General features: G+C 47.6%; 1 protein-coding gene across 1 annotated transcript; it reads right to left on the bottom strand.

Moving 5' to 3' along the window:
* Positions 1 to 30,773: 30,773 nt before the first annotated feature.
* On the bottom strand, positions 30,774 to 68,730 carry LOC136620889 (sulfotransferase 6B1-like). The gene is made up of 7 exons (XM_066595941.1): positions 68,492 to 68,730; positions 67,462 to 67,571; positions 65,687 to 65,776; positions 62,102 to 62,228; positions 61,393 to 61,487; positions 48,117 to 48,273; positions 30,774 to 30,944 (listed from the first exon to the last, which is right to left on the bottom strand). Exons 1-7 carry the CDS (start codon positions 68,688 to 68,690, stop codon positions 30,871 to 30,873), a joined length of 852 nt encoding a protein of 283 aa, XP_066452038.1. The 5' UTR covers positions 68,691 to 68,730; the 3' UTR covers positions 30,774 to 30,870.
* Between the last annotated feature and the right edge of the window lie 43,757 nt (positions 68,731 to 112,487).

Genomic DNA, 112,487 nt, shown 5'->3' with positions numbered 1-112,487 from the left:
AAAGCGCATTGATTTCTATTAGGCCACTCCTGTTTGGGCCTATTGCAGCTATGTTTTTTGTCACGTACATTAGGGCGTCTTTTTTTGCATGTTCAAACCATGCGCAATAGCACATAAAAAACACAAACAAGACATGAATATGTCATCATTGATCCTGCCCACTTCAAATGGTCACATGTGCGGTGCCGAGCTATTGTACTGTGCTTCTTGTACTTTTTGGGTTTGCTGACCTTGGGGACATGACTTCTTCAGAAGAGGATGTTCTTTTACCTTGGTTAAAGAATTGTCCCGCAGAATTGGACAGCCATGTCAGATGTTGGGGAATGGGTCTAGAAGGAGGAGGTTCTGGGTTCATCCTCCGCATACGCAGCATGCACGTATGGGGCAATTCTATACTCTTTAAGCTGACTTGAGGTGCCATCCCGACAAGTTCATCACATTCTGTTGTTTGTCAGTCCAGCTGCTTTGGGAGGAGGTGCAATCTGGACTAACATACACTAACACCAACATGCATCGGTGTATATCAGCTGAAGAAAGACTCCTAGTCCCCTTACGGTAAATACATGGTCAGTTCTTTGCTTATAATCTCTCTGTACTATAAATGTCTTCTACACCAGTGGTCCCCAACCTTTTTGGCACCAGGGACCAGCTTCAAGCAAGACCATTTTTACAAGGCCCGGCAGGGTGGGGCGGGACATGAGTGGGGCTTTGGTTATATGGGGCGGGGTTAAAAGGGGGTTGGAGTTTAGTGCATACTTATTTAATTATGACATTTAGAATGTCCTGGCAGTACACACATAGGGCAGTGGGCAGTATATAATCTATCTCCCCTCCCCGCCCCCCCAGCACACACATAGGGCAGCATATAATTTATCTCCCCCCCAGCACACACATAGGGCAGTATATAATTTACTCCGCCCCCCCTAGCACACACATAGGGAAGCATATAATTTACTTTCCCCCCAGCACACACATAGGGCAGTAATAAGCAGCCCCCCCCACCAGTAATAAGCAGCCCACCCCTCCCAGTAATAAGCAGCCCCCCCAAGTAATAGGCAGCCCCCACCTCTCAGTAATAGGCAGCCCCCCCCTCAAAATAAGCAGCCCCCCCCCCCCCCAAAATAAGCAGACCTGGGATGTCTATCAGCAGTGCCCGTGGAATTGGATGGACATCACTGAGGGCATTGGACGGCAAACATATGCATGTTAAAAAGCAGCTGCACTTAGGGTCCCTGTATTTCAATTAGGAGCAGTGCTTCTTGGTAGTTCTGTTGGCAGTCACTGATAGTAACTATCGATTTCTGCTTGTGGAGATCAGAGTCTATGGAAGAGCTGTGGATGCTTGCATTTTCAGGGCTTCCAGAATGGGTCAGCGACTTTGTGCTGACCAGCTGTCCCTGCCAGAACGACGCGTTCTTCCCGGCTCTTCAGATCCACCTGTCCCATTTGTGATTCTGGCGAATGAGGCATTTGGCCTCGATAGGAAGCGGGTGTTTAATTACCAACTGTTGCGTGCCCGGTGTTTCGAGGAGTATGTCTTTAGGATTCTCACCAACAAGTAGAGTATTTTTCATTTAGCAGAGCAGGCTTCTGCTAAATCCTGACAACATGTGTGCGGTAATTAGAGCTTGCATGGTTCTGCATAATTTTTGCCGGGACAACGATGCTGGCTGGAATGCAGAAGAGACTGAAGCTGCAATGATCCCTTTAAAAGCTGGGGATGACCACTGGCTGCATCGTAGACCATCAGCATTTGCTCTCCGAGACAAGGAGCAGTTCCGTGGCAGATGGACTATGTGCAAGGAAGCAGATGAAATGATCTCTCCAAACAGCATCATTTTTTAAGCCGACTGTGCTTCCTTTTTTTTTTTGTTTATTTAAGGACTCAGAAGACCAAACAGAGGAGGAACAGAGGTGCTACAGGTAAGAGTTTCGGTACTGGTTCATCTTGCTTCCACCAGAAGTATGGGTGGAGACATGGGTTTAGCCGAGTTGAGATGCAGGGGACGGGTAGGAGACACCCACAGGTGCTGATTGGCTGAGTATCTGCTGTCCTCTCTGGAACCTGCCCACTGTCAGTGTGCTATTCAGTTCCCATCTTTCCTGCTGAGGATGCTGCAACTTTCCCAGCGGGGCTCTCCTCTCCACAAAGGTGGTGCAATAGTGGTTTCAGGTCCCACCAGTTCCAGCTCATTCCGGGGAAAGGTCATTACAAAAGCAAACACATCTCCAAAATTTTTTATACAGTTACATTTTCGTCTTCATTCACATCAGCTTTGGTGGCCCAGAGTTGGGTCCCTTCCAGCACTAAGTGTGTTTCTCCTTATATTTGTCTCATGCCATTGTTGAGAGTGGCGTATGGTGCAGTGTTGTCTGTATTAACACAAACAGGGCATGAAATAATGCATCACCTCTCGAACTGGGCGAAATCTCTTGGATTGCGTCATAGAGGCATCTAGTGGCGAACAAGCTCTACACAAGTGGGAAAAGAGGTCTCTACACACAAGTAATAGTTTTATAGGCCAAGTGTGGGATCACTTTTAGGGCCTCAGGTGACAAGACCGTTTATCTAATCGCACCACAACTCTAGCACTTTGCATATCTGCCTGAGATATAACTATATGCCAAGTTTTGCAGCAAAAAGATAACTATTTCTGGGGGCGGGATTTTATTTTACAAAGAGTGCATATAATTGTATAGTTATGAAGGAATTAGACAATACAGTAAGAGAGAAAGGCTTATAACCAATGTCGTGCCTTAACCCCTTCAGTGGCAGGTTTATTATTACCATGTCATGCCTCACAGGGCACGTTTTTTAACCCCTTAGAGACCAAGCCTCTTTGCACCTTAATGACCAGGCCAAATTTTGGAAATCTGACATGTGTCACTTTTACATGGAAAAACTCTGTAAAGGTTTTGCATATCCAAATGGTTCTGACATTGTTTTTTCGCCACATGTTGTACTTCATTTAGGTAGAAAAAATAGGCCAATTGAATTTGTGTATATTTATTAAAAGCGCCAAAATTGGGAAAATTTTGAAAAAATCGTCATTTTTTAACATTTCCAACTGCAATATCTCAAATATGTGCAAACATAACATAGAAATTTTTGATAAGATATATATTTCCATCTGTTTACTTTACTCTGGGCGCACATTGGAAAAACTTTTGTTTTTTTTTAACCTTTTAGGAGCCGTACAAATTTAACATTAATTATCAACATTTTGAGGAACACTTTATTTTCCGGCACCAAGCCAAGATTGCAAAGGCTCATAGGTGTCAGAATGATAGATACCCCGCACAAATGATCCCATTTTAAAAACTACACCCCTTAATGTATTCACTGAGGGGTGTAATGAGTATTTTGACACCACAGTTTTTTTTCAGGAATTAATGCAATTTAGACAAGAAAAATAAAATTTCATATTTTTGCAAATACGTAATTTTAAACACAGAAAATTAGGGTTTAAACCCCAAAACGCATACCCCTATTTGTGCTTTGTTCAGAAGCATACCCATTGTGGCCTTAATCGTCTGTCCGTATGCACAACGGGGCCCAAACCGAAAGGAGCAGCCGGTGGCTTTCAGATCAGACATTTTGCTTGAAGGCTTTTTTGGCCCCATTGCCCACTTGTAGACCCCTTGAGTGGCCAAAAGGCGGAGGACCCCCACAAATGACCTCATTTTGGAAACTGTGTACTGCGTATTTTGACCACACAGTTTTTGAATAAATCAAAGCAAAGCAGAAGAAAAAAATTACGATTTTTGTTTTTTATCAATTATGTCATTTTAAAAACATTTTTTTTTGGACAGCAGACATATGAATGAAGACTTTCACCCAAAAATGGATACCCCCGTTTTTCCCGTGTTTAGAAACATACCCATTGTGGCCCTAATATACTGTCTGTATGCACAACGGGGCCCTAACCGAAAGGAGCAACGGGTGGTTTTCAGAACAGACATTTTGCTTGAGGGTGATTTAGGCCCCATTGCCCACTTGTAGACCCCATTAAGCGGCCAAAACAATAGAGAAGGCCCACAAATAACCCCATTTAAAAACTATACCCCTTAACACATTAATTTAGGGGTATACTGTGTATTTTGACCCCACTGTTTTTTGAATGAATCGAAGCAAAGCAGAAGGAAAAAATTAAGATTTTGGTTTTTTTGGCAATTATGTCATTTTAAAAATAGTTTTTTTTGTACAGCATACATAGGAATAAAGACTTTCACCCCAAAATATATACCCCCATTTGTCGCGTGTTTAGAAGTATACACATTGTGGCCCTAATCTTCTGTCTGGATGCACAACGGGGCCAAACTGAACGAAGCGTCAAACTTTAACTGTCTTTTAACTTTTACGTCATCGCCATTATCCATTGGATAATGGCGATCCCGTGACTGAAGACCGCTCACCGCGGCCCCCTGTGACATCTCCAAGCTCCTGGAGCAAGGAGATTTTAAATTTCCTCCTGCCCTCCCCAGCTTCTGCGCTTGTGTCCGCCATTTTGGCGACGGGCGCATGCGCCAAAACTGGGGAAACATATGCGGATAAGGATCCCATCAGGGGACATCACCGGTGGCCTTGGTTAAGTAATTTCACCTCCCCTCACGGATCGGATCCCTAACAGGAGGTGAAAATTGAGCTTTTTTTTACTTTTACGTGATCGCCGTTACCCATTGGATAATGGCGATCACGTGACTGGGAAACGCGTACCATGGCATCCCATGAAATCTCCAGGCTCTTGGCTACATTTAGTAGCCAGGTACAGGGAGATTTTAAATTACCCTGCCAATCTGCGACGTGTGCGCAGAAGCCGGGCAAGGTCCACAGATAAATCTGGGGACCTTAGGTACCTAATCTCATCTAACCTCATGGATATGATCCATGAGGGAAGATGAAACAAACTTTTTTCTTTTTTTTTTCACACTTTTTCAACTTTTTTAAACTTTTCATGATCGCTGCTATCCATTGGATAGCAGCGATCATGTGACCAGGAACCGCATACAGCAGCTCCCGGTGACAGCTCCCTGCTCTCGGCTACTCATACTAGCCGGGAGCAGGGAGTTTTTAAATTTCCCGGGCGTCCCGGCTCTCTGCGCATGCGCGTGACGTAATGCGTCTGGCACGCATACGCAGACGTCAGCGGCAGGGCCGGGGAGAATGAACAAGACGCCAGACGGCGCAGAGGACGGGGGGGGGGTGAGTATTCTCAGCTCCCCTTACGGATCCGATCCGTAAGGGGAGCTGAAATCTTAACTTTTTACAACTTTTCATTAACTTTAATGCGATCGCCAGTATCCGGTGGATACCGGCGATCGCGTGACCGGGGGTGGGGTCCCGCGGCCCAGGATGACAGCTCCATGCTGTCGGCTACCTCCGGCAATCGGCAGCATGGAGCTGTCACGTCCTGAGCCTGCAGGGCTGTCATTCCCAGAGGGGGCATGTTTTTACGTCCTCTGGGAATTAAGCCCAGCAGGCCAGGATGTAAAAAGGCAATGGCCTGGTAACTAAGGGGTTAAATAAGAGGCAACAATGCAATTTAATCTCGCAAGTATTTATTAAGGAATGCAACAATCACATTGCAACATTTTTTTGTAATGAAAGAATACATTATAACAATTTTGGAAAATAATTTCCAAATTTTGGAGGAAGTAGATTTTGTGGTCTTTAACCCTAAAGTGGTTAAAGAAAACATTTCAATTTCCTAACAAAAAACTTGTTTTTTGCTACAACTATACATAATGCTGAGCTCATTCTCTTCTCCATTGAGGAGCTCATCGGACTGGATTAGTTTCTGGACAGGAATGATAATTTTAGTTTAGGGTCTGTTTTTGTTTTGTTCTTGCAAAATAAGCCTTTCAGACTGACTGCTGTCACACTATAGAAAGTGAAAAGAAGACAAAGGTAGTGGTTTCAGGTCCCACCAGTTCCAGCTCATTCAGGGGAAAGGTCATTACTAGAGATGAGCGAGCACCAAAATGCTCGGGTGCTCGTTACTCGAGTCGCACTTCCTGCGATGCTCGAGGGTTCGTTTCGAGTAACAAACCCCATTGAAGTCAATGGGCGACTCGAGCATTTTTGTATATCGCCAATGCTCGCTAAGGTTTTCATTTGTGAAAATCTGGGAAATTCAAGAAAGTGATGGGAACGACACAGAAACGGATAGGGCAGGCGAGGGGCTACATGTTGGGCTGCATCTCAAGTTCCCAGGTCCCACTATTAAGCCCCAATAGCGGCAAGAGTGGGCCCCCCCCCCCAACAATTTTTACTTCTGAAAAACCCTCATTAGCAAGGCATACCTTAGCTAAGCACCACACTACCTCCAACAAAGCACAATCACTGCCTGCATGACACTCCGCTGCCACTTCTCCTGGGGTACATGCTGCCCAAACCCCCCCCCCCCCGCCCCGCACGACCCAGTGTCCACAGCGCACACCAAAGTGTCCCTGCGCAGCCTTCAGTTGCCCTCATGCCACACGCTGGCCTCATAGCCACACCACCTTCATGTCTATTTATAAGTGCGTCTGCCATGAGGAGGAACCGGAGGCACACACTGCAGAAGGTTGGCAGGGCCAGGCAGCGACCCTCTTTAAAAGGGGCGGGGCGATAGCCCACAATGCTGTACAGAGGCAATGAGAACTCCAATCCTGTGCCACCTCCGTCAAGAGCTGCAAACGTGGGCATAGCAATGGGGAATCCATGTGCCACACAGTATTCATTCTGTCAAGGTGTCGCATAGCTCAATCCACACTGCAAGGGGAAAGCCGTCAGCGCTCTGCCCCCTACCCAAGTCAGTCAGTGCCTTTGTGCCAGACAGGTCAAACACCGCAATGGGAACTAAGTTTGCACCAACAGCATAGGTGGGTCCTAGGAAACCCAAGACATGAACAAAAAATTGATCTGAGCGGCCAAACATGGCAGACTTGCACCGCACCCACGGCATAGGCCTCGGCCCACAGATTCAGCAATCCTAGGCTGGAAGCGGACTTTCATTGCACCCAGGACATAGGCCTCTGTACAAACCCTCAGCAATTGCGTGCCTACAGCGGACTCCAATACTAGCGTAGCTGTGCACGTCTCAGCGCTGTATTGCTCCTGTAGTTTGTCCCAATGCAGTGCCCCGGATAGTAGAGCTAACGTCATATTAAATACAGGTGGGCTTCGGCCCAAACTGCATGCCCCAGTCTGACTGGGGTTTTTAATACATAGACACTGGCAGGTACAAATCCGTAATGTGAAGTCCCTGTGGACCCACAGCATGGGTGGCTCCCAGGAAGCCACCGGCATTATATAAATAAATCCCATTGCATTGCCCAGCATGGCTGAGGTAACGCCAGATTAAACGCAGGTGGGCTTCGGCCCACACTGCATGCCCCAGTCTGACTGGGTTTTTTTTATAAGTAGACACAGGCAGGTACAACTCCCTAATGTGAAGTCCGTGTTGACCCAAAGCATGGGTGACTCCCTGGAACCCACCGGCGGTACATAAACAAATCCCATTGCAGTGCCCAGCACAGCTGAGGTAACGTCAGATTAAATGCAGGTGGGCTTCGGCCCACACTGCATGCCCCAGTCTGACTGGGGTTTTTAATACATAGACACTGGCAGGTACAAATCCGTAATGTGAAGTCCCTGTGGACCCACAGCATGGGTGGCTCCCTGGAACCCATCGGCGGTACATAAATGCATCCCATTGCAGTGCCCTGCTCAGCAGAGCTAACGTCACATACAATACAGGTGGGCTTCGGCTCACAGTGCATGCCCCAGTCAGACTGGTAATATGTACCTTAACAGTAACCGCGTTGGTGGGAATGTGGTCGCGACTGCGGACCTAGTAGCGCGGTTTTATTTAGTTGGTTTTCGGAATGTGGCCATGATTAAGTGGGCCGTGGCAGGGGGATGGTGGGGGGGGCTCTCTTGTTGTGTCGTTAAAGGTGAAATTCTTGGACTTCCACCAGACGGACCAATGCAAAGGTATTTGCCAAGAATGTTTTCATTGTTGGAGGAGGAGGGGGATGTTTTTGAGCCACTACGTGTCCTCTCCACGTGTCCATGGTTATATGCACCTTAACAGTAACCGCGTTGGTGGGAAATGGCCTCGCCGCCATCATGTCTTTGGGAAGCCTCCGTTTCCACACCCCAGTGACATAGCATTAGCAGCGGTATAGGCAGAGCCCAGAATTAGTAACATTTCAGCGGTAGCATTAGGGACAGGCCCCAGTAACATATCACTAGCAGCAGTATAGGGGGAGCACAGTATTAGTTCCATTTTAGTAGTAGTAGCAGTCAAGACAGGCCCCAGTAACATATCACTAGCAGCAGTATAGGGGGAGCACAGTATTAGTTCCATTTCAGTAATAGTAGCAGTCAAGACAGGCCCCAGTAACAATTCCGAAGCAGCAGTATAGGGGGAGCACAGTCTTAGTTCCATTTCAGTAGTAGTAGCAGTCTGGACAGGCCCCAGTAACAATTCTGAAGCAGCAGTATAGGGGGAGCACAGTATTAGTTCTGCTTCAGTAGTAGTAGCAGTCAAGACAGGCCCCAGTAACATATAACTAGCAGCAGTATAGGGGGAGCACAGTATTAGTTCCATTTCAGTAATAGTAGCAGTCAAGACAGGCCCCAGTAACAATTCCGAAGCAGCAGTATAGGGGCAGCACAGTCTTAGTTCCATTTCAGTAGTAGTAGCAGTCAAGACAGGCCCCAGTAACAATTCCGAAGCAGCAGTATAGGAGGAGCACAGTCTTAGTTCCATTTCAGTAGTAGTAGCAGTCAAGACAGGCCCCAGTAACAATTTCGAAGCAGCAGTATAGGGGGAGCACAGTCTTAGTTCCATTTCAGTAGAAGTAGCAGTCAAGCCAGGCCACAGTAACATTCCCATTGCAGTAGTTTAGGGAGCTAACAGTCTCTTTCACATTTCAGTAGTTGCAGTATTGACAAGGCCCCAGTTACATTTATGTAGCAAAAGTGTAGGCCAACCCCACACACCTTGCTGTACCATGAGTGCAGGCGAAGCCCATAAAAATTACTAGGACTACACTGTAGGCGATGGCCTCAAAAAATTGGTGTACCAACAGTACTAATGTACCTCAGAAAAATTGCCCATGCCCAACCAAGAGGGCAGGTGAAACCCATTAATCGATTTGGTTACTGTGGCTTAATTTGTAACCAGGCCTGGAGGCAGCCCAGTTAAAATAAAAATTGGTTCAGGTGCAAGTTTCAACGCTTTAATGAGAATTGAAACGTAAAAACATTATTTACAAAAGTAATATGATTGAGCCTTGTGGGCCTAAGAAAAATTGCCCGTTCGGCGCGATTACGTGAGGTTTCAGGAGGAGGAGGATGAATATAATACACAGATTGAGGAAGCTAAAAGGTCCCCGTTTTTTATGGTGATAGAGAACGATGCTTCCATCCGCGGGTGCAGCCTACGTATTGTTTAGGTACCGCTGCTGTCCGCTGGTGGAGAAGAGAAGTCTGGGGAAATCCAGGCTTTGTTCATCTTTATGAGTGTAAGCCTGTCGGCACTGTCAGTTGACAGGCGGGTACGCTTATCTGTGATGATTCCCCCAGCCGCACTAAACACCCTCTCTGACAAGACGCTAGCCGCAGGGCAAGCAAGCACCTCCAGGGCATACAGCGCGAGTTCAGGCCACGTGTCCAGCTTCAACACCCAGTAATTGTAGGGAGCAGAGGCGTCACGGAGGATGGTCATGCAATCGGCTACGTACTCCCTCACCATCCTTTTACAGTGCTCCCGCCGACTCAGCCTTGACTGGGGAGCGGTGACACAGTCTTGCTGGGGAGCCATAAAGCTGGCAAAGGCCTTGGAGAGTGTTCCCCTGCCTGCGCTGTACATGCTGCCTGATCTCCGCGCCTCCCCTGCTACCTGGCCCTCGGAACTGCGCCTTCTGCCACTAGCGCTGTCAGATGGGAATTTTACCATCAGTTTGTCCACCGGGGTCCTGTGGTATAGCATCACTCTCGAACCCCTTTCCTCTTCGGGTATGAGAGTGGAAAGGTTCTCCTTATACCGTGGGTCGAGCAGTGTGTACACCCAGTAATCCGTAGTGGCCAGAATGCGTGTAACGCGAGGGTCACGAGAAAGGCATCCTAACATGAAGTCTGCCATGTGTGCCAGGGTACCTGTATGCAACACATGGCTGTCCTCACTAGGAAGATCACTTTCAGGATCCTCCTCCTCAGGCCATACATGCTGAAAGGATGACAGGCAAGCAGCATGGGTACCCTCAGCAGTGGGCCAAGCTGTCTCTTCCCCCTCCTCCTCATGCTCCTCGCCCTCCTCCTCCAAAACGCGCTGAGATACAGACATGAGGGTGCTCTGACTATCCAGCGACATACTGTCTTCCCCCGCCTCCATTTCCGAGCGCAAAGCGTCTGCCTTTATGCTTTGCAGGGAACTTCTCAAGAGGCATAGCAGAGGAATGGTGCCGATAATGATTGCAGCATCGCCGCTCACCATCTGGGTAGACTCCTCAAAGTTTCCAAGGACCTGGCAGATGTCTGCCAACCAGGCCCACTCTTCTGTAAATAATTGAGGAGGCTGACTCCCACTACGCCGCCCATGTTGGAGTTGGTATTCCACTATAGCTCTACGCTGCTCATAGAGCCTGGCCAACATGTGGAGTGTAGAGTTCCACCGTGTGGGCACGTTGCACAGCAGTCGGTGCACTGGCAGATTAAACCGATGTTGCAGGGTCCGTAGGGTGGCAGCGTCTGTGTTGGACTTGCGGAAATGTGCGCTGAGGCGGCGCACCTTTCCGAGCAGGTCTGACAAGCATGGGTAGCTTTTCAGAAAGCGCTGAACCACCAAATTAAAGACGTAAGCCAGGCATGGCACGTGCGTGAGGCTGCCGAGCTGCAGAGCCGCCACCAGGTTACGGCCGTTGTCACACACGACCATGCCCGGTTGGAGGCTCAGCGGCGCAAGCTAGCGGTCGGTCTGCTCTGTCAGACCCTGCAACAGTTCGTGGGCTGTGTGCCTCTTCTCCTAAGCTGAGTAGTTTCAGCACGGCCTGCTGACGCTTGCCCACCGCTGTGCTGCCGTGCCGCGCGACACCGACTGCTGGCGACGTGCTGCTGCTGACACATCTTGATTGCGAGACAGAGGTTGCGTAGGAGGAGGAGGGTGGTTTAGTGGAGGAAGCATACACCGCCGCAGATACCACCACCGAGCTGGGGCCCGCAATTCTGGGGGTGGGTAGGACGTGAGCGGTCCCAGGCTCTGACTCTGTCCCAGCCTCCACTAAATTCACCCAATGTGCCGTCAGGGAGATATAGTGGCCCTGCCCGCCTGTGCTTGTCCACGTGTCCGTTGTTAAGTGGACCTTGGCAGTAACCGCGTTGGTGAGGGCGCGTACAATATGCGGGAGACGTGGTCGTGCAGGGCTGGGACGGCACATCGAGAAAAGTAGTGGCGACTGGGAACTGAGTAGCGCGGGGCCGCCGCCGCCATCATACCTTTGAAAGCCTCCGTTTCCACAACCCTATACGGCAGCATCTCCAGGCTGATAAATTTGGCTATGTGCACGTTTAACGCTTGAGCGTGCGGGTGCGTGGCGGCGTACTTGCGCTTGCGCTCCAACACTTGCGCTAGCGACGGCTGGACGGTGCGCTGACAGAAATTGGTGGATGGGGCCGAGCACAGCGGAGGTGAGGGTGTGGGTGCAGGCCAGGAGACGGTAGTGCCTGTGTCCTGAGAGGGGGGTTGGATCTCAGTGGCAGGTTGGGGCACAGGGGGAGAGGCAGCGGTGCAAACCGGAGGCGGTGAACGGCCTTCGTCCCACCTTGTGGGGTGCTTGGCCATCATATGTCTGCGCATGCTGGTGGTGGTGAGGCTGGTGGTGGTGGCTCCCCGGCTGATCTTGGCGTGACACAGGTTGCACACCACTGTTCGTCGGTCGTCTGCACTCTCAGTGAAAAACTGCCAAACCTTTGAGCACCTCGGCTTCTGCAGGGTGGCATGGCGCGAGGGGGCGCTTTGGGAAACAGTTGGTGGATTATTCGGTGTGGCCCTGGCCTCTACCCCTGGCCACCGCACTGCCTCTTCCAACCTGCCCTGCTGCTGCCCTTGCCTCCCCCTCTGAAGACCTGTCCTCAGTAGGCATAGCAAACCAGGTGGGGTCAGTCACCTCATCGTCCTGCTGCTCTTCCTCCGAATCCTCTGTGCACTCCCCTCTCGGACTTACTGCCCTTACTACTAACTCACTGATAGACAACTGTGTCTCACCGTCATCGTCCTCCTCACCCACTGAAAGCTCTTGAGACAGTTGCCGGAAGTCCCCAGCCTCATCCCCCGGACCCCGGGAACTTTCCAAAGGTTGGGCATCGGTCACGACAAACTCCTCCGGTGGGAGAGGAACCATTGCTGGCCATTCTGGGCAGGGGCCCGGGAACAGTTCCTGGGAGTCTGCCTGCTCCTCAGAATGTGTCATTGTAATGGAGTGAGGAGGCTGGGAGGAAGGAGGAGCAGCAGCCAGAGGATTCAGAGTTGCAGCAGTGGACGGCGCAGAACTCTGGGTGGTCGATAGATTGCTGGATGCACTTTCTGCCATCCATGACAGGACCTGCTCACACTGCTCATTTTCTAATAAAGGTCTACCGCGTGGACCCATTAATTGTGAGATGAATGTGGGGACGCCAGAAACGTGCCTCTCTCCTAATCCCGCAGTCGGCTGCGATACACCTGGATCAGGAACTCGGCTTGTGCTCACACCCTGACTTGGGCCTCCGCGTCCTCGGCCGCGTCCACGTCCCCTAGGCCTACCCCTACCCCTAAGCATGGTGTATTACCAGTAGTGCAGAAACAGAACGCTGTAATTAAATGTGCCGCTTATTGGCCTGTGGTTGGAGGCTGACTTCGCTTACGGAACGCACAGCAGAGGCAGAAAAGAATTTTGCGCAAGCCTGCTGTAACACTTAGTTGGCTGCGTATGAATTAGGACAACTACCCCCAGCAGAGACCCAGTACACTTGTGGACAGGAATACAGCGGTGGTGTAAGAGGCAACACAGAGGCAGAAAAGAATTTTGCGCAAGCCTGCTGTAACACTTAGCTGGCTGCATATGAATTAGGACAACTACCCCCAGCAGAGACCCAGTACACTTGTGGACAGGAATACAGCGGTGATGTAAGAGGCAACACAGAGGCAGAAAAGAATTTTGCGCAAGCCGGCTGTAACACTTAGCTGACTGCGTATGAATTAGGACTACTACCCCCAGCAGAGACCCAGTACACTGAGGACGGTCACAGGCAGCCCAAATAGATTTTTTTTCCCAAATATTTTTGGAAAGGCCCACTGCCCATATACACTAAATATGTCTTCTGTCCCTGCCTCACCACTACTGGCCCTGGACAATGTAAAATTACTGCAGGACGCAATGCTCTGCACGGCCGATATACCAAAAAAAAAAAAATGTGCAACACTGCAAAAAGCAGCCTCCACACTACTGCACACGGTTAGATGTGGCCCTAAGAAGGACCGTTGGGGTTCCTGAAGCCTAAAATAACTCCTAACACTCTCCCTCTAGCAATAGGTTGTAATGCCTTCCCTGTCTTTCTATTGGCCAGAAAAGCGCGCTAACGTCTCAGAGATGAAAGTGAAAGTAACTCGAACATCGCGTGGTACTCGTCTCGAGTAACGAGCATCTCGAACACGCTAATACACGAACGAGTATCAAGCTCGGACGAGTACGTTCGCTCATCTCTATACACAGCATAATCTATATTTGCCATTTTTTCAGGCATTTTCCCCTTAGGCTTTTCAATACGAAAAAAATGAAAAAATGTATGGGTGTATAAAAAAAATACACCACCCAAAAGATGCTTGTAAAATACAACTTGTAAAAGTTCCGTATTCAAGTGAATGAGGCTGAAGAGGAGCGATATTAGATGCCACACGGACAAACTGATGCAGCCGGTTCCCTGATAGAAAGAAAAAGCAAACCCTTTTCTAATATACTCGTACTTGAGGGGGTTTTCCAAGTTTAAATCAGTGGTGGCAGTGGGGGTGACAAACTATATGAGAAAAAAAAAACACACACATACATGCTCACTTCCCACAGCAACGCTACTCCCTCGCAGCTGCTCCAGTCTTCTATTTACTTCGGCAGCAGCAGTCACGTGGGTTGTGACCGCTGCAGCCAATGAGAAGGCGGACAGGGACATTATCAGTGACATCCTATAAACCATTAGAATTGTACATGACAGGTTTACAGAATGTCACTGGGTCTTCTCACCCTGTGATGTCATCTGTCAGATGCCACAGAAGCAGTGATCTGGCACCATGGTAAGAATATTGTTTTTATAGAGTTTTGAGAATGGGGAGCACAAAACTGTATAAAATCAATAGCTTAGAAATCCCCTTTAAGAATATTAGTAGAGTATAATTATTACACACTGTATGATACGATAGCATATCACTAAGATGTGCCATCACTTCTTAATCGGTGGCGGTCAGACTGCCAGCACCCCACCTATTCTCAGAATAAAGGAGCTACAGCTATCAGCCGCCCTCTGTGCAGGAAACTACAAAACACAACATCATTCACTTCAATGGAACTGCGTTGCAGTTTCCTGCACAGCAGGTGACCTGGGTGAAGAATTGCCCGGATAGTTTTGGGCAGTGCTTTCCAGAGGACTGGTGCTACTCTGGAGAAGTCTTGGAGGTGGAAATGAGAAGTTCGAGTTAAAGGGGCACTTAATCTGATTCATGAGCCAAGGGTGCGGGCTGGGTGATAGATTGAGATGTGGGATGCCTGTGCTGTGGAGAGCTTTATTGATGAAGTAAGTGAGTTTGAATTGAATTCTATATTTGATTGGCAGCTAGAGATGAGCGAGCGTACTCATCCAAGCTTGATACTCGTTCGAGTATTATGGTGTTCGAGATGCTCGTTACTCAAGACGAGTACCACGCGATGTTCGAGTTACTTTCACTTTCATCTCTGAGACATTAGCGCGCTTTTCTGGCCAATAGAAAGACAGGGAAGGCATTACAACTTCCCCCTGCGACGTACAAGCCCTATACCACCCCCCTGCAGTGAGTGGCTGGCGAGATCAGGTGTCACCCGAGTATTAAAATCTGCCTGCCCGCGGCTCGCCACAGATGCATTCTGACATAGTTTGGGGAAAGTGCTGTTGATGCCGGAGCTGCTATAGGGAGAGCGTTAGGAGTGATTTTAGGCTTCAAGAACCCCAACGGTCCTTCTTAGGCCATAGAAATCGCAGATCGCACCTATCTGCGATTCCTGTTCTCTTCTCTATATGCGCTCAATGGGGCCGGCGGCAGCAGCGCCGACCCCATTGAGAACATATAGAAGACAAATCATTCTTCAAGCCCTGCGTCCAGAAAGCAATGCTCTGCCGGGTACCAGGAGGGAGCGACATCCTGCAGCAGCGCCGCAGAACGCCGGGGGAAGTGAGTAATGATTTTTATTTTTTGCTCCGCTGTATTCCCGGCGTATAAGGTGACAGTTGGGGGGTCGTCTTATACGCCCCGTCGCCTTATACGCTGGTATATACGGTATATTTTTTTTATTTTTACACATTTCTGGATGAATTGCAGGGCAGGGCTTCTATATTTAAGCCCTTCCCGACAATTCATCCCGCGCACGCCGGCAGCCCATTGCTTTCAGTGGAACCTGCTGTATTGCCGGCTCCATTGAATTCAATGGGCTAACATCGTTCATCTCTGCCACAGCTGTTACTGCTGTGGCAGAGGAGAACGATCTTTATGCTGACAGTGCGGGGGGGGGGGGGGGCACTCTTGCCGCTATTGTGGCTTAATAGTGGGACCTGGGAACTTGAGATGAAGCTCAACATGTAGCCCCTCGCCTGCCCTATCCGTTGCTGTGTCGTTCCCATCACTTTCTTGAATTTCCCAGATTTTCACAAATGAAAACCTTAGCGAGCATCGGCGATATACAAAAATGCTCGGGTCGCCCATTGACTTCAATGGGGTTCGTTACTCGAAACGAACCCTCGAGCATCGCGATAATTCCATCCCGAGTAACGAGCACCCGAGCATTTTGGTGCTCGCTCATCTCTATTGGCAGCCAATGCAATGACTGGCACAGGGCAGAGGCATCTGTGTAGCAGAAGTTGAGCCTGTCTGCTGCTTTCAGGATGGATTAGAGAGTGGAGAGTCTGGTGAGGGGGGGGGGGTCAGTAGCGAGTTGCAGTAATTGAGCTGAGAGTGGATAAGGGCAACAGTGAGCATATTTAGTGTGTCCATGGTGAGAAAGGGGCAGATTCTTGCGATGTTCTTGATGTGCAAGTGACACGTTCAGGCGAGAGATTGGAGGATAAGCCATCAATAGCAGATTGGCAGGGTCTCACTGCTCGGGTATTTGCCGGGCTGCTGCACTCGGGCATGGAGCTGATTTCTGCTTGATGCGAACAGTGCTGTTCCAATTGAAGTGGCCAGGCTTGGTATTGCAGGCCGACTTTCCATTCATTTTCCCCAGAATAGGTTATCAATAGTAGATTGAAATGAATGGGAACTTGGCTTGTTATAGCCGGCATCGCTGCTGCAGTTGAAAAGGCACTGTGTGCTTCTGGCGGAAGTCAGCTCTGGGCCCAGGTGTTTCAGCTTGGTGAACAGTCGAGCAGTAGATCTGCTATTGATGACTGCTAGGACTAATAACAGTATTCCACTTCCTGTTCTGTAAAGAAAAGGTCTCAGCGGGGGTGTGGCCTGGACATGGAGGAGTAAGGTCGCATGGCCAGGAGCTCCGCTGCCGCCAATCTACCAGCAGACCTTACCCCAGAAATACCTGCCTTTTCCGGCAATGACCAGAGGAGGAAAGCGAAGGGGAGACCCTCCCGCAGTAGCGGGTACACCAATCAGCAGGTTCCTGCATGCCGCGGGTGCGACTGAGAGTGAGAGACAGCTGAGCAACATGGAGAGCAGTCCCCACTACCGGAGCAGCATGTTCCTCAGACGCCTGATTGGGTTAGTGGAGGGAGTGGGAAGACAACACCGGAGGGCCCCCTAAGCACCCCCATCGCCACCAAGGAGTCCCAGCAGGAAGAAAGGGCTGTGCATAAAGCTTAGGGGGCAAGATTTAGTTCTACTAAGGCAGCACATGGCCTGAATCATGAGGCAATCCCATACTCCCCACATACAAGTCCAGCAGTGCTGCATTGGACAGAGACAGGGAGTACTACTACTTCCATCATCTCCACAGCAGCCTCTTCAGTGAGCAGCTACAGTACGCACAGCCTTGGTTCCAGCAATGTGCTGCTTGCTGCTCCTGCCTCCCTCCATGACCCATCAGAACCACTTAGGGATAACACTGAAACACTTCAGGCGCTATGGGTTATAATGCGCGTCACCGAAGGATATTTATTTGGCAATATCTCCAGCAATCGAATTAGGGCAGGTCTACGCAGGAAGCAATAGAGCTTTTGAAGGCACCGATAACACAAAGTGAACTGGCAAAAGCCCTCTCGGAGTTCCCCACAGGGAAAGCCCCTGGCCCAGATGGGCTTACATTGTCGTATTACAAAAAATTTGCGGAGACCCTCTCCACCCACTTTCTACAGGCCTTTAACTCTTTGACACCAGGGAACAAAATGCCTAGAGACACCAAAATGGCTCACATAACAGTGATCCCAAAGGATGGAAAGGATCCATTCACAGTGCCATAGTTACTGACCTATTTCTTTGCTAAATGTGGATCCCAAACTGTTCTCCAAAATATTAGCGCTCCTCCTACTTACAGCACCTGATTCACAAAGATCAAGTACGTTTCGTTCCACTTAGAAAGGCTAGAGATAATACAACAAAAGCTATCAACCTGATTTATCACGGCCAAAAACTCTCTACCCCGGTTTGCTTATTGTCAGCGGATGCAGACAAAGCATTTGACAGAGTGGACTGGGACTTCCTTTTTGCCACTTTATTGCATTTGGCGGTAAGCCCTCACATGGTACAATGGCTATACAGTCTCTACCCTTGTCCAACAGCCGCAGTTAGAGTAAATGGTCATCTCTCAACACCCTTTTCTATCACAAACGGGACGAGACAAGGTTGCCCACTGTCGCCCCCGATCTTTATTATATGTCTGGAGCCACTTCTAGGTCACATTCGCTCTAGTCAGAATGTAGGAGGGATAGTACTGGCAGGCACAGAGCGTAAGATTGCAGCATACGCAGATGACCTTCTATTTTTTATCACCAAACCGCGAATTTCTCTACCAAATCTGCTATCAGAAATTAACCGATATTCACAGCTATCCAATTTTAAGATCAATTATCACAAGTCGGCGGCACTGAACGTTTCGCTCCCCCCATGCCTTAGCAAATGAACTTAAAGATTCTTTCTCATTCCCCTGGAAGAGAGACCAGATTCTATACTTAGGGATCCACCTTACATCTACTGTAGCAGGGCTTTCCTTTGCAAACTACCCAAATTCAGCAATTACTTTAACATATCCAAATTCATCTGGGCAAATAAACCAACCTGCATAGCCCGCAACACACTAACCAGACCAAAACAGGAGGGGGGGATGGGCCTTCCAAACTTCCCCCGATACTACCAGGCAGTACATCTAATGTGCATAGTTGACTGGCACAGACACCGGGACCTTAAACAGTGGATTGACTTAGAACAGGTATCAGCACCAATATCCCTCTTAGTTCGCTCATGGCGACCAGGTGACAGCAGAATTAGCACATCACTGCACGATTTGCCCCACGATGACAACTGTAACAAGGATCCTTGCAGGGGTTGGCGTCTCCCCCAGATCTTCGCCCATGTATCCAATCCTTGGCAACCCAGAATTCCCTCCGGGTATTGAGAGCAAAATATTTTGTGATTAGTTCACGGGTGGTAGATTTAGAGCAGGTCATTTTCTGCTCAAGAGTCACTGGCTATCAAGAGAGGATTTGGTGGACATGACCGGCCAAACCAGGCTCTCATTCTGGCAGAACATCCAATTGAGACATTTCTTCCAGTCTCTTCCCCTCCCAAGCTCATTTTCCCGCCCCAAGACGCAATTCAAGACAGCGTGCAGCAAAGTGGGTCCCTTCAGACATACACTATCACGAATGTATGGTATCCTAAATACACAAACAGAGACCACACCCCCAAGTTTTCTACAGCAATGGGAAAAAGACCTCAATATCACATTTAGTCTGGAGGAGAGGGAAAACATTTACATAGTGACACACTCAGCCTCCATATCGAGTCAGGTGCAAGAGTCGGGATAGAAGATCCTCTTGCACTGGTACAGGGTACCCTGCCGCCTACACAAGATGTTCCCCACGGTCCCCTCTCTATGTTGGAGATGCGGGGGTTGAACAGGGGACGCTGTTACATGTCTTCTGGGACTGTCTGGTGCTGGCGGACTTCTGGTCAGAAGTATCGCGAGTTACCTCTAAGTTCACTTATTATTAGAGATGAGTGAGCACCAAAATGCTCGGGTGCTCGTTACTCGGGACGAAATTATCGCGATGCTCGAGGGTTCGTTTCGAGTAATGAACCCCATTGAAGTCAATGGGCGACCCAAGCATTTTTGTATTTCGCCGATGCTCGCTAAGGTTTTCATGTGTGAAAATCTGGGCAATTCAAGAAAGTGATGGGAACGACACAGCAACGGATAGGGCACATGAGGGGCTACATGTTGGGCTGCATCTCAAGTTCACAGGTCCCACTATTAAACCACAATACCGGCAAGAGTGGGCTCCCCCCCCTCCCAACAACTTTTACTTCTGAAAAGCCCTCATTAGCAATGCATACCTTAGCTAAGCACCACACTACCTCCAACAAAGCACAATCACTGCCTGCATGACACTCCGCTGCCACTTCTCCTGGGTTACATGCTGACCAACCACCCCCCCCCCACGACGCAGTGTCCACAGCGCACACCAAACTGTCCCTGCCCAGCCTTCAGCTGCCCTCATGCCACGCCACACTCATGTCTATTTATAAGTGCGTCTGCCACAGGAAAAGCAGGCACACACTGCAGAGGGTTGGCACGGCTAGGCAGCGACCCTCTTTAAAAGGGGCGGGACGATAGCCCACAATGCTGTACAGAAGCAATGAGAAACATAATCCTGTGCCACCGCCATCAGGAGCTGCAAACGTGGGCATAGCAATGGGGAACCTATGTGCCACACACTATTCATTCTGTCAAGGTGTCTGCATGCCCCAGTCAGACCGCGGTTTTTAATTCATAGACACAGGCAGGTACAACTCCCTATTGTGAAGTCCCTGTGGACCAACAGCATGGGTGGCTCCCTGGAACCCACCGGTGGTACATAAAAATATCCCATTGCATTGCCCAACACAGCTGAGGTAGTAATGTTGTGCTTAATGCAGGTGGGCTTCGGCCCACACTGCATGCCCCAGTCAGACTAGGGTTCTTTAGAAGTGGAAACAGATGCATTTATAATTCCCTGTGGACCCACAGCATGGGTGAGTGCCAGGAAGCCACCGGCGGTACATAAAAATATCCCATTGCATTGCCCAACACAGCTGAGGTAGTAATGTCGTGCTTAATGCAGGTGGGCTTCGGCCCAAACTGCATGCCCCAGTCTGACTGGTAATATATACCTTAACAGTAACCTCGTTGGTGGCAATGTGGTGGTGACTGCGGACCTGGTAGCGCGGTTTTATGTAGTTGGTTTTCGGAATGTGGCCAGGATTAAGTGGGCCGTGGCGGGGGGATGGTGGTGGTGCTCTCTTGTTGTGTCGTTAAAGGTGAAATTCTTGGACTGCCACCAGACGGACCAATGCAAAGGTATTTTCCAAGAATGTTTTCATTGTTGGAGGAGGAGGGGGTTGTTTTGGAGGCACTATGTGTCCTCTACACGTGTCCGTGGTTATATGCACCTTAACAGTAACAGCGTTGGTGGGAAATGGCCTCGCCGGCATCATGTCTTTGTGAAGCCTCTGTTTCCACACCCCAGTGACATACCATTAGCAGCGGTATAGGCAGAGCCCAGAATTATTAACATTTCAGCGGTAGCATTAGGGACAGGCCCCACCAACATATCACTAGCAGCAGTACAGGGGGAGCGCAGTCTTAGTTCCATTTCAGTAATAGTAGCACTCAAGACAGGCCCCAGTAACATTCCCATTGCAGCAGTTTAGGGAGATAACAGTCTCTTTCACATTTCAGTAGCTGCAGTATAGACAAGGCCACAGTTACATTTATGTAGCTAAAGTGTAGGCCAGCCCCACACACCTTTCTGTACCATGAGTGCAGGCGAAGAACATAGAAATTACTATGATTACACTGTAGGTGAGGGCCCAAAAAAATTGGTGTACCAACAGTACTAATGTACCTCAGAAAAAATTGGCCATGCCCAACCAAGATGGCAGGTGAAACCCATTAATCGCTTTGGTTAATGTGGCTTAAGTGGTAACTAGGCCTGGAGGCAGCCCAGTTGAATGAAAAATTGGTTCAAGTTAAAGTTTCAACGCTTTTAAGAGCATTGAAATGTATAAAAATTGTTTAGAAAAATTATATGAGTGAGCCTTGTGGCCCTAAAAAAAATTGCCCGTTCGGCGTGATTACGTGAGGTTTCAGGAGGAGGAGCAGGAGGAGGAGGAGGAATATTATACACAGATTGATGAAGCAGAAATGTCCCCGTTTTGGATGGTGAGAGAGAACGATGCTTCCATCCGCGGGTGCAGCCTACGTATTGCTTAGGTATCGCTGCTGTCCGCTGGTGGAGAAGAGAAGTCTGGGGAAATCCAGGCTTTGTTCATCTTGATGAGTGTAAGCCTGTCGGCACTGTCGGTTGACAGGTGGGTACGCTTATCCGTGATGATTCCCCCAGCCACACTAAACACACTCTCTGACAAGACGCTAGCCGCAGGACAAGCAAGCACCTCCAGGGCATACAGCGCGATTTCAGGCCACGTGTCCAGCTTCAACACCCAGTAGTTGTAGGGGGCAGAGGCGTCACCGAGGACGGTGCTGCAATCGGCTACGTACTCCCTCACCATCCTTTTACAGTGCTCCCGCCAACTCAGCCTTGACTGGGGACCGGTGACACAGTCTTGCTGGGGAGCCATAAAGCTGGCAAAGGCCTTGGAGAATGTTCCCCTGCCTGCGCTGTACATGCTGCCTGATCTCTGCGCCTCCCCTGCTACCTGGCCCTCGGAACTGCGCCTTCTGCCACTAGCGCTGTCGGATGGGAAGTTTACCATCAGTTTGTCCACCAGCGCCCTGTGGTATAGCATCATTCTCGAACCCCTTTCCTCTTCGGGAATGAGAGTGCAAAGGCTCTCCTTATACCGTGGATCGAGCAGTGTGTACACCCAGTAATCCGTAGTGGCCAGAATGCGTGTAACGCGAGGGTCACGAGAAAGGCATCCTAACATGAAGTCAGCCATGTGTGCCAGGGTACCTGTACGCAACACATGGCTGTCCTCACTCGGAAGATCACTTTCAGGATCCTCCTCCTCCTCCTCCTCCTCCTCCTCTGGCCATACACGCTGAAAGGATGACAGGCAAGCAGCATCTGTCCCCTCAGCAGTGGGCCAAGCTGTCTCTTCCCCCTCCTCCTCATGCTCCTCCCCCTCCTCCTCAACACGCTGAGATATAGACATGAGGTTGCTCTGACTATCCAGCGACATACTGTCTTCCCCCGCCTCCGTTTCTGATTCCAAAGCGTCTGCCTTTATGCTTTGCAGGGAACTTCTCAAGAGGCATAGCAGAGGAATGGTGACGCTAATGATTGCAGCATCCCCGCTCACCATCTGGGTAGACTCCTCAAATTTTCCAAGGACCTGGCAGATGGCTGCCAACCAGGCCCACTCTTCTGTAAATAATTGAGGAGGCTGACTCCCACTGCGCCGCGCAAGTTGGAGTTGGTATTCCACTATAGCTCTACGCTGCTCATAGAGTCTGGCCAACATGTGGAGCGTAGAGTTTCACTGTGTGGGCACGTCGCACAGCAGTCGGTGCACTGGCAGATTAAACCGATGTTGCAGGGTCCGCAGGGTGGCAGCGTGCGTGTGGGATTTGCGGAAATGTGCGCAGAGCTGGCGCACCTTTCCGAGCAGGTATGACAAGTGGGGGTAGCTTTTCAGAAAGCGCTGAACCACCAAATTAAAGACATGGGCCAGGCATGGCACGTGCGTGAGGCTGCCGAGCTGCAGAGCCGCCACCAGGTTACGGCCATTGTCACACATGACCATACCCGGTTGAAGGCTCAGCGGCGCAAGCCAGCGGTCGGTCTGCTCTGTCAGACCCTGCAGCAGTTTGTGGGCTGTGTGCCTCTTATCTCCTAAGCTGAGTAGTTTCAGCACGGCCTGCTGACGCTTGCCCACCGCTGTGCTGCCACGCCGCGTGACACCGACTGCTGGCGACGTGCTGCTGCTGACACATCTTGATTGCGAGACAGAGGTTGCGTAGGAGGAGGAGGAGGGTGGTTTAGTGGAGGAAGCATACACCCCCACAGATACTACCACCGAGCTGGGGCACGCAATTCGGAGGGTGGGTAGGACGTGAGCGGTCCCAGGCTCTGACTCTGTCCCAGCCTCCACTAAATTCACCCAATGTGCCGTCAGGGAGATATAGTGGCCCTGCCCGCCTGTTCTTGTCCACGTGTCTGTTGTTAAGTGGACCTTGGCAGTAACCGCGTTGGTGAGGGCGCGTACAATGTTGCGGGAGACGTGGTCGTGCAGGCCTGGGACGGCACATCGGGAAAAGTAGTGGCGACTGGGAACCGAGTAGCGTGGGGCCGCCGCCGCCATCATGCTTTTGAAAGCCTCCGTTTCCACAAGCCTATACGGCAGCATCTCTAGGCTGATCAATTTTGCAATGTGCACGTTTAACGCTTGAGCGTGCGGGTGCGTGGCGTCGTACTTGCGCTTGCGCTCAAACTGTGGCGCTAGCGTCGTCTGGACGCTACGCTGAGAGACATTGCTGGATGGGGCCGAGGACAGCGGAGGTGAGGGTGTGGGTGCAGGCCAGGAGACGGTACTGCCTGTGTCCTCAGAGGGGGGTTGGATCTCAGTGGCAGGTTGGGGCACAGGGGGAGAGGCAGTGGTGCAAACCGGAGGCGGTGAACGGCCTTCGTCCCACCTTGTGGGGTGCTTGGCCATCATATGCCTGCGCATGCTGTTGGTGGTGCCTCCCCAGCTGATCTTGGCGCGACAAAGGTTGCACACCACTGTTCGTCGGTCGTCAGGCGTCTCTGTGAAAAACTGCCACACCGCAGAGCACCTTGACCTCTGCAGGGTGGCATGGCGCGAGGGGGCGCTTTGGGAACCAGTTGGTGGATTATTCGGTCTGGCCCTGCCTCTACCCCTGGCCACCGCACTGGCTCGGCCTGTGCCCACACCCTGACTTGGGCCTCCGCGTCCTCGCCCGCGTCCACGTCCTATAGGCCTACCCCTACCCCTCAGCATGGTGTATTACCAGTGATTTGATTTCCCAGGCAGGAAATAAATTAGCGCAAGCCTGCTGTTAAACGTAGCTGGCTGCGTATGATTTTTCTTTACGTTCTCCACCCACCACACACGTACCCAGAACGCTGAGGACTGTCAGAGGCAGGCCAAATAGAATGTTTCCCTTTTTTTTTAAAGAAAAGGCCCACTGACTATATTCAATCAATAATATATGTCTTCTGGCCCTGCAAATGTGTCACAGAACTGCAGGGTTGCAGAGTTATTAACTACAGCAGAGCGGTGATTTCCCAGGCAGGAAATAAATTGGCGCAAGCCTGCAGGCCAAATAGAATGTTTTCCCTTTTTTTTCAAGGAAAGGCCCACTGCGTATATTCAATCAATAATAAATATGTCTTCTGGCCCTGCAAATGTGTCACAGAACTGCAGGGTTGCAGAGTTATTAACTACAGCAGAGCGGTGATTTTTCCCAGGCAGGAAATAAATTGGCGCAAGCCTGCTGTTAAACGTAGCTGGCTGCGTATGATTTCTTTACGTTCTCCACCCACCACACACGTACCCAGAACGCTGAGGACTGTGAGAGGCAGGCCAAATAGAATTTTTTCCCTTTTTTTTCAAGGAAAGGCCCACTGCATATATTTAATCAATAATAAATGTGTTGTGGCCCTGCAAATGTGTCACAGAACTGCAGGGTTGCAGAGTTATTAACTACAGCAGAGCGGTGATTTCCCAGGCAGGAAATAAATTGGCGCAAGCCTGCAGGCCAAATAGAATGTTTTCCCTTTTTTTTCAAGGAAAGGCCCACTGCGTATATTCAATCAATAATAAATATGTCTTCTGGCCCTGCAAATGTGTCACAGAACTGCAGGGTTGCAGAGTTATTAACTACAACAGAGCGGTGATTTTTCCCAGGCAGGAAATAAATTGGCGCAAGCCTGCTGTTAAACGTAGCTGGCTGCGTATGATTTCTTTACGTTCTCCACCCACCACACACGTACCCAGAACGCTGAGGACTGTGAGAGGCAGGCCAAATAGAATTTTTTCCCTTTTTTTTCAAGGAAAGGCCCACTGCATATATTTAATCAATAATAAATGTGTTGTGGCCCTGCCTACACAATTCTGTCCCTGTAGTATTACTGCAGGGCGCAATGCTCTGCACAGCCGATTTAAAAAAAAAAAAAATGCAATACTGCTAACAGCAGCCTGCACAGTACTGCACACGGTTAAATGTGGCCCTAAGAAGGACCGTTGGGGTTCTTGAAGTCTACACTCACTCCTAACACTCTCCCTGCCTAACCACCACTTCTGTCCCTGGACTATTACTGCAGGGCGCAATGCTCTGCAGACAGCCGATTTTTTTTTTTAAAAAAAAGGGCAACACTGCTAACAGCAGCCTCCACACTACTGCACACGGATAGATGTGGCCCTAGAAAGGACCGTTGGGGTTCTTGAAGCCTACACTCACTCCTAACACTCTCCCTACAGCAGCTCCGGCACCAGCAGCACTTTCCCTCAGCTAACTCACAAGGCATCTGAGGCGAGCCGCGGGAGGGGCCGACTTTTATACTCGGGTGACATCTGATCTCCCCAGCCACTCACAGCAGGGGGGTGGTATAGGGCTTGAACGTCACAGGGGGAAGTTGTAATGCCTTCCCTGTCTTTCAATTGGCCAGAAAAGCACGCTAACGTCTCAGAGATGAAAGTGAAAGTAACCCGAACACCGCGTGGTGCTCGTTAAGAGTAACGAGCATCCCGAACGCCCTAATATTCGCCCGAGCATCAAGCTCGGACGAGTACGTTCGCTCATCTCTACTTATTATGTCTTACCAAAATCGCCAGCCCTCTTCCTTCTGCATCACTGTGAGGTCCCGCTATCGACTTATAAAAAGTCAGTTGTGCACAATCTGATTGGCGTGGCGAGATCGTGCGTTCCCAGACTCTGGAGACAGACAGCTCTACCCACCATCAAGATGTGGCTCAATACAGTAAACTGGATTATGGAGATGAAGGACCTCATGGCTTCACTAAGAGGTACTCTAGACAAATTTGTAAAGACCTGGTATTATTTGATAGAATTTCAGAACACTTTAGAGTAAAGGCAACTGTACAGTCACTGAACTGGATAGTGGTTTTCTCCCCTTTTCGTTTGCCTCTCAATATATGTAGCTTCCCATATATGGTTTTTCTCTTTTGTACTGTGTGTTCATGAAAAAAGGACAAGGTTGTTACAAATGTGTTTATGTGCTCAGGTGTAGAGAGTTTAGAGGCGGGAGAAAGCGGAAATTCTGATAACTATTAGACAGAAAGTTTTGTTCTCCCATGCTTGCTTTGTTATCTATTGGAACAGTTATATTTGTAGAGCAGATTCTGGAGATATTTTATCATATACGCTGTTGCTGCAGAACTGCAGCAAAATGTTAATATATGGAAATTGAGAATGATAAAGAATTTTAAAAAAAGAAAACTTCTCAGGTCTCATTCTATTATCATCACAGGAAGGATTACCCTGATTAGTGACACCAATATATAGATAACACAGGATCTAGCATTCACAATAGGTGATGTCACAGCTCACCTCCTCCCCACACAGTACAGGTCACAGGGCATGCCCAAAACACTCTCCCATAGAAGTCTCTTTTCTTCAGCTGCCAAAAAGTAAAGGTCACAACTGAAGGGGCACCTACACAAAAAATAAGTTATGGAGGTTCTGAGAATTCACCAGCCGGAAGACACCAGTAGCGATTTCTTTATAATGTAGATGGAAAAGAAAAAAATTGCCAGCCAATCTGATAGGGATAATGAATACTAGAGAATAGAGAGATGATTCAAAAAGATCTTGACAAGTTTGAAAATTGGTTAGTGCTTAAAGGAGATGTCCCGAGGCAGCAAGTGGGGTTATACACTTCTGTATGGCCATAATAATGCACTTTGTAATATACATTGTGCATTAATTATGAGCCATACAGAAGTTATAAAAAGTTTTTTACTTACCTGCTCCGTTGCTAGCGTCCTGGTCTCCATGGTGCCGACTAATTTTTGGCCTCCGATGGCCAAATTAGCCGCGCTTGCGCAGTCCGGGTCTTCTGCTGTTCTCTATGGGGCTCCGTGTAGCTCCGTGTAGCTCCGCCCCGTCACGTGCCGATTCCAGCCAATCAGGAGGCTGGAATCGGCAGTGGACCGCACAGAAGAGCTGCGGTCCACGGAGGAAGAGGCCATCTTCAGCGGTGAGTAGAGAAGTCACCGGAGCGCCGGGATTCAGGTAAGCGCTGTGCGGGTGGTTTTTTTAACCCCTGCATCGGGGTTGTCTCGCGCCGAACGGGGGGGGGGTTTAAAAAAAAAAAAACCCGTTTCGGCGCGGGACATCTCCTTTAAGGGACACTTATTTAACAAAGTCCTTCCTTTGGGCATGTAAATTGGACAAAAAAAAACCTCATGTAGAATGTGAGGAATTGAGCTAAGCACCAGCACATATGAAAAATACTATTAGATCACAGACTGAACAAGAATCAACAATGTGATGCAGCAGCAAAAAAGGCAACACACAATTCTGGGATGTATTAAGAGAAGCATAGAGTTAAGATCGGGTGAGGAAATTATCCCCCTCTACTCTTCCCTAGGCTCCCTGTCCACAGGCATTGCGATATCCCACGGTGGATCTCCGCTGCGGGAGCCGCCGCCGGGGAGCAGAAGCCTGCTGACGGATCTCCGCGGTGAGCTTATTTGATAGATAGGCTCACCGTGGAGAATCGCGGCAATTCGTAGCATGCTGAGATTTGTCAGCCGCGAGCAGAGAATCGCTATGATTCTCCGCTCGTGGACAGGGGGGCTGCGCTTTCCATAGCAACGCTATGGAAAGCGTTCACTGCGTTCCCCGCGGGCAGATTATTGCCGCGGTGAACGCATTGCAAAAACGCCCTTCCACAGGCAGCCTTAGGCTAACTTCACATGGGCAAGCGCTATATGTGGCCATGAATCACCATATGAATTTCCTGCGGATGCGAAGCAGTTTTTATGTCTAAACAGCCTCGTATCACTTCGGGGATGTAGCGATCGTCAGTCGGTCATGTGTATGACACCATTTAAAAGCATGGGATTCATATTTGTGTATTGCAAGATTGTCTCATCTGTGTCAAGTTAGTCTTAGCACTAATGTCCACAGGCGTGTTTTTCACTGCATATCACGTATCTTCCATGCACACCAGCATTTACTTATGGCAGAGAACTAAATTACAGCATGCACTATTTCTCTGTGTATGATATAGAGCCCCTATGCAGGCATTGCAAAAGGCCAGCTTTTCGAAACGCATCCCCGCTCTGAACAGAGTGGTGAATTTTAAATAAGCATGTGCATCACAGAAGGGGAAATAAAAAATTGAAAACAATCACAGAAAATGGCTGTTACTTACTGAGTAAGGAGTGCATATAGCTGCACTTCCATCAGTGAACCACATTGGTACTGCCACCCTGGGCTCCCCCTGGAGTTTTAATGCCACACTGCATGTGAATGATAGATAATAAATGCAAGGTATGTATCTTGGCCAACATTCAACCAATGCCTTGCATTTATTATCTATCATTCACATGCAGTGTGACATTAAGACTCCAGGGGGAGCCCAGGGTGGCAGTACCAATGGGGTTCACTGATGGAAATGCAGGGCAACCTGCCGAATTATCATGGCATCATTATTAGGTTGCTGGTCTGCATGGTGAACTACATATATCAGAATGGTCTGGCACCCTGTATCCACTATGTGTAGGAGTGTACGCCAAGCATCCACCCCCCTCATTATCAAGAGGCAGTGTGAGTGGTTGTCTTATCGGTGTCCTGCACAGGTGTTATTGGCTCCTCCATTTGGTAGTCAGCTACCTGCATGGTGAGAGGAGGATGCATCTATATGTACTCCTCAGTCAGTAAGTAACGGCCATTTTCTGTGATTGTTTTTAATTTTTTATTTCCCCCTTCTGTGATGCATTTATATTAGTGTAGGGACCCACTACAACACAAGGAACCGTGAAGTGGTTAGTGGGCTCATGTATCTTGGCCAACATTCAACCAATGCCTTGCATTTATTATCTATCATTCACATGCAGTGTGGCATTAAGACTCCAGGGGAAGCCCAGGGTGGCAGTACCAATGTGGTTCACTGATGGAAATGCAGGGCAACCCGCTGAATTATCATGGCGTCATTATTAGGTTGCTGGTCTGCATGGTGAACTACATATATCAGAATGGTCTGGCACCTTGTATCCACTATGTGTGGGAGTGAACACCAAGCATCCACCCCCCTCATTATCAAGAGGCAGTGTGAGTGGTTGTCTTATCGATGTCCTGCACAGGTGTTATTGGCTCCTCCATTTGGTAGTCAGCTATCTGCATGGTGAGAGGAGTTTGCATCTATATGCTCTCCTCAGTGAGTAAGTAACGGCCATTTTCTGTGATTGGCGTTAAATAAGCATGTCCTTGATGTTATATTCTCATGCTGATATGCGGTCTCTGCCGGTAGAGCAAAAGGGCGCTGTATGTGTAAACAGCACGGAAGATATGCTCTTGAACAAAAGCCCTTAGTCAGATCTCATCTGGAATACTGTGTCCAGTTCTGGGCACCACGATTTTAAAAAGACATCGAAAACTGGAGCAAGTTCAGAGAACTTCAGGTCTGCAAATCATGTCCCATGAGGAATGGTGAAAGGATCTGGGAATATTTAGCTTGCAAAAAAGAAGGCTGAGAGGAGATATAAATGGCTGTCTACAAATATCTGAAGGGCTGTCACAGTGCAGAGGGATCGGCCCTATTCTCATTTGTACAAGGAAAGACTAGAAGCAATGGGATGAAACTGAAAGGGAGGAGACACAGATCAGATATTAAATGGCGAGGGGGATCAATGAGTGGAACAAGTTGCCAGGGGAGGTGATGAGTTCTCCTTCAATGGAAGTCTTCAAACCGAGGCTGGACAGACATCTGTCTGGGATGATTTAGTGAATCCTTCACTGAACAGGGGGTTAGACGCGATGAACCCGGAGGTCTCCTCCAACTCTACCATTCCATGATTCTAAGCTGCAGTGGATAAAAACTGCCAAAATGGATATCTGGTCTTTGATTTTATGAATAAGCAGAATCCCATAGGTTGGACACCCACCAATCATAATGTTAAAGCTTATCTTAGTAATATGTCATAGCATGATATCGGGAATACCTTTTATCTCTCTTTATGGTAGTTGCTTACTAAGTCAGTAGGTGGCACCATAAACATTACGCTGTCTGGGATGATTTAGTGAATCCTGCATTGAGCAGGGGGTTGGATGAGGTGACCCCGGAAATCCCTTCCAATTCTTCTATGGTTCTAAATAGCGGAATACAAATTGACAAAATACAGTATAAATGAGTCAAATATAGAATATTTATTGCATCACATGATGGTTTCACCATTTACAATGGACATTATACTTCAGAAGTTCTCCAAGTTTGGTTCCTGCTAATCACTCTTCAAATTTTGAATCCACTTCTTGGCTTTGAGCTTCTGAGAAGTGGCTTCTCCAGTCTCCAACATCCCCTACAGAAACAAATTAATGAACAGTAAGTTTTAAGGTCCAAAAATAAATTACTGTGATTGCAAGAAACTTTGTGGATGTTTTCTGAATTTCTACTAATTTTGATAGTCTTATAAGCAGGCAACACATACAAGCACCACACCTGGCATGTGAAGTAATATCTTTACTGCGGGCCTCTAGACTGTCCCAATTAAAGCAAAGAGAATCCAGGGATAATAGTAAGATAACTCCCTTCTAGAACATGCCAGTTATCATCTGGTTATCTCTCCATTCAGCAAGTATTAGTACAAAAATACTGGAGGTCTCTTTCAACTCTACCATTCTAGGATTCCTGTTCTGAGCCTCTAAACATTTAACTCCTTCTAGTACCAAGCACAGTTAATTTACGGCGCTTGGTCCTGTGCCTCAATCCCAGCTGATAGTAAATATGGTGCGGGATTAAAGCTCCTGCTCCTGCAATCTAGCAGGAGCAGGTCGAGTCCTTGGCTGTTAGTTTTTTAACTGCTTCTGCCTTCTCTCTTGCAGGCTACATAGCACTCAATGAGCACTATGTAGTGAAGAGAGAAAGTGGAAGTGTCACTTCCGCTATGCGACACAGCGATCACATTACCACCGCATGCCCCCTGCCAAGGCAGAGCTGCAGTGTCCTAGCAAACCCTGATCAGCTCTGCCATTGACTATTGTCACTACAGGTTGTGTTTTCTCTTGTAACTGGAGCTCCTATGGATGCAGCTGCTATGGATGCACCAGCTAAAGTGTAGGCGGTAGGTTTGGGTGAGACCTCAGTATTATTGTTAAATTCTATCAAAGCCACTAATAATGAAAGATGGTATTCGTACCTGTATTCCTTAAGTTGTGTGCGAATGATACACTCTAAATTAACTTGATCTGAGGGGTTCAGCCATTTTTCTGACCCATCACTCATATCAAGTCATTTGCAATTAATTCTAAGGCCTATCTAGGTCCCTGATGATCTGTGGTCTCCAAAAAAACGTGTTGGACCAGTTGCATTATTCTATCCGTATTTTTAAATTAATTTTACTTAATCAAGTCTGTGAAGGGTTTTCAGTTTGGGACTAACTCTTCTCCAGTGAAAAAGCTACAGTGTAAAAGTGTGAATGACCCCAGAGGTCTTATATGACGTCATGGGAGGGCATAGATGTTAAATAGAGATGAGCGAACGTACTCGGTAAGGGCGATTTCGCAATCGAGCACCGTGACTTTCGAGTACTTCACTACTCGGGTGAAAAGTACTCAGGTGCGCTGTGGGTGAGTGGGGGGGGGGGGGGGGGGAGAGAGAGAGAGGGCTCCCCCCGTTCCCCGCTGCTACCCCCCCCCCCCCCGCTCCGCCGCGCCTCCCCCTACCCCCCGTCGCACCCGAGTACTTTTCACCCGAGTAGTGAAGTACTCAAAAATCGCGGTGCTCGATTGCGAAATCGCCCTTACCGAGTACTTTCGCTCATCTCTAATGTTAAACAAAACAGTTACAAAAATAAGTTTTAAAAAATTACTGAATAAAGCAAAAAATATGTATATATGAAAAATAAAATGACCCACCACTGCAGCCAAAATAAACCATCACCATATGGGCACTGTAATATGAGACTATAAAACTTATGTATCAAACGTCTCAAACAGACAAACAAACGAATCAGGCCTGACAGAACCTCAAAAACATAATAAGTATCATATATAATGGCTAAAACCATTATAACATCCACGCCCTGCAGGACACAGTATGACATACTGTCAAAGCAAATTTAAGCTTAAAGGGGTTGTCCGGCCAGAAACATCATAGCTCATTACTTCTGTTTGCCCATTTCCATGCACTTTGTAATATACATTGTGCATGGAAAATGAAGCAAACAGAAGTTTTGGACTTACCTGAAGGGGTGCCCCCCCCTGTGTTGACCCTCGGTCGTCCGTGGTTACGACAAGAAATCGTCTGCATTTCTTGTCGGGCCGGCAGCAGCTCTCGTCGGCGCTGGAACGCTCCTCTTCCCTTCCGCGCATGCGCAGTCCTTCTTTCTTCTGCCGGGACCGCGCTCTTTACCTCATCATCGCAGGGGACGCGCGCCGCCGGTTGGCGCATGCGCAGTACACTCACTTCCTGGTTTCATATACCAGAGCGGAGTGAGTGACTGCCTGCCGCTGCTGCTTGGACAAGAGCCAAGAAGACACCGTTGGGACTTTAAAAGTATGTGAAAGGGGAGAAGGGGAGTAGGGGAGAAGGGGAGAAATGTTGGAGAGATGGATGGATGGATGTGTGCACGGGGGGAAGGGGTGCAGTGATGTGTGTGTGGTGTGCACGGACCGGCTGTCAGAAGTCCCGGGGGAAGGGGGGGTGTGTGGAATGGGAAAGATCGATGGATGGATGGATGGATGTGTGCAGGGGAAGGGGGGGGGTGCAGTGATGTGTGTGTATGTGCACGGATTGGCTGACAGAAGTCCCGGGGGAAGGGGGGGTGTGTGGAGTGGGAAAGATCGATGGATGGATGGATGGATGTGTGCAGGGGAAGGGGGGGGGGTGCAGTGATGTGTGTGTATGTGCACGGACCGGCTGACAGAAGTCCCGGGGGAAGGGGGGGTGTGGAGTGGGAGAGATCGATGGATGGATGGATGGATGGATGTGTGCAGGGGGGGGGTGCAGTGATGTGTATGTGCATTGACCCGGCTGACAGAAGTGTGGGGGGGGGGGTCATTGTGAGAGGGGCACTATGAGGGCATGTGTGTGTGGGGAAATGTTTTACTTTACTTTAGCAGGGGGCGTGGCCTGGGCGGGGAGAGACTGTAGAGCAGTTCAATAGAGGTGGGCGTGTCGTGGGCGGGGCTAGGACGTGAGCTGAGGGAAATCCTGCCTTTTCATGTCTTACTACCATCGGGAGCGCGCACACAGAAGAGGGGGGGGCGCAGGGCATGTGAGAAGGCAGCACAGAGGCGCCATCTTTGAAAACTGCAGAGAAGATCAGTCTAAGGTAATAAACTGACATTGCAGCTGATCTGCCTGCCGGTTTGAGCCCCTGTATGCTGTCTGTTACTATCCTTACTGAAAGGGAAGCAGCAGCATTATAAAAATTTTTACCCTGTGTGGCCGGACAACTCCTTTAACTTTTCATCTGTCTTTTCTCTATTGCATTAAGGTAAACTGTTATTACTGAGAGAACAACCACAGGGGGAAGGGGAAACCTATGGAGAAAAATAAATCTAATATAGGCCGCCTGCACACGGGCGGAAATCCCGCCGCGGGATTTCCCGTGGGATTTCCGCCACTGAAAGTTTGCATAGGAGTGCATTACAATACGCACTCCTATGCAGACGGCCGCGGTTTGGCCGCGGCATGTCCTATTTTTGTGCGGGGCACGCACTCACCCGGCCGCCGGCTCCGGTTTGCGCATGCGCCGGCTGCGCTGCAGCCGGCACATGAAAGAGCCGGGGCCGCCAGGCGCGGGTGAGTACGCGCTCGTCCCTGCAGGCTCTCGGGTCGGGTCCCGCGGCGAGAATTCTCGCTGCCGGATCCGACCCACTCGTCTGCAGGCGGCCTAAGTAGGTAAATTAGATAGGTAACGTAAGGAAAGGAGGCATAGACGTTTATGTAAGGATTAGATGAAGAGGTATTATGTGGGACCGTGGGAAAGGATAAGACACAAGAGGAGAGGGGGACGTTAAATAGAACTACACCAGAATTTATCTGACAGATGTTCCTGATCCGGACCTAATGTCATTACAGGCTTCTTTCTAAGAAATCATACATTGGGAAAACAGGTTCTCAAACTCTGCAGAGGACATAAACTCCACCCATGGCTGCCAAAGTGTTGTAAATTTATCCGATACCCCGTTGTGTACAGGACAGAGTTCCTCCATGTGGCACAGCTGCACCATTTCCTGCTGCCACTCCCTCATGGATGGCAACTGAGCCGTGCGCCAATGCCTCGGGGTCACCGCCCGTGCAGCCACCACACAGAATCTTAGCAATCCCCCTCTTCTGTGACCTGATCGAACCGGGAAGGATAGAAAGTAAGGGTATTTGTGGAGTATTTTGAATTGTCTTTCAACACATCATATTGTATACCCCAAACGCTTTTTCCCAGAAGGGTTTTACCCAGTCACAGCTCCACCACACATGTAACATAGTGCCCCTTTCTGTCCCACAGCACTAACACTAGTCCGCCAACGAAGGAAATATGTAATGCAAACGAATTTTATAGCTTTTCTCTTGGGCGGTGCATCCAAACACACTCTGGAACTTTCCATTCACTTTAGGCCACTACAGTCCCTCCTACTTAAGAATAAACTAATCCCGGCACCTGTTAAACAAAGTGTGTAAATCCAGAGTGGACATTCCTCAGTTTTCTTCTTGTTATGCCTTGAAAATCTCACTACAAAGTCTGTGGAAATGTTCAAGGCAAAACCATAGGAGAAGTTCCTCCTCCCAGTTACTTTTCAGAGTATACCCATACTGATGTTCTCAGACTATCAGTGACATCACTTTTGATGTGTAGGTGTAATTTATGACAGCGTATAAAGAAGTGAACCGGCCAGTCACAAAAACAAGTAATATCATTAGGCTGGGTAGAATCCAGGATGTACTAGCTTGCTATCAGGGCACATACATAATTATTTTCCCCAAAGACTAAAGAAAGAGAGATACAACACTGTAACTACACATTCAAATAGAAAGAGGTGACTGGTAGATTTGGAAATAAGAAGAGTGGAATGACCATCACTCATTCTTTTACAACTTCGTGAAGGGCGGTAGCTTCAGTCTAAACCATCAACCGAAACTAGAAAAATAAGGCAATAACAATGCTGAGAATACTGTGACAGATAGACTTCAGACTGACACTGGAGTATTTGTTAATTGGTAGGGTGTGGCAGCTAGCTTCTAATCAACATCCAATCCCTATACCATCTCACATTCACTAAAGGCAAGCAGAACTTTACATCCCTGCAGTACATTAACTTAAACAATAATGTTTCAGATAAACTTTAAAGGTAATATAAACACATAATACACTTGTATTTAGGATAACTTGTGCTATGCATAGGGAAAAAATAACTTTAGAGTCATTTTTTTTTAAATTTTGGGCCTTAAGGGAAAAATAAAGTGCAATGTCCATGAATGGGAACAGTCTATTAGAGTCAATGCTAACACCATGTCTTATAGGGCAAAGGTATAGTGGGCTCCTCTAAGTCTGATTCTGTAGAAAAGCCAATAGGAGTAACACCATTCTCCCAAGATCTGATGCCTGTGGAGGAACACAACGAGGGACTGGCTCTCAAGTGGCCACTTACTTCATTGTCCTTGGCAGTACAGTCCTCTCTTCCCTGGTCTGGCTTAAAACAGTCAACAGATTGCCTCAGTGGAGCTGCTAAGTCCAATGAATTACAGTCCCAAGCATGTCTTTTTGATCCCCTAGGAACTGCAGAAAAATGTAATGGTTTCCACCAGGACATCTCTGGTGCGTTTCTCTGGGTGATCATCCGTAGATGGTGAAAGGCAAACAGAATCTCCATACTCCTTTGCAAACAGATGTAGAGGTGCAGACAACAGATCCTTGGCCTGTAAATTGTCTTTGTGAATGAGGATCCATGGGGGGTACAGGAACTTTTGAATTCCCTTGGGAGTCTTGCATTTGCAAAGGCTTTCTTTCTTGGAAGCAAGAGAAATCCAGGTTGCATCATGTACAACCAATATCTCAGGAGACGTGACTTGAGTAGCTTGAATAGAAGGTGTTGATAACCCGGTATGGGACATGGAGACAATAGGTTCAGTAATCCTTTTTTCTTCGTGCGGAGAAGCTGGAGAAATTGTAGGGAGTAGTGCCAACAAATCGGGCTCGTGCCCCCAGTAGAATCTTGGTGGGTATGGCAGGTAACCTGCAGGTACAGTTCTGTATGCACTAGCAGACATCCTGCACACAAAATAACTCTCACTGGACTCTGAAGAAGGGACATGCTAACAAAGCTGCTTGACTCCTCCCCTGGGCAGTTCTGCTGTTCCGTGGCAGGGCTGTTTCCCCCCCTACTTTTCTTTTTGCTATGGCGAGAACAGAGTGGCGGGAAAACTTTGCAGGTTTAGGTAGCAAGTAGGAAGAAGAAGACTGCGCGCCATCTTGTGCACTTAAACAGTCCATACTTTTCTCTTCATTTACCTGAATAAAATGTAGCAAGGGTAACTCTACCTTGTCTAGTAGTACAATGCAGTCCTTTTTCAGATGATACTGCATTTGACACACATAAGCAGGTGGAACATCATGACTTTTTTGATGTATGTTGAGAGTCAGCCAAACCTTGTCCTTGAAAATGGTTCAGAGGGTTTATTTACTGCCAGAAAAAATATTGAAATGACAAAAATTGACTTCGGTGCTTTGTCGCAACCAGATACATGCGGCACAGAGGAATTTTATCTTGTTTGTGATACCACAAACTCATCTCTGCAGTGTCCACAGAGCAGGCCCACAGCTGAGAAGTTGGCGGGGTAGAGATGGTCAACTTGTCACAGTGGCTCTACCGTCCTCGCCCCAGTTCCGGATAGCAGGATCTGTCCAAGTCGCCACAATGGGAGTTCACAAATCAATGAACAGGGGTGGTAATCGGACAAAGTTACCTGAAAGCCCTTATTGGTCACGGGTGATGCCACCGTTCCTTCCTTTGGTGCGACTCTTCTGGAGAATAAACAGAGTCCACACAAAGTAGTACTTTTCTGGACACACCGGGAACAGTCGATGATGTCCACTTTACTGAACAACTTAGAATACAGTCCAATGGCAATATTTAGCAAAGCACCAGTGGAAGTACACTGGGCATCCATACAAAGTCCACTGTCCAGTTATATGTGTCTTGCTTACTCTCCCAGAAGAAAAGCTTTCAACACTGGCTTGCTCTTAATAACCCACAGGACACTTGCAATTATATCCGCGGAGGCCATGCATCCAGCAATCTCTCTGCCTCCTTCATCTTCTCCACACCCAATGGTCTCTGAGCATGGGCAGATTCTGCCTTCCTCTCCAACTTTCTCCTGTCTGCTCTCTCATGCACCTTGCAAACACATATATGTAACATGATCACGTTATTCACAAAAGATAAATTCCCAGACAACCCTAGACACTTAACCCTTGAGGGGCTGCAGACACGCAATAAGCATAAGTACATACAATAGCACCATACAGACATAAATCATCAAAACAGACTCTGGAACTTTCCCTTCACTTTAGGCCACTGCAAGGAGAACAATTTCTCAAATATTGTTAATAGAGATTAGCGAACGTACTCGTCCAAGCTTGATGCTCGCTCGAGTATTAGGGTACTCGGGGTGCTCGTTACTCGAGACGAGCACCACGCGTTACTCGAGTCAATTCCATTTCCTTCCCTGCATGTTTTGCACCATTTTCGGGCCAATAGACATGCAGGGAAGGCATTACAACTTCCTTCTGTGACGTTCCAGCCCTATCCCACCCCCCTGCAGTGAGTGGCTGGCGGGATCAAGTGACCGCCGAGTATATAAAGCAGTCCCGCCCGCTGCTCGCCTCAGACACACAGTGGCAGAGATTAGAGTGCTGCTGCTGCTGCTATAGGGAGAGTGTTAGCGTCTTCAAGAACCCCAACGGTCCTTCTTTACTATTGTGGCTGCTGGGAACAGTTTTGCACATTTTTTTTGTTTTCATCTTGGGCTATGCAGACTATTGCGTTGCCTGTCTGCAGCCAATTATACAGAGTATAGGGGCAGTACTGGTCAGGCAGGGACAGTGGTAGTGTAAAATCTTGTCAACAAGTACCCCAACGGTCCTTCTTAGGGCTACCTCTGACCGTGTGCATTACTGTTGTGGCAGCTGGAAGCAGTTTTCCACTTTTTTTTTATCTTGGGCTCTGCAGACTATTGCGTTCTCAGTTTGCAGCCAATTATACAGAGTATAGGGGCAGTACTGGTCAGGCAGGGACAGTGGTAGTGTAGAATCCTGTCAACAAGTACCCCAAAAAAGCTCCTCCTTAGGGCTACCTGGGACTGTGTGCATTACTGTTGTAGTTGCTCACTATTAGCCAGCTAGGCCTTTCTGCAGCCCAGCGTGTAATTTTTTCGGCCTACAGTGCGCGTTGCATAACCACTGTGACCCTCCAAGTGCAGGCCAATGATTGCCTAATTTTTTACACCGCTCTGTGCGTCCCGTCAACTTCACGCACAGCGTGCAGCGACAGCCCCTGATAGAGGGAAAGACATATACACGCTATCTAGGCTGCTGTCTTAAAAAAAAAAAAAACTGAAAAAACACTCCTCCTTAGGGCTACCTGTGAGCGTGTGCATTACTGTTGTAGTGGCTCACTATTAGCCAGCTAGGCCTTTCTGCAGCCCAGCATATAATTTTTTCGGCCTACAGTGCGCGTTACATAACCGCTGTGAGCCTCCAAGTGCAGGCCAATAATTGCCTAATTTTTTTACACCGCTCTGTGCGTCCCGTCAACTTCACACACAGCGTATGCCCATAGCCGCTGATAGAGGGAAAGACGTATACACGCTATCTAGGCTGCTGTTTTGTTTTTTTTAAAAAAACAAAAAACTGAAAAAACACTCCTCCTTAGGGCTACCTGTGAGCGTGTGCATTACTGTTGTAGTGGCTCACTATTAGCGAGCTAGGCCTTTTTGCAGCCTACCGTATAATTTTTTGCGGACTGCAGTGTGCGTAACATTACCGCTGTCAGCCTCCAACTGCACGCCACTAATATTGCATAATTATTCAGACCGCACTGTGTCTGCTCTATTGGTAATACACCATGCTGAGGGGTAGGGGTAGGTCTAGAGGTCGTGGCCGTGGGCAAGGACGCGGAGGTCCAAGTGAGGGTGTGGTCACAGACCGAGCTCCTGGTTCAGGTGAATCGCAGCCGGCTGATGTGGGATTAGGAGAGAGGCAAGTTTCTGGGGTCCCCAGCTTCATATCACAATTTATGGGTCCACGTGATAGACCTTTATTACAAAATCAGCAGTGTGAGCAGGTCCTGTTGTGGATGGCAGAGAATGCATCCAGCAATGTTTCGACCACCCAGTCTTCTACGCTGTCCACTGCTGCAACTCTGAATCCTCTCGCTGCTGCTCCTCCTTCCTCCCAGCCTCCTCACTCCATGAAAATGACACATTCTGATGAGCAGACAGACTTCCAGGAACTCTTCTCAGGCCCCTGCCTTGATTGGGAAAAAATAGTTCCTCTCCCACCTGAGGAGTTTGTCGTGACCGATGCCCAACCTTTGGAAAGTTCCCGGGGTCCGGGTGATGAGGCTGGGGACTTCCGGCAACTGTCTCAAGAGCTTTCAGTGGGTGAGGAGGTCGATGATGATGAGACACAGTTGTCTATCTGTGAGGTAGTAGTAAGGGCAGTAAGTCCGAGGGAGGAGCGCACAGAGGATTCGGAGGAAGAGCCGCTGGACGATGAGGTGACTGATCCCACCTGGTTTGCTAAGCCAACTGAGGAGAGGTCTTCTGAGGGTGAGGCAAGTGCAGCAGCAGGACAGGTTGGAAGAGGCAGTGGGGTGGCCAGGGGTAGAGGCAGGGCCAGAGCGAAGACTCCCCCAACTGTTTCCCAAAGCACCCCCTCGTGCCAAGCCACCCAGCAGAGGCCTAGGTCTTCAAAGGTATGGATGTTTTTCAGTGAGAGCGCGGACGACCGACGAACAGTGGTGTGCAACCTGTGTCATGCCAAGATCAGCCGGGGAGCCACCAGTACCAGCCTCACCACCACCAGCATACGCAGGCATATGATGGCCAAGCACCCCACGAGGTGGGACGAAGGCCATTCACCGCCTCCGGGTCGCACCACTGCCTCTCCCCCTCTGCCCCAACCTGCCACTCAGATCCAACTCCCCTCTCAGGACACAGGCACGAGCACCTCCTTGCCTGCACCCACACCCTCACCTCCACTGTCCTCGGCCCCATCCTGCAATGTCTCTCAGTGCAGCATCCAGCTGTCACTAGCGCAAGCCTTGGAGCACAAGCGCAAATACGCCGCCACCCACCTGCACGCTCAAGCTTTAAACATGCACATGAAATTGATTAGCCTAGAGATGCTGCCATACAGGCTTGTGGAAACGGAGGCTTTCAAAAACATGTTGGTGGCGGCGGCCCGACGATACTCGGTCCCCAGGCGCCACTATTTTTCCCGGTGTGCCGTCCCCACCCAACACCAGCACGTATCCCGCAACATCAATCGTGCCCTCACCAACGCGGTTACTGGGAAGGTCCACTTAACGACAGACACGTGGACAAGTACTGGCGGGCAGAGCCACAAAATCTCCCTGACGGCACATTGGGTGAATTTGGTGGAAGCTGGGACCGAGTCAGAGCCTGGGACCGCACACGTCCTACCCACACCCAGAATTGCGGGTCCTTTCTCTGTTCTGGTATCTGCGGCGGTCTATGCCACCTCCTCTAAACCCTCCCACTCCTCCTCCTACTACGCAACCTCTACCTCTCAATTAAGAAATGTGAGCAGCACGCCCCCAGCAGTCGGTGTGGCGCGTCGCGGCAGCACAGCATTGGGCAAGCGTTAGCAGGCCGTGCTGAAACTACTCAGCCTAGGTGACAAGAGGCACACGGCCCCCGAGCTGTTGCAGGGTCTGACAGAGCAGACTGACCTCTGGCTTTCGCTGCTGAGCCTCCAACCGGGCATGGTCGTGTGTGACAACTGCCATAACCTGGTGGCGGCTCTGCAGCTTGGCAGCCTCACGCACGTGCCATGCCTGGCCCACATCTTCAATCTGGTGGTTTAGTGGTTTCTGAAAAACTACCAGCACTTATCTGACCTGCTTGGCAAGGTGGGCCGCATCTGCGCACATTTCTGCAAGTCCACCATGGACACTGCGCACCCTGCAACATCGGTTTAATCTGCCAGAGCACCGGCTGCTGTGCAACGTGCCCACACGGTGGAATTCTATGCTCCACATGTTGGCCAGGCTGTATGATCAGCGTAGAGCAATAGTGGAATACCAACTCCAACATGTGTGATGTAGTGGTAGTCAGCTTCCTCAATTCTTTACCGAGGAGTGGGCCTGGATGGCAGATATCTGCCAGGTCCTCGGAAACTTTGAGGAGTCTACCCAGATGGTGAGCGGCGATGCTGCAATCATTAGCGACACCATTCCTCTGCTATGCCTGCTGAGAAGTTCGCTGGAAAGCATAAAGGCTGACGCTTTGCGGTCAGAACAGGAGACAGGGGAAGAGAGTATGTCGCTTGATAGTCAGAGCCCCTCATGTCTATATCTCAGCGCGTTTTGGAGGAGGAGCAGGAGGAGAAGGGGGAAGAGACAGCTGGGCCCACTGCTGAGGGTACCCATGCTGCTTGCCCCCCATTTGTTCAGCATGTATGGCCTGTGGACGAGGAGGAGGATCCTGAAAGTGATGTTCCTAGTGAGGACAGCGATGTGTTGCCTACTGGTACCCTGGCACACATGGCTGACTTCATGTTAGGCTGCCTTTCTCGTGACCCTCACGTTAGACGCCATTCTGGCCACTACAGATTACTGGGTGCACACCCTTCTCGACCCACAGTATAAGGAGAACCTTTCCACTCTCATTCCGGAAGAGGAAACGGGTTCGAGAGTGATGCAATACCACAGGGCCCTGGTGGACAAACTGATGGTAAACTTCCCACCTGACAGCGCTAGCGGCAGAAGGCGCAGTTCCGAGGGCCAAGTAGCAGGGGAGGCGCGGAGATCAGGCAGCATGTTCAGCACAGGCAGGAGAACAGTCTCCAAGGCCTTTGCCAGCTTTATGGCTCCCCAGCAAGACTGCGTCACTACCCCCCAGTCAAGGCTGAGTCGGAGGGAGCACTGTAAAAAATGGTGAGGGAGTACATAGCCGATCATACCACCGTCCTTTGTGATGGCTGTGCTCCATGCAACTATTGGGTGTCAAAGCTGGACACGTGGCACGAACTTGCGCTGTATGCCCTGAAGGTGCTGGCTTGCCCTGCCTCTAGCGTCTTTAGTGCGGCTGGGGGAATCATCACGGACAAGCGTACCCGCCTGTCAACTGCCATTGCTGACATGCTTACACTCATAAAGATGCACAAAGTCTGGATTTCCCCTGACTTCTCTTCTCCACTGGCGGAGAGCAGGGTAACCTAAAGATTCTTTTCGCTGCAACCGCAGATAAAAGCACTCTTCTCTGTCACCGGGAAAACGGGGCATTTATCTTTGTCAATCTGTCTCTGACATTAGTCCTCCTCCTGCTACTCCTCCTCCAGAAACAACATGTCATCGCGCTGAACGGCCAATTTTTCTGCGGCCCAAAAGGCTCATCTACACCTACCAATGTTTTTACAATTTTTCAATGTTTCAAAATTATTGAGACTGTAACATGAACCAATTTTTTAAACAGGGCTGCCTACAGGCGCTGTTACAAATTAAGCAACAGTGAGCTGTATCAAAATGTTTATGGGTTTCACCTGCCCTCTCGGTTGATAAAGTTTTCAGAGGTACACTTGTACTCTTGGTGCTCTTATTTGTCGGGCCCACGCCTACACTCTTATCCAACTAATTTTTCTGGCCTTCGCCTACGCTCATGGTATCCCAAAGTTTCAGAGGTTGGCCTATACTATTAATACAGAAATTTTGCTCGGGTCTGCCTGCCTATACTTCTGCTACAAGAAAGTTCCAGGGGTCTGCCTATACTGCTGCCACTTACATGTTACAGGGGTCTGCCTATACTGCTGCCACTTGAATGTTACAGGGCTCTGCCTATACTTCTGCAACGTAAGTCTTACAGGGGTCTTCCTATACTGCTCCCACAAGGATGTTACTGGGGTCTGCCTATACTTCTGCTACAGAAATGGTGCTGGGATCAGTCTATACTGTTACTACAGAAATGTTACAGGGGTCTGCGTATACTGCTGCTACAAAAATGGTACTGGGGTCTGCCTATGCTTCTGCTACATAAATGTTACAGGGGTCTGCGCATACTGCTGCCACAAGGATGTTACTGGGGTCTGCCTATACTTCTGCTACTGAAATGTTACTGGGATCTGTCTATACTGTTACTACAGAAATGTTACAGGGGTCTGCGTATACTTCTGCTACAACAATGGTACTGGGGTCTGCCTATGCTTCTGCTACATAAATGTTTCAGGGGTTTGCTTATACTGCGGTGACAGACATGTTACTGGGGTCTGCCTTTACTTCTACAGAAATGGTACTGGGGTCTGCCTATACTTCTGCTACATAAATGTTTCAGGGGTCTGCTTATACTGCTGCTACAGAAATGTTACAGGGGTCTGCCTATACTGCTGCTATAGAAATGTTACTGGGGTCTGCCTATATTTCTACTACAGAAATGGTGCTGGGGTCTGCCTATACTGCTGCCATTTAAATGTTACAGGGGTCTGCCTATACTCCTGCTACTGAAATGTTACAGGGGTCTGCCTCTACTGCTGCAACACAAATGTTACAGGGGTCTGTCTATACTGTTACTACTGAAATGTTACAAATACTGGGCTCTGCCTATACTGTTGCTACTGAAATGTTACAGGGGTCTGCATATACTGCTGCTACACAAATGTTACAGGGGTCTGCCTATACTGCTGCTACAGAAATGTTACATGGGTCTGGCAATACTGCTGCTACATAAATGTTACTAGGGGGTCTGCGTATACTTCTGCTACTAAAATGTTACAGGGGTCTGCCTATACTTCTACTACAGAAATGTTACAGTTGTCTGCCTATACTTCTGCTAATAAAATGTTACTGGTGTCTGTCTGCACTGTTACTACATCAATGTTATTAGGGGTCTGGGTATACTTCTGCTACTAAAATGTTACTGGTGTCCGCCTATACTTCTGGCACGTAAATGTTACAGGGGTCTGCCTATACCTCTGCTACAGGAATATTACAGGGGTCTGTGTATACTATGGGTGCACTAAGTCTTTCCATTGTGGTGTTCTACCTATCTGGCCCCCCCCAAAAAACAGACTGACTAGGGCATGGATTGTGGGCCGAGGCCAACATGTATTTTCTCTCACGTTACCACAGCTATCCGGGGCACTGCAATGGGATTTCTTTCTGTACCGTGTGTGGGTTTCTGGTAGCAACCCATGCCACGGGTGCACACAGACTTGCCATAGCAGAGTTGTACTTGCCTGGCACTTTAAAAAAAAATCAGAATGTCTAGGGCATGGTGTGTGGGCCACAGCCAACATGTTTTTCTTCTCTCATGTAACCTCAGCTATCTGGGGCACTGCAATGGGATTTCTTTCTGTACCGTCTGTGTGTTCCTGCTAGCCACCCATGCTGTGGGTGCACACAGACTTGCCGTAGCAGAGTTGTACCTGTCTGTCCCCAAAACACTGACAGACTTGGGTAGGGTGCAGAGTGCAGATGGTTTACCCCTTGCGTTGTCGATGAGGTATCTGACACCGAAACAGAATGAGTAGTGTGTGGGCACATGGAGTCCCCATTGGACGCAGGGTCGTGAGGGGTGGTTGGGCAGCATGTAACCCGGGAGAAGAGGCAGCGGTGTGTCCCGCAGGCAGTGATTGTGCTTGGTTGGAGGTAGTGTGGTGCTTAGCTAAGGTGTGCCTTGCTAATGAGGGTTTGTCCGAAGTAAAAATTGTTGAGGGGGAGGGGGGGCGCTCTGGACGCTATTGTGGCTTAATAGTGAGACCTGGGAACCTGAGATGCAGCCCTGCATGTTGCTCCTCACCTGCCCTATCCGTATCTCTGTCGTTTTCATCACTTTCGTAGGTTTTGCAGATTTGCACAAATGAAAACCTTAGCGAGCATCGGTCATATACAAAAATGCTCAAGTCTCCCATTGACTTCAATGGGGTTCGTTACTCGAAACGAACTCTCGAGCATTGCGGAAAGCTCGACTCGAGCAACAAGCACCTGAGCATTTTGATGCTCGCTCATCTTTAATTGTTAACACTTTCTCAGGAAAACCGCCAACCTCCGGAATGGAAAGGAAGGAGCGTAGCTGGTAATACTCTAGCCAGGAAAGTTCCAACCCCCCAAATCTGTCTCTCAAATCCTGGAAGGTTGGTAGCAAGGTTCTCTTGAGAATATGGTAAACCTGGATGTCTTCCCGTGGAATCTGTCTCTAACCTGGTCCGGAGGCAATGTTGGGTTGTGGAAAAGTGGCGTGAGGGGGCCTATCTGTCCTTGATAGGTGTCGTCTGTGAATCGATGCATCAGACATCCTACGTGTCCCCTTCAATAGGAAGGTAGGAGGAATGAGGTGGGCTCGGTCACATACTCTGATTCATGGGATATAACTTATAGGGATTGAGCTATCTTTCTGTTCCAGTGCCACCCATTGTTTGTTAGCAGCATGATAATGCCAGTCTATAAGATGCATTAGGTACAGCATGCTGTCTGGTATTGTTTAAAGTTCAGTTAACCTACCCCTCCCCTTCTTTTGGGAAGTGTGAGATATCGACTTCCCAGTTGGGGCATTCGTCTACCCCAAGCAAATTTGATCATGGCTGACCTTAACCTGTTGAAAAATTGTATCAGTGGGATAATGGGGATTGCCTCAAAAAGGTATAGAAACCTAGGGAGTACATCCATTTTGAGAGCATTTATTTGCCCAAACCAAGATAAGTCTCGGCTGGCATAAGAGGGTAAGTCTTTCAGTGTATGTTCCAGCAGGGTTAGATAATTCAGTGGTAAAGTTCAGAGTGGTCAGCTGGGATATGCACTCCTAAATATTTTATAGCCTTCTTTTTCTATTTAAACAGGAATTGTTCCTCTATGTATTTTTTTCTACCAATGGTAAAGAAATGTTATGGGATTCCGAATTAATTTTGAAATTGGATATGTGAGGTGGCCAAACTTCTCAAATTTATATAGCAGCGATGGTAGGGTGGTACGTGGTTGTGTTATTTAGAACAAAAGGTCGTCTGCGTATAGCACCGTTTTATATTGAACGTCTCCTATTTGCACTCGCCTAATAGCTGTAGATCACCAAGGAGTGATACATGCCTAATGCAGTCATTGGATAATATATGACTTTGCACTTTATAAGCAGTTAGTGATTCTGTACCTTAACCCCTTTGCACCCTGTGCCATAGATACACTATATGTATATACACTCTACTGGCTGGTTGTTAAAATGAAACACTGTTTTATATTTGCCTTTTTATTTCTAAGTAGTTTTACTGTTTAAAAATTATTTAAAAAAACATAAATTTGGCATTGCCATAATTGTACCGATTTGCAGAATAAAGTTAACATGTCATTTATATTGATAAGTGAGTAGTTGAGGGCTTTGAAGTTAAAGCAAAAAAGAAGACAATAGCAGAATTGCTGATTTTTCCAACCTTCCCCTCCACCATGCAAAACAAAATTGTACAATCTATATATATATGAAGGTGAAAGTCCTCATTTACTGACTGACTTACTCACTGACTGACTCGCCACTAATTCTCTAACTTCTTGATGTCGTACAAACATGAAATTTGGCATGACCATTCTTTAGATCCGAAATAGTAAAAGGGTTACAACTTTATCATTCAATGGTAAGTATTGGCACCCCTATATGATGTACCCAATTTAATTCTTTAACTTACCGATCTCGTACAAACATGACATTTAGCACGACCATTCCTTAGGTCTTAGATAGAAAAAGTAAAAGGGTCATAACTTGATTATTCAATGCTAAGTGCAAAAGTATTGGCACCCCTATGTAATGTCCTTAATCTAATTCTCTAACTTCCCAGTGTCATACAAACATAAAATGTGGCATGACCATTCTTTAGGTCCTATATAGGAAAAGCAAAGGGATCAAAACTTGATTATTTAATGCTAAGTGCAAAAGCTTTGGCACCCCTATGTAATGTATCTAATCTAATTCTCTAACTTCCTGGTGTCATACAAACATGAAATTTGGCATGAGCATTGTTTAGGTACTAAATAGGAAAAGTAAAGGAGTCACATCTTGATTATTCAATGCTAATTGCAAAAGTAAGTGCATCCCCTATGTTATGTAACTTCCCAGTGTCGTACAAGCGTGGAATCTGGCAGGAGCATTCTTTTTTAAACAGAATAAAAAGCACTGTATGCAGCACTTTTTCTTCTGGTATTTTGTGCTGTATCTGTGACGGAACCTCCGAGTAGTGTTAGATTCTACAATTACAATGTAGTTATTGCAAAATGCTATTAAATTTATGCTATGGGATACTAATCATTGTAATTCATACCTTTTCTAAAAACCACCTTAGCAATAGCACCCTGAGTTTTTTCAGAATTCTCTTTCATGTACTTAAAGCTTCCTTTTTCAGCAATTTGCTTCACTTGTTCTTCAGTTATTGATATTCCAAAGAATTCAGATATCTTCTTAACCGATCCCTCCAGGTCCTACAAAGATGAGAGTAACAAGGATTCACTTCAAGTTTGAAAATGTTATGATTGGAAACAGAGGTGTAATTTCAGGCTCCTTGGAACATCTGAAAAGTTTATAACAGGGCCCCTCCCACCCACCAAGTACAATACTAATATTTTTTTATGTGCAGAGGGACTTTTGGTCCCCTAAAACACCAGCACAGGTTGATGGTTGCCCTATGGTTGCCCTAAAGATAAACTGTTTGGAAACAGAAATACTCATAGAAAATTGATGGCAGAAAAAGACCACATGGTCCATATAGTCTGCTCTTATATTATTGATTTTCCAACCACATCTGCTGAAACTTTATTCCAAGCCCAGGTAACGGGCACCAGAAGGAGAATCCGTAGCAGGTGAGCAATCCAGGAGCAGGGAATAGTGGAGTGGCACAGGAGCCGTCGCCGCCAGGACTCCAAGGAAGAGGCCGATCAGCGGGCAGAAGCAGAGGAGCAGGTCCCGGAGCGGCAGGAGGACAGACAGCGTAGCTGTTGGGAGAGAGGTCCTGCCGGTGAGACTGAAGGAGCTGCAGAGGAGCTGCCGACAGAGCTGATAAGTATAATCTGTGTATCTTAGTGTGTGTGTGTGCTTGTGGGTCTAAGTGTGTGTCTTAGTGTGTGTGTGACTGTGGGTCTAAGTGTGTGTCTGTGACTAAGGGAGGTGGTATTAGAGTGTATTAGAGTGTGAGTGTATAAGTGTCTGTATGCAAGGTGTAAGTGCAGCAGGATTAGGGGATTGAGTGAGAGTGCGAATGTTAGTTAAAAAAAAAAAAATTTTTTTTAAAAGTGTGTGAGCGGGTGCGCATAGGTGGCAGAATGTTAGCGGTTGCGCACAGGTAGCAGCATGTGGGCGGTTGCGCATAGGTGGCAGCGTGTGAGCGGTTGCGCATAGGCAGCAGTGTGTGAGCGGTTGCGCATAGGCGGCAGCGTGTGAGCGGTTGCGCATAGGCGGCAGCGTGTGAGCAAGGCTATCTTCACTACTTCTGTAATTTAATTGTAGATCCCCATTAAGATGAGCTCCATGCCTGGCAATGTCATCCAGTGGGCTACTTGTGCAATGTATGCGGTCCTTGATCAGCCGATCGAGGGTGCATACTGTTGTGCAAGATGCGTGCACGTCGCACATTTAGAAGCCCAAATCCTGGATCTAAAAGGACAACTGGCAACACTGAGACCCATTAACATCATGGAAAGGAGTTTGGTGTTCACTGAGCAGACACTCGCTGGGATAGAGGCCGGGGCGGATAGTAGTATGGAAGAGCAGGTGGAGCAGGCAGTAAGCTGGGTGACAGATAGAAGGAGGGGTAGAGGGAAGAGAACAAGGGAGGCTAGTCCTGAACTGGCACAACCCAACAAGTTTGCAAAGTTGGCAAATGAGGGGGATGAACACGTGGAATCTCTGTGGGTAGAAATACAGGGAGGAAAAAATAACAAAATCCTGATAGGAGTTTTCTATAGACCAGCAAAAGCAAAAGAAGAAACTGAAACCTTACTATTAAGGCACATAGAAGAGGTGTCAAAGTGCAATGAAGTAATTATCATGGGGGATTTTAATTATCCGGATATAACATGGGAAAACGAAACCTGCAATTCTCATTGATAAATTCTTTAGAACAATTAAAGATAACTACCGTATCCAACTTGTGCAGGAGCCAACTAGAGGGAGGGCCACTCTAGACTTAGTACTAACTAACAAACCAGAACGAATAATGGGGGTACAGGTTGAGGGGCACTTGGGAAATAGTGACCACAATATAATTAACTTCCAGCTGTCATTCAATAAGAAGCCTTTTCAGGGAGCAACAAATAAACTAAACTTTAGTAAAGCAAAATTTGATCAGCTTAGAACTACTATCGGTAACATTAATTGCGACAACACCCTCAAAAATATCAGTACAGAGGAGAAATGGGAAACGTTTAAAAGGATCCTAATCAGCTCATGTGAGCAGTTCACACCTTTTAAAAATAAAAGAACTTCAAGTAAAAGGAAACCAATGTGGCTCGACAAGACTGTAAGGGGGGCAATAAATGAAAAAAAGAAAGCGTTTAAACTACTAAAGCAAGAAGGCAGCGAAGAAGCACTAAAATCGTACAGGGAAAAAAATAAAATATGCAAAGATAAGATCAAAACTGTAAAGGAGGAGGCTGAAAGACTGATCGCCAAAGAGAGCAAAAACAACCCAAAACTATTTTTTAACTATATTAACAGCAAAAGGATTTGCACCGAGAGCACTGGCCCTTTAACAAATAATGCAGGAGAAATCATTGAAGATGATGGAGGGAAGGCAAACCTATTAAACAGTTTCTTTTCAAGCATATTCGCGAACAAAAAGGAAATGCCATATGAGATGCAGGGAACCAAAATGAACCCCTCACAAAATATCTCATACCTAACGCAGGAGGAAGTGCGGAACCAGTTAAAGAAGATTAAAATCGATAAATCACCAGGCCCAGATGGAATACACCCAAGGGTACTAAGGGAATTTAGTGATGAGATAGCTAGACCGCTAATATTTATGGATACTATCAAAACCGGGGTTGTACCACTGGATTGGCGCATTGCCAATGTGGTTCCAGTTTACAAAAATGGGGTTCAAAAGTGAGCCTGGTAACTACAGGCCGGTACATCTCACTTCAGTAACTGGAAAAATATTCGAGGGGTTTCTGAGAGACACCATCGAAGAATACCTCAAGGAGAACAACGGAATAACTCCTCACCAGCATGGATTCATGAAGGGTCGATCATGTCAGACCAATCTGATCAGCTTCTATGATGAAGTAAGCTCTAGGCTGGACCTGGGTGAGTCTATTGATCTTGTGTATCTGGACTTCTCTAAAGCATTTGACACCGTGCCGCATAATAGGCTGATATATAAAATGAGACAGCTCGGATTGGGTGAAAACGTGTGTAGTTGGGTAATGAATTGGCTCAGAGATAGAAAGTAGAGGGTGGTAATAAATGGTTCGTACCCTGATTGGGCCACCGTCGCTAGCAGGGTGCCACAGGGCTCAGTATTAGGCCCCATTCAGTTCAATATATTTATCAATGACCTGATAGAGGGGCTGCATAGTAAAATATCAATATTTGCAGGTGACACAAAATTATACAATATACAGCTCTAGGTTGGACCTGGGAGAGTCTATTGATCTTGTGTATCTGGACTTCTCTAAAGCATTTGACACCGTGCCACATAATAGGCTGATATATAAAATGAGACAGCTCGGATTGGGTAAAAACGTGTGTAGTTGGGTAATGAATTGGCTCAGAGATAGAAAGCAGAGGGTGGTAATAAATGGTTCGTACCCTGATTGGGCCACCGTCGCTAGCAGGGTGCCACAGGGCTCAGTATTAGGCCCCATTCAGTTCAATATATTTATCAATGACCTGATAGAGGGGCTGCATAGTAAAATATCAATATTTGCAGGTGACACAAAATTATACAATATAACGTTGCAGCCATGGCTTAACGTGCACCTATACATTTCTATTGGGATATATTTCCAATGGTTAGTGCTGACCCCTCTCCCCTTTTTATACAATATAATCAATGCAACGGAGGACAATGTACGGCTACAAACGGACCTAGATAAGCTAGGGGCTTGGGCAGAAAAATGGCAAATGAAGTTCAATATTGATAAATGTAAGGCTATGCACATGGGCAGGAGAAACGGATGTCTCCCATATACACTTAATGGGGTATTGCTAGGGAAAAGTGATATGGAAAAAGACCTGGCGGTACTAGTGGATTGTAGATTAAACTGGAGTAACCAATGCCAGACAGCTGCTGCAAAAGCTAATAAAGTCTTGGGGTGCATTTAAAGAGGTATAGGGCCTAAGGACGAGAACATTATCCTCCCACTATATTAGGCACTTGTCAGGCCCCACAGGGAATACTGCGTACAGTTCTGGTTACTGGTGCTCAGGAAAGATGTTGCAGCACTTGAGTGGGTTCAAAGAAGGGCAACTAAACTAATACATGGAATGAAGGGACCAGAATACCCAGAGAGGTTATCCAAATTGGGATTATTTACCCTGGAAAAAAGACAGCTAAGGGGTGATCAAATAAATATGTATAAATGCTAGAGATGAGCGAACGTACTCGTCCGAGCTTGATATTCGTGCGAATATTAGGGTGTTCGGGATGCTCGTTACTCGTAACGAGTACCACGCGGTGTTCCGGTTACTTTCAGTTTCCTCTCTGAGACGTTAGCGCGCTTTTCTGGCCAATTGAAAGACAGGGAAGGCATTACAACTTCCCCCTGTGACGTTCAAGCCCTATACCACCCCCCTGCTGTGAGTGGCTGGGGCGATCAGATGTCACCCAAGTATAAAAGTCGGCCCCTCCCGCGGCTCGCCACACGTGCCTTGTGAGTTAGCTGAGGGACAGTGGTATCGTGCTGGAGCTGCTGTAGGGAGAGCGTTAGGAGTTAGTGTAGGCTTCAAGAACCCCAACGGTCCTTCTCAGGGCCACATCTAATAGTGTGCAGTACTGTGTTAGCACTGTATTTATTTATTTTTTTCAAAATTGGATCTGCAGAGTATTGCGCCCTGCAATAGGGACAGAAGTGGTGGTTAGGCAGGGAGAGTGTTAGCAGTGAGTGTAGGCTTCAAGAACCCCAACGGTCCTTTCTAGGGCCACATCTATCCGTGTGCAGTACTGTCCAGGCTGCTGTTAGCAGTGTTGCATTTTTTTTTTTCTTCTCAAAACCGGCTGTGCAGACCATTGCACCCGGCATTAATACTACAGGGATAGAATTGTGTAGGCAGGGCCAGAAGACATACATTATTCATTGAATAGACGCAGTGTGGCTTGTCCTTTGAAAAACAAGGGAAAAAATTGTATTTCGCCTGCCTCTGACAATCCTCAGGGCTCTGGGTACGTGTGTGCTGCGTGCAGAACGTTAAAAAAAATCAGACGCAGCCAGCTACGTTTTACTGCAGGCTTGCGCCAATTTTTTTCCTGCAAGGGAAATCCCTGATCTGCTGGAGCCAATAACTTTGCATCACTGCAGTTCTCTGACACATTTGCAGGGCCACAACACAGTTATTAAACTTAGTAGTATTCATTGAATAGACGCAGTGTGGCTTGTCCTTTGAAAAACAAGGGAAAAAATTGTATTTCGCCTGCCTCTGACAGTCCTCAGGGCTCTGGGTACGTGTGTGCTGCGTGCAGAACGTTAAAAAAAATCAGACGCAGCCAGCTACGTTTTACTGCAGGCTTGCGCCAATTTTTTTCCTGCAAGGGAAATCCCTGATCTGCTGGAGCCAATAACTTTGCATCACTGCAGTTCTCTGACACATTTGCAGGGCCACAACACAGTTATTAAACTTAGTAGTATTCATTGAATACACGCAGTGTGGCTTGTCCTTTGAAAAACAAGGGAAAAAATTGTATTTCGCCTGCCTCTGACAGTCCTCAGGGCTCTGGGTACGTGTGTGCTGCGTGCAGAACGTTAAAAAAAATCAGACGCAGCCAGCTACGTTTTACTGCAGGCTTGCGCCAATTTTTTTCCTGCATGGGAAATCCCTGATCTGCTGGAGCCAATAACTTTGCATCACTGCAGTTCTCTGACACATTTGCGCCACTTTCTTTCCTGCCTGGGAAATCAAATCACTGGTAATACACCATGCTGAGAGGTAGGGGTAGGCCTATAGGACGTGGACGCGGGCGAGGACGCGGAGGCCCAAGTCAGGGTGTGGGCACAGGCCGAGCCAGTGTGGTGGCCAGGGGTAGAGGCAGGGCCAGACCGAATAATCCACCAACTGTTTCCCAAAGCGCCCCCTCGCGCCATGCCACCCTGCACAGGTCAAGGTGCTCTACGGTGTGGCAGTTTTTCACAGAGACGCCTGACGACCGACGAACAGTGGTGTGCAACCTTTGTAGCGCCAAGATCAGCTGGGGAGGACCACCAACAGCATGCGCAGGCATATGATGGCCAAGCACCCCACAAGGTGGGACGATGGCCGTTCACCGCCTCCGGTTTGCACCACTGCCTATCCCCCTGTGCCCCAACCTGCCACTGAGATCCAACCCCCCTCTCAGGACACAGGCACTACCGTCTCCTGGCCTGCACCCACACCCTCACCTCCGCTGTCCTCGGCCCCATCCAGCAATGTCTCTCAGCGTAGCGTCCAGACGTCGCTAGCGCCACAGTTTGAGCGCAAGCGCAAGTACGACGCCACGCACCCGCACGCTCAAGCGTTAAACGTGCACATTGCAAAATTGATCAGCCTAGAGATGCTGCCGTATAGGCTTGTGGAAACGGAGGCTTTCAAAAGCATGATGGCGGCGGCGGCCCCGCGCTACTCAGTTCCCAGTCGCCACTACTTTTCCCGATGTGCCGTCCCAGGCCTGCACGACCACGTCTCCCGCAACATTGTACGCGCCCTCACCAACGCGGTCACTGCCAAGGTCCACTTAACAACAGACACGTGGACAAGCACCGGCGGGCAGGGCCACTATATCTCCCTGACGGCACATTGGGTGAATTTAGTGGAGGCTGGGACAGGGTCAGAGCCTGGGACCGCTCACGTCCTACCCACCCCCAGAATTGCGGGCCACAGCTCGGTGGTGGTATCTGCGGCGGTGTATGCTTCCTCCACTAAAGCACCTTCCTCCTCCTCCAACGCAACCTCTGTCTCGCAATCAAGATGTGTCAGCAGCACGTCGCCAGCAGTCGGTGTAACGCGGCGTGGCAGCACAGCGGTGGGCAAGCGTCAGCAGGCCGTGCTGAAACTACTCAGCTTAGGAGAGAAGAGGCACACGGCCCACGAACTGCTGCAGGGTCTGACAGAGCAGACCGACCGCTGGCTTGCGCCGCTGAGCCTCCAACCGGGCATGGTCGTGTGTGACAACGGCCGTAAGCTGGTGGCGGCTCTGCAGCTCGGCAGCCTCACGCACGTGCCATGCCTGGCCCATGTGTTTAATTTGGTGGTTCAGCGCTTTCTGAAAAGCTACCCCCACTTGTCATACCTGCTCGGAAAGGTGCGCCAGCTCTGCGCACATTTCCGCAAATCCCACACGCACGCTGCCACCCTGCGGACACTGCAACATCGGTTTAATCTGCCAGTGCACCGACTGCTGTGCAACGTGCCCACACAGTGGAACTCTACGCTCCACATGTTGGCCAGACTCTATGAGCAGCGTAGAGCTATAGTGGAATACCAACTCCAACTTGCACGGCTCAGTGTGAGTCAGCCTCCTCAATTATTTACAGAAGAGTGACCCTGGTTGGCAGCCATCTGCCAGGTCCTTGGAAAATTTGAGGAGTCTACCCAGGTGGTGAGCGGCGATGCTGCAATCATTAGCGTCACCATTCCTCTGCTATGCATCTTGAGAAGTTCCCTGCAAAGCATAAAGGCAGACGCTTTGCGCTCGGGAACAGAGCCGGGGGAAGACAGTATGTCGCTGGATAGTCAGAGCACCCTCCTGTCTATATCTCAGCGCGTTCAGGAGGAGGAGGAGGAGGAGCATGAGGAGGAGGGGGAAGACACAGCTTGGCCCACTGCTGACGGTACCCATGCTGCTTGCCTGTCATCCTTTCAGCGTGTATGGGCTGAGGAGGAGGAAGAGGAGGAGGAGGAGGATCCTGAAAGTGATCTTCCTAGTGAAGACAGCCATGTGTTGCGTACAGGTACCCTGGCACACATGGCTGACTTCATGTTAGGATGCCTTTCTCATGACCCTCGCGTTACACGCATTCTGGCCACTACGGATTACTGGGTGTACACACTGCTCGACCCACGGTATAAGGAGAGCCTTTGCACTCTCATTCCCGAAGAGGAAAGGGGTTCGACAATGATGCAATACCACAGGGCGCTGGTGGACAAACTGATGGTAAACTTCCCATCCGACAGCGCTAGTGGCAGAAGGCGCAGTTCCGAGGGCCAGGTAGCAGGGGAGGCGCAGAGATCATGCAGCATGTACAGCGCAGGCAGGGGAACATTCTCCAAGGCCTTTGCCAGCTTTATGGCTCCCCAGCAAGACTGTGTCACACCTCCCCAGTCACGGCTGAGTCGGCGGGAGCACTGTAAAAGGATGGTGAGGGAGTACGTAGCTGATCGCACGACCGTCCTCCGTGACGCCTCTGCCCCCTACAACTACTGGGTGTCGAAGCTGGACACGTGGCCTGAACTCGCGCTGTATGCCCTGGAGGTGCTTGCTTGTCCTGCGGCTAGCGTCTTGTCAGAGAGTGTGTTTAGTGTGGCTGGGGGAATCATCACGGATAAGCGTACCCGCCTGTCAACCGACAGTGCCGACAGGCTTACACTCATCAAGACGAACAAAGCCTGGATTTCCCCAGACTTCTCTTCTGCACCAGCGGACAGCAGCGATACCTAAGCAATACGTATTATGCACCCGCGGATGGAAGCATCGTTCTCTCTCACCATCCAAAACGGGGACATTTCTGCTTCATCAATCTGTGTATAATATTCCTCCTCCTCCTCCTGCTCCTCCTCCTGAAACCTCACGTAATCACGCCGAACGGGCAATTTTTCTTAGGGCCACAAGGCTCACTCATATAATTTTTCTAAACAATTTTTATACGTTTCAATGCTCTTAAAAGCGTTGAAACTTTAACTTGAACCAATTTTTCGTTAAACTGGGCTGCCTCCAGGCCTAGTTACCACTTAAGCCACATTAACCAAAGCGATTAATAGGTTTCACCTGCCCTCTTGGTTGGGCATGGGCAATTTTTCTGAGGTACATTAGTACTGTTGGTACACCAATTTTTGTGGGCCCTCGCCTACAGTGTAATCCAATTAATTTTTAGCCCACCTGCATTACAGCTGACGTTACATCAGCTGTGTTGGGCACTGCAATGGGATATATTTATGTACCGCCGGTGGGTTCCAGGGAGCCACCCATGCCGTGGGTCCACACAGAGTTGTAACTACATGTGTCCACTTCTAAAGAGCCCCAGTCTGACTGGGGCATGCAGTGTGGCCCGAAGCCCACTTGCATTAAACATGACATTACCTCAGCTGTGATGGGCAATGCAATGGGATATATTTATGTACCGCCGGTGGCTTCCTGGCACCCACCCATGCTGTGGGTCCACACGGAGTTGTAACTGCATGTGTCCACTTGTAAAGAACCCCAGTCTGACTGGGGCATGCAGTGTGGGCCGAAGCCCACCTGCATTAAGCACGACATTACTACCTCAGCTGTGTTGGGCAATGCAATGGGATATTTTTGTGTATCGCCGGTGGGTTCCAGGGAGCCACCCATGCTGTAGGTGCACACGGAGTTTAACCTACATGTGTCCACTTGTAAAGAACCCCAGTCTGACTGGGGCATGCAGTGTGGGCCGAAGCCCACCTGCATTAAGCACAAAATTACTACCTCAGCTGTGTTGGGCAATGCAATGGGATATTTCTATGTACCGCCGGTGGCTTCCTGGCACCCACCCATGCTGTGGGTCCACAGGGAATTATAAATGCATCTGTTTCCACTTGTAAAGAACCCCAGTCTGACTGGGGCATGCAGTGTGGGCCGAAGCCCACCTGCATTAAGCACGACATTACTACCTCAGCTGTGTTGGGCAATGCAATGGGATATTTTTGTGTATCGCCGGTGGGTTCCAGGGAGCCACCCATGCTGTAGGTGCACACGGAGTTTAACCTACATGTGTCCACTTGTAAAGAACCCCAGTCTGACTGGGGCATGCAGTGTGGGCCGAAGCCCACCTGCATTAAGCACAAAATTACTACCTCAGCTGTGTTGGGCAATGCAATGGGATATTTTTGTGTATCGCCGGTGGGTTCCAGGGAGCCACCCATGCTGTCGGTCCACAGGGACTTCACAATAGGGAGTTGTACCTGCCTGTGTCTATGAATTAAAAAGCCTGGTCTGACTGGGGCATGCAGAGACACCTTGACAGAATGAATAGTGTGTGGCACATAGGTTCCCCATTGCTATGCCCACGTGTGCAGCTCCTGATGGCGGTGGCACAGGATTCTATTTCTCATTGCTTCTGTACAGCATTGTGGGCTATCGCCCCGCCCCTTTTAAAGAGGGTCGCTGCCTAGCCGTGCCAACCCTCTGCAGTGTGTGCCTGCGGTTCCTCCTCATGGCAGACGCACTTCTAAATAGACATGAGGGTGGTGTGGCATGAGGGCAGCTGAAGGCTGCGCAGGGACACTTTGGTGTGCGCTGTGGGGGGGAGGGGGGGGCGGTTGGGCAGCATGTAACCCAGGAGAAGTGGCAGTGGAGTGTCATGCAGGCAGTGATTGTGCTTTGTTGGAGGTAGTGTGGTGCTTAGCAAAGGTATGCCATGCTAATGAGGGCTTTTCAGAAGTAAAAGTTGTTGGGAGGGGGGGGGGCACTCTTGCCGCTATTGTGGCTTAATAGTGGGACCTGTGAACTTGAGATGCAGCCCAACATGTAGCCCCTCGCCTGCCCTATCCGTTGCTGTGTCGTTCCCATCACTTTCTTGAATTGCCCAGATTTTTACACAAGAAAACCTTAGCGAGCATCGGCGAAATACAAAAATGCTCGGGTCGCCCATTGACTTCAATGGGGTTCGTTACTCGAAACGAACCCTCGAGCATCGCGAAAAGTTCGTCCCGAGTAACGAGCACCCGAGCATTTTGGTGCTCGCTCATCTCTAATAAATACATGAGAGGACAATACAAGGATCTCTCCCATGATCTGTTTACACCCAGAACTGCAATGGTAACGAGAAGGCATCCGCTATGTCTTGAAGAAACCAGGTTCTTTACTGTAAGAGCGGTGAGACTGTGGAACTCTCTGCCTGAGGATATGGTAATGGCAAAATCCATAGAGGAGTTTAAAAGGGAGCTTAATGTCTTTCTAGTGCAGAAGGATATTACAGGATATAAATTTTAGGTCAATTGTTAATCCGGGTATACAGGCAGGTAGGAACTATTAGGGGTTGATTCAAGGATTAGTCTGATTGCCATTAGGGAGTCGGGAAGGAATTTTCCCCCAAATGGGCTAATTGGCTGCTGCCTCTTAGGGTTTTTCCCTTCCTCTGGATCAACAATATAGGAGGATAAACAGGCTGAACTAGATAGACATTGTCTTCATTCATCCTTACATACTATGTTACTACTCTTTCAGTAAATATTTCCAATAATAATCTGCTGATCAATCCCACAACTAATCGCAGATTATGCTCCCTTATTCTGGTGTTTAGCTTAATAAATACACTTTCTTCCCGAACCTTATTTATACCTTTAATATATGTTGAGTTTTCAATCATGTTCCCCCTTTCCAGTCTCTTATCCAGACTTTACAAATTAAGTTCTTTCCTGATAAGTTATGTTCTTGAGACTGTCCACTATTTTTGTAGGCCCATCTTTGGACTCAATCTATTCTATCAATTTTCTTTCTGTAGATGAGTTCTCCAGAACGATCCTAGTATTCCACCTGTGATCTAACCAGAGCTCAATACAACGGGATCACAATCTCCTTGTTACGGTATACTACCCTTGATACGCCAGCCCGGGTGCCCTAGATCTCACCCACAACCCCTGCTCTGCCTGCTTGCCTCCATCCTGACTAACCCCAGGTGGGCAACTCTCACTAGGGACCGAAAAGGGACGCTGGCGTACCTGGATGGAAAGGGTAGAATACCGACATAAAAGGCAGATGTAAATAACTAACACGAACAATATCAAGCAGAACTTGAGGCAGATGAAAAAACCAGGCACACAACAGAAAAGCATAGCAGACAAGCTGACAGAGGCGGGAGAGCAACAAAGGCAGACTAGCTAGCACACTGACGGAAACCAATAACTGGCAGTTATTGTCAGTCTCTGCCCGACCTTTAAACAAAAGCCTCCACCCAAGGGCGAAGAGAGGGAGGCAGCAAACTCCCAACACAACATACTAAAAGGGAGCTCATGCACGGCAGCTGCACTCACAGGCGCGCGCCACCAGCACCATGACGGCCAGGCACTTGCGCCCCCGGCAGCCAAACAACAAGCCGGGGTGATGAGCCCCGACCGCGGGACCCCGCACACTGCCTCCCCGGGAGGACCAGCAACCGCCGCATGGTAACACCTCTTCTTTCTACCGGTAATACCTCTGGCTATGCATCCAAGCTTCCTACTTGCTTTCTTTGCTGCCTAACCTTACTGTAGTATCATTTTGAAGTTGCCAGAAATCAGAACCTGTAAATCTTTTTGCTAAATCTTCACAATTTTGTATATAATTTTGATTAGTTAGTTTCCTCCTTTTCTCTATACTCATCTTAACTCTATCCAGTAATGACTCTGCTCACGTAAAAATACAGCTTTTCTGAGCCACTGGAAATGACAAAAACTGAACGTTATCTTCTTAGCAACAAGAACAGGAATTATTTTATGTCATGAAGATTCATTTGATTACAGAGGCCTTAATTTATAAGATTAGAAATGAAATATATTTTTCTCATTCCAGAAGCAACACCACTTTTTCCTCAAGCATGGGCATGTATGGTGCCGATCCTGGAAAAAAAACAAACCATTTTACTTCATTTCTCATAGAAGTCCTTTAAAGTCCCACTGCAAACAGATACAGAGTATTTGCTAATAGTATACAACCCCTCACTCTTGTCCACATACATATTTCTACTTCAGACATTTAATGTTACTATATTTTATGCCTTTTGTATTATGTTAAGCAATGACCTGGCGCCACCTTGCTACCTGTCTGTATCATCTGCTGCTGCACAAAATAACTACTGGTAGCCACTGCTGTAATGGCAAGGTTGAGATTGGACAAGCAATGGTTGGCAATATGGCAAGCAATTAAGTATGAATCAGTATGTTTGCAAGGTAACACAAGTTAACAACATAGCACCAAGAATCATGTAGAACAAAATGAACTAAAATTTAGGAACAAGGGAACAAAAAGGAACTGCAACCCGGAAATGGGCAAAGTAGGACAAGATGGGGAAGACAAAGCTCTGTAAGTAGGTTAGATACAAGCACATGGGCAAACCACATAATGTGCTAGGAATTCAGGATAGATGGGAAGACAGAATGCAAGAGTCTGGCAGTTAGTGAAGAGGAAGGACACAGCAGCTGTAATGTGCTTTTGAAACTTTGGAAACTAATTAGTTGACATATATATATTCAGTACTTACTTCTTTCATATCCTCAAATGTCATCAACAAAACTGTGTCTTCATCGAGATGTTTGTTCCAGGTAACTGCATGATCAAAATATGACCCGTTGACAACTAAAATGATCAAAACCAAATAATTAGTCTGGAATTGAGTCTCTTACTAGAAATGTCTCTTCTATTTTGAGGTTTTTAGCGCTCCTCCATGATGTAATTGCAGATGACCTGCCATGGCAGCCAGAGGCCTAACTATGGCTCCTGGATCTGCCAGGTCCAAAAACCTATTTGTCTCTGCTAAAGACAAGACCGGACAGCAAATTAGAGGGAAGGTGAACCCCTAGAGGCCAGCACTTTAGAGGGATTTTTCTGCACAAAAATATCATGTTAGGTAAATAATGTGATTTGCACTTTTGCCAGTTTTCACATTGGCTACAAGCGCTGCGGAATAAGTTGGCGCTATACAAATAAAGATTATTTGCAGACTGCCCTCGGCTAGACAGCCAAACACTCCGGTTAGACCACATAGAAGCATTTTTTGAACTTTCTAGTGTTGGAATGATCTGACTATCGCTCTTATGCATCTTGTAATGTGCTGTATACGTATTGATGGGCCTCATTGTGTTGCTGTTATAGACGCTTGTTGTAATATCTCTTTTATTGTAAAAATGTACAAAAATCTATAAATCACAATCAAAATAATTGTTAAAAAAGTCAAATTTTTAAAATTGTACCTTTTCCAGCCATGAAGTCTGGGAAAAAGTCATCCCAGGTATCGTAGGAGGGAAGTACGGAATTGTTATTGTAGAAGTGGAAGAATGACACTGCTGTATCTTTAGGATTCCGAAACACCACCAGCATCTACAAGGCAGTAATGGAAACACAGATAAATGTGTCATATGAATGCCGGCAGCAGATCGTCTACTGGACCAGACCACAGCTTTCAGAAGACAATCGATGTAGGTTCTTATATTTTTGGTCCCTTTATTTTTTTCTGTCACTTTAGGCCGGTGTCCCATGAGCGTATTTGCGCAACATTTTGCAGGTGCAAAATTTGTGCATGCATCAAGCCATTAATTTTAATGGGTTAGTTCCCATTTGCGCATTTTGTGCACAGATTTTCGACCACAAAACCTCAAAGGGAGCACACAAACTCACCTGCCACCACAACACTCGAGCGCACCCTTGACCGGAGTGCATGAAGGCACCCCTGACTTGAGTACACAAACGCATTTTTCACCAGAGCACTCTTACTCACCCTTAACCGCCTCACACAAACACACCATCAACCACAGCACGCGAACACTTCTCAAATACAGCACACAAACGCACCCTGGACCATAGCACCCGAATTTATATAGCGATGCTAAGGTTAACTTCACACAGGCGAGCGAGATATCAGGTCGTGAATCATGGCATAATATTGCGCTCGCCAACATGTGAATTCCCTGCGGATGCGAGGCGTTTTTATGTCAAAACTGCCTCACATCACCTCGGGGCAGTAGCAATCCTCCATTGCATTTGTCAGCTGCGGCATAGGATCGTGGAGTTTCTCCTATTGTTTTCATTGAGAGACCTCACATCTCATCGCATGCCCCTAGCACATGGTGCAATGCTACCGCAGGTCCCATTGAAAACAATGGAATATGCGATGCGAGAGCATGCACAACTTAGAACATGGCGCAATTTGTCTCTCACATAGCATCATAGTGCCATGCAGGAAAACAACATTCATGTGTATGACCCAAAACAATGGGGTTCATATTTGTGTGAGATTTGTGCATCTCGCAATGCACAATGTAATAAAGCATTATGCACTATTATAAAAAGAAAAAACTGACATATTTTTGCTCAGTTTTTTCTTTTTTCCTAAGGGCTCCTACCCGCTTGCATTTTTTTAACGCTGCGATATTGCTGTATTTTTTACCACGATTGTCAATGGGACTTTCTAACGTTAAAAACGCATCGCACAAAAAACGCAAAGCACAAACTTGTAGAGATGAGCGAGCGTACTCGGAAAAGCACTACTCGCTCGAGTAATTTGCTTTATCCGAGTATCGCTGTGCTCGTCCCTGAAGATTCGGGTGCCGGCACGGAGCGGGGAGCTGCAGGGGAGAGCGGGGAGGAACGGAGGGGAGATCTTTCTCTCCCTCTCTCCCGCCCACTCTCCCCTGCTCCCCGCTGCGACTCACCTGTCAGCTGCGGCGGCCCCCGAATCTTCAGGGACGAGCACAGCGATACTTGGATAAAGCAAATTACTCGAGCGAGTAGTGCTTTTCCGAGTACGCTCGCTCATCTCTACAAACTTGCGATGCGTTTTTAATAGAGATGAGCGAACACCAAAATGTTCGGGTGTTCGTTATTCGTAACGAACTTCCCGTGATGCTCGAGGGTTCGTTTCGAACAACGAACCCCATTGAAGTCAATGGGCGACCGGAACATTTTTGTATTTCGCCGATGCTCGCTAAGGTTTTCATGTGTGAAAATCTGGGCAATTCAGGAAAGTGATGGGAATGACACAGTGACGGATAGGGCAGGCGAGGGGCTACATGGTGGGCTGCATCTCAAGTTCACAGGTCCCACTATTAAGCCACAATAGCGGCAAGAGTGCCCCCCCCCCCCCACTGTCGGCATAAAGATCGTCCTCCTCTGGCACAGCTGTAACAGCTGTAGCAGAGAAGAACGATGTTTGCCCATTGAATTCAATGGAACCGGCAATACAGCCGACTCCACTGAATGCAATGGGCTGCCGGCGATCGCAGGATGAATGGTCGGAAAGGGGTTAAATATATAACCCCTTTCCTGCAATTCATCCAGAAATGTGTTACACTAAAAATATATACCGGCGTATAAGGCGACCGGGCGTATAAGACGACCCCCCAACTGTCACCTTATACGCCGGCAATACAGTGGAGCAAAGAATAAAAAGCATTACTTACGTTTTTAGATGATCTGCGGCGCTCCTGCAGGCTGTCACTCCCTCCTGGTCCACGGCAGACAAGCTTTCTCCACGAAAGACTTTAAATCCCTGCCTCCAGAAGCACATGTGCCTTCAGCCAATCACAGCCAATGACAATGATGTCATTGAATGGCTGTGATTGGCTGTGTTTCTGGAGGCGGGGATTTCAAGGCTTGAAATCCCCGCCTCCAGAAACACAGCCAATCACAGCCATTCAATGACATCATTGTCATTAGCTGTGATTGGCTGAAGGCACATGTGCTTCTGGAGGCAGGGATTTAAAGTCTTTCGTGGAGAAAGCTTGTCTGCCGTGGACCAGGAGGGAGTGACAGCCTGCAGGAGCGCCGCAGATCATCTAAAAACGTAAGTAATGCTTTTTATTCTTTGCTCCACTGTATTGCCGGCGTATAAGGTGACAGTTGGGGGGTCGTCTTATACGCCCGGTCGCCTTATACGCCGGTATATATTTTTAGTGTAACACATTTCTGGATGAATTGCAGGAAAGGGGTTATATATTTAACCCCTTTCCGACCATTCATCCTGCGATCGCCGGCAGCCCATTGCATTCAGTGGAGTCGGCTGTATTGCCGGTTCCATTGAATTCAATGGGCAAACATCGTTCTTCTCTGCTACAGCTGTTACAGCTGTGCCAGAGAAGAAGGATTTGTCTTCTATATGTTCTCAATGGGGTCAGCGCTGCTGCCGCTGGCCCCATTGAGCGCATATAGAATGCATCCATAGCGAGCAGCGGGAGGGGCAGACTTTCATATCAGGCGGACACCTTATCTCCCCAGCCACTCACAGCAGGGGGGTGGTATAGGGCTTAAACGTTGCAGGGGGAAGTTGTAATGCCTTCCCTGTCTTTATATTGGCCAAAAAAAAGCGCTAACGTCTCAGGGAAGAAAGTTTAATTTACCAGAACACCGCATGGTGTTCGTTACGAATAACGAACATCCCGAACACCCTAATATTCGCACGAATAGCAAGCTCGGACGAACGCGTTCGCTCATCTCTAGTTTTTAACATTAGAAAGTCCCATTGACAATCGCGTTAATAAAACCGCAGCGATATCGCAGCGTTAAAAAAACGCAAGTGGATAGGAGCTCTAATTATTGTACACATGTCCTTCCTTTTTAATCTGTTACTTGCAATAGTGAGTCCCCAGCCACAACTAAGGAAGGGGTGTTGCCCCGAAATACGTCGTTTTATACTGTTTTAACATAAAACGGAGCAGCTGAGCTTACTTCATGTATTCTACTGAACTTTATATTTCGGTCAGCTCCGCCTACACCCATCACATTTTTTTCTCCACTAATCCACAGGGATGATATCATTCTAGGAGATCAGAGACGAGGCTCACCTTTACTTTCTTGTCAAAAAATGATTGCGGTATGTTGTGGTAATGCAGGTGCGTTGCTAATATTCTTGGGGAAGATACTGTATTTTCCTTCTGAAAAATAAATCAATTAATTTGACTGAGGTTACACAGAAAAAGATGGAAAAATAAGGCAGTTTAAGGACTTCTACACACTAGAGTTTTTTTAGCGCAGCGATATTGCTGCATTTTTTAAATGCAAATGTCAATGGGACTTTCTTATGCTAAAATCGCATCGCACAAAAATAACAAACTTGCGATTTTTGTGCGATGCAATTTTTGCATTAGAAAGTCCCATTGACATTTGCATTAAAAAACGCAGCGTTAAAAAAACGCTAGTGGGTGGGAGCTCTAAAGGGGATACAGAACCCAAAAAAGGAAATGGTTCAGCTCACCTCATGTAAGTGTTTGAAAAATGGACAGGTGATTATCAACTGGATGCACGGAGAAACCTGAAGCCCTGGACTCCGCATTAGCAGTGAGAAAATATTTGTATTCAGCATCCAAAGAATAAGATAAAACTTGAAATTTATTATATTATATTAGAAACGGCAGCTTGTGTGCACACAGGGGGGCATTTTCTAACATGTTTTTATTAAGTAACTCTAGGGTCAACTGGAATATAAGGAGTCTGCTATGGAAGCTGGGAAGCCTGGCGACAGAGAATGATTGGGCGAAAGGAAAATGGGAGGGAACCTATCAGGAGAGAGGGCTTCTCTGAGGCAAGGACCGGACAACAAGCGGTGATTGGTGGAGGGATTGAGAGGGAGAAAATAGAAGGTATCATAATGAAGTGCTGCAGAGTCCTGCCACAGTTTCCTCACAGCATTCAAGTTTGCCCGCCGAGCCGCCCAATGTTTTGTGATGTTAATGCCTTGTTGCGGCAGTTTAAATGGGGGGATGTTGCCCGCCTCTTGGGACATTAAGGTTTTGGTGGTGTAGACTGGAGTATGCCGGACTAAGTCTACAGGTTATATTATATTTGATTATATTTGGTGAGCAGACTTGAGGAGGACGGACTGAGTCCACGTCTTATATATTTTATGATATTTAATGTTATTTTAACCCCCTTTAAATAAATGCCGCGGCCTTTTAATCCAAGTTCAGACTTTGTGTATTTTATTTCAGGTTAAGATACAGGATATTTGTAGCGTAAGATTCCATCATATTAATGGAGTGCCAACTACATGTGCTCGACCAGTGCTCCATTTATCCTGATGTCACGCTGAGGGGAAAAGCAACCCTGCAGTGACAGATAAAGAGGGACAAATTAGATGATCCTAAACAATCTCCAATATGGCTGCCGTGCTTTCCCTGCAATTAGCACACTACAAACTTTATGGCGTCCTGACAGGTAGCTGTGAAATTGCACCATTTTTCACACATGTTCGTGTGTAGTTTGCGCATATAGACTCCCATGCGCAAATGCGAACAAAAATAGATCACATCGCGTATTTTTTCGCCCGACGGAATGCGCGTACAAAAACTAGTAATCTAAGCAAACCCACTGAAGTCAATGAGTTTTATTGTCTGCAGTTTGCGCAAGCGTATTTCCACGCGCAAAAAGGTTCGCAAATACACTCACGTAAAGGAGCCCTAAAAGAATATTCCTTCTATGTAAGCTCTGAGCCCTGTATACTACATAAGCGCCATCGTCTTTCCTTTATTATAAAAGAACATTCCTTCTACCTAATATTTCACAGCCTGTGTATATTACATGTTCTGGATTAACAATTTACGTGTTCACAGTCTGCACTTACCACATACTTATGGTAAACTTTGAATTCTATAACTGGAATACCGAATGGAGCTTCTTTCTTCTCCTTGGCACCCACAATGCTGTGTAACAGTGAATGGGCCCAATGGGATCCTACAAGTAATGTGCCAACTGTCAGATGGATTATCTTTGCAATAACATTAAAGTCGGCTTCACATGGCATGAGGATTGTGCGTTGTAAGACACACAAATCTTGCACAAATATGAACCCCATTTTTTGGAATGGGTTCATACACATGAGCGATGTTTTCCTGCATGGCACCGCAATGTGATGAAGGAAACACATTGTGGTATGTTTTATCTCATTGCATGATCTCACATCGGCGCCTCATTGTTTTCAATGGGGATGGTGGCAGCAGCGCCGGCCCAATTGAAAGCAATGGGAGAGCTCTGTGATCTGTGAAATGTCTGTGAAAAAAGCCTCAGATCCCTGCGGATTTCACATGGATGGCGAACACAATATGGGGCGAGATTCACAGCCCCATATCGCATCTGCCTGTGTGAAACTAGCCTGAAAGAAGTATTTTTAAAAAACTCAGCGTTAGGGCTCTTTCGCACAGGCCTATTTTTCATCAGTATTTTGTGAGCCAAAACCAGGAGCGTAACATACAAAGAGAAAGTATAATGGAAAGATCTGCATTTCTTTCGTATTTTGGACCCTTATCCTGGTATCAGCTGTATCAAGTATCCTGGTATCAGCTGTATCCTGCTGTGAATTCCTGATAAGGCTGATTGTTCTCTTTTAGCATGCTGAAAGAGAATGATCAGTAATTCCCTAACGAAAACTGCACGATGTCAGTGCAGTAAGACACAACGAATATCGCTCAAAAGACGGCTTTAAGCGACTTTTGAGCGAAAATCATTGCGTCTAAATCAGCCTTAACTTGGTTACTAGCGCACTGTTTCTACTGTATGGACTAGAAGAAGAGTTTGCAGAGATATAAGTTTTGTCTACTTAATTGAGGCAATAACCACTATTGCTGATGTTTCCTACACTTCTTCTTACAACTTACCACATTTGGGATATGACACCAGCATCAAATCGTCTTCACGGGCTTCAAAACTTTCAATATCTTTAAAAGTATCAGTATCACATATTGCTGCTGGATACATCACTCCGTTGTACGTGAAGACCAAGGCTTCCTTTGGAACATTCTTGACCGAATCAAGAATTTTTTTCATTTCTTCATGAAATTGTGGAATGTTGTCCATTGTGATGGCTGTATCAGTGCTGAAGCTTCTGCCTGCTGTATCTCCTCTACTTACTCTTATAGGAAGGGGGATGATCCAAGGAAGGCCTGCGGGCAAGAGGGAGTGCTCAGGTTTCTGCAGATTTTAACCTCTTATCCTTTGAAGAAGTACATTGTCCTGTGTTTAGAGATGTCAATTTATACACAGATCATGGTTGCTTCAAGAATGTAATCTAATCGTTCAGAATTCTACATCCAGCAGAAATCTTACTGATTATTGTTCAGTGTAAATGCCCCGATTGAACGACAAATTAGAATTTGTTCTCATTCGTCTTGCAGTTTCTGCATGCAGAAAACTGAACTACGGATTGACCCGTGTAAACATGCAGCGACTTACTTATAAACGGCTGTCTGCTTACTTTCAATGGAGGTGGGTGAGCTGGATCGGTCTCTGGCCCGCTCAACCTCCATTCACTAGTGATGATAGTTCCTGCGCCCAATGAGTTGTCTCATGTAAAAGGAACCTTACATAGGTCATCAACAGTTGAACAGGATTAGTGATCAATAATTGCTTACTGAATAGAAGCAGAGCGTGCCAAAGTTCTCTTCCTGCCATCGCTTCCATTCACAGACAATAGGCAGTCAATCATGGATAAACGGCTGCTTGTTTACACGGGCCGACAGTCGCTTGGTTTTTAGGTGAGCTAAAATCCAAGCAACTCAGACAAGTGTTGGGTCTCATGTTGACATGAGACGACAATTGCCCATAATGGCTTTTTTGAGCGATTACACAGCTGTCTGTTGGCCCAGGTAAAATTACCGCTATATAGACTGTCAATAGCTACCCATGCTCTTCCATGCATGTGGAGACTGTTGAGACATTGTTGCTGTTTGTGGCCATAAAGACTGTATTTATTTAAGAATATTGCCCAAATGTTACAAGTATTAGCACCTGTTGTGGAATCTGGCCCTGGAAGCAGCGGCATCCGCTTGTACCTTGTTGCTTTCATTTTCATCTGTAAATGGTCCGCATGACAAGCCATCAGACTTGTGCAGTCCGTTTTTTTTTTAAACTCCTGCTTTTCCCGCGTGATCATCTAACGATAACGTGGAATCCGCGACCTTTCCACAATGTCATTTAGAAAGGGACGCAGATCGGACGGCTTTCATTGACGAGCATGGTGCGATTTTTCCTCCCTGAGTGGAAATCACAATTGATTTCCACTCATGGGTTTGAAGCAGCTGATCTACATAGGAAGTAACAGGCTGTATTTGCTGTGAATTCACAGTGCGGACGCTGACCATAGATTCCGCAGCAAAAATCCGCCGGTGAGCAGAAGTCCGTACTGTATACTTTTGCATAGCAAATAGAGATGAGCGAACGTGCTCGGCCCCGCCCCTTTTTCGCCCGAATACCATGATTTTCGAGTACTTCCGTACTCGGGCGAAAAAATTCGGGGGGCGCCGTGGCGGCGCGGGGGGTTGCAGCGGGGAGTGGGGGGGAGAGGGAGAGAGAGAGGGCTCCCCCCTATTCCCCGCTGCTACCCCCCGCACCGCCGCGCCTCTCCCCGCCCCCCGAATCTTTACGCTCGAGTACTGAAGTACTCGAAAATGGCGGTACTCGGGTGCGTAAGTACTCATTACGAGTACGTTCGCTCATCTCTAATAGCAAAAGTTTGATATTTGCTGTAATCACCTTTGCACCCAATTACTTACTGCCGCGCCATATCACAACTCCAGCTGCTCATAGTATATTAAAAAAGCTGCATAACTTTTTATTATTCAATGAAGTGTACTTACATAAACATTATTTACATCCATGAAATCTAAAATAGCCCTGATCCTGCTGTTTGTACTATACTCTGATTTGTTCCTATGAAATCTGCTCTCTGTGATGCTCTTGTAGACATTAGTGTAACAGAAACCCCATCTACTGCAGCGTCCGAGGAGCGGGCCCACAGCCGAGGAGACAGCAGGGTAGAGTTTGTGCCTTGTCACGGGGCTCTAACATCTCCTTCCCTGGGGGTATTACAGGACTCAATGGAAGCCTGCGGGAGCCATCCGTGCGGAAAACCCGCAGAAAATGGAGCATGCTGTGGGTGATTTCCCACACATGCGATCCGCGTGGCAGGGAAAAATGACATCCGCAGGTATTTCCTTACCTGCGGGTGTCCAATGCATCCCTATGGGCGCGGATCACGCGTGTGGGACACCCGCGCAGATTTCGTAAATATAATTAGCCAGTGGACATGAGGCCTTACAGCCAGGGCACACACAAGGCAATCGCTCAGCCTCTTCCATCCCAGGACTCCTTGAAGGACCAGGCACAAGTCTCCTAATCACTCCAAGTCTCCTAGATCTCTCCAGACTGAAAACTGTGACCCAAGACCTCTTGCATACACCTTACAATCACATATATATTACATAGTCACATGACACACCACAAGATACATTCTCCAGCCATAACCCGTATATTAACCCATTCAGTGCTGCAGAGTTGCAATACACATTTAATACACACACATTGAAGACACTAACAGCATAATTGCACAAGACAAACACATTCATACTTATGGAGGGGCCCGTTAATGATGCTGCATCTGAAAGGGGCCTCTCCACAATGGCTGCATCAGCCAGATTCCTCAACGTCTCATATTCTAGTGACAGAACAGATGTTCTGGGCTCTCAAACACAGACTAATACTCTTCCACAGTTCAGAGATACACAATAATGTTGCCTCTAGTCTCGGCTGCTCTCACTTTCCCTGAGTTTTCAGCTTCTGCTCTTCACTCGCAGTACCACTGGTCTCCTCCAGGCTGTGACATAGCTCACTTTTTTTTTATAGGACACCTGGTAAATTCCTTGCGTTTTCTAGAGTGAGATCTCCTAATACACTCTCTTCTCTGGCTGTGGGGCTGTCCCTTGAGTGCAAAAGTCAACATCAAACTCACTGAAGCCAAGTCACTGCAATATTTATTTTCTAAACTTAGTGGTTAATGAAATGAGTGGACCTCTTGAAACACTTTTCACACTCTGATCAAGCATATGGCTTCTCTGCACTGACCCTCTGAGAGGCCGGGCCGCTATACTGTGTAAGAGGGGGGCAGCACTTCCACCTTTACAGAAGTGTTAGCAGGTGGAGAAAAGTTGGAAGCCTATGTGAGAGGCAGGTTGCAGAGTTCTGTGAGATATGCAAGAATTCCTTGGAGCCTCCTGTTTACACTGATCGCGGGATCTGAAGAAGCTCCAGTCATATGCCATTACATTGTGAGAGAGAAATATCCACCACAAGAACTGTAATTCTTATAAATACTGAGTGTCAAGTTGTATGCCCATAAAGAGGCCTGATAGTAATTGAGAGTAACTGTACCACTGAATCCATTAAAGGGGCTCTCTAACGTGTAGCTATTGATGACCCATCCACAGGATCTGTCAGCATCAGCAGATTCTTGGGGGTCTGCTGGCAATCAGCTGTTCCCCTGCGCTGATGCCTGTGTGTGCGGAGCTGTTTTTCGTCCTCTTATTACGAGACTCAGTAATAAGTAATAAACTGCAGTGTGCCAGAATATCATTCTGGTCCCCTCCATAAATTTCATACATGTTTGTCCCACGTAGATGCACTGTGCAAGCCTATCTTGTTATTTCCAGTGTGTGTGTTGAACACCTGCGGCGCTTGAGAGGTTAAAGGGGTTGTCTCGCGAAAGCAAGTGGGGTTAAGCACTTCTGTATGGCCATATTAATGCACTTTGTAATATACATCGTGCATTAAATATGAGCCATACAGAAGTTATTCACTTACCTTCCCTGAGCTGGCATCCCCGTCTCCATGGTGCCGTCTAACTTCAGCGTCTAATTGCCTGATTAGACGCACTTGCGCAGAAGGGTCTTCTGCCTTCGGGTCTGTCCGGCAGCAGCGGCGTTCTGGCTCCGCCCCCTTCTACGCGTCATCGCGTAGCTCGCCCCATCACGTGAGCCGATTCCAGCCTCCTGATTGGCTGGAATCGGCACACGTGACGGGGCGGAGCTACGCGATGCCGCGTAGAAGGGGGCGGAGCCAGAACGCTGCTCGTGCCAGACCGAGCCAAAGGCAGAAGACCCTTCTGCGCAAGCGCGTCTAATCGGGCGATTAGACGCTTAAGTTAGACGGAGCCATGGAGACAGGGACGCCAGCGCAGGGAAGGTAAGTGAATAACTTCTGTATGGCTCATATTTAATGCACGATGTATATTACAACGTGCATTAATATGGCCATACAGAAGTGCTTAACCCCACTTGCTTTCGCGAGACAACCCCTTTAACTTTAATAACATCATCGCCTTGCTGTAAATGTATCAGTTTGTCATGTCAAGGGGTATAAGTGAAGGTATAAATAGAAGTGCTTGAGAGGGAGAAAGGGTCTGAAGTCCATCTTCTGGAGTTGTGGAGTCACAAGAGAGAGTCACAGAGCCACATGGAAGAACTTTTAGCTTCCCTGTGGTGAAGATGGAGAAGAAGGAGAGATATCCCCTAGCGACTGCATTGTGAATGAGAGTGGAGTGAGCCCAAGCCTACGAAAGAGTTTTGTAAGTAATCACTTCCCCTGACAAGGACAGTGCAGAGGTACTAAAACAAGTCTTGATTGTCTGATTTTCCTACACGGCCGTCCAGATTCAGGATCACCGTGTAGAGGTACACCCAATATTTGTCACACCCACGCGTCCAGAAGTCTACGAGAGCGGGGTGGAGGTACTGCCATTCATTGGCTTCATTTACACATGTGTGTCTTTCAGTCTAATAGAGCCGTGTTAAAGTCTAATTTCTGCACAGCATAATTTTACCTGCACTGTAAAGTTGAAAGCCTAAACCACCTTGCACCATTGTTTTTCATTCAAATAAAGTTAATACCGGTTCCTAACCATTCCTGGGGACCCGAGGTACTATGCACCAGTGACTGTGTTTATTCTCCACCGTGTGACATATCAGTGTGTGGGAACAGTAGCGTCACCCGTGACAACAACTACTTCCCCCCTCATCCTGTCTATTGGCATTCCCTATCCTAGGGGTGTCGTCGGTGGCCTGCAATCTAGATCCGGGCTTGGCTGCGTGTCATCCCACTGGCAAAAGGAGTCGGTAAGTGCAGCCGTGATCAGCCATCTCTAAACCCTCCCAGCTCCTCATATGTGACAAGTGTTCAGGCTGTCCCTATGGGATGTTGCAACTGCAGGGGAAAACATTCTTGTTGGTATATGAGAAGTATGAACTTGCTGGAATTAGCTCCAGTTTTATAGTAACCTCTCTAACCAACATTTATGTCTTCTTCTGTACTGCAGATGGACTGGCCAGTGAGCCATCAGACATGAGCAGTCTGATGAGAGATTTTTTTCTTCAAATATTTAACTTTACCGCACCGTTGATAGGCGATGATGCAGATCCCCGACCTTTCCACAATGTCAACTGCAGAAGGGCCATGGGTTGGACATCTTCCATTGACTTCAAATGGAGCATGCTGCGAGTTTTCCTCCGCGAGCAGAAAATCAGTCGCTGTCCGCTTGTGTGAGCGGACATGTGGATGCTCCATTGGTTTGAATTGGTGCAGAATGCGGCAGATCGTCCGCACAGCTGATGATCGCGGAGTGTGTAGGGGGCCTTAAGCTTCATCCTCCATACTTCATCCAGTGGTGGAAGAGGAGACTTGGCACTCGACAGGCTATTCTCTGTAGGCCTCTGAGCTGCTAGGCACCAGTATTAGACATCACTACCAGAGCTAGCCAATGAAAAGATGACATCTAATACAGTAGGCTGTCCTACAAAGGGCCATTTTGAATTTGTGCAAAGTGTCTTACCTTGCTGCATTTCATAGGGGGCAACATTGCAGCTTTTGCAACCTACTGGCCATGCTCCCAATGTGCCTGAATGTTGCCTCAGCCAGCCTATCAGTCTATATAATTAAACTAGCCAGTTTACTACAGTATATAGATATACACTCCTGGTGCAGAGCCCACTGGAGGGTTCACCTCTTCCCCTGTGGACCAGTCCAAGCTTGATTCATAGGAATTTTCCAGAATGCTCCTCAAACCAGTTATGGAGAACTTGGGTCCAACGGCATGGTGCATTATACTGATGGAATATCCCGTCATTTTGGGCAACCATGAAGTCCATGAAGGGCTGTAAATGGTCACCAACCAGTGAAACATAGCAGGTATTAGTCAATGACATGTTTAGATGGACCACTGGACCCAACCTATCGCATAAAAACACACTCCATAGCAGCCTGCACAGTGCCTTGTTGACAACTGGGGTCCATGACTTCATTGATTTAGTGAAATCTGCACTGAGCAGGGGGTTGGACCCGATGACCTTGGAGGTCCCTTCCAACTGTATGATTTTATGGGGTCTTCACCATACATGAATGTTACTATTAGCCCAAAACAATTGGTACTGTGCCTTATTGCACCACGCCACATGTTGCCAGTTCTCCAGGCTCCAGTTAGCAAACTCACAATTCCAGGTGAGGTGCTGTATCTAGTGTCGTCATGTTAACAGAAGCGCTCTGGTGGGCTTCTGTGGCACTAACCTGTGTGATGTGTGAGGGGCCTCCTGCATTGAATGTGGATATGGTTTCTGCCACACTCAATTCTCTGTGGACAATTCTAGCCAGACACTGCTGGTCATAATCATTAACTTTTTCATGACTAAGATTCATTGATGCTCTTGTGTCCGGGTCACATTCTGCAGTTCTAGTATCCCCACTTTAAAAAAATCATAACTTTTTAATTTTTCCGGCGAAGACTTAAAACATTTCTAAATGTGGCAAAATGGGAGAAAAGCAGAAATTGCACCACTTTTTTGGGGGAGAGGGGGAGGCATTTTTACAGTGTTCATGGTGCATTAAAAATGCCATGTTATTTTTATTCTATGGGTCAGTACAATTAAAGTAATACCAAATTTATATAGATGTTTTATAGCATAGTAAAACATAATACGTAAGGCCGAATGAAGACAGTGTCCATCTAGTTCAGCCTGTTTATCCTTTCTATGTTGTTGATTCAGAGGAAGGCAGGAGCCAATTAGCCCTTTTGGGGGAAAAATTCCTTCCCGACTCCCTAATGGCAATCAGACTAATCCCTGGATCAACCCCTATTAGTTCCTACCTGCCTATATACCCAGATTAACAATTGACCTAAGATTTATATCCTGTAATAGCCTTCCCCTCTAGAAAGATATCAAGTCCCCTTTTAAACTCCTCTATGGATTTTGCCATCACCACATCCTCAGGCAGAGAGTTCCACAGTCTCTCTGCTCTTACAGTAAAGAACCCTTTTCTGTGTTGGTGATGAAACCTGCTTTCTTCTAGATGTAGTGGTTGCCCTCTTGCTGCCGTCACAGTCCTGGGTATAAACAGATCATGAGAAAGATCCTTGAATTGTCCCCTCATGTATTTATACATAGTTATTTGATTACCCTTAGCCGTCTTTTTTCCATGGTAAATAATCCCAATTTTGATAGCCTCTCTGGGTATTCCAGTCCCCTCATTCCATGTATTAGATTAGTTGCCCTTCATTGAACCTCAAGCACTGTAACATCTTTCCTGAGCACCAGTGACCAGAACTGTACTCAGTATTCCATGTGGGGCCTAACAACTGCCTTACATAGCAGTTGAATAATGTTCTCGTCCCTCGCCCCTATGCCTCTTTTAACCACTTAGAGACCAAGCCTGTTTGACACCTTAATGACCAGACCAAATTTTGGAAATCTGACATCTGTCACTTAGACATAGAATAACTCCGTAAAGGTTTTGCTTATCCAAGTGATTCTGACATAGTTTTTTCGCCACATGTTGTACTTCATTTAGGCGCTAAAAATAGTCCGATAGAATTTGTGTATATTTATTAAAAGCACCAAAATTGGGAAAATTTTTAAAATGTTTAAATTTTTTCACATTTTCACCTGCGATATCTCAAATATGTGTGAACATACTGTACATATATTTCCATCTGCTTACTGTATTCTGGGCGCACATTGAAAAAAGTTCAGGTTTTTTTAACCATTTAAGAGACGTGCAAATTTAACATTGACTTTTAACATTTTGAGGAACATTTTCCTTTCCTACACCAAGCCAAGATTACAAAGGCTCATAGGTGTCAGAATGATAGCTACCTCCACAAACGACCCCATTTTAAAAAACTACACCCCTTAATGTATTCACTGAGGGGGGTCAGGAGTATTTTTACCCCACAGTTTTTTTTAGGAATTAATGCAATTTAGAGGAGAAAAAATAAAATTTAATATTTTTGCAAATATGCCATTTAAAAGACGGGATTTTTTTTCTATAATGCACATGAAAATGCGTATTTGCACCCAAAATGATTACCCCGGTTTGTCCTGTGTTCAGAAACATACCCAATGTGGCCCTAGTCTTGTGTCCGTATGCACAACAGGGCCCAAACCGAAAAGAGCAGACTGTGACTTTCAGAACACTCATTTTGCTTGAAGGCGATTTCAGCCCCATTGCCCAATTGTAGAGCCCTTGATGGACCAAAACAATGGAGAACCCCCACAAATAACCCCATTTTGAAAACAAGACCACTTAAAGAACTTATCTAGTTGTGTACTGTATATTTTAACCCCACAGTTTTTGAATGAATCTTAGCAAAGCAGATGGAAAAAAATTACAATTTTAATTTTGTTGGCAATTGTGTCATTTTAAAAACATTTTTTTTTGTATAGCGTACATAAGAATAAAGATGTTCACCCCAAAATGGATACCCCCATTTGTCCTGTTTTCAGAGACATACCCATTGTGGCCTTAAAATTATGTCTTTATGCACAACGGGGCTCAAAATGTAAGGCGCATCAAACTTCAACTGTGTCTTAACTTTTACGTAATCGCCATTATCTATTGGATAACGGCGATCACGTGATCAGGGACTGCACACTGCGGCCCTCGGTCACTGCTTCAGGCTCTTGGCTACATTTAGTAGCCAGGAGCATGGAGACTTTGAATTTCCTGGGTCCTCAACAGCTTTTGCGCTTGCGTCCACCATTTTGCTAATGGACACATGCGCCAAAGTTGGGGAAAGGTCCGCGGATAAAGATCCCATCAGGGGACATCGCCACAGGCCTTAGGTGAGTAATTTCACCTCCCCTCACGAATCTGATCCGTGATTGGAGGTGAAACTTTTACTTTTTTTACTTTTACGTATATGATCCTTGAGGGGAAATGAAACTTAAACTTTTTTATCTTTTTTTTTTAACTTTTTAAAAACTTTTTCTTACTTTACATGATCGCTGTTATCCATTGGATAGCAGCGATCATGTGACCGGGAACCGCATACAGCGGCTTCAGGTGACATGTCTCTGCTCTCGGCTACACATGGGCGCCGGGAGCAAGAGAATTCTTCAATTTCCCGGGCCACGCGCGCCTTCTGTGCGCGTGCCCGACGTATGATGTCTGGCGCATGCGCAGAAGGCGCCGACGGGACCTGGAAGGCCAGGACACAGCGGGTCATCGCGGAGAAGGCGGGTGAGTACTTTCAGCTGCCCCGATGGATCCGATCCACCGGGGCAGCTGAATCTTTTACTTTTAAAAACTGTTTATTAACTTCTATACGATCGCCGGCATTCGGTAAATGCCGGCGATCATGTGGCCGGGGGAGGGGACCCGCAGCCCGGAATAGCAGCTCCCGGTTACCGACAACCTCCGGGAGCCGGCAGCATGGAGCTGTCATGTCCTCAGCTTGCAGGGCCTTAATCCCTGCAGGAAAAATGTTTCTACGTCCTCAGGGAAAAAGGCCCAGCAAGCTAGGACGTAAAAAGGCAATGGGCTGGTCACTAAGGGGTTAATGCACCCCAAGACTTTATTTTCTTTTGCAGCAGATGACTGGCATTGGTTACTCCAGTTTAATCTATAATCTATTTTGTGAGGGCTTAATTTTGGTCCCCTGCATCTCATATGCCATTTCCTTTTCGTTTGTGAATACGCTTGAAAAGAAACTATTTAATAGGTTTGCCTTCCCTCCATCATCTTCAATGATTTCTCCTACATTATTTCATAAAGGGCCAGTGCTCTCAGTACAAATCCTTTTGCTGTTAATATAGTTAAAAAATAGTTTCGGGTTGTTTTTGCTCTCTTTGGTGATCAGTCTTTTAGCCTCCTCCTTAGCAATTTTGATCTGATCTTTGCACATTTTGTTTTTTTTTCCCTGTACGATTTTAGCGCTTCTTTGCTACCTTCTTGCTTTAGTAGTTTGAACGCTTTCTTTTTTTCATTTATTGCCCCCCTTACAGTCTTGTCATGCCACAATGGTTTCCTCTTACTTCTAGTTCTATTATTTTTAAATGGAATGAACTGCTCACATGAGGCGATTGGGATCCTTTTGAACTTTTCCCATTTGTCCTCTGTACTGATATTTTCGAGGCTATTGTCCCAATTAAGGTTACCGATAGTAGTTCTAAGCTGATTAAATTTTGCTTTACTAAAGTTTAGTTTATTTGTTACTCCCTGACAAGGCTTCTTATTGAATGACAGCTAGAAGTTGATTATATTGTGGTCACTGTTCCCCAAGTGCCCCTCAACCTGCAACCCATTATTCGGTCCGGTTTGTTAGTTAGTACTAAGTCGAGAGTGGCTCTCCCTCTAGTTGGCTCCTGCACAAGTTGGGTAAGGTAGTTATCTTTAATTGTTCTCAAGAATTTATCACCCCTATGAGATTTTCAGGTTTCATTTTCCATGTTATATCCAGATAATTAAAGTCCTCCATGATAATTACTTTGTTGCGCTTTGACACCTCTTCTATTTGCCTTAATAGTAAGATTTCAGTTTCTTCTGTTGCTTTTGGTGGTCTATAGAAGACCCCTATCAGGATTTTGTTATTTTTTTTCTCCCTGTATTTCTACCCCCAGAGATTCCACGTGTTTATCTCCTGCACCTATATCTTCCCGTAGCCTCGGCAATAAGTATGATTTGACATTTCTGGTTTCCATGGTCTCTTCTGAAGAGGTTGTAACCCTGTAAATTCACCGCCCAATTGCACTTATCATCAAGCCATGCTTCTGTTATTCCAACTATATCATAGTTTTCATCGGCCATTCTCGCCCAGTTCTCCAGGAACCCAAATCCCTCCTTCTTACACCAACTCCAGAGCCACTTGTTTACCTCCTTAAGATCCTGCTGCCTTTCTAGTGTGGCTTTGGGTGCAGGTAGTATTTCTGAGAAAACTACCCTGGAGGTCCTCGCCCTAAGCTTGGATCCTAGGTCCCTAAAATCATTTTTGAGGGCCCTCCATTGACTTCTAATTTGTTCATTGGTGCCAACGTGCACCATGACCGCTGGATCCTCACCAGCCCCTCCCAGTAATCTGTCAATCCGATCCGTGATGTGTCAAACTCGAGCGCCAGGAAGACAACACACCGTTCGATGATCCCGGTCTTTATGGGAGATTTCCCTATCTGTCCCCCTTATAATTGAGTCCCCCACCACTAGGACCTGTCTAGCCTGCTCTGTGTTCCGTGTCCCCGTCTCACTGGAGCAGTCATCTTCCTGGCATTGAGAGAGCATGTTGTGCTGCAGCGGTGCTGGCCCTGTAATGGCATCCCCCTCATCTGCCAACTTTGAAAACTTGTTTTGTTGTGCCAGTTCAGGACTAGCCTCCCTTGTTCTCTTCCCTCTACCCCTGCTTCTATCTGTCACCCAGCTTGCTGCCTGCTCCCCCTGCTCTTCTGTACTACCGTCCGCCCCAGCCTCTACCCCAGCGGGTGCCTGCTCAGTGAGCACCAAACTCCTTTCCATGATGTCAATGGCTCTCAGTATTGCCAGTTGCCCATTTAGATCCAGGATTTGGGCTTCTAAATGTGTGACGTGCACGCATCTTGCGCAACAGTATGCACCCTCGATCGGCTGATCAAGGACCGCATACCTTGCACAAGTAGCACACTGGATGACATTGCCAGTCATGGAGCTCATCCTAATCGGGATCTACAATTTAATTACGAAAGTAGTGAAGATAGACTTGCTCACACTCCGCTCAGACACTGCCACCTATGCGCAACCACTCGCATGCTGCCGCCTATGCGCACCCAATCACACGCTGCCGCCTATGCGCACGCGTTCACATGCTGCCGCCTATGCGCACCCGCTCACACGCTGCCACCTATGCGCAGCCGCTCACATGCTGCCGCTATGCGCAGCTGCTCACACGCTGCCGCCTATGCGCACCCGCTCACACGCTGCTGCCTATGTGCACCCGCTTACACGAGGTGGGTCACTATTACTGCTGGAGCAATTACTGGGGGTCACTATCACTGCTGGGGCAATTATTGGGGTCACTATTTGTGCTGGGGCAATTATTGGGGATCACTATTACTGCTAGGGCAATAATAGTGACCTCTAGCAGTGATAATGAGCCCCAACTATTGCCCCAGTAGGAATAGTGACCCCGGTAATTGCCCCAGCAGTGATAGTGACCCCCAATAATTGCCAAAGCAGTGATAGTGATGCCCAATAATTATTACTGATGGGGCAATTATTGGGGGTCACTATTACTGCTGGGGCAATTATTGGGGGTCACTATTACTGCTGGGGAATTTATTAGGGGGTCACTTTTTTTGTTGCAGCAACTACTGGGGGTCACCATTATTGCTGGGGCAACTGGGGGGGGGCAGAATTACTGCTGGGGCAACTGTGGGGAGGTTACTACTTTTGCTGGGGCAATTATCAGGTGTGATGCTGTGTGCCGAGCTGATGTATTTAACCCGATTCTGTGTGATACATCTGCTCAGCTAACGTACCACACAGGATCTGCTTAGATACATCAGCTCAGCAGATGTATCACCCATGATCGGCCTAGATACGTCTGCTGGGCAGATGTATCTAAGCCTATCCAGTGTTTTGCAGATGTATCTAAGCCTATCTGGTGTGATACATCTGCATAGCAGAAGTATCACACTGGAATGGCTTAGATACAGCAGCTCTGCAGATGTATCTAAGCCTATCCGGTGTGATAAATCTGCTTTGCAATTGAAACAAGGGATCAGAAGGAGGAAGAGCAGCCCGCAGGGCCTTCCACGGAGAAGGAACAGATGCCAGAGCAGCTTGTCTCAGTTCCCTGCTCCCTGAGGACTTACCCAGTACTCAAATCACAGGAAGAGAAGTGCAGAGAGAGGTGAGCACCACTTTCCCCAGCACAGGGTCTCAGCAGGGAAGACGTCATCCTGCTTCAACAGCCCCAGCTCCTCTAAATCAAGCCCAGAGCAGATGCAGCAAAAAAGGCCAAGGGAAACCCCAAAGGCCCCTCACACAGCAAGGGATGAAGACACAGGACAGGATTACAGTGATAAGGAAGCAGACCCACTTGCCACAATTAATGCATCATTCAACTCCTCGCTAAATGCACTAGGTGGCAGAGTGAAACACCTGGAGGCTAAGACAGACCAACTAACTGATTCACATAATGAATTGGTAGATGTGCACTATAAAGTAGCGAAAGAATTGGAAAGTGTCAAATTGAAACTAAAGGCCTATTTACAAGCAAAGATAGTCTTTCAAACAATTAAAAGATTGAAAGTTTTAGCTATCTTTTTGCATAAAGTGTTAATTGTCACTAATGTCCATTAACACTTTATCATATTCACTTTCATTTAAAAGGGCCTCCAGAAGCTGTTTGCAGAGCCCAGTGTGTAATTAGTCATAGAATACAATGTAATCTCCTGCCTTCCGTGGAGAACACACATGTGGTCTGTTGAGAGATACTGTATTTCTCTGTGGATGAACAATGGATTTTAACCCCTTAGTGACCAAGCCTGTTTGCGCCTTAATGACCAGACCAAATTTTGCAAATCTGACATGTGTCACTTTAATATGGAAAAACACCAGAAAGGTTTTGCATATCCAAGCGATTCTGATATTCTTTTTTCGCCACATGTTGTACTTCATTTAGGTGGAAAAAATAGACCAATAGAATTTGTGTTTATTTATTAAAAGCGCCAAAATTGGGAAAATGTTGAAAAAATCGTCATTTTTTCACATTTCCAACTGCAATATCTTAAATATGTGCAAACATAATATGGAAATTTTTGCTAAGATATATATTTCCACCCGTTTACTTTATTTTCGGCACGCATTGGAAAAATTTTCTTTTTTTTTAACCATTTAGGAGACGTACAAATTTAACATTACTTTTTAGCATTTTGAGGAGCACTTTGTTACCCTACACCAAGCCAAGATTGGAAAGGCTCATGAGTGTCAGAATAATAGATACCCCCACAAATGACCCCATTTTAAAAACTACACCCCTTAGTGTATTCACTGAGGGGTGTCATGAGTATTTTGACCCCACAATTTTTTTTCAGGAATTAATTCAATTTAGAGGGGAAAAAGTAAAATTTCATATTTTTGCAAATCTGTCATTTAAAAGACATATTTTTTTCCTATAGTTTACATGAAAATGAGGATTTACACCCCAAAATGGATACCCCTGTTTCTCCCGAGTTTAGAAATATACCCATTGTGGCCCTAATGTTATATCTGAGTCCACAACGGGGCCCAAAATGAAAGGAGTAGTCAGTGTCTTTCAAAACAGAAATTTTGCTTGAAGTCCTTTTAGGCCCCATAGCACACATGTAGAGTTCTTGAGCGCCCCAAACCATGGAAAACCCCCACAAATGATACCATTTTCAAAACTAGACCCCTTAAGGAATTTATCTAGTTGTGTAATGCATATTTTGACCCCACAGTTTTTGAATTAATTCAAGCCAAGCAAAAGGAAAAAATTGTGATTTTCGTTTTTTTGGCAATTCTGTCATTTTAAAAACAGCTTTTTTTGTACAGCACACATATGAATGAAGACTTGCACCCAAAAATGGATACCCCTGTTTGTCCCGTGTTCAGAGACATACCCATTGTGGCCCTAATCTTATGTCTGGATGCACAACAGGGCCCAAAATGAAAGGAGTAGTCAGTGGCTTTCAGAACATAGATTTTGCTTGAAGTCCTTTTAGGCACCATTGCCCACTTGTAGAGTTCTTGAGTGCTCAAAACGATATAAAACCCCCACAAATGATCCCATTTTAAAAACTAGACCCCTTAACGAATTTATCTAGGGGTGTACTGTGTATTTGGACCCAACAGTTTTTGAATAAATTCAAGCAAAGCAAAAGGAAAAAATTGTAATTTTCATTTTTTTGGCAATTCTGTCATTTTAAAAACAGCTTTTTTTGTACAGCACACATATGAAGGAAGACATGCACCCCAAAATGGATACCCCTGTTTCTCCCGTGTTCAGAGACATACCCATTGTGGCCCTGATCTTATGTCTGGAAGCACAACGGGGCCCAAAATGAAAGGAGTAGTCGGTGGTTTTCAGAACATAAATTTTCCTTGAAGGCGTTTTAGGCCCCAAAGCACTTTTGTAGAGCTCTTGAGCGGCCAAAACCAAAGAGAACCCCCACAAGTGACCCCATTTTGAAAACTAGACCCCTTAACGAATTTATCTAGGGGTGTACTGCATATTTTGACCCCACAGTTTTTGAATAAATTCAAGCAAAGCAAAAGGAAAAATTAGGATGTTCGTTTTTTTTGGCAATTCTGTCATTTTAAAAACAGCTTTTTCTGTACAGCACACATATAAAGGAAGACTTGCACCCAAAAATGGATACCCCTGTTTGTGCTGTTTTCAGAAACATACCCATTGTGGCCCTAATATTATGTCCGCATGCACAACGGGGCCCAAAATGAAAGGAGTAATCATTGGCTTTCAACATAGATTTTGCTTGAAGTCCTTTTAGGCCCCATTGCCCACTTGTAGAGTTCTTGAGCGGCCAAAACCATAGAGAACCCCCACAAATGACCCCATTTTGAAAACTAGACCCCTTAACAAATTTATCTAGGGGTGTACTGTATATTTTAACCCTACAATTTTTGAATAGATCTAAGCAAAGCAGTAGGAAGAAATTACGATTTTCATTTTTTGGGCTACTGTGTCAATTTAAAAACAGTTTTTTTTGTACAGTACATGTATAAATGAAGACTTTCACCCCAAAATGAATACTCCTGTTTGTCCCGTGTTCAGAAACATACCCATTGTGGCCCTAATAGACTTACAGGACACATGGCTAGGCCTACAATGAAAGGAATACCTGTTGGATTTCAGGGTACAACTGAATAATTTCCAGGCCCCATTGCCCACTTATAGAGCCATTGAGCAGCCAAAACTATAAAGAACCAACTCAAATGACCCCATTTTGAAAACTAGACCCCTTAACGAATTCATCTAGGGGTGTACTGCGTATTTTGACCCCACAGTATTTGAATGAATCTAAGCAAAGCAGAAGAGAAAAGTTACGATTTTCAATTTTTTTGGCAATTTCTTAAATTTAAAAACTGTTTTTTTGTACAGGGTACATAGGAATGAAGACATTCACCCCCAAATGGATACCCCCATTTGTCCCGTGTTCAGAAACATACTCATTGTGGCCCTAATTTACTTACAGGACCCATGGCAAGGCCTATAAAGGAGGGAATACCCGTTGGATTTCAGGGCACAACTGAATAAATCCCAGGCCCCATTGCTTATTTGTACGGAATAAAAATTGACTTCCTAAAATTTCCCCCCCGCCGCCCCCAAACACACAAATCTTCGCAAATCTTAGATAAAAGTAATAATGTGAACTGTGTGGTATTTCCGAAGACAGGGGTAATTACGGAGGCTGGTTGGAATGGGCCCATGGGGCAATAAAACAGTGTATCCCCCCTCCTCTCATGCTTTTTGGGGGTCATTTCTTGACCTCAGTGGTGGGTATGGGGTGTAAAAAGTGGCACTCTGTGAGTCTCTGTAAGCTTGCTGAGGTGCGGCAGTCTCACACAGAAGACGCTCAACAAGCTGCTCCTGGAACTGCAGGAAGGCGAGCGTTCCCGGGGTTTCTTGTAAAATACGTATTACTGGTAACGATCTGAATAACGCCGGGCGCACGCAGCCGTAGGCGGAATCCGCTTGCGGAGGCCCGCAGCGGATCCCATCTGTGAGCCTGGCTGTGACCCTGTGTACGGCCACGTAATGTACTGCGCATTACTGCGTACTCACATAGGCAGTCATTCGCAGTACAAATTATTTTTCGTTTGTATTTACCGTACCGTCGCTTAGCGATGACACGGGTACCCGCAGCCTGTATACAACATAGTTGCGTATGGGCAGCGGGTATATCCGCGACCATGGAGCACAATAGGCTCTATGCTGCGGATAGCCGCGGTAAAATAGAACCTGCTGCGTTCTCTTTTCTGCGAGTGGATTACGCAGTTCCGACCCCACTAATGTGAGCGGAATTGTGTAATCCAATGCGATTGATCTGCGTAATACCGCGGATCAGACGCATGCGGAATCCGTAATTCCTATCCGGTCATGTGAGACCGACCTAAGGTAGATTGCTACCTTTTTATCACGTGATCGGGGACCGCTCAACGAGGCCACCCGACACCGCTCCAGGCTCTCGGCGACCAACGGTCGCCGAGAGCAAGGAGATTTTAAGTTTCCTGGGCTCCCCGACTCCTGCGCATGTGTCCGGTATTTTGCCGGCGGTCGCATGTGCAGAATCCGGGTAAGTTCACGGAGGAGGATCGCGTCGGGGTGCAAATACGGAGGCCTCTGGTAAAAAGTTTCATCTCCTCTCATCGCATCTGTAAGGGGAGATTAAACTAACTCTTTTTAAAACTTTTACGTGATCGCCATTATCCATTGGATAACGGCGAACACATGATCAGGAACCACTCACCGCAGCTCCCCGTGAAATCTCCAGGCTCTTGGCTAAGTTTTGTAGCCAAGAGCAGGGAGATTTTAAGTTATCCTGGCAATCCACAGCTTTTGCGCATGCGTCTGCCGCTTTGGCAATGGCCACGTGCGCAGAAGCTGTGGTAAGGTCTGCGGATAAATCTGGGGGCCTTAGGTATGTGATTTCATCCTCCCTCACGGATATGATCCATGGGGGGAGATGAAACGTAAGCTTTTTTTAAAACTTTTTTAAAACTTTATTGCGATCGGCCCTATCCATTGGATAGCGCCGATGGCAATGCCGGGGGGAACTGCCCGCAGCCCAGGATGACAGCTCCATACTGTCGGCTACCTGCGGGAACCGACAGCATGGAGCTGTCACGTCCATAGCCCACGGGGCTTTATTCTCTGTAGGACGCATGTTTTTACGTCCTCAGAGAATAAAGCCCACTTGGGCCGGACGTAAAAAGGCAATGGGCTGGTCGTTAAGGGGATAAGTTCACCTTAAAAATCATCGTTCAGACGAAAAGTGCACGATGGCAGCGTTCACATGTAACGATTATTGCTATTTTGTGGTTGTTTGAATTAATTTTGGGTGATAATCATTGCTTATAAATGGGCCTTTACAGACCTGGAAGACAGGAATACACGTAACATAAAAATAAGAGTAGTAGCAAAGTCAGTAACGTCAGCTGAGCTATCAGGATACCTGGAAGGTCTTGTAGTGGCCCAGTACATTCCTGGCCCCCTCCATAATGTAATACATGTCATGTCTTGTGTTGGTGCGCTGCAGCAAATAAAAAGTTAAGTGTCTGCAAAACTGTGGGTGATGCTTGCAATGTATCAATTTGTCTTGTCACTTGGTATAAGTGAGAATATAAATAGGAGTGTGTGAGAGAGGGAAAGGAGCTCTGAGGTCCGTTCTTCTGGATTTCTGAGTCTTCAGAGTGCCAGCCACATGGGGGTACCTTCAACCCTCATGGGGTGAAGAATGGAGCAAGAAGAGCGGTTCCCATTTACCTGTGTGACAGCAACAGTGGCAGAGTGAGTCCCTTGAGAAAAGAGAGAGAGTGTGAGCAAGAGAAGGTGCATACGGCCAGGTCTAGTGCAGAGGTATTCAGTGATTGTCTTTCCTATGCGGCTGTCCTGAAGTCTGGGATCACCACGTAGAGGTATACACATTTGTTTTTCACATCCAGCCATCCTGACATCTGGGATCACCAGGTGGAGGTACTCTTAAGTCTACTTCTTTACCTGCACTGCCAATTCTGTGTAAACTGTACCATCATCTGGAACTCCTGTTTAGTAAAGCTTTGCCAGACCCTGATCGTTCCCAGGGACCTGAGGTATGTTACTTTTGTCTGCGGCTCCATTATTTACTGCCGAGGATCATACCGGTGGGTAACAGAACTGTGGCATCACCCGTGACATCTGCTGTTCCTGTTCTCCAGGTTATTGGGCATCCCTAACCTAGGGGTGTCCGGAAGAGGCCCAGTGCTGCTCTGGCTGAGGCTACATTTGTCCCTCCAGGAGGGAGCCTGGTAAGTGCCACCATGACAAGTGACCACTCTACCCTCCCAGCTCCTCAACGTGTGCCTTGTGTCTGGGGGCACCCTACGGGATGCTGCAGTCTAATTACATTACTGCTCCCAGATGTTAAACAGGATGAACTAGTCATCGATAGGGTCCATAGACTACAACGCCCTAAAGCAGTCTCCAAAAAACTACCCAGAGATATAATAGCACGCATTCGCTTCTATCACACAAAGGAGAATATGATGCAAGCAGCGAGAAAGCTCAGAAACATACTGCACCCATGCAATAAAATTCAGTTTTAAGCTGACATTTCCCAAGCTACAATGCTCGTCAGGATAAAAATGAATCCCTATCACATCTTCACTGCGAGAAAACAACATTCTATACAAATGAGGATTCCCTACAAAACTCATATTAGTCAGGGAAGGAATAAGGGGGATATCACCTCTAAGCCAGAAGAAGCCCAAAGTATCTTACAAAAATGGGGAATACACATCCCTATACGGAACAAAGCTGCTCGACTACCCCACAAATGGTCCAAAATTCCACCTCCCAGATCAAACAAAGATTGCTCTGAAGGAAGAAACCACATCTCAATTTAACATTGAACCAGTGCAATTGTGGAGGCAACATAAGAGGTCTCGATCTTAACATGGCTGAACTTTTTCACCCCAAGAAAGTTCCACCAGCGAAGAAATTTCACCTGTTAATAATATTCAATGACTCAATGGCTTTGAGTTTGTCTCCCCAGTGACTGTTACCAGAACCAAAATCTTAGTTCTCCTCATAACACTGCAAGAAAGATCGAGATGCAGACTCCCACAACAGTAATATATAGGTTTCTCTGAAATTCCACCAGGCCAAAGTAAGAAAAAGGACAACAACCCCAGTTCCCAGAAAACAACAAAAATACCACCATGAGTTTAAAAATCCCATCTATAAACGCAAAGGGCCTAAATTCGCTTTATAGGCAAGCAGCTGTATGGAAAGAAGCGATCTAATCTAAAACAGACATCCTTTGCATTCAGGAGTCACACTTCCTAAATAAAATGGCCCCCAAATTTTCCCACCCCAAGTTTACCACTATATGGCTAATGCCGAAAACCACAGAGCAGGAGTCACTATAGCTATTAAAGACACCATAAACTTTCTACTGATAAAACTAGAAGAGGACAAGGGAGGCAGATTCCTAATCTTAGTAGGCCAGATTAATAATGCTACAGTGCCGATTGACAACATCTATGAGCCCAACTCACCACAAATCCATTTCCTAAATAAGATGGGAAGGAAAATAAAGATGATACAGAAAGGTTTTGGGGGAAAAGGTTTTACTAGCTGTTAATATTTATTATTTTTTGTAATAATTGGAAAAAAAAACTTGTTTTGGGGGATAAGGGGATTTGAACTTGCAATTATTTGATTGCTTATATATATTGTATTTTTGCAGGCATTTTATTCAGACATGCCACAGCCAAATCTTAGTAGGCAGAAATACATGGCAGACTTGGGAGTTTCCATACAATCGCCACTCACATTGTCTGTACATGTACATGTCACCAAAGGGTTAAAGAAAGTAAACAAGGGCATAGCGATAAAAGGTGCATAAGTGGCAGTTGCAGTAGCACCTTGATGCCTCAGGGCACTGAAATCTCCCTGTGCCACACAAAAGGCACCTTCATTATGAATAGCATGTTAGGTTGGGGCCCTGTGACACATTTTGCCTTGGGGTCCAGGAGCTACAAGTTTCACCTCTGAAAGCAAATACCGTAAACTGTAATAATACTGTAGTACATAAACTAGGTAAAAGTGAGTGGATATGAATATTTACAAAGGAGGAAATAATTATGTGAAGTGATGAGTCATTCTAAATTACTGTCTTTAGGGTGACGGTTCACAGCCTGTCATGTCACGCTACTTCATATTATACTCTGGGACATATGTCACAACATTTGCACGCTATTTCAAGTGTTGATGCAACATAAATTGTTTAGGCTGCGTTAAGGTCAGTTCAGAGTTTCTGTCTCTCTGCCCTGTTCTTGGAGGCGAAAAACTTAAGTAAAACCGAAAAAAAAATGCATCCGTTTTTTCACATTGATTTTTATGGGGTTCTAAGGGCTTCTGTTTGCTCCCATTCCGCCAGGTTTTCATTTTCTTAGATGGAAAAATAGAGCAGTCTGCAGAGTTATTTTTCCATTCAAAAAAACAGAATGGAAGCAAACAAAAATCGTTCCGCTTGCTGTCTGTTTATTTTTATTTTTTTAAACCCATTAAAATGAATAGGAAAAAACAGATACATTTTTCTCAGTTTTATTTCAGTTTCTCTCCTCAAAAAGCAGAGCAGAGAAACGGAAACCCTAAACTGACCCTAAGACAGGTGTGAAAGCAGCCTTCTGACGCCTATCCATGGGCGGATTGGACCCTGCAGCGGGGTTTGACCCATTGCCCAGCTGATAAACTCTGTGTACCTGTTCGGCGTCTTCTTCTTTGTACTGCGGATGTGCCGACCTGCGTTTTGTCCCGCATGCACAATACAGAGGACGCTGCGCCATCACTATGGTGATGATGCGGTCTCCTCTGCTGGGAATGTGCCAGCAGGAGTGCCGGCCGGCACATGCGCAGTACAAAGGATGCTGTGCTGTTGCTATGGCGATGGCGAGGCTCCCACTGCAATTATGATTGCAGAATAGCCGCAGAACGGATTGGCTTCCATTAACTTCAATTGAAGCTGTCGGTGCATAGCCAGCACATAATCGCAGCACGCTGCGATTTCTTCTCCGCGAGGGGAAAATCGCAATTCATTTCCGCTTGTGGGCAGGCAATCTCGTTTTTACATTGCATGTTACAGGGCTGGATTTGCTGCGGAGTCCGGAGGCGGAATCCCGCTCCGTACTCCGCAATGCAAATCCGTGCGTGGACAGTAGAAACAAGGAGTGAAGGAAGTATGTCCTGCAAAGTCATAGTGAGAAGCAGGATTTAAGTATTTCTCAATCATCAGACGTGGACTATGGAATGGAGCCCTAGAGCAACGCAGACCGTGTACTCCTTTACAGAATGATGAAAACTGCTGCAATGACCTGGAAACACCATCACAGAGAAGAGCTGTAGGTGACCTTCATTACACTTAGTTGTAAAACAGGAAACATTTCACCGCACCCTTTGTACTTAATGATATCTTGTATCACAGCTATTGGGTGAAGGTTGATATGAGATACAATTGCACTATTTCTACCCTCAGGATAGGTGATCAGGTGCTGATTAGTGGGGACCTCAGTTCTGAGATGCCTACCGATCTTAAGATAAGGGGTACTCCATGTCTACCATTCTCCTCACTGCAGGGTTAATGCAACCCCCACAGTGCGGAGCAGACATACTGGATTTTTGGGCACGGAAGTGCACTAGTGTGAGAGGGTGAGACAGCCTCCAATATGTGTACATTGCTCTGCCCTGTTCTTGAAGGCGAAATACTGAAATGAAACTGAAAAAAAAACGCATCCGTTTTTTCACATTGATTTTTATGGGGTTCTAAGGGCTTCTGTTTGCTCCCATTCCGACAGGCTTTCATTTTCCTAGATGGAAAATAGAGCACTCTGCAGAGTTATTTTTCTATTAAAAAAAACGGAATGGAAGGAAACAAAAATTGTTCCGCTTGCTGTCTTTTTATTTTTATTTTTTTAAACCCATTGAAATGAATAGGAAAAAAACAGATATGTTTTTTTCAGTTTTATTTCAGTTTCTCTCCTCAAAAAACAGAGCAGAGAAACGGAAACCCTGAACTGACCCTAACACAGGTGTGAAAGCAACCTTAGGCTACCTATCCATGGGCGGGTCGGACCCTGCAGTTTGACCCATTGCCCAGCTGGTGATCTCTGTGTACATGTTCGGTGTCTTCTTCTTTCTACTGCGGATGTGCCGGCTTGTGCTTTGGCACGCATGCACAGTACAGAGGACGCTGCGCCATCACTATGGCAATGACGCGGTCTCCTCTGCTGGGAATGTGCCAGCAGGAGTGTTTGCTGGCACATGCGCAGTACAGAGGATGCTGCGCTGTTGCTATGGCGATGGCGCGGCGATTCTGCAATTATGATTGCAGAATGGCCGCAGGACGGATTGGCTTCCATTAACTTCAATTGAAGCTGTCAGTGTGTAGCCAGCACATAATCGCAGCACGCTGCGATTTCTTCTCCGTGAGCGGAAAATCGCAATTGATTTCCGCTTGTGGGCAGGCAATCTCGTTTTTACATTGCATGTTACAGGGCTGGATTTGCTGCAGAGTCCAGAGGCGGAATCCCGCTCCGTACTCTGCAATGCATATCCGTGCGTGAACAGTAGAAACAAGGAGTGAAGGAAGTATGTCCTGCAAAGTCATAGTGAGAAGCAGGATTTAAGTATTTCTCAATCATCAGACGTGGACTATGGAATGGAGCCCTAGAGCAACGCAGACCGTGTACTCCTTTACAGAATGATGAAAACTGGAAACACCATCACAGAGAAGAGCTGTAGGTGACCTTCATTACACTCAGTTGTAAAACAGGAAACATTTCACCGCACCCTTTGTACTTAATGATATCTTGCATCACAGCTATTGGGTGAAGGTTGATATGAGATACAATTGCACTATTTCTAACCTCAGGATAGGTGATAAGGTGCTGATTGGTGGGGATCTCAGTGCTGAGATGCCTACCGATCTTAAAGGGGTTGTCCCGCGGCAGCAAGTGGGTCTATACACTTCTGTATGGCCATATTAATGCACTTTGTAATGTACATTGTGCATTAATTATGAGCCATACAGAAGTTATAAAAAGTTTTTCACTTACCTGCTCCGCTGCTGGCGTCCTCGTCTCCATGGTTGCCGTCTAATTTTCGCCGTCTAAAATGGTCGAATGGCCAAATTAGACGCGCTTGCGCAGTCCGGGTCTTCTGCTTTTTTGAATGGGGCTCCGTGTAGCTCCGTGTAGCTCCGCCCCGTCACGTGCCGATTCCAGCCAATCAGGAGGCTGGAATCGGCAATGGACCGCACAGAAGAGCTGCGGTCCACGGAGGAAGAAGATCCCGGCGGCCATCTTCACCGGTAAGTATAGAAGTCACCGGAGCGCGGGGATTCAGGTAAGCGCTGAGCGTTTTTTTTTTAAGTCCCTGCATCGGGGTTGTCTCGCGCCGAACGGGGGGGGGGGGTTGAAAAAAAAAAAACCCGTTTCGGCGCGGGACAACCCCTTTAAGATTAGGGGTACTCCGTGTCTACCATTCTCCTCACTGCAGGGTTACTGCAACCCCCACAGTGAGGAGCAGACTTACTGGATTTTTGGGCACGGAAGTGCACTAGTGTGAGAGGGTGAGACAGCCTCCAATATGTGTACATTGTTCTTGTTACTGTATATAGTCCTCTGCTGTGTGTTTTATTATTTATCCACAAGAGGTCCCTGTTCTACAAAAAAGATTATGGTCAAGCTATGAGGTGACAGGACCATTGTATTCTGTGATTGGAGCACCTGTTACCTGGTTACAGCATGTGCATGGGGGGAGAGAAAATTAAAAAGCGTGCATATACTGTGAGGTGACAGTCCATGTAGCGATGTTAGTGGAGCTACGGGAGAGGAAAGGCGGTTGTGTCCTGAGAGAGGGGAGTGTCCTGAGGGACAGGAGCTGCAGCAGAGTAGAGTAGATTCAGATTTTGACCAGATGCCCGCCGGATGAGAGAAGACTTGCTCTGCGCTACCGCAGATTTTTCTGGAGGGGCTTTCTGGAGTCTTTGGCTGATCATACAGCAGACTGGGCCAGTAAGAAAACTACGTGCACGCAAGACACCATATTTTGGGGCCAAGTTACTTGGGACTGCGTTTGGGCCTGTAGTTAGACTAGATAGGTTTATGGACCATGTCAGGCCACAATTTAGCAGGAACAGCATAGTGGCTGGCATGCCACATCCAGCTGTTCGGTAAGAAGCTTCTGGGAAACATTCACCTGGCTATATAGCTGCTGTTCTTTTGATCTTTATACATTTTCCTTCTTGTATTGGGTTTGGTGGAATAGAGTCAGTGTTATTAGATTTGCAAGCTGTTGTGCTGTACCGCCGGTACTCAGATCACTCTGCCTTCCCTGTGTTCCTGAGTAGTAGTATTAATAGGTAACAAGGGGCCGATTCATCGAGGCCTGCCCATTAGGGAAAAAAAAAGTCTATTTTAGTAGCGCACATTTGGGGAGTACAGCGCTGTACAGCACAAGGGCCTCAGCCACCTGGCTGAGTGTATGTGAATTTAGTTGGGTTACTTATTGTTTGTGGTCACGTGGGCCGCAGTGCTTTAGTAAAATTGGGTTTGCACCTGAACTGGTGTCGGAGATGTTTTCCTTGTCCGTAACTTCGCTGTATCCTGGGGAGCCCACCCCGGTAAACGCCTTACACTAGCACTCCATTCACTTTCAATAGGACTGACAGAAGCCCTGAGTAGTATTTCCGTCAGCCCCATTGAAATTAATGGAGCACTGACAGCGAATGCTTAGCTAGTGCTTCCTTCATACAGATGTCACTGCAGGGGAAGAAGCGACAGTTGTAGTGACAAGCAGAACAGGACATGGGAGTATTATCTAGGGGTAGATTGGCCATATATTCTCCCCAATCTTTCCGGCGGGCTAACCGCCCATTAGTACACACTGTGGCTCATTATAACCAGGCCCGACCATTGACACTGATATGTAGCTGTAAGCAACCAGCCCTGGGTAAAATGAACTGCAGTGCTGCAGCAGATGCTGCTGCAATACCGCCATGTTGGAGGGAGAAAGAGAAGAATGAAGGCGCACAAGACAGAGCAGCAGGCTGCTTCTCCTCTCTCATCATCTGCTGGAATCAGTAAGCCTCATTGATTGGTGGAGCAGCATTGTATTCTCTACAATGCGGAGAAGAGATTTCACCCTGTTACCAGAGTCTGAGAGGGGAGCATTATTGGAATAGTCATATAGACGACTTGCCTGCCACCTGGGTCATTCTGATCAGACTGTTGGGACAAGTGGATGTGTGAGGGCACACAAGGTGTCCAGGCTCAGGACACTCTAAAAAAAATCACCCGTGGAGAGGATTGTCTGATCGTCCAAGAAACACAAGCAGCTCCCCCTGTTTCATTGTCCACCATCCAGAGACAGGTGGCGCCATCATTACAGGCCCGTGTGTCTGTCAATACCATTTTCAGTCGCTTGGCTGAAGGACATTTGATTTCACAAAGCCCATTACACGTACGGCCTTTGACACCCATCCACCGTCATCTCCGTTTGCAGTGGTGTCATGAATGATGAAACTGGACTGCTACAAAATGCAACCAGGTTGTCTTTAGCAATGAATCCAGGATTAGGTTGGGCACTGACGACGATCTTGTTAGTGTCTAGAGACCTTGGGGTGAGCACCTCAATCCTGCCTTTGTGTGGAGCGGTATACAGCCCCCACTGCTGGTGTGATGGTCTGGGGGGCATCGCATACGCTAGTCGGTCACGCCTAGTAGTGGGTCAAGGGACAATGACAGCTCAGTGATATGTTCAGGACATCCTGCAGCTACGTGTTCCTCTCATGGTGGCTTCCAAGAGGCATTTTCCAGCAGAATAACGCTCGGCCGCACACATAAGGGTGTCACAGGAATGTCTCCACGACATTGTCACACTTCTGTGGCTACTTGGTCGACAGATTTATTATCAATAGAACATGTATGGAATCATATGGAATGCCAACTTTCACAGCCCATAAGCTTTGCACAATCTAGAGGCTCAGTTACAGCAAATGTGGAGCGATATAGGGATTTTCGGGGTGGATGGGAGGGTTGAAATATAAAAAATGTATTATATATATATATATATATATATATATATATATATTGTAGTAGTGCAGTACACAGAAGGGCCTGAAGGGGGCCAGAGACAGGACTTCTGGTGCGAGGGTTAACCAAGGGGTGGAGCAGGAACAAGATAAAAAGCCAGTTCCTACCAAGGAGAGAGAGAGGGCCAGTGCAGCATAGGAAGGTGCTGCAGGCTGGTGGCCTGAAAAGGCAAAGAGTCCGACAGGGATGATGCCCCTGGACTCTCACCCAAGTTGGGGTGCTTATGGACATTGTGTGATGTGCTATGCTGTGACGTGCTGTGCAATAAACGCTGGCTGGAGCCAGACAAAGATATCTGTTATTCCTGAGCCGTATTTACCCCTGTGGTGCGCCATTTCTGGTACGAGAGACCAGCGATCCCGAGGCGAGAGTACCCCCCTGGCTACATATGGTGGAGGATGCGCTGGCAAGATCTAGGGTGGTGCACAAAGGGACAGGAGGCTGAATGTGCGATACCTGCTGTATGCAGCGCTTAAAGGGCCAGGAGGCCGAGTGTGCGGCTGTACTGTGTGCTGCGTTTAAAGGGCCAGGAGGCCGAAGCTGCGTTTAAAGGGCCAGGAGGCCGAAGCTGCGTTTAAAGGGCCAGGAGGCCGAAGCTGCGTTTAAAGGGCCAGGAGGCCGAAGCTGCGTTTAAAGGGCCAGGAGGCCGAAGCTGCGTTTAAAGGGCCAGGAGGCTGAAGCTGCAGTTGCCTTGCAGAGCAACAGAGGACCTCAGAGAAACCTCTACAAGGCAAGTTAGTGAACTTGTTGATTTATTTTGTCATGGTGGACTGTGTAGTGTAAGATGGCAGCTGTTGCTGGAGGCCACCTAAACCCCTGCTGTGGTTTCAGGTGGCATGGACTGCAAAGAACCAACAGCAAAGGATGGACATTTCCACATGACATAATGTTTTCTGTGCATGATGACACAGTGGAAGCCGCACAGTGTGAATGGACATTTAAAGAAAATTTGTCTAAGAACTGTGTTGCTGACCGGGTGGGGCAAGAAAAGTCCATTAACCCCGGCAGGTCATGTGTGGGGGATGGTGGGATGCATTCTGTACCATATGTGTCACTATGTTTCCCAAATGCAGTCAGGATGTGAACAGGGTGCAATGAGTGCAGCCAACGCCCATGTGGGAGCCTGTGCAAGTATACCTCTAGTGAGAGAGGAAAGGAAGAGTGAAGATAGGGGGTGCAGTACTAGAATTGCTGAAGTGAGTGGTACTATGCCTTCAGAGAGAGAAAGGATAGATTGTACTAAATCTGAAAAAAAGAAAAAAAAGAAAAAGGCTGCAGCTAGGGAGACAAGTGAGGTTGTCAGTGCAGATCCTGAGATTCAGGATGAGACAGCAAGAGAACGCTTGGTTAAAATTCAGGAGTGATTTGCACCAATGCAAGCGTATATGAAGCATCTCAAACTGCTAATGAAAGACTTGACGCATAGTTTGAGAAAGAAAGGACTATCTTGTGTCTGCTTGGAGAAGAGGCCAAGAGGCAAAGGCTGTTAACAGAGGAGCAGACATATAAATTCCTAAAATAAAAAGAAAGTACAGTATTCTTCAAGAAGTTGAGCAGCTGAAAGCAAAGAGTGCAGCACTCTTAAAGGAGAATGAGCGTCTTGAGAGATTGGCTAAGGAGGAAGCTGATCACCGGGTGTTGCTGGAACAGAAGAATGTTCAGTGTGAACAGAGCTTAAAAGAAATGTGAGGTAAGAAAGAGAAGTTTGAGGGATATCTTTCAACAGCCCATGAAGAGATACAAGACCTCAGAGAGGAGGCTGATCGCAGAGTATGTCTGGAGGCATAGCCTGTGCAGTATGAACAGGACTGTAAGAAACTGTAAATGAAAACCTAAGAGCTGAAGATGACGTGTTGCGAGTTACAGATGCACGTAATCAAACTACAGGTTTGCAGAATCGGGTTGCAGAGTTGAAAATGCAGTTGGCAAAGAAAAATGGAGTGCCAAATAAGTCAGCTCAAGGAAGAGCTGGAAATAGAGAAAGCTGCTTGCAGGCAGAGAAGCAAGCAGAGATCTTGAAAGACTTACTAGATTACAAAGAAAACCAGGAAGCGCTGCATGAGAGACTGGTGTCCCAGCTACAGATGAGCTTGGATGAGAAAACTGAAGTACATGAAATCCAAATCCAGGAGCTGGAACGGAGTCATGCTGTAGCTGTGGGGAAACTGTCCAAGCAATTGAAGCAAATTGAAAAAGTGAAAAACATTGAAAAGTGAGTGTCTTGAGCTGAGCCAAAAGGTGAAGGGGTTGTTGGAAGACAAGTGTGCATATGAGTGCAAGAGAAATACAGTGGAAATGCAGCTCCAAGAGCTACAAGTAAAAGTCATTAAAAGTGACAGTGTGCAGACAGCGTTGTCTGAGCAGGTGAAGAGACTGCAGGTGAAGCTGGAAGCTCAGGCTGAAGAGTCTCAGAGGCTGGTACAAGAAGAGACGCAGCAGAGGCTTGGTGTTAGTGCACACCTGAAGATTATGCAAGATGAGAGAAATGTGTTCCTCAAGCAGTTAGAGGAAGATGCAGAAGCTAAGAGAAACCTGTCAAAGCAGATTGCAACACTTCAGACTGAAGTGTCTGACCTAAAATATGGACTGGAGAAGAGTACTGTGTGCTTGGATTCTGTGGAAGAGCAGAAAAGAGAAATACAAGAGCAGTTAGAAGCTACAAGGCAGCAGTATGAAGAGAAGATAGCTGCCTGTGATAAGCTTGAGAAGGTTAAAGTACATCTTCAGCAAGAGATAGAAGATGCTTCTGTGAAGCTTGGTCTCCAAAAGGAGCTTGTGTCCAAACTAAGAAAGACGCAGCAAATATGCGAACAGCAGCTTACAGAGGAGAAAATCAGGTCTGCAAGATATGTCACTGAATGTGAGTGTGCTGAAGAAAGGGTCTGTATGAAAGAGACCGAAGTGTTAACTTTAACACACACCCTGAAAATGATATCAGAGATGGAAGAGAAACTGTATGAGAACCCTGCATGCTGGGTCATGGTTGAAGAACAAGACGGTGGAAGCGATAAATCAGCTGGTTTTTGTCTTCAAACTGAGGTCTTTGAACTTGAGAAGTTTACAGTGAGTATTCAGCAGGAAGTAGAAGACATTAGTGTGGAGCTTGGTTACCAATGTCAGATGGTGTCCAACTGGGAGAAGAAACAAAAGATGTGTGAACAGTGGCTTACTGAGGGGAAGTCAGTGTGAGGAGGGACCGTAGTCCCACGTGGTGTGGCAACCATGATGTATAACCCAGGCAAAGGAGTTGGATGCTTTTCAGTACCTAGGGAAGCTGGGTGCTGAAATACCTTTGAAGTAGTCTTCACAAAGGGCTGTTACACTTCTCCCCCAGGGGGTCTTTGATGCCCTGCAGCCCCTCTGAAGCCAGAGCCAGCAAATGTTTATATTAGGAAATAAGGGGAGGAAACAGGCTTCACACCTCAGTAGCTCTAGGTGAAGGAGCTGGGTGCTGAAATACCTTTGCAGTAGACTTCAGAAAAGGTTTTTACCCCCCCCCCCCCCCCCCAGGGGGTCTCTGATGTCCTACAGCCCTCTGGAGCCAGAGATAACGAGAGGAAAGGGGCTTCACACCTCAGCAGCTCTTTCCCTCGTTACGGGTCCAAATGGTTGTAACTGACCTGATAACTTTGCCTCCAAAACTTAACATAAGAATGGAAAATGTAATTTAGGAATTATGAAAGACCTGTACGTCGCAGCCCGCGGAGGAGGATATTTTATGGAACGTCGCATCCCCACAAATAAGATGCAGGGACTCCTACATTTGCACGACGCTCAGAAACCGAGGATTGCGCATCTCGAATCAGATGCGTCCAAAACTAATCATGCGTGGGCTCAAAACACACGTAAAATCACAACAGGAAACATCGTTGTCATATTTTCATGGTGGGTCACACCCACACGGAGTTATGAAGGAAATATGTATTTCAGGGAATTTTGTGTTCCAAGATGAGCCAACCCCCATGGGGGCTGGAAGGAACTATGTGGCAGTTACCCCAGTGAGAGTTTAAAAATCGCACACGAATGTGTGCTCAGGGTCAGCCCCTTAGAGGTCACTATACGTGAGGTCTGGTCCGCAGTTCTGGCGCGACTCCACGCCACAGAATGGTAACTCTCTTATTTTAATCCCTGTTATTTTACTGTCTGCGATATCATATGTAAGTCTCTTGCCCTTTATCTTGTAGCATCATTTTTGTATTTTTCTGTATATAAGCACTGCTCTTTTCTTTGAGAATTAAACTTTTAATTAGTGAGTCTCGTCTGTGTTAACATGAAACTATATTCTCCGAAGATTGTATTCACACGTCATAGATCGGGTTCCAATTTACCGTAACCAAATTGGTGGTGGCAGCTGTATGCATATTGTAGAGCTCTGGAGTGCGTTAGCACTGACCAGGTTGGTGATTTGAGTTTCTGCTTCGCATGCATGCATAAGTCGGAGAACGCTAGATACAAATCAGCCTGTATTCTAACAACTGCCAGCTTGCAATACTGCAGAGTGTTTGAGGACCAGAGGCGGGATCGATAGGTATCGTCCCTTCCCCTCTCTCCTCTTGTCCAGTGAGGGACAAATTGCTAATAAGTGCAGGGCCAGGTGGGTTGCTGTAGAGTTGTGGCTGTGGCTCATGGTCGCTTTTCAGGAGTCTGGAAAGTTGGGTACCAGTCACTCCACAACCTAAGAGCCTTTCCTTCCTCGCCCTCGCCCTGCATATGTGACAGTCAGTGTTCCCTAAAGTCGCAAAAGAATGGCGTAACGAGCGGGTGCGCACTGAAATGCAAGACTGGATTAGCGCCAAGACAGATGCTGAGAAGAGAAGCCTGATACGGGAAAAGCCAAAAGGTGTGTTCCAATGACCGGTAGAAGTGGAGATCCTGTTGGAGAATATTAAGAAAGAGACTGAAGCGCTAACCTTGAAGCGCCCCCTGAAGGTGGTGTCAGAAGAAAAAGTGGTATTGCAAAGTCCGCTAAGAAGTTAAATGCAAAGGTGAAGCTCTGGAAGTCAAAGAGTCATATTGCTGAAAAGAGGGTTCAGAGACTAGTGCGGTGTAGGAGCCAGTTCAGACAGCAAGTAAAAGTGAAGGGCTTGTGGAAGAGTCCCGATAATGATGCTGGAAAGCGAGCTTGGGTACAAAGAGAATGCAAGGGCGTGGTCCAACAACCCGTGGCAGGACTGAAGAATTGTAAAAACAAGACGCAAGTGGTGAAATATACCAAATTAGATGAAGGTGACCTGGGCACTCCAGGTGAACAGTTTGTAAAGACTTGGACGGTCTGGAAGAAAGACATCACTTCTGTAAACAAAAGAAAAGTCATTAAGGTGAGACCTGAGCAAAAGATACAGACTAAACAGACCTCTGAAGTACAAGAGGCAACGGAGAAGGCAGAAAGTGAAGCTACTGAATCTGAGAAGCTTTCAGAAGTGGCAGCAGAAATCTTGGAAGAACTACAGCAAGAATATAATGACCTCAAAAAGCAAACCCAGAAGGGGAAGAAACAGATGGTCCAGATGGTAGAAGCCGATCATAGGGATGCTGGCTCCAAGGACCCACTCATCAGTGAACTGGATACTACCATGCAAAAGTCAGAGGTAAAGGAACTTCGAAGAATGCTAATGGTTCTAAGCAAGGACAACACTGTACTAAGAGAAGAAATAGAATTGTTACAAAGTGAGAAAAAATGATAATTATAAACCTAAATGAATTGAAAAACGAAGTGGAGACTGTAATCCGTAGCAAGGCCATGCTGGAGCATAAGCTGCAGGAGGAACGGGAAGAATACAGAGATGAGGTTCTTGAACTAGAAAGAGACCCCCGAGCCCGGAGCTTTGACCGAGGAGGGCCAAGAAGAAAAGGTGATACGGCCTACGGCCTATATCAAAGGGGGGTATGTAGTAGTGCAGTACACAGAAGGGCCTGTAGAGGGCCAGAGACAGGACTTCTGGTGCGAGGGTTAACAAATGGGTGGAGCAGGAACAAGATAAAAAGCCAGTTCCTACCAAGGAGAGAGAGAGGGCCAGTGCAGCATAGGAAGGTGCTGCAGGCTGGTGGCCTGAAAAGGCAAAGAGTCCGACAGGGATGACGCCCCTGGACTCCCACCCAAGTTGGGGTGCTTATGGACATTGTGTGATATGCTATGCTGTGACGTGCTGTTCAATAAATGCTGGCAGGAGCCAGACAAAGATATCTGCTATTCCATCACAACTATTCAGCATTTTCCGAAAAAACTCTGTATGAAGCCAACTTCAAAAAGCAATTTCCTACAGACTTATAGGTTGTATGTTAGGCCACTTCCATAGGAAATCCTTCTATAAAAGTTCTAAAATGAGCCCTAGCCACGTAAAAAAACAAAACACAGTAAAACACATACATCACCTAAGAAGCAATGTCAGCTCCGCTGCATCTACTCCCTGGTCCCCGGCAATTGTCTTCAGGCATATCTTTCTGGTCAGGGATATTGAAAATCCACACCTTCAGGATCGCTGCTTCTGATTGGCTGAGCTCTAAGGAGCTCAGCCAATCAGAACCAGCACTCGATGAACCAAATACAGCCATTGGCGCTCAGCCAATCAGAGGCAGCGATCCTGGAGGCAGGGATTTTCAAAATACCTGACCAGGAAGAGATGCCTGAAGAAAACTGCCAGGGAGCTGAAGCGAAGATGTGGCTGAGCTGACAGCGCTTCTTAGGTGATATATGTGGGGTTTTTTTTTTTTTATGCAGCTGTGGCTTATTTTCAGGGTAGGACTTATATCTTTAACTCCCCCCACTCCCGACAATCCTCGTACGTGGTGCTACACAGTCATGCGACTTTGTACCAATACAAAATGGTGTTATTGCCGCAAGAAAATGCAGCAATATCGCCGTAATTTTCTTGCGGTAATATTGCGTTGCCCGTGTGCAAGCAGTCTTAAAGGAACTTTGATATAACTTTGAACGACTGAGATATAGAGGACTTTAGCATAGGACATTATCAGATTTGTGGGAGTTTGCCGCTAGGGACCCCTGCCGATCAGCTGATTGAAGAGTTTAAGACACTCGGGTGAGCTCTGTGGCCACTTTTTAGGCCTGTGACACCCCTTTCATCAGTTATATGGCTCAAGAGCAGCTCAACCTCACTCAGGTGAAAGGGATTGAGCAGATTTCATAGCAACTGCGCTTGGTAAAGGGATGCCGGAGACAGAACCTGGAGAGCAATAGCAGGAGGCAGGCATGACAGGGTTAATGAGGAGTGAAGGGGTTACTCCAAGGAGATTTTTCTGGAAAAAGGGAGGGTAAACGGAGGGGGTGGACAAGAGGTGGAGATTGCCAGGAAAAGGACACGTGATGAAGCAGAAGGAACCATTTTCCAGAGGAAGAGGACAGAGAACCTGGAAGAAGAGAAGAGTGAAGAAAGAAGAGAGCAGAGTGAAGAGTGAGGGGTAGAGATGAGCGAACGTACTCGTCCGAGCTTGATACTCGTTCGAGTATTAGCGTGTTCGAGATGCTCGTTACTCGTAACTAGTACCACGCGATGTTCGGGCTACTTTCACTTTCCTCTCTGAGACGTTAGCACGCTTTTCTGGCCAATTGAAAGACAGGGAAGGCATTACAACTTCCCCCTGCGACGTTCAAGCCCTATACCACCCCCCCTGCAGTGAGTGGCTGGGGAGATCAGGTGTCACCCGAGTATAAAAATCGGCCCCTCCCGCGGCTCGCCTCAGATGCGTTGTGAGATAGCTGAGGGACAGTGGTATCGTGTTGGAGCTGCTATAGGGAGAGTGTTAGGAGTTAGTGTAGGCTTCAAGAACCCCAACGGTACTTCTTAGGGCCACATCTAACCGTGTGCAGCACTGTGGAGGCTGCTTTTAGCAGTGTTGCACTTTTTTTTTTTTTTTGTATATCGGCCGTGCAGAGCATTGCGCCCTGCAGTAATACTCCAGGGATAGAATTGTGTAGGCAGGGCCAGAAGACATATATTATAGATAGAATATACGCAGTGGTCCTTTTGAAAAAAATATTTGAAAAAAATCTATTTGGCCTGCCTGTCACTCTGCTCAGTGTTCTGGGTCCGTGTCTGCTGGGGGTAGTAGTTCTCCAAATAAATACGCAGCCAGCTAAGTGTTACAGCAGGCTTGCGCCAAATTATTTCCTGGCTCTGAAATCACCGGTCTGTTGCAGTTAATAACAGTGCAACACTGCAGTTCCGTGACACACACATCAGGGACAGAATTGTGTAGGCAGGGCCAGAAGACATATATTATAGATAGAATATACGCAGTGGTCCTTTTGAAAAAAATATTTGAAAAAAATCTATTTGGCCTACCTGTCACTCTGCTCAGTGTTCTGGGTCCGTGTCTGCTGGGGGTAGTATTTCTCCAAATAAATACGCAGCCAGTTGTGTTACAGCAGGCTTGCGCCAAATTATTTCCTGGCTCTGAAATCACCGGTCTGTTGCAGTTAATAACAGTGCAACACTGCAGTTCCGTGACACACACATCAGGGACAGAATTGTGTAGGCAGGGCCAGAAGACATATATTATAGATAGAATATACGCAGTGGTCCTTTTGAAAAAAATATTTGAACAAAATCTATTTGGCCTGCATGTCACTCTGCTCAGTGTTCTGGGTCCGTGTCTGCTGGGGGTAGTAGTTCTCCAAATAAATACGCAGCCAGCTAAGTGTTAGAGCAGGCTTGCGCCAAATTATTTCCTGGGGTTCCGTAAACGAAGTGAGCCTCCAACCACAGGCCAATAAGCGGCACATTTAATTACAGCGTTGTGTTTCTGCATTCCTGGTAATACAGCATGCTGAGGGGTAGGGGTAGGCCTAGAGGACATGGGCGCGGCCGAGGACGCGGAGGCCCTAGTCCGGGTGTGGGCACAGGCCGAGCTCCTGATCCAGGTGTATCGCAGCCGACTGCTGCGGGATTAGGAGAGAGGCACGTTTCTGGCGTCCCCACATTCATAGCACATTTAATGGGTCCACGCGGTAGACCTTTATTAGAAAATGAGCAGTGTGAGCAGGTCCTGTCGTGGATGGCAGAAAGTGCTTCCAGCAACCTATCGTCCACCCAGAGTTCTGCGCCGTCCACTGCTGCAACTCAGAATCCTCTGCCTGCTGCTCCTCCTTCCTCCCAGCCTCCTCACTCCATGAAAATGAGACATTCTGAGGAGCGGGCAGACTCCCAGGAACTGTTCTCGGGCCCCTGCTCAGATTGGGCAGCAGTGGTTCCTCTCCCACCAGAGGAGTTTATCGTGACTGATGCCCAACCATTGCAAAGTTCCCGGGGTCCGGGGGATGAGGCTGGGTACTTCCGGCAACTGTCTCAAGACCTTTCAGTGAGTGAGGAGGCCGATGACGATGAGACACAGTTGTCTATCAGTGAGGTAGTAGTAAGGGCATTAAGTCCGAGGGAGGAGCGCACCGAGGATTCTGAAGAAGAGCAGCAGGACAATGAGGTGACTGACCCCACCTGGTTTGCTACGCCTACTGAGGACAGGTCTTCAGAGGGGGAGGCAAGGGCAGCAGCAGGGCAGGTTGCAAGAGGCAGTGCGGTGGCCAGGGGTAGAGGCAGGGCCAGACCGAATAATCCACCAACTGTTTCCCAAAGCGCCCCCTCGCGCCATGCCACCCTGCAGAGGCCGAGGTGCTCAAAGGTCTGGCAGTTTTTCACTGAGAGTGCAGACGACCGACGAACAGTGGTGTGCAACCTTTGCCGCGCCAAGATCAGCCGGGGAGCCACCACCACCAGCATGCGCAGGCATTTGATGGCCAAGCACCCCACAAGGTGGGACGAAGGCCGTTCACCGCCTCCGGTTTGCACCGCTGCCTCTCCCCCTGTGCCCCAACCTGCCACTGAGATCCAAGCCCGCTCTGAGGACACAGGCACTACCGTCTCCTGGCCTGCACCCACACCCTCACCTCCACTGTCCTCGGCCCCATCCACCAATGTCTCTCAGCGCAGCGTCCAGCCGTCGCTAGCGCAAGTGTTTGAGCGCAAGTACGCCGCCACGCACCCGCACGCTCAAGCGTTAAACGTGCACGTAGCCAAATTTATCAGCCTGGAGATGCTGCCGTATAGGGTTGTGGAAACGGAGTCCTTCAAAAGTATGATGGCGGCGGCCCCGCGCTACTCAGTTCCCAGTCGCCACTACTTTTCCCGATGTGCCGTCCCAGCCCTGCACGACCACGTCTCCCGCAACATTGTACGCGCCCTCACCAACGCGATTACTGCCAAGGTCCACTTAACAACGGACACGTGGACAAGCACAGGCGGGCAGGGCCACTAAATCTCCCTGACGGCACATTGGGTGAATTTAGTGGAGGCTGGGACAGAGTCAGAGCCTGGGACCGCTCACGTCCTACCCACCCCCAGAATTGCGGGCCACAGCTCGGTGGTGGTATCTGCGGCGGTGTATGCTTCCTCCACTAAAGCACCCTCCTCCTCCTCCTCCAACGCAACCTCTGTCTCGCAAGCAAGATGTGTCAGCAGCAGCAGCACGTCGCCAGCAGTCGGTGTAGCGCGGCGTGGCAGCACAGCGGTGGGCAAGCGTCAGCAGGCCGTGCTGAAACTACTCAGCTTAGGAGATAAGAGGCACACGGCCCACGAACTGCTGCCGGGTCTGACAGAGCAGACCGACCGCTGGCTTGTGCCGCTGAGCCTCCAACCGGGCATGGTCGTGTGTGACAACGGCCGTAACCTGGTGGCGGCTCTGCAGCTTGGCAGCCTCACGCACGTGCCATGCCTGGCCCACGTCTTTAATTTGGTGGTTCAGCGCTTTCTGAAAAGCTACGCACGCTTGTCAGACCTGCTCGGAAAGGTGCGCCGGCTCTGCGCACATTTCCGCAAGTCCCACACGGACGCTGCCACCCTGCGCACCCTGCAACATCGGTTTAATCTGCCAGTGCACCGACTGCTGTGCGACGTGCCCACACGGTGGAACTCTACGCTCCACATGTTGGCCAGGCTCTATGAGCAGCGTAGAGCTATAGTGGAATACCAACTCCAACATGGGCGGCGCAGTGGGAGTCAGCCTCCTCAATTATTTTCAGAAGAGTGGGCCTGGTTGGCAGACATCTGCCAGGTCCTTGGAAAGTTTGAGGAGTCTACCCAGGTGGTGAGCGGCGATGCTGCAATCATTAGCGTCACCATTCCTCTGCTATGCCTCTTGAGAAGTTCCCTGCAAAGCATAAAGGCAGACGGTTTGCACTCGGAAACAGAGCCGGGGGAAGACAGTATGTCGCTGGATAGTCAGAGCACCCTCCTGTCTATATCTCAGCGTGGTGAGGAGGAGGAGGAGGAGGAAGATGAGGAGGAGGGGGAAGAGACAGCTTGGCCCACTGGTGAGGGTACACATGCTGCTGGGCTGTCATCCTTTCAGCGTGTATGGCCTGAGGAGGAGGAGGAGGAGGAGGAGGAGGAGGAGGATCCTGAAAGTGATCTTCCTAGTGAGGACAGCCATGTGTTGCATACAGGTACCCTGGCACACATGGCTGACTTCATGTTGGGATGCCTTTCTCGTGACCCTCGTGTTACACGCATTCTGGACACTACGGATTACTGGGTGTTTACACTGCTCGACCCACGGTATAAGGAGAACCTTTCCACTCTCATACCCGAAGAGGAAAGGGGTTCGAGAGTGTTGCTATACCACAGGACCCTGGCGGACAAACTGATGGTAAAATTCCCATACGACAGCGCTAGTGGCCGAAGGCGCAGTTTAGAGGGCCAGGTAGCAGGGCAGGCGCGGAGATCAGGCAGCATGTACAGCACAGGCAGGGCAACACTCTTTAAGGCCCTTGACTGCTTTATGGCTCCCCAGCAAGACTGTGTCACCGCTCCCCAGTCACGGCTGAGTCGGCGGGAGCACTGTTAAAGGATGGTGAGGGAGTACGTAGCCGATCGCACGACCGTCCTCCGTTACGCCTCTGCCCCCTACAACTACTGGGTGTCGAAGCTGGACACGTGGCCTGAACTCGCGCTGTATGCCCTGGAGGTGCTTGCTTGTCCTGCGGCTAGCGTCTTGTCAGAGAGGGTGTTTAGTGCGGCTGGGGGAATCATCACGGATAAGTGTACCCGCCTGTCAACCGACAGTGCCAACAGGCTAACACTCATCAAGATGAACAAAGCCTGGATTTCCCCAGACTTCTCTTCTCCACCAGCGGACAGCAGCGATACCTAAGCAATACGTAGGCTGCAACCACGGATGGAAGCATCGTTCTGTATCCCCATCAAAAACGGGGACCTTTTCGCTTCATCAATCTGTGTATAATATTCCTGCTTCTCCTCCTGCTCCTCCTCCTGAAACCTCACATAATCACGCCGTACGGGCAATTTTTCTTAGGCCCACAAGGCTCAATCATATAATTTTTATAAACAATTTTTATACGTTTCAATGCTCATTAAAGCGTTGAAACTTTCACCTCAACCAATTTTTATTTTAACTGGGCTGCCTCCTGGCCTAGTTACCAATTAAGCCACATTAACCAAAGCGATTAATGGGTTTCACCTGCCCTCTTGGTTGGGCATGGGCAATTTTTCAGAGGTACATTAGTACTGTTGATACAGCAATTTTTGTGGGCCCTCGCCTACAGTGTAATCAAATTAATTTTTAGCCCACCTGCATTACAGCTGACGTTACATCAGCTGTGTTGGGCACTGCAATGGGATATATTTATGTACCGCCGGTGGCTTCTTGGCACCCACCCATGCTGTGGGTCCACAGGGAGTTGTAAATGCATCTGTTTCCACTTCTAAAGAACCCCAGTCTGACTGGGGCATGCAGTGTGGGCCGAAGCCCACCTGCATTAAACATGACAATACTACCTCAGCTGTGATGGGCAATGCAATGGGATATTTTTATGTACCGCCGGTGGGTTCCAGGGAGCCACCCATGCTGTGGGTGCACACGGAATTCCCATTGCGGAGTTGTACCTGCCTGTGACTATATATAAAAAACCGCGGTCTGACTGGGGCATGCAGACACCTTGACAGAATGAATAGTGTGTGGCACATAGGTTCCCCATTGCTATGCCCACGTGTGCAGCTCCAGATGGAGGTGGCACAAGATTGGATTTCTCATTGCTTCTGTACAGCATTGTGGGCTATCACCCCGCCACTTTTAAAGAGGGTCGCTGCCTAGCCGTGCCAACCCTCGGCAGTGTGTGCCTGCTTTTCCTGTGGCAGACGCACTTATAAATAGACATGAGGGTGGCGTGGCATGAGGGCAGCTGAAGGCTGGGCAGGGACAGTTTGGTGTGTGCTGTGGACACTGGGTCGTGGGGGGGGGGGGGATTTGGCAGCATGTAACCCAGGAGAAGTGGCAGCGGAGTGTCATGCAGGCAGTGATTGTGCTTTGTTGGAGGTAGTGTGGTGCTTAGCTATGGTATGCATTGCTAATGAGGGCTTTTCAGATGTAAAAGTTGTTGGGGGGGGGGCCCACTCTTGCTGCTATTGTGGTTTAATAGTGGGACCTGTGAACTTGAGATGCAGCCCAACATGTAGCCCCTCGCCTGCCCTATCCGTTGCTGTGTCGTTCCCATCACTTTCTTGAATTGCCCCGATTTTCACAAATGAAAACCTTAGCGAGCATCGGCGATATACAAAAATGCTCGGGTCGCCCATTGACTTCAATGGGGTTCGTTACTCGAAACGAACCCTCGAGCATCGCGAAAAATTCGTCTTGAGTAACGAGCACCCGAGCATTTTGGTGCTCGCTCATCTCTAGTGAGGAGAGCAGAGTGAAGTCCCAAGACTTACCGGTGATGGAGGTCTTACTGGAGAGGATCAGAGCAGCAGTGGAGGAAAGAGGACTGCAGTGGCTGGAGGAGATGTTGGGAGCAGCGCTGATGACAAAGGAGTCAGTGCCGCCGGTCGGAACGGTGATGGAGAGGAGGCTCCTCTGCCTGAACGTCTCAGCTCTAAGCATGGTCCTGCGCGCTACTGCATAAGGAGCCCGTTTCTGGTCGCTCCAGGCATGTCCTCCTCTGGGACACAGCAGATGGGTGAGGACAGGCCTGGGACAACTCCCACTAGGCTGTATGATGCCGCATCTGGCGCTAGGCCCTGTGCCACCAAAGGGGCAGGACCTAGCTCGCGACAGGTCACTGAGCAAGCAGGCAGAGGTGGGGGCTGCTCACCCGATGAGGTGCCGTTCGGGGAGCAGCCCTGTATCAGCGTGTTGGCGCTGAGAACTAGAGGAGAGGGAGGTGATGGGAGCCCAAGGAGGTCTGATCGTGTGGGAGACAGCATGGGGCGGCAGTCGGCTGGCCCTGAGAGGGAAAGAAGAGCTGGAGACACAGTACAAGCAGCGGAGGATGCAGCCACAGTGGTGCATGAACAGTCGAAGGAAAATAGATGGATCAGAGGAGAGACAGAGGAGAAGAAGACCCGAGCGACTGGAAGATGGACAAGCAACTAGTGGGTTCACAGCCCCTATGCAGCCAGATGAGTTAACATCCTTGACATGTGTCAACTTTAGTTGGGCAGTTTACGCTGACGCGGGATAGTTTTGTTAGTGAGGTGGGGGGTGAGGTTGCTATAGGTGGTGCGAGAAGTGGGGGTTGTGATTTTTGAAATTTTATAGGTCAGCTATGGGAATTTTGTCAGTGACAGGAGTTGGGAGGGGGTCTGCCACCGGTGTCGGCATGAACCACTCCATCAAGAGCATCTACTGAGATGAGTGTCCAGGTGGGAAGCTTGGCTGGGGAGACTGAACAGACGGCGGGGGTAGAGGTCACTGTGCAGATGGAGAAGGACGGCAATGGTGTGCAGTTAGATGAGAAGGCCATGGGTGAGGTATGTGTGTGCTTTGAGGGACCGTTTGGGGCACACTTGAAAATGAAGGTTAGGGAGAAAATATGGCAGGACGAATATGTGGAGATATTTTCTCTTCTCCCGCTGGAAAAGTTTAATTTAGATAAGGGTAGGCTGGAGTTTTATGTGCGAAGGTCTAAGACTGACCAGATGGGTTGTGGTCAGCGGGTAGTAATAGGTGGGATGCCGGGGGCAGAAATTTGCTCGTGGAAGGCTTGGCAAAGCCATAGAGCTGTTTTAGGGGTGGGAGTCGGGCCGTTGTTTCATTCCTGTTACCAGTTTAATGTGGTATTTAAGAGGGCATTGGAAGAGGTGGGTTTGGGTAGTTCAAGGTTTGGGGCACACTCACTTAGAGTGCAGGCAGCCACGGAGGCTGTAGTGCATGGAATGAAGTGAAAGGCGGTCAAGAAAATAAGTAGATGGGAGTCGGAACGGTAAAAGTTGTATGTTAGACCGCAGTTATTGTAGAAGGGGAGGTGTTCCAGTGTTACATGGGGGGAGGACTTACTGCATGTTTTGCTTATTTTGCAGAGCGAAGACCGGCATTAGTTTGGATATTAGGACACTCCTTTGTTTATTGAGGGGCAGAAAGGGCAGGTGTGAGAGTTGATGGGAGGCAGTTGCGCTTTGACAGGAGCGTGGCGGTGGTTTGGGGAAAGGTGGATGTCATGGTGCAAGGTGCTGCAGGACGTGCAAAGATTAGTGAGTCTGGATAGGGTGCCAGACATCTTAGTGTTACATGTAGGGGGTACCGACGTCGGGAGGAGGCCATTTAGGGGCCTTTCTCGTGACATGCGATATGACATGCTCCGTTTGCTGATGTCATATCGGGGATTAATTACAGTGTGGTCGGAGATTGTACCCCGGAAAATTGTGGTGCTTTGCCAGGTTTGTTAAAGGACTGGATAAAGCTCACATTAAACTTAATAGAGAAGAGTCTCATTTTGTGGAAAAAAAGGAGGTGTAGCAGTGAGGCTCAGGTATTTGGAGTCAGGTGAGGGGAATTACTGGAGAGATGATGGGGTACATTTGAATAAAACTAATTTATGGTTATTGGGAGTGAAGGGGGGTATAGAGTGCGCCCTGGTGTTGTGTGGTGCGTCGCAGGCTTGAAGGGGTCAAGCCGTGCTAGATGTGGCATAAAGGGTGGTCCTGGGAGTCAGCAAACTGGGATTGGGAGTGAAAGAATGGGCAATAGAGCTACCTTTCCCTCCGTTTCTTTATAGTGTTAGTAGGTGCATCTGCTGCCTTGTGGCTTTGACAGGGTGGTGCCCTGCAAAGATGGGTGGAGTGGCTAACTCGGTTAGGGCTAACGGGCTTCAGTGTCAGGAGGTAAGCGACAAGAGGTCAGTTGGAGAGTGTGGGTCTCCCAAGCTGGTTTTGTTTGTGGCAGGGGGCATGTTGTTGGGAAATAGGGCCTCCCGAGTTGGTGGTGTGCAGTGAGAGGCAGTACAAAAGATTTCCCTGGTTGGTGAGGTGACAGATTAGTTTTGGGGCTCCTAGGACCTCTACTCAGTTTTGCATTGTAATGTTATGTTATATTTTGTTATTTTTAATTAAATGGCAGCTGTAGCCAATTTAATTCAAGATGGAGTGTTGGCATTTATTTTGGAAAAAGGGGAATATGGTCACAGCGACAGTGACTCAGTTATACTCGTGTCATGTATGGTGCTGTGCCTGGTATGCAGTGAAGTGACCACAGCACTCACCCGCAGCCACTTCACACAGCTGATTGTTGGGGGTCCTGAGTGGCACATCTCCACCAATTTGATATTGATGACCTATTCTGATCACTATTATATTAGTCCTACTAATGAATTACATAGAATGCAATTACTGCATTGTTAGGCTGCTTTCAAATCTTCAGCGGAGGTTCAGTTTTCCTGCTCTGTTTGGGGAGCAG

The sequence above is a fragment of the Eleutherodactylus coqui genome, chromosome 3, assembly GCF_035609145.1.
Source record: "Eleutherodactylus coqui strain aEleCoq1 chromosome 3, aEleCoq1.hap1, whole genome shotgun sequence".
NCBI lineage: Eukaryota > Metazoa > Chordata > Amphibia > Anura > Eleutherodactylidae > Eleutherodactylus > Eleutherodactylus coqui.
This window is presented reverse-complemented; position numbering and strand designations above follow the sequence as displayed.

What these genes read in the sequence shown, in the direction of transcription:
- LOC136620889 (XM_066595941.1), bottom strand. Translation starts at nt 68,690, where the DNA reads ATGGACAACATTCCACAATTTCATGAAGAAATGAAAAAAATTCTTGAT. An exon ending in AAGTTTACCATAAGTATGTG is followed by an intron (nt 65,777 to 67,461) that starts GTAAGTGCAGAC and finishes TTTATTTTTCAG; the next exon opens with AAGGAAAATACAGTATCTTC. An exon ending in CATTTGAGGATATGAAAGAA is followed by an intron (nt 48,274 to 61,392) that starts GTAAGTACTGAA and finishes TCATCTTTGTAG; the next exon opens with GACCTGGAGGGATCGGTTAA.